At 49.3% G+C, this 135,664-nt stretch overlaps 2 protein-coding genes across 11 annotated transcripts; one reads left to right on the top strand and one right to left on the bottom strand.

Moving 5' to 3' along the window:
* Positions 1-28,902: 28,902 nt before the first annotated feature.
* Positions 28,903-34,502, bottom strand: HSP90AA1 (heat shock protein 90 alpha family class A member 1). Its single transcript, XM_066273035.1, has 11 exons — positions 34,345-34,502; positions 33,765-33,926; positions 33,303-33,669; positions 32,860-32,993; positions 32,278-32,598; positions 31,975-32,140; positions 31,487-31,677; positions 31,221-31,368; positions 30,758-31,026; positions 30,170-30,503; positions 28,903-29,897 (listed from the first exon to the last, which is right to left on the bottom strand). The coding sequence occupies exons 2-11, from the start codon at positions 33,924-33,926 to the stop codon at positions 29,788-29,790; spliced, it is 2,202 nt and encodes a 733-aa protein (XP_066129132.1). The 5' UTR covers positions 34,345-34,502; the 3' UTR covers positions 28,903-29,787.
* Positions 34,503-80,583: 46,081 nt separating this feature from the next.
* WDR20 (WD repeat domain 20) lies at positions 80,584-133,932 on the top strand. Of its 10 annotated transcripts, XM_066274903.1 has the most exons (5): positions 81,394-81,472; positions 96,990-97,151; positions 117,847-117,907; positions 118,304-118,486; positions 132,026-133,932. In XM_066274903.1, the coding sequence occupies exon 5, from the start codon at positions 132,113-132,115 to the stop codon at positions 133,301-133,303; it is 1,191 nt and encodes a 396-aa protein (XP_066131000.1). In that variant the 5' UTR covers positions 81,394-81,472; positions 96,990-97,151; positions 117,847-117,907; positions 118,304-118,486; positions 132,026-132,112; the 3' UTR covers positions 133,304-133,932. The 10 variants fall into 10 exon arrangements, 9 of the variants coding, with proteins under 9 accessions (XP_066131004.1, XP_066131005.1, XP_066131001.1 ...); XM_066274908.1 differs by lacking the exons at positions 96,990-97,151; positions 117,847-117,907 and adding an exon at positions 121,208-121,296 and having other exon boundaries at positions 80,587-81,657; positions 132,022-133,932; XM_066274901.1 differs by lacking the exon at positions 117,847-117,907.
* The last annotated feature ends 1,732 nt before the right edge of the window (positions 133,933-135,664 follow it).

Here is a 135,664-nt window from a genome sequence, read left to right as displayed (position 1 = left end):
CTGTGCAGTGGGAGCCTGGACGGGCGGCAGGCTCACAGCCGAGGAGAGCCACCGAGTGGCCACCACGGGCGAGAGTCCCTGCCCACCCAGTGACAGGCGAGGGTCCTGAGCCCAGAGGCTGGTGGGAGCACAAGGGGAGGAACGCACCCCGGGAAGCGAGAGGCCCAGCTGGGGGGGAACGCAGGGCAGCTCCCCCCAGGGAGAAGGCAGCTGCAGCAGCTCGGCTACCAGCCCTGGACGCGGTCAACCCAGGTGGGATCGGACAGAGCTCTCCCATCAAGGGCTGCCGTGTGCGCCACGTGGAGGCCAAGGCACCTACTTGCTGCCCAGCGTCACACCTGAGGTGACAACACCCAGGTCAGAGCCTCCTGCGGCCTCAGCCCATCCGCCTCTCGCTGACGCCTTCCATGGGCCCAAGGGAGGACCCCCAAACTCTGCGAACCCCACTCATCCTGCAGCTGGAGAGTTAGGCTGGACAGTGGCCACAGCCCTACTTGTCCTCACCAGCAGAGCTGGCAGAAAGGGGACTCGGGGCCAAGTGGGGGCACATGACCAGAGCACCCACCCAAGGGACCAGCTCCCCCCCACGTGCCACCTGCGTCACCATGGAGGAGAGACGCAGACTAGGCCCATGTGCCACCAGCCACCAGGAGGGACAGGTGTCTCCTGTCCTCGGGAAGACTCTCTTTTATTGGCACTGGGCACAGTGTGGTCCCTAGACAGCGGCCATGGCTGCAGGCTCGGCCGCACGGTGCTGACACCAACTCTAGAATGGTTACTGGTCTGAGCCTGCGAGGAGGTGAAACAGTGAAACTGGGGGCAGCGTGAGGGGCACCGCCCCAAGACCACGCCCATCCACGGCGCCAAAGCCGGCTACTTAGGACGCCCCTGCTGCAGCAGCAGCGGCAGAGGACAGGCACAGGAAGGAGAACAGGAGCTCTGCCCCAGAGCCCCCGCCACACCGCGCCCACACCACGCTGGGCCCCCGCCACGGCACACCGCCCCGGAGCCCACACTGCGCTCTCCCCGCTCCCCGCCACACCGCGCCCACACCACGCTGGGCCCCACCACGGCACACCGCCCCGGAGCCCACACTGCGCTCCCCCCCTCCCCGCCCCCACCGCGCCCACACCACGCTGGGCCCCCGCCACGGCACACCGCCCCGGAGCCCACACTGCGCTCCCCCCCCCGCCACACCGCGCCCACGCCACGCTGGGCCCCGCCACGGCACACCGCCCCTGAGCCCACACTGCGCTCCCCCCTCCCCGTCCCCACTGCACCCCGAGCCACCCGCTCACCTGGGTCTGGGCCACATACTGCGTCCTTCTCTTCTCAGGCTCTGACAGGAAAAGCTCCAGCTTCCGCTTGGGCAGTGGCCGCGTGGGCCCCTTGTCCCTCACTCCCAAGCCTGGGTGGCAGCTGTGGCACTCGGGCTCTGCCCTGAGGGTGCCAGCCCATCTCAGGGGGATCCACCACAGGGAGGAGGGGTACCCAATTTTCTGGCGTCATCCTGGAGCCCCCCCGGAGACACAGAAATCCAAGCTGCCGACACGTGTGCCCCAGGGCTGCCGGCCTCTGCGGGCTGCATGTCCACGTCATTGGTCCCGGGGGTGCAGGAGCCCCACTGGAAGCTTTGACAGCGAGGTCTGGAGTTGCTGACAAGAGAGGGTCTTCTAAAAAAAAAAAAAGAGAGGGTCTTCTGAGTGAGCTGCAGAACTGCTGGACGTCGGCGTGTGTGAAGGCCAGTGACGTCCAAGGTCACGTCACCAGGAGGATGGACCTTGCAGTGGCAGGCCTTATCCTCCAGAACACCTTAAGGATCTAAAATCTGACAATCAAAGCACCTCTGAGCCAGGAGGCTGCCCAGCGGGGGCTCGAGGGGAACTCCTCATCTATACGAGTTATTCGTCACTGAAGTTGGCAAAGTTTGCATGATCTACCTTGCAAGTAAATCTTTTGGGGTTTTTTGTTTTTTTCTGAAGTGATAAGCAGGAGGCAGAGAGACAGACTCCCGCATGCGCTCAACCAGGATCCACCCAGCGTGCCCACCAGGGGGCGATGCTCTGCCCAGCTGAGGTGTTACTTGGTTGTTCAGCAACTGAGCTCTTCTTAGCACCTGAGGTGGAGGCCATAGAGCCATCCTCAGCGCCAGGGATGGCCATTGGAGCCTTGGCAGCAGGAGAGGAAGAGAGACAGAGAGGAAGGAGAGGGGGAGGGGTGGAGAAGCAGATGGGCGCTTCTCCTGTGTGCCCTGGCCGGGAATTGAACCCAGGACTTCCACACGATGGGCTGATACTCTACCACTGAGCCAGCCAGCCAGGCCCACAAGTAAATCTTTTTTTTTTTTTTTTTAATTTTTTGTATTTTTCTGAAGTTGGAAACGGGGAGGCAGTCAGACAGACTCCCACATGCACCAGACCGGGATCCACCCGGCATGCCCACCAGGGGGCGATGCTCTGCCCATCTGGGCCGACGCTCTACCACTGAGCCAAAAAGCTCTACACAGCATCCAAAAAGCCCAAGGGTCCACCACTGCTGGGACCCAGCCTGAGCCTGTCATTTAAAGCCCTCGCCTCAGCACGGGGTGCAGGCCTGGCATTCCCTCCTAACATCCCTCCCAGGCCCCGTGTCCCTGGCGAAGGACACACTCGGCCCTGTCCTGCTCCGGGGGACGCCTGCACAGACGAGCCCCTAGCTGCCCACTGCCTCTCCTACAGCGCGGCTGGAAGAAGCTGAAGTGAGCACTTCAGTCCAGTCGCTCCCTGTTTCCAACGGTGCCGTGGCCTGTTCCCGGCGGCCGTACGGGCAGCACGTGTGAGCAGCAGGGAAGGAGGGACCGCCATCTCCTGCTCCCCAGCGCAGTGACCACCGGCCGGAGAAAGCTTCGGAGCTTCCTGGTTACCCGGCAACAGCCCTCCGCACCCTGGACCTCGGTGTCGGAGTTTCCCTACTCTGCCTTTACTTTACCTTCCCGCACCAGTGCTCTTGAGGGAGGGGCCCTGCAGTGAGGGTCCCCAGGGGAGTCCGAGCTCGCTGGGCTCACCACCATCCCCCCCTGCACTAGCGCCGCGAGCTGCTCTTCCGATCACTAGCTCCAGTGCTGTGTGGAGACCTCCTCCCCAAACCAAAACACTAAGAGCACCCACGGAGACTGGAAGGCAGTCAGGCCGACCGATACAATGAGTCCCCACATTATAAACATCTGATTTGCATACAGCTCACACGAACAGAGGGCCATGAGGGCTACTGGTCATCAACTGCCGTTGGACGTCAGGGAAAACGATATCAGAGAGTTACACGACTCCCGCGGCAAAGAACTAACCAAGGACGAGCTTATGACACTAGAGCAGCAGATGGTAGCATTTAGGGAGGAAAACAAGGACCTAGAAACTCCAGACCCCAAAAAGTTTTCTACAAAGGAGTCAGCTGATGTGTTTCATCTCACTGAAGCAGGAATGGCAAAGTTAGAGGAGCAAGATCCCGACACAGAGAGGTCACCTGAGTTTACCGCGCGGTTACCGAAGGCCTGACATGCTGCCTTTATGATGAGAAAAAGGGCCGTTTACGATGAGAAAAAGGAAAGCTCTGTGCAAACCGCCCTGGATGCTACACTTCAAGAAACGGACTCCAGCAGCAGAATCAACCCCTGACTCCCCAGCACCAGACCCGTCCTCGCCAACAGCTCCATCACCTTCTGCATCACCCAAGCTTATTTAAGGTTGTATTTGAAAATGTTTAAGTATTTACATGCACAGAAAGGTGAAAGTAAATATTAGGTTAAGATAAACATTTAAGTTGCATTTAAGAGGTAAACATACCTGTTCCAACTTACACGCAAATTCAACTTAAGAACCAACCTCGGGAACCTATCTCGTTCGTAGCCCGGGGACAGCCTGAATTAACCAGAGGCTCACACGCCCCCAGTGTCTCCCCGCTCGCAGACAGCGTGCGTGGTCACGGCACTCAGACAGGAGCCAGGGCAGAGTCGGCGCAGGACCCTGTGGGCTGAGAAGACCCCGAGAGAGCTCATTTCCTTTTTGGACAGTTGACACTTATTTATCCCCCAAAAAAGGTAAATATGGAAATAAACACCATAATCTGTAGGCAGTTGTCATTGGTTCAGGTTCAGAAAATGGTCAGGACCATTTGAATCACAAAGCCGGCACCCATTCCGTAACCCCCTCCTAATCCCCGGCCACAGAGCAGTTGTGGGGGTGCAGGGGAGGGTGACGGTCACACTGTGAACAACCCAGCATCAGCTCTTACACACCGAGACACGTCAGGCTGGACGCTCACTCTGGGTTTGGGTGAGAATGACTTCCCAGCACTCAGCTGCTCTTCAAAGTGACCTGGTGTCTGGGACCCCGTGAGTCAGGCACTGACTACACCCATCTCTGTTATTAGGGTTGATTTTTTAAATTTTATTTATTGATTTTTACTTTTTTTAATTAATTTTTAGAGAGAAGAGTGAGAGAGAGAGAGAGAGAGAGAGAGAAGGGGGAGGGAGGAGCAGGAAGCATCAACTCCCATATGTGCCTTGACCAGGCAAGCCCAGGCTTTTGAACCGGTGATCTCAGCATTCCAGGTCGACGCTTTATCCACTGCGCCACCACAGGTCAGGCTATTTATTGATTTTTAGATAGAGGAGAGAGAGACAGAGAGAGAGAGAAAGAGGGGGCAGAGTGGGAAGTATCGACTCGTAGTAGCTGCTTCCTATATGTACCTTAACTGGGCAAGCCCGGGGTTTCGAACTGGCGACCTCAGGATTGATTTTCATTTTGGTTGAGAATTTTGAAACTGACCGATTATAAATGGGTGGTCTTGTCAACCCTCCTGGTAAACTACTTTGAGTCTTGTTTTCTTATTTTAAAAATGTTTGAGCCTGACTAGGCAGTGGCGCAGTGGATAGAGCGTCGGACTGGGATGCAGAGGACCCAGGTTCAAGACCCCGAGGTCACCAGCTTGAGCACGGGCTCATCTGGTTTGAGCAAAAGCCCACCAGCTTGAACCCAAGGTCGCTGGCTCCAGCAAGGGGTTACTCGGTTTGCTGAAGGCCCACAGTCAAGGCACATAGGAGAAAGCAATCAATGAACAACTAAGGTGTTGCAACGCACAATGAAAAACTAATGATTGATGCTTCTCATCTCTCTCCGTTCCTGTCTGTCTGTCCCTGTCTATCCCTCTCTCTGACTCACTGTCTCTGTAAAAAAAAAAAAAAGCCCTGGCCGGTTGGCTCAGCGGTAGAGCGTCAGCCTAGCGTGCGGAGGACGCGGGTTCGATTCCCGGCCAGGGCACACAGGAGAAGCGCCCATTTGCTTCTCCACCCCTCCGCTGTGCTTTCCTCTCTGTCTCTCTCTTCCCCTCCCGCAGCCAAGGCTCCATTGGAGCAAAGATGGCCCGGGCGCTGGGGATGGCTCTGTGGCCTCTTCCTCAGGCGCTAGAGTGGCTCTGGTCGCGACATGGCGACGCCCCGGAGGGGCAGAGCATCGCCCCCTGGTGGGCAGAGCGTCGCCCCTGGTGGGCGTGCCAGATGGATCCCGGTCGGGCGCATGCAGGAGTCTGTCTGACTGTCTCTCCCTGTTTCCAGCTTCAGAAAGATGGAAAAAAAAAATGTTTGAAAGAGCAAAGACAATTTCAATATCAAAATGAAGTTTTTTCCCCAAAAAATATGGTGATACCACCAGACAGGGAGGGAACAGCCTGCCCTGAGGCTCGAAACCACTCCCCTCAGAAAGGTCTGGTGACAAGGCTAGCCCTGGGCAGGGCCCCAGGGACTTGGATTTTGGGATGGCCCTGTCATCCCCCACACAAGAGTAGCCACCTGCTTGTTCTCTAACTCACCTCTCTCCAGACACCTTTCACAAAGTCCACCTTTCACAAAGTCCAAGTGGTTCTTTCTGTGATAAGCCTGGGGGAAAGGCTTGAATAACTCTCTCAAGGGAGTCAGGAGGCAAGGGTGCCCCGCCCAGGCTGGTGCTCTCAGCCACACTGGACACTCGGAGGACGGTGGCCCTGGAGGGTGGGGGGTGACAAGGAGAAGCTTCTCAGAGCCTGGGCCTTGGGGAATGGGAAAGCAGAATCAGGCATGCGCCCAGGAGACAGACTCGGCCACTAGCGTGACCACCAGCGCATTGGGAAGGGATGAAAACGGCCCATCGGCCCTCCACGGCAGCCCGGCTCTCTCTCTGCACCCATCGGCCCTCCACGGCAGCCCGGCTCTCTCTCTGCACCCATCGGCCCTCCACGGCAGCCCGGCTCTCTCTCTGCACCCATCGGCCCTCCACGGCAGCCCGGCTCTCTCTCTGCACCCATCGGCCCTCCACGGCAGCCCGGCTCTCTCTCTGCACCCATCGGCCCTCCACGGCAGCCTGGCTCTCTCTCTGCGCCCATCGGCCCTCCACGGCAGCCTGGCTCTCTCTCCGCACCCAAAGCCGGAGGCCGAGGAGGAACCGGACTACCCGTCCCAGCCCTGAGGTCCAGGGTGTAGCCAGGCCTTGCTCAGTAAGGCATCAATACAGTGGCACCACACATGAGCACTTTAAATCATGAGCAATTTGAGAGATAAGCAGTCACTCACGGGATTTTCTGCTTTAAGTCACAAGCAGATATTTGAATTACGGGTGTTGGGCAAATGAGTTTGTAAAATTTGTATTTTCTGAGTTTTGCTCACTTTTATTATTAAAAATGGCGCTGGGCAGCTGTTTGTGAAATTGCTAATTACCTTCCTGTTTGGGAGAGCCATTGTTATGCTAATGTCCTCTCCCCCTCCACCAGCATCTTCCCCTGATCTTGAAGGTAAATAAATACACTTCATAAACTAGTTCATTTCTTTACATTCTCTCTTATTATGTGTGTGTGTGTGTATTTGTTATTTATTTTTATTTTTTTGTATTTTTCTGAAGTTGGAAACGGGGAGGCAGTCAGACAGACTCCCGCATGTGCCTGACCGGGATCCACCCAGCATGCCCACCAGGGGGCGATGCTCTGCCCATCTGGGGCATTGCTCTGTTGCAACCAGGGCCATTCTAGTGCCTGAGGCAGAGGCCACAGAGCCATCCTCAGCGCCCGGGCCAACTTTGCTCCAATGGAGCCTCGGCTGCGGGAGGGGAAGAGAGAGACAGAGAGGAAGGAGAGGGGGAGGGGTGGAGAAGCAGATGGGCGCTTCTCCTGTGTGCCCTGGCAGGGAATTGAACCCGGGACTCCTGCACGCCAGGCCGATGCTCTACCACTGAGCCAACCGGCCAGGGTATATATTTGTTATTTATAAAGTACATTTTCTTATTTTCATATAAAACAAAAAATTTGTGTGATTTTGGGGGTCCGGAACGGATTAATTGCATTCCCATTCATTTAAATGGGGAAATTCTATTTGACACACGAGTAAATTGAGTCATGAGCTCAGCCATGAAACAAATTAAACTCATGTGTCGAGGTATTCTAAAACCCTCCCCACCAAACCCAGGCTGCAGGGAAAAGCAACTCTTCTGTCTTCATCAAAAGACAGACTCAGCCCTGGCCAGTTTGCTCAGTGGTAGAGTGTCTGCCAGGTGTGTGGAGTCCCTGGTGTGATTTCTGGCCAGGGCACACAGGAGAAGCACTCATCTGCTTCTCCACCCCTCCCCCTCTCCTTCCTCTCTGTCTCTCTCTTCCCCTCCCGCAGCCGAGGCTCCATTGGAGCAAAGTTGGCCCAGGCACTGAGGATGGCTCTGTGGCCTCTGCCTCAGGTGGTAGAATGGCTGCAGTTGCAGCGGAGAAACACCCCAGATGGGCAGAGCATCACCCCCTGGTAGGCATGCCAGGTGGATCCCGGTTGGGCACATGTGGGAGACTGTCTGCCTCCCCCACTCACTTTTCACTTCAAAAAAATACAAAAAAAAAAAAAGACTCCCAGAGGACAGGAATTTGTTTTTTTGTTTGTTTGTTTTTTGTTTTTTTTTGTATTTTTCCAAAGTTGGAAATGGGGAGGCAGTTAGAGTCCTGCATGCGCCCGACCAGGATCCACCCGGCACGCCCACCAGGGGGCAATGCTCTGCCCATCTGGGGCGTCACTCTGTTGCAGCCAGAGCCATTCTAGTGCCTGAGGCAGAGGCCACAGAGCCATCCTCAGCGCCCGTGCCAACTTTGCTCCAATGGAGCCTTGGCTGCGGGAGGGGAAGAAAGAGACAGAGAGGAAGGAGAGGGGGAGGGGTGGAAAAGCAGATGGGCGCTTCTGTGTGCCCTGGCCGGGAATTAAACCCGGGACTCCTGCATGCCAGGCCGACGCTCTACCACTGAGCCAACCAGCCAGGGCCGAGGACAGGAATTTGAATGCCTCTAATTTTTTTTTTTTTTTTTTTTTTTACAGAGACAGAAGGAGAGTCAGAGAGAGGGATAGACAGGGACAGACAGACAGGAACGGAGAGAGATGACAAGCATCAATCATTAGTTTTTCATTGCGCATTGCAACACCTTAGTTGTTCATTGATTGCCTTCTCATATGTGCCTTGACCATGAGGCTACAGCAGACTAAGTAACCCCTTGCTTGAGCCAGCGACCTTGGGTCCAAGCTGGTGAGCTTTTGCTCAAACCAGATGAGCCCATGCTCAAGCTGGCGACCTCGGGGTCTCGAACCTGGGTCCTCCTCATCCCAGTGTGACGCTCTATCCACTGCGCCACCGCCTGGTCAGGCTGAACACCTCTAATTTGAGGAAGAAAAAAAAAATATTGATAATGCCAGGAACCACTTGAGAACTATTTCCAAGGACGGTCTGAGCCTGGGAGGTGGGGGGGGGGGGTCCTGTCTCGAGCACACAGGGTCCCCTGCCCCCAGCCCCCGCGGGAGGCACCTTGAGGCAGCGCAGCGTGTTCCTCCGCCGGGTGCAGGGGCCGCGCGGGTGCGCTGAGCGCTGCGCAGATGCGGCCGGCCCTGCCGCTCCCCCTCGTTGGCCATGGTGCCGCCGGCCCGCACTCCACATCACACTAGGAACGTCTGGCTGGTGGGGACAAAGCACAGGTCAGTGGTTACAAGGACTGGGGTGAGGAGGTGACCACACAAGAACAGGGGGGAACTTTCTGGAAGAATGAAATCGTCCTGTCTTGACTGTGGTGATTGATGGTCGTGCCACAGGGTCCAGTTGTCAAAGGTCTGGGCTCTGTGCCAAAAGAGCAAAGTTTGCCGTATTGTACATCAGTAAGACAAATCTAGGGGTTTTCAGATTTTTTTTTACTTCTGCCCTGGCTGTGTTGCTCAGTGAATAAAACATCGGCCCAGCATGCCAGAGGTCATGGGTCCGGTCAGGGCACAGAGGAGCAACCAATGAGTGCACAACGAAGTGGGACAAGGCGATCCTTCCCTGTCTCTCTCGCAATCAGTGGGAAAAAACTTAATTTTTTTCGTTAAAAGAAAACCCACAGGAGACAGAGGCAACAAGAGGCAGAACCTTGAATCTTTTGCTGACCTGCCCCAGGCCCAGGGCCAGTAAAAACCAGCCCAGGCACACAGCTTGGTCCTTCCAGGTGCACCTCAGCCCAGCAGGGGCAGCCACACACTCTGGCCTGCTTGTGGCCCTGGCCGGTTGGCTCAGTGGTAGAGCGTCGGCCTGGTGTGTGGAAGTCCCAGGTTTGATTCCCGGCCAGGGCACACAGGAGAAGCGCCCATCTGCTTCTCCAGCCTTCCCCCTCTCCTTCCTCTCTGTCTCTCTCTTCCCCTCCCACAGCGAGGCTCCATTGGAGCAAAGATGGCCCGGGTGCTGAGGATGGCTCCATGGCCTCTGCCTCAGGCACTAGAATGGCCCTGGTTACAACAGAGCAACGCCCCAGATGGGCAGAGCATCGCCCCCTGGTGGGCATGCCAGGTGAATCCTGGTCGGGTACATGCGGGAGTCTGACTGCCTCCCTGCTTCTAACTTCGGAAAAATACAAAAAATAAAAATAATAATAATCTGGACTGCTTGTAGCTCCAGAAAGGTGGCCGAGGGCCAGTCACGGGCAGTGTCTCCCACTGGCCTGCACCAGGTTCCCTCCAAGGAGCCCAGAACCAACACCTCCAGTGGCAGCTACAGACGACAGCAGAGCAGGATCCAACAAGCCTTACTAGCACCCTATCCAAGGGGAGAGCTCGTCAGCACCAAACCCAGCTGAGGCGAATTCTCTCTCTGTGGTCAGCACCTGCACAGCAGCTGTCCTGCAATGAACCAGGTAAAGCCTCACAGTCAGCCAGCCTGCGTCCCAGATCCCCTGCCCTGCTGGGCTCAGTGCCACTGCGGGAAAGGAGAGAGGCTTAGAGCTCAGACATTCATAGCGTGAGTTCCTCAGAGCCTAATGTTGGGACTGGTCGAGGGGCTTACCCACCTCCTGGTGGAAGGGCCATCATCAACCCCAGTGGAAGACCCTCTCAGTCTTCCTCCCTGAGACCAGGGTCTCACCAGCGGGAAGACTTCTACAGAAGGGACTGTCAGCCCCGCCCAACCTGAGCCTGCTGCTCACCCCGCTGGGGAGAAATACAGTTGGAGTACCCAGCAGTGGCTGAAGGATTGGGCTCTCGGGTAAGGGCCACTTCCTTGTTTGTTGCTGAGTGCCTGACCAAGAGACCCCTGAAGTAGGGGGTCCACTTATGCCCTCCTGAACTCAGTTGCCCAAGCCTACCAAGCTTGCAACCGTGGAGGGGCTGGTGGCGTGAGGCCAGTGTGAGCACATTCTACAGACTTTCTGCAGAAGATTCCTGGGAAGACCAGGCAGTCTTTAAAAAAATATATATATATATATATATATATATACACACATATACACCTATATATATATTTTTTTTTTTTTAAATACACACACACACACATATATATATATATTTTTTTTTTTTTGTATTTTTCTGAAGCTGGAAACGGGGAGAGATAGACAGACTCCCGCATGCGCCCGACCGGGATCCACCTGGCATGCCCACCAGGGGTGAAGCTCTGCCCACCAGGGGGCGATGCTCTGCCCCTCCGGGGCGTCGCTCTGCCGCGACCAGAGCCACTCTAGCACCTGGGGCAGAGGCCAAGGAGCCATCCCCAGCACCCGGGCCATCTTTGCTCCAATGGAGCCTTGGCTGCGGGAGGGGAAGAGAGAGACAGAGAGGAAGGAGGGGGGGGTGGAGAAGCAAATGGGGGCTTCTCCTATGTGCCCTGGCCGGGAATCAAACCTGGGTCCCCCACATGCCAGGCCGATGCTCTACCGCTGAGCCAACCAGCCAGGGCCAAAAAATGTATTTTTTTAAAAATCGGGGGAAAAATTAGAAACCAACACAATAGCCATCTGATGTGAATGAATCAAAATACCTATCTTTTCTTTTCTTTTTCTTTTTTAGGAAGGTAGGCTCAGTGGGACAAGCCTCCAGGTCACCCGAGCTCCTCACTCTAGGAATGTTTCTTGAGGGTTATATTTACCCCGGTGTTGTGCATGAGGAGGCGGAGCAGCTGAAAAGGAGGCCAGTCTTAAGGAGCTTGGGCCCTTTTAGGGAGCTGCTGTGGGCTCTAAGCTGGAGAAAGTTGACCTTTCTGCACAGGTTGGCCCCTCCCACCACACCCAGGCATGGAAAACGGCAGACACAGGGAAGGGAATGGTAGCTCCAAACAGGCTGCGACAGCCAGTTACAATGTCTGACATCAACTTGGACCCGAATCCCACCCAAGAGAATCCAGAACCAACACAACCAGTCATGAGTTGCAGACCGCACCAGTGCTAGACTCAACTAGCCACACAAGCTGCACCCCCAAAGGGGAACACCAGCCGGCAGCAGACCCTGCTGAGAATGACCACGCCCTAGGGGACAGACAGGCACTGTCTGATACACGTGATCGAGGCTGACCCCTAGAGCCCTCCAGCCTGAAGGGTTAGCTTCACCCATGAGAAGACCAGCAGCGCTCCAGACTCACAACACCGGGGTAAATGTAACCCTCAAGAAACATTCCTGGAGCGAGGAGCTCAGGTGACCTGGAGGCTTGTCCCACTGAGCCTACCTTCCTTAAAAAAAAGAAAAAGAAAAAAAGGCATTTTGATTCATTCACATCAGGTAGCTATTGTGTTGGTTTCTAATATTCCCCCCCATTTTTTAAAAAATATTTTTAATTTTTTTTTTCATTGATTTCAGCGAGAGAGGAAGGGGGGAGGGGGGAGGGGGGAGGGGGGAGAGAGAAACAGGAACACCAAGCCGTTCCCATATGTGCCCTGACTGGGGATCAAACCAGCAGCCTCTGTGCTTGGGGACGATGCTCTAACCCAGTGGTCCCCAACCCCCGGGCCGCGGACCGGTATCAGGTCGAGGGCCATTTGGTACCGGTCCGCAGAGAAAGAATAAATAACTTACATTATTTCTGTTTTATTTATATTTAAGTCTGAATGATGTTTTATTTTTAAAAAATGACCAGATTCCCTCTGTTACATCCGTCTAAGACTCACTCTTGACGCTTGTCTCGGTCATGTGATACATTTATCCGTCCCCCCCTAAAGGCCAGTCCATGAAAATATTTTCTGACATTAAACCGGTCCATGGCCCAAAAATGGTTGGGGACCACTGCTCTAACCAACCAAGCCATCCAGCCAGGGCTTAACGATTTTATTGCTTTTACAGAAAGAAGAGAGAGAGGAAGGGAGCAAGAAGTATCAACTCATAGTTGCTTCACTTTAGTTGTTCATTGATTGCTTGTTGTATGTGCCTTGACTGGGGAAGCCCAGGGTTTTGAACCAGCGACCTCAGCGATCCAGGCTCCCACTGACATTTGAGAGAGAAGAGTGGGGGGAAGGAGAGCAAGAAGCATTAACTCATTGTTCCACTTAGTTGTGCCTCCATTGATTGCTCCTCATACGTGCCCTGACTAAGGCTCAAATCCGGCAACCCCAGAATCGAACTGGCGACCTTGGTACTCTGAGATGACCTTATCTACTGTGCCACTGGCCAGGACTGTTGTCATTTTTTAAATTTGACAATCTAAGGGACAAGAGGTCAGTGCCCCTGACTAAATAGTCAGTTATTACATGTTTTAAAAATTCTAGCAGCCCACCTGTTGAAATCTGCCCTAAGTCACCCTCGTTGTTCATGATAGACATCAGCATTTAAAGACAGAAAGGTTCCAGCAAAACAGCCTGTTTTTCTTCTTTCAGTATTAACTAAAATCTATGATTTATTCACATTTCAATCGTTTCCCCTGACGTCCCTCCTCTGTCCCAGGACGCCATTCCGTCATCCCATCTCCTGAGGCGCCTCCTGGCTGTGACAGTTTCTAAGACTCTCTTTGTATGGGATGACCTTTACAGGTTTTTTTGTTTGTTTGTTTGTTTGTGTTTTTTTGCATTTTTCCGAAGCTGGAAATGGGGAGACAGTCAGACAGACTCCCGCATGCACCCGACCAAGATCCACCCAGCATGCCCACCAGGGGGCGATGCTCTGCTCATCTGGGGCATTGCTCCATTACAACCAGAGCCATTCTAGCACCTGAGGCAGAGGCCATAGAGCCACCCCCAGCGCCCGGGCCACTTCGCTCCAATGGAGCCTTGGCTGCAGGAGGGGAAGAGAGAGACAGAGAGGAAGGAGGGGGCGAGGGGTGGAGAAGCAGATGGGCACTTCTCCTGTGTGCCCTGGCCGGGAATCGAACCTGGGACTCCTGCACGCCAGGCCGACGCTCTACCACTGAGCCAACCGGCCAGGGCACCTTGACTGTTTTGAGGACTTTCCTCCATCTGATTTATCTGATTCTTAAGAGCAGACTGGGAGACGGCCACAAGGCAAGGTGCCCTTCTCGTCACAAGGGGTAGCAAAGGCACTGCTGACACCAATGGCGCACCCCAGGTGTGGTGCCCATCACCTTCCCGTCCCTTCCACACTGCCCGGCACCGAGGAGCGGGTCCCTGTTCCCTTGCACTCGGGGCTACAACCCAGCACACGGCTGCTCATTTCCTTCTGCTTTGGCCGGAACCAGTTCTGTTGGCTCCCAAGTCCCTTTTTTTTTTTTTTTTTTTTTTTGGTGACAGAGACAGAGAGAGGGACAGACAGGCAGGAAAGGAGAGAGATGAGAAGCATCAATTCTTTGTTGCGACACCTTAGTTGTTCATTGATTGCTTTCTCATATGTGCCTTGACTGTGGGCCTTCAGCAGACCGAGTAACCCCTTACTCGAGCCAGCGACCTTGGTCCAAGCTGGTGAGCCTTGCTCAAACCAGATGAGCCTGCGCTCAAGCTGGCAAGCTCGGGGTCTCGAGCCTGGGTCCTCCACATCCCAGTCCGATGCTCTATCAGCGGCTCCCATGTCCCTTTGATGAGGCCAAAACAACTTCATTTTGATCTCCAAAGGGACTCACACTGTGAGTACCTGTCCTCTCCCTAGGCTGAGTTTAGACAGAAGAACCAAAACAGTGAGATTACAGCCCACAGCGGAACCTTTCTCCCCTCCCCCGCCGGGTTTGGGCCAGGTCACGCCAACCTCACGTTTTCTAGACCAGCAGGTTGGCACCAGGTAAAGACTTCTTATAACATTTTCATCAAAAGGCATCCCACACCCCTGGTAACAACAAACTTCAACCGTATGCTGTAAGGCAACGAAGCCCCCAGCCCCACTGTGCGCTCCTGTGCGTCCCGGTGTTTGCTGTGTGGACCCACATGGAATCCCTCAGAGCCACCCACAAAGCATTTACACCTGGAGGCAGAAACCCAGGACCGAGCGGCATGACCTGTCACAAGCGCACAGCGTGCTCGCCTTGGACTTGCCTCCGGCCTCACCCTGAACCTCGTGTCAAACCAGCAACCTCACCAGCCGTGTGGTTCGGGGAGTTACATGGCCTGAGACCTGTGGAAGGTCTAGCACAGAGACAGAGAGATAGATAGGGACAGACAGACAGGAACAGAGAGAGATGAGAAGGGTCAATCATCAGTTTTTTGTTGTGGCACCTTAGTTGTTCATTGATTGCTTTCTCATATGTGCCTTGACCGCGGGCCTTCAGCAAACCGAGTAACCCCTTGCTCGAACCAGCGACCTTGGGTCCAAGCTGGTGAGCTTTGCTCAAACCAGATGAGCCTGCGCTCAAGCTGGAGACCTCGGGATCTCGAACCTGGGTCCTCCACATCCCAGTCCAAAGCTCTATTCACTGTGCCACCACCTGGTCAGGCTAGCACAACTTTTGTGACAGTAGTATGAGGGTGTCACCCGGTTTACAACTGGGGAAGCTGAGGCTAATGACACCGGATTTGCCCAGGGCCACACATGCACCACCCCAGGGACAGCCTGGCCCCCAGGCCTGGGGGCTCAGCCTTCTCACCACCGCAGCTCCTCAAGCAGAGCAAAAACACTAACTCAAAACTCCTGAGAACTCTCCGCCGCCCTGCCTTCCTCAAAAACTGCAGAAAAATGCTCCTGTTACGGAGAATTCTTTGAAACCAGGACTACAGTTGAAGTCACCCCATTACGCAAACCTGTGCAATTCCTCGGGCCCCTCCTCTGCACCTCGGCTCCTGTGCACCGTCAGGGTGGGCTGGAAGGCGGCCCCTGTTTCCGGAATATCGTCTGCCTTGCAAGGTATATATCTCGTTTGGGCCTCTTTCTAGCCCCCTCCCCCTCCCTGCTCCAGCTGAAAGTCCTTGACTCCAGGGTGCTGCAGTGACCCCCCACCCCACCCCGCCGCCCTCCCAGCAGCTCCTGGGGCAGCTCAGCCAAGGAGCTGAGCCTCCAGGTGAGCACTCCGGGCTGACGAGGAGATGGGTGAGGGGGCATGGAGCTGGGAGCATGTCCCACAACTCTCTTGGGCTGTACGACACAAGTGTCCCTCATGGAGAGTTCAGAAGTCGCTACCTCTGCCCGAGAAACACCAGATCTCTACCTTCAAGTAAGCCCTGTCCATGAAGCTCTCACCCAAATGCCCACATCTGGTGGCGTCTGTCCGGGCGCATGCATGTGTGCACGCCCATGTGAACACAGACTCCGCGCCCACAGGTCATCTGGCCCTCGGGCTCCACCCAACACCTCCGGTGACCCCGGCGGTCATCACCCAGCACCTCCGGTGACCCCGGTGGTCATCTCCCAGCACCTCCGGTGACCCTGGTGGTCATCTCCCAGCTCCATGCCCACAGACCTCACAGCCCAGCCTCCTCAGGGTCTTTCAGGAGACTGGTCTGGAACAGACTCGCCCTCAAAGCCTCCAGAGGGAAAGCCACCCAACCCCTGGACTGCAGACCTCTGGCCTCCAGGACTGAGAGAATGCACCTCTGTTGTTTGGGGGGAGGGGAGTCAAGAGGGACAAGCATATGGTGATGAAAAATGATCTCACTCTGGGTGCTGGACACACAGCACAGTCAACAGTTCAATTGCTCTCACTTATATGAGGAATCTAATGAACAAAGTGAACTGAGGAACAGAATAGAGGCAGAGGCGGGGCTACAGGGAGCAGAGGGACAGCAGTCAGAGGGAAGGGAGATGAAAGGACGGGATCAGAGAGGATGAAGGGATTAGTGAAAGTATATATATGTAACAGAGATATAGATAACAGGACAGCCAATCCTAGAGGGAAGGGGGAGGGGCTTAGGGGAAAGGGGAAAGGGGGTATAAAAAGGGACACAGGGCCTGACCAGGCAGTGGCACAGTAGATAGAGCATTGGACTGGGATGAAGGATCCAGGTTCGAGACCCTGAGGTCACCAGCTTGAGCCTGGGCTCATCTGGTTTGAGCAAAAGCTCACCAGCTTGGACCCAAGGTCGCTGGCTCGAGCAAAGGGTTACTCGATCTGCTGAAGGCCCACGGTCAAGGCACATATGAGAAAGCAATCAATGAACAACTAAGGTGTCGCAATGCGCAACAAAAAACTAATGATTGATGCTTCTCATCTCTCCGTTCCTGTCTGTCTGTCCCTGTCTATCCCTCTCTCTGACTCTCTCTCTGTCTCTGTAAAAACAAAAAAGGGACACAGGGGTGGGGGGTGAGGAAGTTATATTCAGTGGGACACTTGAATTCATGTAAACACAAATAAATAAAAATTAATAAAAATTTTTAAAAAGTTCAAATGCTATGGAGATGTTTACCTGAAACTTATGTGTTCTTATGGACCAATGTTAAATTTAATTTCTAAATATAAATAAATAAGCCTCGTTTGTCTGAAGCCAGCCAGCTTGTGGTCATGCGTTAGGGCCACCACAGGAGAGGAATGTGCCCTGTTAAGTGCAAGGGTTGGTACTCTGAGAAAAATGACATGATCTTAAAGGGTTCTGTTCTTTTCATTTGAACTTCAGGAGAACAAGAGCAGAATATGGCGCGGTTTCCTCTGTGAGAAATGGGAGACGCACCGGTCTGGCAGGGGTCAGGGGTGGGGGAGGCTGGAGCCCGAATCCAGCATTTCGGCACCAAGGATGGGCAAAAGACCAGGCTAGACACGAAATCACCCTGAATCCCACTTTGGTTCCCAGAACTTCAATCATTTAAAGTGACACTCTTTCCAAAATGTGGGGAGAAATATCTCTCCTGGGACCACAGAGAGAAAAAAATGGGGTAGGGGGAGTGAGGTAAAGGTCTACTGTTTACAGGTTTCATCGCCCAGTGTTATGGCTGAGCTTTAACACTGCAGGATAGAAGAGTGTATAAACCAATACCGAACACATCAAAGAATTTATCTGGAGTGTATTGTTATAGTGAAAAAACCAAACAATCCCAGGCCCGCTCTCCCCCAAACTAGGAAAAAGTCATTTTCTTTCCTTTTTTAAAAAAACTTTATTTATTCAATTTTCAGAGAGAGAGAGAGGAAAAAGAGGGAGAGGGAGAGAGAGAAAAAGAAGGGAGGAGCAGGAAGCATCAACTCCCATATGTGCCTTGACCCGGTAAGCCCAGGGTTTCAAACCGGTGACCTCAGTGTTCCAGGTCAACTCTTTACCCACTACACCACCACAGGGCAGATTTGTTTGTTTTTTTGTTTTGTTTTTTAAATTCATTTTAGAGAGGAGGGAGGGAGGGAGGGAGGGAGAAAGAGAGAAATGGGGGAAGAGCAGGAAGCATCAACTCCCATATATGCCTTGACCGACAAGTGCAGGGTTTTGAACCAGCAACCTCAGTGTTCCCAGGTCGAGGCTTTATCCACTGCGCCACCAGAGGTCAGGCGGTTTGTTTTTTAAAGACTATTTATTCAATTTTCAGAGAGAGAGAGAGAGAAGGAAAAAGTCATTTTCATAGACCTCACAGGTGTCAAGAAGTCATAACCTGATAACCTGAAACTTTAAAATGGAAAAGTTAGGGGAGCAACCGTGAATCCTTGGCCCCGCCCCTTGTCCATCTTGGCCCCGCCCCCTTGCTCATCCGGACACCCAATCATGCTGCTGTGATTCTACAGCAGGAGGTTGAAAAACCCAAAAGCAAAACAGAAATGGAAGACAGGAGGGTGCATTTGTCACCCATCATCTGGCATCTTTTGATGGCTGATTAAGTGTACCAGATATCAAAGGGTCGACGTGTTAATTTGACATTTCGTTAAAAGGTGAACATTTGACAAATTTCCCTAATGAGTCTTTTCAAACTTAACTTTGTACATAGAATGTCTAAGGCATTAGAAAAAAACACAGACTAGCAGAAACAATTTCTAAAAATAATACAAACGAAACGCCTGCCAACAAAGCAAGAACAGGAAAAAGATGATGGGTTGGGACCTTCCCAAACAGTCCCACACCCTGGGTCAGGGAGAGAGCAGCCCAGGCCTGAGAGCCCACCTCCACTCCTGAGCCAGGCCCAGGAGGAGTGGCCGAGCGGGACAGGCCAGCTTCCTACCTGAGGTCTGCGAGCATCCGGGAGCAAGGACTGACTGCAAACAGAGCGTGGAGGTGACATTCGGAGAGCCAGCCGCTGAGAGCAGAGCAGGGTGGGGGAGCCCGCGGGCCTGGAGGGCAGAGGGAGGAGGAATCGGAGCAGACATAGCCAGCCCTTTGAGAAAGACGGTTTAGCTGACCTGCTCTCCTACCTGGACTACCGGAAGAAACATCACGTGCCCCTTCTCTCTGTCAAAGAGAAAGCCGTTCAGCCCCCAGCCCCACCCCCACCGCCACCGCGGGAAGAGGCGTGGTGGGGGTGCCCAGCTCGCAACACGTTGGCCTCAACTTAGCATTTCTACTTTAAAGAAAAAACATGTTTCAAACGTTCTCTTAACATTCAACAATTAACCAACAGTTCCAGTTCAAAAACAGTCGTCCTTTCCTGGCAGTAAATTTCTTCTGAAAGATTTCTCAAACTCCTCTTCCCAAAAGTGGTTTCTAAGACTAGCTTTATTCCAGCATAGGTACATACATACATACACACACCCGCTATGTCATTCACACACACTTCTAACAAGAGCCCATCCTGGTGGGACACCTTCACCGTCTCCACAGCCAAGCCTGGGGCCAGGGTCTTTGCTCAAGAAGTATTCATTTACGTGTAATTGTCTAAAAGGGGAGAAGTCAGGACTGAATGGGATCCCTGCTCCTAACTGCAAGTGGGTGCTCCAATGCGCATGCGTCTCCTTCTTTGGTAAACTCGGTCTTCAGGGGGGACATTAAGGTCTCTATTTTGGTGCACAAATCATAAGTTCCCTCCCTACTTCCCTTTTCCTTCCTTCCTTCCTTCCTTCCTTCCTTCCTTCCTTCCTTCCTTCCTTCCGTCTTCTTTTTCCCCCTTCATAATGCCTTCATAACAGACTTGGTATTATTTTGACCAGACACGTTTTTTGTACAATTGTTCTGAGATAGAACAAATTAAAAAGTGGATTCCCGCCCCCAACCATTCTGCAATCTTCTGTCCCTATGCCACCTGGAAAAAAGGGGGGCGGTCAAAGCTTGTAACTCATGTTCAGACAATGTTGCCCAAGCCTTAAAGAGAGGAACGAGTTCCGATGCGTCCCCTTCTCGTTTTCCCTGGTACCTTTGAGCGGACCTCTCCAAAGTGCCTGGGCTCCTAGCAGAGTCCATCGGATCACAAAGTTCTACACCAAAAAAAGAAGAACCCCAGTTCAGGCTGGAGGAGTCCACAGAAAAGCATGTGCACAGCACCGTGGGGATCATATTTCTTGTTCTAAATCACTTTGCTGTAGAGGAAACCACAGGTTAAAATAATATTTTGGAGAACTACTGAGCAGCTTTGCCTGCAGATGCTAATTAAGTGCAGGTTAATCCCAGGTGTTCTAGAATTCTGTGGGTTTGGGTGGTCCGGCGGGCCCACACTGCCCAAAAATAGGCTGGTTACTGAGGGCAAAGAAGGGGCAGTCCCCAGGACACCCTGCCACCGCCACCTGGGCAGAGCTGGCCCGGGGCCACTCCACTTTGGAAGTCAGCTGGAGCTGGCTGCCCTCCTCAGTCCCTCACTCCTCATACCTGGGGGAAATGGAGGGACCCCACATCAGCACCCCCTCACACCAGGGGCTGCAAAGCAGGGACCCCAGCGCTAGAGGGTGGGGTGTCATCCTCAGTCTTCACTCCTCACAGTAGGGACCCCCTCACGGAGTGGGAGTGAGGTGTAGTGGTGCTGTCCTCGCTCCTGAAGGTCAGGGACACCCCCACCCTCCTGGGGTACAACGTCCTCACTCCCACCAGGCAGGGACACCAGGCAGGAGCACGGCTGGGCTGCCGGCGGCGGTGGGAGGGGACCTCAAACCCTTCTTTTTTTTTTTAATTTTTTTATTTATTGTTTTTTTTTTTTTAATTCATTTTAGGAAGGAGAGAGAGAGAGAGAGAGAGAAGAGGGGAGGAGCAGGAAGCATCAACTCCCATATGTACCTTGACCAGGCAAGCCCAGGGTTTCGAACCGGCGACCTCAGCATTTCCAGGTCGACGCTTTATCCACTGCGCCACCACAGGTCAGGCTCAACCCCTTCTTTCTGGAGGAGGCACCCCTCTCCTATCCTGCTGGCACTTTTATTTTTTATTTTTTTATTTTTTATTTTTAGCAAGAGAGAGAGAGACAATCACACAGGAAGGGAGAGAGATGAGAAGCATCAGCTCGTATCTGCGCGCTTTAGTTTTCTTGATCGCTTCTCATACGTGCCTGGACCAAGGGGAGCGGGAGGGGCTCAAGCCAAGAAAATGACTTCTAGCTCAAGCCGGCGACCTCAGGGTTTTGACCCTGGGTCCTCAGCAGATCCATGCTCTATCTACAGCGCCACCACCAGTCAGGCTGGCCTGCATGTTTTTAACGAGCGCCCTCAGGGGATAGCAGCTGCGGAGAAAGACGCTGCAGCTGGCAGCACTACTTGGTCCGAGGAGGGCGCACCTGGCCAGCGCACCTGGGCTCTCAGGGCCATGCCCTGCTGCCCCAGACTAGCGCGGGGCCGGCCGCAACTTCCCCGGCCCCCATTCAACCACCCAGGGTGGCAAGAAACTGGGGCGTGAGGGTGACCCCTAGTAGGGGTGCTGTCACTCAAGTTGGGCCACTGGCATCTGCTGGCCCCAGGTGATGCTTATTCAGAGCAGCTGGGGTTGGACTGCGAGGGTCCGTACGCAGGGCACAGACTGACTGTCACTGCACCTACCTTCTGAATAGCAAGTCCATTCTGTGCCCAGAGTGGTTATCCCTGAGCCAAGAAGGAATGTCTTGCAGGCGAGACCTGTTCTGTGACGTCACAGGCATCTCCATGGCACCGACGCACGCGGCCCGGGAGCCGGGCTCCGGGTCAGCACCCCCGGGAAGGACAAAGTGTCACCGGCAGCCCCGCCGCTCCCCTGGCCTCTCCCGCCGTCCATGCTCACGCACGCTCACGGAGACATTTTCAAGGACATATTTTTGCCACTAAACCTTGAGTGACTCCCATTCCCTGCGACGTCCACGCCCTTTCACGTGGCCCCACTCTCCCCTCCTGAGAGCTGCGCCAGAGGGGCAGCCTTGCCCACCTCTAGTTTCGGGAGGCACCGAGCTCCCTCCCCTCCCACCACCCACAGCTCTGACTTTGGCGGGAAAGGCATCCCCCACCCCTCCTCCACCCCCGCTAGCTTAACCTCTACGCGGCTTAGTTTGGCACCTCCTTCAGGAAGCCTTCCTTGACCTCCGTGAGCCCTCAGCAGGCCAGACCAGCCTCTCTAGGAAGTGTTGATTGCAACGTGGCTCCTTAGACTGTCCTCCTCTGAGCCCAGGGACTTTCAATCCCAGTCTTCCCCACGGTCCGCACAGTAACTGCTTAACAATATGTATTGTTTTCAACAATATATATTTTTTTAATTTTTGTTATTTTATTTATTAATTTTAGAAAGGAGAGAGAGAGAGATAGAGAGAGAGATATAGAGAGGAGAGAGAGACAGAGAGAGAGAAGGGGGGGAGGAGCAGGAAGCATCAACTCCATATGTGCCTTGACCAGGCAAGCCCAAGGTTTCGAACCGGCAACCTCAGCATTTCCAGGTCGACGCTTTATCCACTGTGCCACCACAGGTCAGGCCTTCAACAATATATTTTTAATGAATGATGAATGAGTGAATTAAAGATGCCACAAATAATGTTAGCTGCTCTCACCTTTTATAAAGCAATTTTTGAAGTCAAGCAGTATGGATCTCCAATTTTGTCCTTTTTCAAGATTGTTTCACTCTTCTGGGTCCCTTGCATTTCCATGCGAATTTTGGAATTGCCTTGTCAATTTCTGGGGGGGAAAAATGCCAGCTGGAATTTTGATAGGAATTACGTTGTGCCTGACCAGGCAATGGCACAGTGGATAGAGCGTCGGACTGGGATGCGGAGGACCCAGGTTCGAGACCTCGAGGTCGCCAGCTTGAGCGCGGGCTCATCTGGTTTGAGCAAAGCTCACCAGCTTTGACCCAACGTCACTGGCTCGAGCAAGGGGTTACTCGGTCTGCTGAAGGCCCACAGTCAAGACACATATGAGAAAGCAGTCAATGAACAACTAAGGTGTCGCAACGAAAAACTGATGATTAAGCCTGACCAGGCGGTGGCGCAGTGGATAGAGCATCAGACTGGGATGCAGAGGACCCAGGTACGAGACCCCAAGGTTGCCAGCTTGAGCGCGGACTCATTTGATTTGAGCAGAAGCCCACCAGCTTGGACCCAAGGTCGCTGGCTCCAGCAAGGGGTTACTCGGTCTGCTGAAGGCCCGTAGTTAAGGCCCATATGAGAAAGCAATCAATGAATCAATGAACAACTAAGGTGTTGCAATGCGCAATGAAAAACTAATGATTAATGTTTCTCATCTCTCTCTGTCCCTGTCTATCCCTCTCTCTGACTCACTCTCTGTCTTTGTAAAAAATAAATTAAAAAAAAACAAAACTGGTGATTGATGCTTCTCATCTCTCTTCGTTCCTGTCTGTCTGTCCCTATCTATTCCTCTCTCTGACTCTCTCTCTCTGTCTCTGTTAAAAAAAAAAAAAAAAAAAAAAAAAAGCCCTGGCCGGTTGGCTCAGTGATAGAGCGTCGGCCTGGCGTGCGGAAGTCCCGGGTTCAATTCCCGGCCAGGGCACACAGGAGAAGCGCCCATCTGCTTCTCCACCCCTTCCCCTCTCCTTCCTCTCTGTCTCTCTTTTCCCCTCCTGCAGCCAAGGCTCCACTGGAGCAAAGATGGCCCAGGTGCTGGGGATGGTTCCTTGGCCTCTGCCCCAGGCGCTAGAGTGGCTCTGGTCGCAACAGAGCGACACCCCGGAGGGGCAGAGCATCGCCCCCTGGTAGGCATGCCGGGTGGATCCCGGTCGGGTGCATGCAGGAGTCTGTCTGACTGCCTCCCCATTTCCAGCTTCAGAAAAATACAAAAAAATACCAAAAAAACAAAAAAATTGTGTTGAGCCCTGACTGGGTAACTCAGATGGAGGGAGGGAGTAATGTCCAGATACACCAAGGTTGCAGGTTCGATCCCCAGTCAGGGCACATACAAGAAGCAACCAGTGAATGCACAACTAAGTGGGACAACAAATGGATGTTTCTGTCTTTCTCTCCCCTCCCCCCCCTCTCTAAAATCAATAAATTTTAAAAATTAAACAGTAACAAAAAAAGGAATTGAGTTGAATCTGTGAATCAACCTGGAGTGTATTCTTGACAATGTTATTTATACCTTCCAATCCATGAGCAGGGGATATCTTTTATTAAGTCTTCTTTGTTTTAACAAAGTTTTGTTGTTTTCCAAGTGTGATTCATACATTTGTTAAATTTATGTCTAAGTATTTTCAATGCTATTGTAAAAAATGAACTACTTTCTTAATTTTATTTTTGGGTTGGTCATTGCTAGTGTATAGAAATACAATTAATTTTTAAATATTGATCTTGTATGCTGCAACCTCGCCAAACTTGGAGGCCCTCTGTGTAGCTGCCATCGCTGGTTTGCTCTGTCTGCCTTCCGCAATGATGCTGTTTTCTGTGTGACCAGCAAACTGTGTGGGGCTGGTTCTTAGTGGGTGTCCAATAGAAACTTGATAACTATGTGCATGGCAGTGATAACTAGAGGTTCAGATGAGAGACAGTGAGGGTGTGTGTGTGTGTGGATTCCTTATGATTTTCTATATACACAATCATGTCATCCACAAACAGAGATAATTTTTACTCCTTCCTGTCCTCCTTTTCCTTCTCTTGACTAATGGCCCAGGCTCCAACCTCCAGTGCAGTGTTGAATAGAACTGGCTAGAACGAGTATCCTGCCTTATTCCGACTTGTGCATTTAATGATGGTACAAAGTACCTGAATTATGTCTGAGTTATAAAGACACTGTAAGGAACAGAAGCACTTACAGATGAAACGATGTGGTGAAATCCAGAAGGTGGTTCCGAAAGTGGGGGGGGGGGCATTTCAGGGCTGGTGGTTCCATCCGCTCAACCATGTAACAATCAGGTAGCTGATCTATCAATTCTTTGTCATTCTGATCTGTTAGGGTTTTTTTGTTTTTGTTTTTAAATCTGGAATGTAAAAAAATACAACAGTGCTTTTTTTAGAGCCCATTTCCATGTCTAGAATATTCATTGTTGACGTCAAGTGTTGAGGCCGTAAAGTACTTTCATAAGAAGATGATGTATGTTCTAAGCGGACAGATAGCCTTGGCAGATGCTCTCTCTGCTCCCTGGCTCTGCATATGATCACAGAATCTTTGTTCAGATTTTAATGGGGTTATTATTAGGCTGTGACTCACTGAAAGCCCTGCTTCCTGCAATGTTTGTTCCCAGGGAGGTGAAGTGATGTTCCTTCCTACAGAAGAGTAATCTGTAATCACACTTTCAAAGGTCAGAGCAGATCTTGAAGGCTTTAAAAAGGGAACAAAAGCTTTCCTAAATCACAGGTAGTCCTGGGTTACAAATGAGATAGGTTCTGTAGGTTTGTTCTTAAGTTGAATGTGTAAGTTGGAACAGGTACATTAACCTATTACTGTTTATTACTGTTAGTCTTTTTTTTAAATTTTATTTATTCATTTTTAGAGAGGAGAGAGAGAGGGAGAGAGAGAGACAGAGAAGAAGAGAGAGGAGACAGAGACAGAGAGAAGGGGGGAGGAGCTGGAAGCATCAACTCCCATATGTGCCTTGACCAAGCAAGCCCAGGGTTTCGAACCGGCGACCTCAGCATTTCCAGGTCGATGCTTTATCCACTGCGCCACCACAGGTCAGGCTTACATTAACCTATTAAAGCAACTCAGACAGATGTTTGTCTTAATGTAGTATTTATTTTTACCTTTCTGACATTTTCAAACCTATAGAATCTATCTTGCTAGTAACCCGAGGACTGCCTCTATACAAAATTATTTAAACAAATTGCCACCCTACTCCCCTTTGTTGCAATGAGGTCAGCTTCATGTCAGCAGTCACCCCCTTCCAGAGGTCTCCCCAAACCTTGTCCTGCCAGCAGTGAGTCCCGCTGTCCTTATACTTCTGCTGGGGTCTTCACGGCCCTCTGTGTAGCTGCCATCGCTATTTTGCTCTGCCTGCCTTCCGCAATGATGCTGTTTTCTGTGTGACCAGCAAACTGCGTGGGGATGGTTCTTAGTGGGTGTCCAATAGAAACTTGATAACTATGTGCATGGCAGCGATAACTAGAGGTTCAGATGAGAGACAGTGAGGGTGGAAGTAGCCTGGAAAACTTCCTGGAGGAGGTGAGGCTTAGACTGCAGCTTGCTGGATGACAATGCACTTGAGGACAATATCTGTGGTAGAAGTGAGCCTGAGTATGGTGACCTCATAGGACAGGGAGGAAAGGTCCCACCTGAGTAGGTGAGTCTTTGGAAGTAATGGCTGTCCGTTTTGTGTCAGGCACCTGCTAAGTTCACTTACCTAGAAAATGGCAGAACAGGCCCTGGCTGGTTGGCTCAGCGGTAGAGCGTCGGCCTAGCGTGCGGAGGACCCGGGTTCGATTCCCGGCCAGGGCACATAGGAGAAGCGCCCATTTGCTTCTCCACCCCTCCGCCGTGCTTTCCTCTCTGTCTCTCTCTTCCCCTCCCGCAGCCAAGGCTCCATTGGAGCAAAGATGGCCCGGGCGCTGGGGATGGCTCTGTGGCCTCTGCCTCAGGCGCTAGAGTGGCTCTGGTTGCAGCATGGCGACGCCCAGGATGGGCAGAGCATCGCCCCCTGGTGGGCAATGCATCGCCCCTGGTGGGCGTGCCGGGTGGATCCCGGTCGGGCGCATGCGGGAGTCTGTCTGACTGTCTCTCCCTGTTTCCAGCTTCAGAAAAATGCAAAAAAAAAAAAAAAAAAAAAAAAAAAGAAAATGGCAGAACAGCCTTGAAGGTATTCTCTCTCTCCTTTAATATATACTTTATTGATTTTAGAGAGAGAGAAAGGGGTAGGGAGAGAGAGAGAGAGAGAGAAAGGAGCATCCATCTGTTCCTGTATGTGCCTGGACTGGGGATTGAACCAGCAACCTCTGCACTTTGGGATGATTCTGTAACCAACTGAACGAAGGTACAATCTCTAATTTACAAATGAGATAAGAATGCAAGGATCCAGCAACTTGCTCAAGGTTCTTTTTCTTTTTTTTTAATTTAATTTTATTTTTTACATTTTTATTTATTCATTTTTTTAGAGAGAGGAGACACAGAGAGAGAAAGAGACAGAGAGAGGAAAGAGATAGAAAGAACAGAGAGAGGGGCAGGAAGCATCAACTCCCATATGTGCCTTGACCAGGCAAGCCTGGGGTTTTGAACCGGCGACCTCAGCGTTCCAGGTCGACGCTTTTACCCACTGTGCCATCACAAGGTCAGGCTACTTTTCTTTTTTTTAATGATTGATTTTAGATAAAGAGGAAGGGGGAGAGAGAAAGAGGCAGGCAGGCAGACACACAAAAATATTGATCTGTTCTTGCATGTGCCCTGACCAGGTATCGAACCCACAACATTTGTGTATCAGGGCAACGCTCCAACCAAGCAAGCTCTCCAGCCAGGGCTCAAGGACACTGTGAACACTAGTAGACTGTCTTTTACATCCTTTTTTTTTTTTTTTAATTTTGCTATTTAGGTATAGCGCATCATTAAATTCAGCCATTTTAAGTATTAATACATTTAAAGCTCTATAGATTTTAATAAATATGTACACCCACATAGTCATCACCTTAAGTTATTGGACACTTCCAAATGTTCCCCCTTGGCCCTTGACAATCAATCTCACTAGGACTGCTGGCCCCAGGCCACCCACTTACCCACTTTCTGATGTAGTTTGACTTTTCTAGAATTTTATGAAAATGAAATCACATAGCACGTAGCTTTTTGTGACTGGATCCTTCCACTCAGCGTAATGCTTTTCAGGACAATTCACATCTCAACACTACTGGGTCTTCCAACGGTGAACCTGGTTGCCTCGGCCTCTGATGATTTTAGTTCCTTGTCCAGGTGTTGCAAAGCCTTTGTGACATGTACTTCTGTTCAGTAGGCTACTGTGAATAAACAAGGATTTAATGATTGTTGCTAACATAAATTCAATTGGTTTTTGTATCTTGATCTTCTATCCTGGGACTTTGCTAAATTCACGTATTAGTTCTCAGACTGTTTCTGTAGGTTCCTCAGTGCTTGTCTACAACCAAGCCACCTGTGAATAAATTTCATCTTTTCCAGTCCACTCCCATCTTTGCTTTTTAAGCACCGACTCCTCTCCTCAGCAGGACGGGACTAGACACATTGGGCTGAACCAGGTGAGGGACCCCTGGGGGTGTTTTTGTGGGATGCCAGCTTGGTGTGTCTGCCCCCTCACTGGGCTGGGCACCCTCCTTCTGGGCGGTCCCATTCTCAGTACAGAGGTTACCAGGGACAGTTCCAGATACACAGTACTTGTCTGTTTGCCAGAAATGCTTTTATAAAGGCCCCCAGTTTGCAGACTCCCTCAAACGCCTGCTGCTTTGATTTGAAGGCAGTCTTGCGTGTTCTTAGGACACAGAACCTCCCCTGCCCTGCCCTCCTTGGCCCAGTCCGCCCCAGTCCACCCCCTTCCTCCAGCTGCTGACCTCTCAGGCACAACAGCAAAGAGCCTATGGGCTTTGGAGTTAACTGTGGCCTCAAATACTGGTAACTCAAAGTAATTCCTAAGAACTTCAGCCTCTGAGGATGTTAAGGCATAAATGTGGTTAATGTTGACAGGGACTCAGGCCACTGAGCGCTAGGGCACTGACCTTTCTCAGTGTAGGACCCCATGCTCTGCCTTGCCCGTTTGTCCCCACCACCTTTTAATAGGTGATCTCAGACTCCCAACCCAAATTCTATACAGACCTGCTACCAGTTTTTCTAAAAATCAACTTCATAATTGTTAAGACTTGAATTCAGCCATCACCACCCCAAGCCCCTAGAAAACAGGTGCTCCCTTTCAAAGGTCACTCTTCCCACCTGCAGCTTAGCCACCAGCAGCCCACTCGCCTGAAGCTCAATTAAGCAGAAAGAACAAGGCAAGGCATCAGGGAGAACAGCGGTAAGCAGGTTTGATAAATTACTGAGACATTCTTTAGGCCAAGGTTTTAAGGGGCTATATTTAGAATTGTAAGGTGTTCCACAAAGGCCATCAAAAAGCAGCTTGGACATGAAAACCGTGAGGCAAAATGTTTATTAGAAAATGTATTACATGGAGACAGGGAGTGTCTGATAGACATTCTCCCACATCTGCCACCTGTGTACCCTGGAAGGTCCCAGGAAGACTCCAGTCAGTGTAAATGGTCTTGTGTTCCTTGAATCTTCTCCGAAGCAAGATGTGTACATCTAATACTCTTGTATACTGTCATCTAACCTCCCAGCCCCCCAAATAAAACATTTCCAAAAAAACCTTTTTTAATGTCTTGTATTTGCCAGTCTTTTAAAAGCACAATGTCACTTGAGTACATTTCCATTCACAAATCTTGCTCTGAGTTAGTTTTGAAAGGCTTTACAACATGCCAAGTCAGCTTATGTTTTTGCTACTCTAAACACCACTTTTCTTTGGAAACAAGCCCTACAGATAGATACTGCCATCCAGTAGGCTGGGCTCAGCACACTAATTTCTAGAGGCCATACATGCAGTCGGTAGCTATAGGGATGGAAGGTTCAGAAAGCAGGTCCTAGGGGATGCAAGTTGTTTTAACCTCGTATGTGTATCTCAGGACACTTCAGTGACAAAAGCTTTGTCTACCTAGGAATCCACTTGAGAGCTCAACACTTTAGACCACAAAACTAACATTAGGTCACACACACAACAAAAAACCTCACTCTGCTAAAATAAGCCAACATGAAACTAAAGAAACTAGCTCTTCTTTAGCGCCGAAGTATCACAGTATCATACACTTGGAAGTGGAAAGAGACCTTATTCTTTCCTTAAGTAGTTGTCATGCCATACAGATTTTTTAAATGTTAACAAAAATAAAGAAAAAAGTCCTTGAAAATATATTATCCAAGGGAATGAAGGTGAAGAATTGAGCATGTGCGTCATTCCTCGGCGAGCTTAGTCCACTTCCTCCATGCGTGACGTGTCATCGTCCCCCTCCAGGGGCGGCATCTCTTCCGTCACAGCAGTGCTGCTCTCCTCCGCCGCGGGGTCGTCCTCATCGATACCTTTTCAGAAATAAAAGCCATGTTTAGTTTCCTTATAGACCAACTACTACCACCAGCACTCTCGCCAGCTCCAAGGCCGGGCACTGCAGTCCAGGGCACAGGCCCCTTAGTCCCCTTCTCCAGCCCTTGTGGGTCAGGAGGCTTATTTATCTGTCTCTTCAACGTGGGACTTCAGTGTTCGCCAAGCTGGATGAGATAATCCAATTGTGCTTAGCTAAAATTTACCCCCTTTCAACAGTCAAGTTTAAGTGTTTCTGACAACACTGGCTTACCAAGCCCGAGTTTGATCATCCTGTAGATCCGGTTGGCGTGTGTCTGGGGGTCCTCCAGGCTGAAGCCCGACGACAGCAGGGCAGTCTCGTAGAGGAGAATGACCAGGTCCTTCACAGACTTGTCGTTCTTGTCTGCCTCCGCCTTCTGCCTCAAGGTCTCGATGATGGAATGGTCGGGGTTTATCTCCAGGTGTTTCTTTGCTGCCATGTAGCCCATTGTGGAGTTGTCTCTCAGGGCTTGAGCCTTCATGATTCTTTCCATGTTCGCTGTCCAGCCGTATGTGCTTGTGACAATGCAGCATGGGGATGTCACCAATCGGTTTGACACGACCACCTGTAGTCAAAGTATTAAAATGATGACTAAGCTCAGGCTGAAGTTTTCTACCCACTAAGAGAACTTAGAAGTAAGGGACCATGTGTGGCTTAACTTTGAAAAACGCCAAACATTACCCAAAACCTATGTATTCTTACTCATCAATGTCACCGTTAATTTTCTAAATAAATCTATATTCTAGATTAAAAAAAAAAATCCCCAAACCAAAATCCACCTAACATTTTTCTAAAGCAGGATACATTAAATTCACATACCTTTTCTACTTTTTTCTCCAAGATGTCCTTCATGATTTTGCAGAGGTTTTCAAACTTAGTTTTTTTCTCTTCTTGTTTCTTTTTCTCTTCTTCATCTTCTGGAAGTTCCAAGCCCTCTTTGGTGACTGACACTAAAGTCTTCCCCTCAAACTCCTTCAGCTGCTGCACACAGTACTCGTCGATAGGCTCGATCATGTAGATCACTTCCAGGCCGTGCTTCCGAAGCCGCTCCACAAAGGCCGAGTTAGCAACCTGGTCCTTGGTCTCCCCTAGCAATGAAAGAGTCTTCTCAGACTTTTCACAGGAAGCGGTTTCATTCCCTTTGACTTTTGCTATCTAGTCAGATCAAACCACCAGATGCGGCCGGCTCGTATTAACTGTATATGCAGGGCCACAGTTGTAGAAACACTTCCAGTTCCTAGGAGGTTACAAGAACACGACTTACACACTTACTGCCCATTACCTGTGATGTAGTAGATGTGTTTCTGGTTCTCCTTCATTCTGGTGCAATAGTCCTTGAGGGAAACCATCTCATCACCAGAAGCAGACGTGTAGTATCTCAACAGCTCTGAGAGCTTCTTCCGATTTTGAGAGTCCTCATGTATTCCAAGCTGAAAGATAACATTAGCTTTAGAAAAAATTGTTCTGCATTAAAAAAAAAAAAAAGTATATTTAAAAACTAAGCCAGTTTCATTATTGCTATTAGTGCTCAAGCGTGTTTATACCAACCTTAATGTTTTTAGAGAACTGCTCATAAAACTTTTTGTAGTTCTCCTTATCTTCTGCCAGTTCAGTGAACAGTTCCAAGCATTTTTTTACCAAATTTTTCCTGATAACTTTCAAAATTTTGCTTTGTTGCAACATCTCCCGGGAAATATTTAGAGGGAGATCCTCAGAGTCCACCACACCTCTAATGAAGTCTGAAAGAATGAATATAAAGACAAAAGTCACTCCAGTGACAAAAAATCAAATAGGTAAACTCCACCAACCAAAGATGAGTGAATCCCCCTGCCCAGGGCCCAATCTGAAGTCGAGGTCCCGCCTGTGAAGAGCCGTGTCCTGCAGTACTAAGGCTGCGGGTTCGATCTCCAAAGCACAGATGAAAAGAGATCAATAAATGCACATCTAAGTGAAACAACCCCCACCCCAAAACAGACAGCATGAATTTTTAATTTAACCAGTGACAGTGACCACTCTTTAAACCCAACTCTACTTACTCAGATACTCAGGGATCAGCTCCTCACAGTTATCCATGATGAAAACTCGGCGAACGTACAACTTAATGTTGTTCTTTTTCTTTCTGTTTTCAAAGAGGTCAAACGGAGCACGTCTTGGGACAAAAAGAAGAGCTCTGAATTCCAACTGTCCTTCAACTGAAAAATGCTGTAATAAAACACACGTTAAGTCATGATCAGGTCAAACACGGGCAGGTCGTAACTTAGAGGACTGTGGGCGAGGGCCTGACGTTTCCGGTAGAGCCTGCAGGGGCAGACTGGTTTGGACACTCAGCAGTCCCTCACCTTTACTGCCAGATGATCCTCCCAGTCGTTAGTCAAGCTCTTGTAGAACTCCCCGTATTCTTCATTAGTGATGTCGTCCGGATTTCTGGTCCATATTGGCTTTGTTTTGTTTAGTTCTTCTTGATCGATGTACTTCTCCTTGATCTTCTTCTTCTTCTTCTTGTCACCATCCTTCTTTTCTTCTTCCTCTTCGTCAGAACCAACATCTTGGATTTCAGGTTTGTCATCAGATTCCTTTTCTTCTTTTTCTTTCTCTTCCTCTTTCTCCTCCTTTTCTTCAGCCTCATCATCACTGACTTCCTTATCTCGTTCCTTCTCCACCTGCAAAAAAAGGACAAAATCTCAATCTGAATGAAAAAATTAAATGGAGTAGGCAGACTACAGCAAAGCCCAAATTAGCTAAGCTAAGAAACATTAACCAAGAAACCTCTCATCAATACTTGATGTATTTAACTAAATATAGCCCTGGGTACCTGCACAGTAAAATAGAACTTCAGACTAGTCCAATCCAGTCAATTATTGCAAGTTTGGGTCTCTGCCTTATCAACAGATCTTTTGAACTAAGGACATTCAGAAACTTACAAAAAGAGTGATGGGGTAGCCAATGAATTGAGAGTGTTTCTTCACGATCTCCTTGATCCTTCTCTCCTCCAAGTATTCAGTCTGATCCTCCTTCAGGTGCAGGATAACCTTAGTTCCACGACCCATGGGTTCCCCTAGAAGGGAAACAGGGAAACCAATTCAACTTCAATTTTGTGGCAAATCAAGGTAAAAAATTCACAATCTATTCAGCTCTGAATACTTCTTGAACAAGCCTACAAAGCAGGGTTCACAGTTACTGGATGGAGTAGCAGCAGTTAGCCACCTCGCCCATAACTGCGATCTCAGGCTTTGCTCTACCACCTGCACACCAGCTTGTTCCCCAACTCAGGCCAATCTCACAGCCTCTTCCGGAGGTCCAGTGCTTCCCCACCCTACTTCCAGACCACTGACTTCATCAGCACAGCATGCCACCAGGAGCCTACCTGTGTCAGTCCTAACTGTGAACGATCCTCCTGCAGAAGACTCCCAGGCATACTGCTCATCGTCATTATGTTTGGTGATGACGGTCACCTTTTCAGCAACCAAATAGGCCGAGTAAAACCCGACACCAAACTGACCAATCATAGAGATATCAGCACCAGCCTGCAAAGCTTCCATGAACGCTTTGGTTCCAGACTTGGCGATGGTACCCAGGTTATTGATCAAATCGGCCTTGGTCATTCCAATTCCAGTATCCACAATAGTGAGGGTTCGATCTTGTTTGTTTGGAATGAGATTAATGTGTAGCTCTTTCCCAGAGTCTAGTTTACTGGGATCCGTCAAGCTTTCATATCTGATCTTATCCAGAGCCTATCAAAAAATACAAATGGGTAAGCACAACCGCCCCTAGGTGGTGAAAATTACGCGGAACCCAAAAAGCCCAGCTCTGCGGGAAATCGACTTACGTCTGACGAATTTGAGATCAGCTCCCTCAGAAAGATCTCCTTATTCGAATAGAAAGTGTTGATGATCAGTGACATCAACTGGGCGATCTCCGCCTGGAAGGCGAACGTCTCCACCTCCTCCTCCTCCATCGGCTGGTCGTGGGTCTGGGTGTCCTCGGGCATCTGCGGGCGACAGGCGCCGGCCGGTTGGAGCCCCGCAGCGCGTCCCCCACGGCGCCGCCGGGGATCCCGGAGACGCCGAGTCGCAGGAACCCGAGAACGGGAGGCGGCCGACAAAGGGATGACCTCATTCCTCCCACGGCGCCGCTGCGGCAGCGCGCGCCCGCCCGCGGGGCCCTCGCTCGCGGGCCTCGGACCCCGGGCGGCCGCCGCGCTGTGGCTCGGCCGGAACGCCCCACCAGCCCCGGGACAGCCCTCCCGCCGAGCCCCGCGCCGCCGGGCCGGCCATCATCGCATCGGGCCCGAGGCCTCCGGGGCGGAGCGAGGCTGCCCGCCCCCCAAGCGCGGCCGAGGGTCCCCCGGCCGCTGCGCCGCACTGCCCGCCCCCCCGAGCCCCCAGTCCCCCCGACCGCCCCCTCACCTTGGCTAAGCGATGGCAATGGATCCGCAGGGACGCAACACCAGATCGCAGAAGCAACTGGCGCGCAGTCCCCGCGCCCTCCTTATATAGACTTGGGCCCGCCCTACGTGCGCGGCGCCTTTTCCAGAAGCCTCCCGAACCTTCCGGAAGAACCCTCCCCAACCGCCGCCGCGGCCGCGCGCCTGCGCCTGCGCCATGGCCGCCGCCCGCGCCTCCCCGCCGCCGCTGCAGCGCGGCTGCGCAGCCGGGAATTCTCGGGAAGGTCCCGCGCCTGCGGGGCCGCCGCCCCAGTCCGGCCCCCCGTGCGTTGTCCGTCCTGCGTCCCGACAGCTCGCGCGGGCGGGAGGGGACCCCGTAGGCGCGGGGTTGGACCGGGGCCGGCGCTAGCGCTGCGGTGAAGCCCGTAAAAGTGAACTTGTCATTCTTGCGAGTCCCCATGGCGGGTCAGCCGCGGGGATTAAATGGAAGGCGGATCCCCCGATTCCCGCTGGCGGCCCTCGCGGCCTCGGAACCGGGTCGCCCAGCGTCAGAGGGGCCGGTGCCAAGTTCAGGGCCTGGAGGCCGTGGGCAGGGGCGAGGGTTAGTGAGTCGAGGCCCCGGGTCACGTTTAGAGCCTTGAGGTCAGAGCAGCCGTGGTGGATCCGGGGCCAGCGTTGGGGGTCGGGACCGCATCTCTTCGGGCAGCAGGCTCAGGTCCCTGAAATTCGGGGGACACGTGCTTGCCGGCGCCTCGGGCGGGGCCAGCCCGACGTGTGAGGGCCGACCCGGGAGGCCACCCGGATTCGGGTTTCTGCCTTCGCTGGAAGGGCGCTCCACTGCCCCCACCTGGAGGGGCGCGCTGTCCGGACCCGGGGAGGCGCTGAGCGCCCGCCCCCGGCTTTCGGCGCTGATCCCGTCCCCACGTCCCCCTGCACGCGGGCCGCGCTGAAACAGAGTACATGGAGCCCCGAGTTCTTCAAACCCACGCGCAACCTCTTGGTGTCCCAAAAGCCACGCCCTTCCCATTTTGAGGGTCCCTTAGTCTGAAATCCTGGCATTGGGTGAATAAATGCGCGCACCCCCAGCTACACCCATCATAATAAACTCCATCTTCTTTACTTATTTTACGTAATTTTAGGTATCCATATCAAGTATCTAATTCATGGCTAGAGTGATTACCTAACACCAAAAGCCAATTTCTAAGTGGGAATTGGCAATGTGCTCCGGACCCCCTGCCAGGTGAGAGGTGTGACACTCGCTGGTGCAGAGGGGTCCTTAGACCTGGCCAGCTCCGCAACTCAGTGACTGAAGAGTAAGGAACCCAAGCGCTCCGGCCTAGCCGAGCTTCTCCAGCACCATCCCCCACACTGTGGCTGCCTTTGTCTGTAGCTCCTCCCACTGCTGGCCCTCCTCCCTCCAACCCGGGCCTTCGGGAACAATCTGGAAGCTCTTGACGATGTAAACAAACCAGACAGAGCACCCACCACTGGCTTGTCTCCAGGGTAACCCAGCTTTTCCAGGAATGGGATTTTCAAACTAGGGTTGGAGACCCCTCTGGAGGGTGCGAAATGAACGCGGGGCGTCCTGACTCGCGTTAAAAACAGAAAAACTAGGATGATGGAAGCTACCAGCCACGTGGTGGGGTTTGGGGGCATTTGCTGGGGCATGCTGCAGATTGTATGTCTGACCCCAGCTGAGTCAGAAGTTCGCAGCCCGGGTTTCCCCTGCGGCCCGGGCTGGGGGCGGGGGGCGGACGAGGGGGGCAGCGGAGGAGGAGGAAGAGGAAAGGGGCCCAGCTGAAGCGGCAGGTTTCCTGTCGCCACCGTGGGCAGTGAAAGGTCACCACGCAGCGGTGGTGGCGGGCGCCTCCTCCACTCCTGACATGGAGGCCTGATTCCCTTCTTCCTTTCGACCCTGCTTCTGCGGTGGTTCTGAGGTTTAAGATTACTGGTAGATGCTTTCAGACCCCAGTGGTGAGATTCTCCGTCCCTGGAGCGCTCACCGTCCCTCGCCTCCAGGACTGTTTCCCAGCACGCTCCAGTTTTGTCCCTCCCACATTCCCGATCCCCTATCCTCCAGCTCTTCCCGGCCAGCCTCAGGTCCCTGTCCTCTGACCCACGGAAGCATCATCGCCCTCCTGTAGGCCTCTGCCTCTATTCCACCGTCAGCGTGCTGCGCTCTCCCTTCGGCCGCTGGAGGCTCCTGCCTCCTGCGCAGACTCTCCTTCCCGCTCTCCCCGCCTGACCTGTTGCTGGAGCTTCTGGAACAGGACTTGTGTGCAGAGGACTCAGAAGTCCAGGCCGGCACCCTTCCAGCTCCCGATCTGGACGCTGATGCCTCTTCCCTCACCTACCTGGCTACCGTGCAGGGCTCACTAGCCAGGTGCTGGTCCAATGGTTTTCTAGAACCCCAAGCATCTCCACAGGGGTGCTGGGTGAGCCCTACCATGTATGCTTCTTAAATATCTCTTGAATCTGTCCACTTCTCTCCACTGTCACCCCCCCCACCTCCCTAGGCCTTCTCACCGTTGCCCACCCACCCATCAGCTCATCTGGAAGACCTCCACAGCCACCTGACTGCTCCTTGCCTCTGATCCGATCTGCCTCCATGGGCCAGCCAGACTGAGTTTTGAGAACAGAGATCAGCCTCCTCCTCCACACACTCCCCACACCTTCCATGACGTCCCCATCACGCCTAGGGGAAAGACTGCGCCTTAGCCAGGACAGCCCCTGCAGGGGCACCCACCTACCCATTTGTCCTTAGTTTCCAGGGTGCTCTGTCAATCTCCTTTTTGAACCACATTCTATGATCCACCCCACAGGAAGGCCACTCCCCCTATTTCTTCTAATTAAAATCCTAGTGGAACTTCAGCTCTGTTTCCTTAGGGACCCCTTCCCACCCTCACCTTGCCTTCTTTTTTTATTATTATTTTATTATTTTTTAAATTATTTTTTTATTTTTTTATTTTTTACAGAGACAGAATGAGTCAGAGAGAGGGATAGACAGGGACAGACAGACAGGAACGGAGAGAGATGAGAAGCATCAATCATCAGTCTTTATTGCGCCTTGCAACACCTTAGTTGTTCATTGATTGCTCTCTCATATGTGCCTTGACCGTGGGCCTTCAGCAGACTGAGGAACCCCTTGCTAGAGCCAGTGACCTTGGGTTCAACCTGGTGGGCTCTTGCTCAAACCAGATGATCCCACGCTCAAGCTGGCGACCTCAGGGTCTCGAACCTGGGTCCTCTGCATCCCAGTCCGACGCTCTATCCACTGTGCCACCACCTGGTCAGGCCTCACCTTGCCTTCTTGCCAGGCCCTACTGACCCTCGGATAGGGAAAGCTTCTCAGAACTTGGGCATCTCCTTCCCCGCTAGAGCCACACAGCGCACACTTCACTGAGCCCTTGGAGCTCCGCTTGCCCCCACCTTGCTCCATTGTCTACCCTGCCTCCCCGGCTCAACTCTATATTTCTTCTTTTCTTTTTCTTATAACATTATTTTCCTCTTCTGTTGAATTTATTGGGGTGACACTGGTTTCAACACTGTATTTTTGTTTTGTTTTGTTTTTTAATGGGGGGGGACAGACAGAGACAGGAGCGGAGAGAGATGAGAATCCATCACTCTTCGTTGCAGCACCTTAGTTGTTTATTGACTGCTTTCTCATATGTGCCCTGGCCCGGGGGGGGGGGCCCTCCAGCTGAGCCAGTGACCCCTTGCTCAAGCCAGCGGCCTTGGGCTTCAAGCCAGTGACCTTTGGGCTCAAACCAGCAACCCACAGCTCAAGCTGGTTGCCTCAGGGTCTCGAACCTGGGTCATCTGCATCCCAGGCTGATGCTCTATCCACTGCACCACTGCCTGGTCAGGCTGCTGCTGTTTTTTGTTTGTTTGTTTGTTTGTTTTTTTAATTGACTTTAGAGAAAGAGGAAGGGAGAGAAAGAGAAACATCGATCTGTTCGTGTATGTGCCTTGACCATGATCAAACCTGCAACCTTTGCTTACTGAGACAGTGCTCTCAAACCAACTTAGCTATCCGGCCTGGGCTCAACTCTGTATTTCTAACACATCTTCAGGTCCTGAAGATTTAGCTCCTAATTATTTGTTGAACTATCGAAATGGCAAACTTTGCGTTTCAGAATGATGCTTTGACTAACCAAGCTACCCGCCGAGGGCCAAAGTGATATTGCTGTCAGGGGAAGCTCTTTCCTCCATCCGAAACCTTCAGTGTCCCTCCACTAAGGTGGGACAAGAGGCACAGACTCTGAATCCAGGTGCCCTGGATTCAAATCCCAGCTCTGCTACTGCCTACCTGTGTGACCCAGGCAAGTCAGTTACCCTCTCTGTGCCTCCAACTCAGCACCTGTGAAAGGGGCTTGAAAGTATCTCCCTCACAGGGTTGTTATAAGGCTACATGAGCTACTTCTAGTGTTGGAAATGGCCAAGACAGGGTCCGGCACACAGTAACTACTATTTACATGTCCATTAACATAAATAACTTTCTAATTTCCCTTTGGACTTCTTTGGTCCATGGGTAATCTATAAGTGTGTTAGTTTCCAAATATTTGAAGGTTTTCCAGGTACCTTTTCATTATTGGTTTCTAATATTTCATTCCATTGGGATCAGAGATCACTTTGCATAATTTAAATTCTTTGATTTTTTTTTTTGATATTTTTCCGAAGCTGGAAATGGGGAGGCAGTCAGACTCCCGCGTGTGCCCGACCAGGATCCACCCAGCACGCCCACCAGGGGGCAATGCCTCCATCTTGGGGCGTCGCTCTGCCGCAATCAGAGCCATTCTAGCGCCTGAGGCAGAGGCCACAGAGCCATCCTCAGCGCCCGGGCAAACCTTGCTCCAGTGGAGCCTTGGCTGCGGGAGAGGAAGAGAGAGACAGAGAGGAAGGAGAGGGGGAGGGGTGGAGAAGCAGATGGGCGCTTCTCCTGTTTTGATTGCCCTGGCCGGGAATCAAACCCCAGACTCCTGCACGCCAGGCCGATGCTGTACCACTGAGCCAACTGGCCAGGGCCAATCCTTTGAAATTTATTGAGTTATCTTGGTCAATGTTCTGTACACAAAATAATTATGCTGAGGGAAAGATACCGGTCATTTGTATAAAACTTTAGAAAACGCACACTAGGCCCTGGCCAGGTGGGCTCAGTGGTTTGGTGTGTCACCCTGTTACGCCAAGATTGCAGGTCTGACCCCAGTCAGGGAGCATGCAACAACCAACCAGTGAGTGCGTGGTTAGGTAGAACAACAAATCAATGTTTCTTTTTTATTTTATTTATTTATTTTTGAGAGACACAGAGAGAGGCAGACAGACAGGAAGGGAAAGAGATGAGAAGCATCAACTCGTAGTTACAGCTCTTTAGTTGTTCATTGATTGCTTTCTCATATGTGCCTTGATGAAGGGGGGGGGCTCAAACTGAGCTAGTGACCCCTTGCTCAAGCAAGTGACCATTAGGCTCAAGCCAACCACCATAGGATCATTTCAGTGATCCCACACTCAAGCTGGAGACCCTCAGCTTAACCTGGCGACCTTAGATTTCCACCCGGGTCCTCAGAGTCCCAGGTCGATACTCTGTCTACTGTGTCACCACCGGTCAAGCATGAAGTAATGTTTTCTTCATCTCCTTTTCCCCTTTTCCCTTCTCTCTCTAAAAATATATTTTTTTAAAGCAAACTAATTTATAGCATCAGAAGGCAGACCAGTGGATGTGTTGGGGGGGGGGCAGGGGGCAGGCCTGAGGACACCAGGAGGGAGGGATATGAGGGCAGGAAGACACTTTGGCTTATGGATCTGTTCACTAGCTGCTTGGCAGTGATAGTTTCACAGGTGCATGCCCATGCTGAAATGTATCAGCCTGCACCGTAAACCTGTCCACTTCATAGTACATGTCAATTATACCCCATAAAGCTACTTTTAAAAAAACATGCTTAGCTCTAGCTAGGTAGCTCAGTTGGTTAGAGTGTGGTCCCCATATGCCAAGGCTGTAGGCTTGATCCCAATGTGTATACAAGAATCAACCGCCTGACCAGGCAGTGGCGCAGTGGATAGAGCGTCGGACTGGGATGCGGAAGGACCCAGGTTCAAGACCCCGAGGTCGCCAGCTTGAGCGCGGGCTCAACTGGTTTGAGCAAAAGCTCACCAGCTTGGACCCAAGGTTGCTGGCTCGAGCAAGGGGTTACTTGGTCTGCTGAAGGCCCGCAGTCAAGGCACATATGAGAAAGCAATCAATGAACAACTAAGGTGTCACAACAAAAAACTGATGATTGATGCTTCTCATCTCTCTCTGTTCCTGTCTGTCTGTCCCTCTCTCTGACTCTCTCTCTGTCTCTGAAAGAAAAAAAAAAAAAAAAAGAACCAACCAATGAATGCATGAATGGGTGGAACAACAAATCGATGTTTCTCCTGCTCTCTCTCTCTCTCTCTCTCTCTCCCACTCCTTTCTCTAAAATCAATAAAAAATTTAAAAATTTTTAATTGATGTTTATTAGTTTGGTTGAGAGCATGGGCCCCAGATGAGCAGAGCATCAGCCCCAGATATGGGTTGCCAGATGGATCCCAGTCTGGGCACATGCAGGAGTCTATCTCCTCTCTTCTCAAATAAAAAAAAGAAAAGAACTAGTGTTTAGCTAAGACCTAGGAGATGTGTTTAGAATCAAGTCATATGGGAAATTCAGCGGTTCATACTTTGGGAAGAGGCACAGTTGACTCGGAGGACGATGGCGGCAGTTAAAGCACAGGGTGCCGGGCCAGGGGCTTTATATGTGGCCCGAGGAGCACATTGGAGGCCTTCCCAGGAGCCCCATTCAGACCTGCAGCCACTCAGACCGTGGTGTGGATGCAGTTGGGACTAGTGAGACCCAAGGCAGGCCTGTTCCTGCAGAGCTGGTGGGTGGAGGGGGGCGGGCTCGGGGGAGACCAAGGAGGTGATGGGCTGGGTGAGGCCATGGAGCCTGCTGGAGCCTATGTGGGTGGGGCTGTGGTCACCATGGGGTAGGTGACGGGGTCAGTGTCATCTGTGTTGGGCCTAAATGTCTGTGGGGCATCCAAGTGGAGGGGTGTCCAGTGACCAGGGCACTGGAGCTGTGAGCAGACACTGGTGGAAGGGACGGATGGGAAGGAAGAAGGAAGCGACCTGCATGTGCCTGGACAGGTACAGGACGCCTGAAGACAGCAGTGAAGCCCAGGAGCTGGGAATGGGGGGCAGGGCGGGGACTGGGAACAGGATAGCCTTCGGGGGAATGCTGGGGGGGGGCACCTGGGTGGTGGGCTTCTCTCTCCCACCTCCACAGCCTCATCTGTGTCTCCTGGCCTGCTCTGAGTGTGGCAGGGGACCGGTGTGCACTGAGCCCTCCCCCATGCAGGAATCTCCGGCAGCATCCTCAGAGTTTACATCCTAGTGCAGGGGTCCCCAAACTTTTTACACAGGGGGCCAGTTCACTGTCCCTCAGGCTGCTGGAGGGCCGGACTATAAAAAAAACTATGAACAAATCCCTATGCACACTGCACATATCTTATTTTAAAGTAAAAAAAAAAAACAAAAAAAAAACGGGAACAAATACAGTATTTAAAATAAAGAACAAGTAAATTTAAATCAACAAATTGACCAGTATTTCAATGGGAACTATGGGCCTGCTTTTGGCTAATGAGATGGTCAATGTCCGGTTCCATATTTGTCACTGCTAGCCGTAACAAGTGATATGACGTGCTGCAGGAGCCGTGAAGCGTGCGTCCCGCGTCACCGGAAGTAGTCCTGTACGTGAGCAACGCCACACTTTGCGGTGCCACCACATACAGTACTCCAGGAGCACAGGGTGCAGATGCACCTGTGCTCCTCTCACTGACCACCAATGAAAGAGATGGCCCTTCTGGAAGTGCAGCGGGGGCCGGATAAATGGCCTCAGGGGGCCGCATGTGGCCCGCGGGCCGTAGTTTGGAGACCCCTGTCCTAGTGTGTGTGGGTTTGGGGGTGCAATCCATAAACAGGAAAACCAGGAATGGGGCCAATTCAGGTAGTTCTTTAGGCCTAATGGAACTAGCAGTCCTGGCCATGAATCTGACCTTCTTCCCAGAAGCACCTTCATTTCCCCTTGAACTCACCTTCAATTCTAAGTCATCTGACTCATCCTTCAACCTCCGCATTCTGACAGCTGCCAAGTCTGGCGGATGTTTCCTTTACAGTGTCCTGTATTCTTCATGCTCAGGGTCACACCCTGCTTCAGGCCTTTGGCCACCACACTGTGACCACCTTCAGCTGGCCCTTGGTGGCTTCATCCATCTGGTCTCCCTTCCTGGTTTCATCTGTGCCCTTCTCAGTGCAGAAATGCCAGGGCTCCCAGGACACCGAGCCAGCACTCCCTCTCCAGGTGGCAAAGCCCAGGGCCCAGCTGCCCAGCACATCCTTCCTGGGGCCCCTCGCTCCTCCAGCCTCACCCTCCCCACTGCACCCGGATGTCGGACACCGGGGCTCTCAGGTCCCCTGATCCCGCGGGAGAGACCCCCACAGGTTGTTCAGGCCCCACAGGCCCCGCCCACAACCCCACTCACTGTCCTGAGAAGGGGGGCTAGAGTTGAAGAATAATCGGTAGGGAGACTGGAAGAACAGAACAGGAAGGTGTGTGGCGGGCTGGAGGGGAGGGGGTGCACCAAGAATATGCGTGCATGGTTTCTGGTCTCCCTCCTCTCCCCCCTCAGCCACTCCCCCAAACCCCAGGCAGCGAGAATGACTGGCTACCAGAGAGGCGGGCCTGTCGCCCTCATTCGGCCACTGCAGGGATTAATGCAGCAAGGCAGGGACCTGACGGTCTGGCCCTGATCTTCACTCCGGACCCATCTCTGTCCACTCTCCCCGAACGTGCCCGGAACCTTAGGGCAGTTCCTCCGCCTCCAACACCTGTCACCTCTTCTGCAGGTCGACGCAGGTCCACCTCTGGTGGCCCAAGTCACGCCAGGTGCCTTTCCACAGCTCTCAGCCAATGGGGCCAAGCTGAAATCAGACTTTGTCTTTCTGACCTCTTCGGCCCCCGAGCCCGGCTCAGACCTGGCACAGGAATGGGGGGAATAGACAACTGAGTATGGTAAACCCTCACCTTACCTCAGAGACAGGTTCTGAGAAACAGCACCGTGTTGTACCCTAGGCCCCTGGTAGGCAAACTGCGGCTCGTGAGCCATCTGGCCCCTTGAGTGTGGCTCTTCCACAAAATACCACGTGCGGGCGCTACCTCAATAAGGAATGTAACTACCTATATAGTTTAAGTTTAAAAAACTTGGCTCTCAAAAGAAATTTCAGTCGTTGTACTGTTGATATTTGGCTCTGCTGACTAATGAGTTTGCCGACCACTGCTAGGCTAATTGATACAAACAAGAGTTAAGTTCCTCCAGCCTATTTCTGGTCACAGAAACATCAACAAGTTTCCAAATGAAGACCCAAGACATTTCTAATATTAAACACTGACGTAAATGTGAGCTTTACAGACCGCTAAGAACGATGAATACACACAAGCCAGATAATGATTTTCCAACCTGCTCGTTCCAGTTCAGGGTCACAGGAGGCTAGAGCCTCTTCTGACTGCTCAGAGAGAAAGGCAGGACCACCCTGGACAGGATGTTCTCCCATCGCAGGTGAGCTCACACCCACTCAACACTTACACTCACACTGAGACAGTGTAGACACGCCATTCACCTCCCATGCATGGCTCTGTGATGGGGGAGGAAACCGGAGTCCCCGGAGAAAACCCACGCACACATGAGGACAGAGGGCACATTCCATGGACAGTAGCCCTGGACAGAAAACAGTTGTTTTTTTTTACCTTCCCTCATCAACGTTAAAACGAAACCACCTTGAAGGAAAAGACCAAATCAAGGACCTGCTGTTTCCAAAGGAACAGGTTGGAATGCTTTAGCCCAAAGGCAGTGGTTAGCCTCTGCCACCATCTAGTGGCCACTTGCTTCCTTGCATTTGGGGCCTCCAACTGGAAATGGCTTTAATGCTAGAGATTTCATGTTTTCTTGACTTGTGTGCAGGAGAATTGGGAAAGAGATAATTATGTGAGCTCCAGTCTAGATCACCATCACTAGCATCTCACCCTGAAACAATCATGGCAAACCATCTGGCATTTCACTGATTAGGAACAAAACTGTCTTTGTGAGAGAACAGGAGGCAATTGATTGATTGATTGATTGATTTTTAGAGGGAGGAGAGATAGAAAGATGGGAGAGAACCGGAACCATCAACTCAGTAGTTGCTTCCTGTATGTGCCTCGATCATGCAAGCCCAGGGTTTCAAACTGGCGACCTCAGTGTTCCAGGTCGATGCTTTATCCACTGTGCCACCGCAGGTCAGGAAGGAGGCAACTTTTTATATTAAAGAAAGTGTGTGTGTGTGTGCGCGCACACACACACATTTGTGTGCATAGGGGTCCAAGGAGGGAGTCCTGGGCAAGGGCTGGCTCTTGGCACAACCAATGGCCGTGGGACACGTCCTTGGAAAAGGTTGGCATGTGCATGGGCCAACAGAGCGTTCATCGGGGCGGGAAGACTGGGTGGGGTGTGGGTGGCCCAGGCTGCGTGTGGCCCCCCTGTGGAGCATGGTCCCACTGGCATGATGCCTGTAAAGCCAGTCGGCCACCATCACAGCCGCCTGGCCCATGCAGAATCGCATTAGATTCGGACAGACGGTAATGAAACAATGGAGCCGAGAACTGGTGGGCTATTAGCTTTAATCCTAGCTTGCACCCAGCAGGCAAGAAATACACACAGTGGGAAAACACTTCCCTTTCCATTCAGGGCTCCCAAAGCCACTGACTTATCCAAGTTTCCAAGAATCAAAGGTTTCTAGCTCACCAGCCTTATTCACCTCTGTTCCCCATCTCCTTCTCTCTGCACAAACACTGCACAAACTGGCTTCTCCTTTAGCACTCCACCATTTTGGCTGCTTCTCCTCTCCTCCATGTGGCCTTTCTCTGCTCTCCTCTCTAATGCTAATCTCAGGAACTGAGCAAGAAAGAGCAAGCTCCGGGTCTGCCCCATTTTATAGTGTAGAAATAAAAACCTTTAATCCAATATACAAACAAGGAAGTCTCTAATACAAAGTCACTTATCTGAGGCATAATGGGATTCCTCATGAGAGTGCACCACCCCACATCATGCAACAGTCAAGGGTGTGGGGAAAAGCTTAGTCTTAAAACTAAGCCTCAGGCTATAACGACCCAGCCTGCTTACAGCCTGTCCCCCACACCCAATGCAAACTATAAGCAAGCAAACATATATATCATATTTACAAACTTATTTGACCAACAATGCCTCAGCCACATCCTGACGACTCAGCACTCAGAGCGCTGTGAGAACAGAGCCCCGCCCCGCCTGGAGTCTGCCGCACCCCGTGTCCACTTCTGCGAGAGCTGGGCACTCGGGCCCTCTGACCTGCCAGTCCCACGGGCTGTCAGGATTTCGGTGGCAGGGGAAGGAGACCTGCAGGCCGGCAGCCTGGAGGATGGTCGCCTGCCCGGGTAGGGGAGGCTGCTGCTGCCCAGCACTGGTTCCTCCTCCTCTTCTTACAGTGTCAGTACCCTGGTTTCTTCGTGAGGTGACCAACTAGTACCCCCACATACACAGGTTGGGCACTTGCCCCATCGGGTCAATTGCAGTACTGCATCGGATGCCCTGGTGACTGACTGGTCTAGAACAGAGGACCAATCAGAGTCCTTCCTTGTGAGTTTTCTAACTCCAATCGGCAGAGAAGAGCTTACTTTCCTTTCAGACTCAAGGGTATAAGGATGTGAGCCCGGCGCTGTTGAGGCCAGCAGGGAGAGTCAGAGGTTAGAGATAGACAGTGAGCAGCTTTCCAGAGCCAGCGTGGAAGCCACGCCCCTCCCCCTGCACCTCCGCGTGGGTGGCTCGGGAGCAGAGAAGCCCTTTCTCATTAGGCTACTGCGATTGGGTTCCTGTTTCCTGCAACCAGAGGGGACCTGAATGACGCACCATGAAGCGTCCTCCAGTGTCACCAGGAACTTGTTTTGGGGAAGGGGGTGGGAGGACCTAAGAGAGGACAGAGCTCAGTGTCTTCCCAATAAAGAGATGGAACCTTCTCTGTTACTGAGACAGGCCCCCTGGGTCACAGAAGGAAAGGACTAATGACTGTTATGTGCTACTTTCGTTCCATGGCGGACCCTCTCCGTGGTCTCTTCAGCCATGCGCACAGCGTCTCCCCGGACAGCCCACAGTGGGGGCTGTAAAGCGGAACACGCTGTCCCGGCTCTTCCAGCCGCCCTGTCCTGGCTCAGGGCCACAGCAACACAGTCTGTTACCATGGGGCTGGGGTTGGGGGTTGGGCTGGGGGTGGAGAGGTGAGGTTTAACGGTTTGATACTTTTCCTTGTCTTTTAAGTTGCCTCGGATAATATTGAGAAGCTGGTCGAGGTATAAAAATAATGCAAAAGTTAAATAATGGATCTTATAAAAAATTTCTCATTTCATTCTGGATAAAAATAAGAAAGTATTTCAAACATTCAAAAGTAATTTATAAGGTAGATGAAAATAAAAACAAGAAAAGAGAACAGGCATCGCTCACGTTCCCTCTAGGAGGCAAGAGATTTCTCATTCGACCTTCATTCAGCACACGCTGATCTGGGTCTGGGGGCTCCCAGACGCACCAGACGCAGGGGCTGCTCCCGGGGCTCACTGCTGGGGAGACAGACGCAGGCACAGGCGACGCTACACCCCACACAAGTGTGATGATGGAAACAGGCTCAGGGGTTGGGAGCCCAGTGAGGGCCGGAGCAGGCTTCTGGGTGGCCGATGCCCCCTGAGCTGAGTTGTAAGGAAGCGCCAGCCGGCCAGGGCAGAGCAGGGGCGTGCCAGCCGGCGGGGACGTGTCAGAGGTACCTATGTGAGAGGCAGCGTGACCAGAGCGTGGCTGGGTGCCTGCGCCTGCACGTGGGAGCGTGGTCTCCGTCCTGCAGAAGACAGCGGACAGTAGGGACGCAGATCTGTGCTCTAGGTGGAGGCTGGTGGCTTGGTGGAATTGGGATTGGAGGGTGACAGCCTCGCCCAGGGGACAGTCAGGAAGGCGTGGGTCCAGGCGGGGAAGGGGAGAGTTCCGGGACGGGGAGCCGGGCAGGTGCCTCCTGCGCCTCCTGTCCTGGCACAGGCGTGAGTGCCGTCTGGCGTCTCCAGTTCCCTGGTCAGAAACAGACCTCCGGATCGATGGGGCGTGACCTCTAAAAGCATCTGCCCTCACAGCTACTCAATTGCTCCGGAAAGTGACTTGGCTATTTTCACAGGAAAGGATATCAACCTTCATTTCACTCAATGTATGTCAAGAGCTTTTGATTTTTCGGGAGCAGAACCGAGCCACCATCTGGTCAAGAACCTTTGGTCTGCAGCTGGCCCCAGGCAGGGAGCTCCTAGACAAAGAAATCCTGATGACACCATCGTGACTAGTCACGACAAAGATGGAGCGAGCCAAGCAGCGGCGGAGGCCAGCTGGCTGACCCGCACGAGTTCCCTGGGCAGCTCATGTTTTGAGAGGGTGGACAAAGTACAGGTGAAGGCAAGTGAAAACCAGAGACATACCCCTGGAAAAGGACACGTCCCTGACAAGTACTGTCAGGAAGACGCGGTGGTTTGCCAGAAAGCCTGCAGAAAACAAAAAGGTCCTTAAAGTCGTTCTTAGAGACAGCAGAACAGAGGAGGGAGAGATGCTCTGCTTAGGGGACTGGGAAGTGGAGGGGTGCTAGGAGCAGGTGGAAACCCACACCCCCACACGCATACCAGGGCTGCGGCCCTGGCCAGCGATGTCAGCAAAGCGCAGGCTGTGTCTCCTGATAGGCTCAGCCCTCTAAGAGGGGCCTGGGGATGGCGATGCGGCAAACTACAGCTGGGCAGGTGGGTGCAGGGGAACAATCAGTCAGGGCACACTCTCCTCTTACCATGTGGAAGGACTCCAGCTGCAGGAACAGGCATTCTCAACCTTTTGGAGGTATTAGCTTCCGGGGGTGCTGAAACAAATGGTCACAAGCTGGGTGGCTTAAAGCAACAGAGGTCTCGGCCCTGGCCAGTTGGCTCAGTGGTAGAGTGTTGGCCTGGTGTGCGGAAGTCCCAAGTTCGATTCCCGGCCAGGGCACACAGGAGAGGCGCCCATCTGCTTCTCCATCCCTCCCCCTCTCCTTCCTCTCTGTCTCTCTCTTCCCCTCCCACAGCCAAGGCTCCATTGGAGCAAAAGATGGCCCGGGCGCTGGGGATGGCTCCTTGGCCTCTGCCCCAGGTGCTAGAGTGGCTCTGGTCGCAACAGAGCGACGCCCCGGAGGGGCAGAGCATCGCCCCCTGGTGGGCAGAGCGTCGCCCCCTGGTGGGCGTGCCAGGTGGATCCTGGTCGGGCGCATGCGGGAGTCTGTCTGACTGCCTCCCTGTTTCCAGCTTCAGAAAAATACAAAAAAAAAAAAGCAACAGAGGTCTCTTCCCTCACAGCCTGGAGAGACCAGGAGTCCAACATCAAGGTGTCGGTAGGACCCACCTTCCTCCAAAGACTCTAGGGGAGGGTCCTTCCTGGTCTCTTCCAGTGTCTGGTGGCCCCAGGCATCCTGGGCTGTGGCTGCCTCACGCGACTCTCTGCCTCCACGTTCACGTGGCCTCTTCCTGTGTCTGTGTCTCTCCTTTGTGTTTCTCTTTTTAAGGACACTGGTCATTGGATCTAGGGTCCACTTGGATAATCCAGGACGATTTCATCTCAAGGTCCTTAATTTAATTATAACCACAAAACCTCTCCTGCCCCAACTAAGGTGCCATTTACAGGTTTCAAAGATCAGGATATGAATGTATCTTTAAAATTATTTTTAAACTTTATTTATTTATTTATTTTTGACAGAGACAGAGAGAGGGATAGATAAGAACAGACAGACAGGAAGAGAGAGATGAGAAGCATCAATTCTTCGTTACAGCGCTTTAGTTGTTCATTGATTGCTTTCTCATATGTGCCTTGACAGGGATGGGGGTGGGGGGACTACAGCAGACTAAGTGACCCCTTGCTCGAGCCAGAGACCTTGGGCTCAAGCTGGTGAGCCTTGCTCAAATCAGATGAGCCCGCGCTCAAGCTGGCGACCTTGGGGTTTCGAACCTGGGTCCTCCGCATCCCAGTCCAACGCTCTATCCACTGCGCCACTGCCTGGTCAGGCTAACTTTATTTATTGACTTGACAGAGAGAGGAAGAGAGAAAGAAAGAGAAACATCAATCTGTTTCTGTATATGCCCTGACTGGGGATGGAACTGTCAATCTCTGCACATCAGTACAACGCTCCAAGCTACTCGACGAATATATCTTTCTTGAGGTCACCATTCAACACAGTACTGGATCAGAAACCACCTCCAGAATCTGCTGAGTGCTAATGAACCCTGAACTGGGTCAAGTTCCTGGAGGCAGAGCCTGAGACCGGGGCTCTTGCACAGGTGACGTGTGGAGGGAGTGCTCCCAGGAGGAAGGACACACGAGGAGCAGGCTAGGGCAGGGCAGAAAGGCTACGCAGGAACGTCCTCACTCAGCCTGATCTCATTGTGAGACGCCCTGGAGCACGGATGGCACCACAGAGTTGTTCCCACCTGGAGACAAGGGGGTGGCCTTTTTACCTCCAAGCTGGTCAATTTCCCCTTGTTGGGGACAGGTATAGCCTTTCTGGGTAGGGGCGCCCTTTGGCCAAGGAAAAATCATCAAAGGGGGCAGCCGTACACTCAGAGCAGCCCTGGGGGTGGGTTAAAGGGATCTGGCTGAGGTGCCCACGACATTTTCTACAGGCTCTCCAGAAAAACCACACACACACACACACACACACACACACACACACACACACTTTAGTGTCAGGGACCCGCAGACCCTCAGAAGACAAGGACCGAAGTTAAGGACCTGCGACTGCGGACCTCACACTGTGGTCTCATCCCACCTGGCACCTTTTCCTCCTCTCCTGGAGCTGATGATTGATGTTTGGGTGGTGCTCCCAGAACAACACTCTTCCACTTACTGACCCACACAGAGCACTCATCCTGGCCTCTCTCCGCCCAAAGCAGGCACCTGCCATTGTCCCTCAGGCTGTGACCAGATGGGTGAAATGAATTCTAAGGGAATTTGAGTTCAAAGGGCAATCCCTTTGGCTACAGATGGATACCCCTTCTTTGTAATCAGCTTCTCAGTAATAAATCTAATAGCTTAATCTCTACCTGCTCAACTCTTGGGATTCTCAAGTAATTCTGGGCTCAGGCAGGGAAGCAGGAGGCTGTTTACAAACCTCCCAAGATCCCAAATAATCTCACAAAAGACAGAGCTGTGCAATGTATGATCTGTGGAGTGGCCACCAATGCACAAACTGTCTTCTGTGCAGGGTGTAACCAGCACTCTGCTTCCCTCACCGATAAAGCTTGCTGCGAAAGGGTCGGCAGCACGGAGATGGCCTGCCTTGTGGCCCTGTGGGCAGCACCACAATCAAGTATCGACAAGTCTGGGGAGGCTGAACCCCAAGACTAATGAGAGACGTGGAACCTACGTGAAGGGCTCTCATCTGAAACAGGGAGGACAGACACTGAGCATGGTTTAAAAAGCTGCAACATTTGACACAATGTAATGGTAGCAAATGTTTTTGGGGTTTTTGGGTTTTTTTGGTTTTTTTTTGTATTTTTCTGAAGTTGGAAACAGGGAGGCAGTCAGACAGACTCCCGCATGTGCCTGACTGGGATCCACCTGGCATGCCCACCAGGGGGCGATGCTCTGCCCATCTGGGGCATTGCTCTGTTGCAACCACAGCCATTCTAGCGCCTGAGGCAGAGGCCACAGAGCCATCCTCAGTGCCTGGGGCTAACTCGCGTCAATCAAACCATGGCAGCAGGAGGGTAGGAGAAAAGAGGCGAGAGGAGGAGGGCTGAAGAAGCAGATAGGCACTTGTCCTGTGTGCCCTGAATGGGAATAGAACCTGGGACATCCACATGCCAGGCCGATGGCTCTGCCACTGAGCCAACCAGCCAGTGCTGCAAACTTGATTCTAAACACAACACACTGTTTTATTTTTCTTCTTTTAAGAGGAACCACCATGAAATCGACTAACCTGAATTCCTGTGTTCTATGAGAGAACCAGTAGCAATACCACAGACAGCCAAGGATGCCCATGCCGGAAGTCATGGATTTCCTGCATCCCTGTCCGCTGGAGACAAATTTACGTTTACTCATGCAGCTTATCCTGATGAAGTCTGCCATCAAAACTCCCAAAGGCAGCAAAACAGCCTCAGAAACATCTGACAAAGTTCCACACATTTTTTTAAATTAAAAATTATTAGCACTTATTTTTTTACTGATTTTAGGGAAAGAGTGAAAGAGAGAAAAACATCGGTTTGTTGTTCCATGCATTCAAAGGTTAATCCTTGCATGTGCCCTGACCCACAACCTTAGTGTATAGGATGATGCTCTAACCAACTGAGCTACCCAGCCAGGGCCATTCCACACATGAAGTATAAAAGCAATTTTTTTTTTTTTTTTAGTGACAGAGAGAGAGAGAGGGAGAATAAAAGAGAGAGAGAGAGAGAGATACATACACAGACAGGAAGGAGAGAGATGAGAAGCATCAATTCTTCATTGCAGAAACTTAGTTATTCATTGATTGCTTTCTCATGTGTCTTGATCAGGGGACTCCAGCCAAGCCAGCGACCTTGGGCTTCAAGCCAGCAACCTTGGGCATCAAGCCAACAACCTTTGGGCTCAAGCTAGTGACCATGGGTCATGCCTATGATCCCATGCTCAAGCTGGGGACCCAGTGCTCAAGCAGGTGAACCCACACTCAAGCTGGTGACCTTGGGGTTTCGAACCTGGGTCATCAGTATCCTAGGCTGATGCTCTATCCACTGCACCATCACCTGGTCAGACAAAAGCAATTTGATTACAATAATGTGGGGCAATATATCATAGTGACTGAAAACCATTTGGATTGCTGTTTGTGTATGTTAGGTTCCGCTCCTGGGCCCCTTACAAATAGCCTCAACTAGCTTGGTGGAACTTTAGGTGACCTGGGGCCAGGGTAGTTCCCATGACTCCCCACCTGAACAATCCTGGCATCCTGACAGTTAGTCATCCCCCACCCCTTATCTGAACCATCCTGACTTAATCAGCACCACCCTCCCTCCCCCATTGTTTAAACCGCCACAGGTAACAGTCGTTTCCCTGTTACGAGAAATACACCCAAACTCAGTCCGAAGCAGGAGGAGGCTTTTCATCCTCTGAGGCTGAAGCCGCTGGGGTCTCCGCCCATTTGCTCACAGATGCATAAACAAACTTCTATAAAATCCACCGGGCCTTCTGTGTCCCTCCTTTGGTGGCCTAACAGTGACTGTCTTAATTTCTGACTAATTTTGTATATTCTTTCCACATTACTGATCACGCCAAACTCCATTATGATAAGAAGGAGGTAACCTAGTGGAGGTGAAATGCATCAAGGGAAAGAAGGTGGGCAGAAGGTTTAAAACATTAGAAATGATCATTACATCCCAGTGGACACTGACAATGCTCATGGTCAGAATTATTGTTGCAGTAATATAAGGTTATAGTAATTAAATATATAGAAATATAGAAAAATATGGAAGATACATAAAAATAATTAGGATATAATATTAAAAGCAATTAAGGAAATTAAATAAAGTTATGCTATCTGGATAGGAATTAATATAGTGGGTGCAGCCTGACCAGGCGGTGGCGCAGTAGATAGAGCATCGGACTGGGATGTGGAGGACCCAGGTTCAAGACCCTGAGGTCGCCAACTTGAGTGCGGGTTCATCTGGTTTGAGCAAAAGCTCACTAGCTTGGACCCAAGGTCACTGGCTCGAGCAAGGGGTTACTCGGTCTGCTGAAGGCCAGTGGTCAGGGCACATATGAGGAAGCAATCAATGAACAACTAAGGTGTCGCTATGCACAACGAAAAACTAGTGATTGATGCTTCTCATCTCTCTCCCTTTCTGTCTGTCTGTCCCTGTCTATCCCTCTCTCTGACTCTCTCTCTGTCTCTGTAAAAAAAAAAAAAAAGATAATATAGTGGTGCAGATGTGATAGACTGCCTTTTGCGCAGGGCTCACTTTGTGTGTGAAGGTTACATATAGATAAGAAGTGGCTTGATGTCATAACTCTGTGGGTTGACTAGACAGGAGGTTCCCCTAGGAACATCTAAAAGTGGCTTGATGTAACATTTCAGTAGATTAACATAAAAAGGGCTCCCTGCGAGGAACTCCCAAAAAGGTGGTTTGAGATGATAATCCTGTAGATTGACACCTGTTTGAAGGCGTTGGCCAGAAAAGGCACTAAAGCTGGGGGACCCCTGCTGCGTAGTCACCCAGACTCCAGCGTGAATGTGGACTGTCTCCATGCTGCTCTGAACTCTGACCAAAGACAGTGGAGAGGAGCTCACCAACGGGCCCCCTTGAGCTGTACCCAGGCACGCCAAAAGGATTTGTGAGTCATAAACTGCCTGTGTGATTCTTGCAACTAACTTGTGTGTCGGTTGTGTCTTTCCTCCGGTGGCAGTTACTGTCAGCACTGATAAGTAGCATCCTCATAGCCACCTCAAGAGTAGTCTCGTAGAGGCTGCCAGCCCTGCTGATAAGCAGCAGGAGTGTCCCATTGCATGGGGAAGTCGAATCAGGGAGGCCTGATCAACGTAGAGCTCTCAGGCTCTACTGGGACATATATGAAGACAGGGAAAAGAATCATGACAGCCAAGAAAAACAGATGATAAAATTGAAAACAGTAGAGATAAGATTATGAGAATCAGGGCACTCCCAGAGAGGAACCAAGAAAGCAGAACAAAGGTGAAATAATAAAGAAAAGTTCTGTACATTCAATAGAACATTATGGAGGTCAGAGGCAGCCTGCTTTCGATGAATTCATTGACTTCAGTAAATAACAGTCCTTCATTCTGGCCTATTATAATGAGCAATCGTATGTTTAAATTTGGCAATTATATTTTATTAAATTTTTAAAAATTAAGTGAGAGGCAGAGAGGCAGAGAGACAGACTCCCACATGTACCCCAACCAAGTGGCAAGCCCCCTATAGGGTGTTTCTTTACCCATCTGGAGCCATTGCTCTGTTGCTCAGCAACTGAGCTATTTTAGAGCCTGAGGCAGAGGCCATGGAGCCATCCTCAGCGCCCGGGGCCAACTTGCTCGAATGAGCAATGGCTGCAGGAAGGGGAGAGGGCAAGGGAAAGAGAAAGAGGAGGGGAAGGATAGAGATGGTTGCTTCTCCTGTGTGCCTTGACCTGATCAAGAATTGAACCCAGGACTTCCACAGGCTGGGCCAATGCTCTACCACTGAACCAACTGGCCAAGATATATTTATTAATTTCTATAAGCTCCTTTACACTTAAGTTTTTGACTTGAGCAGTGATGTGGGTGGTGGCACTGTCATTTATGGAGACGCAAAGGATGCGTGGGGGGAGATTAGTTCAGGAGCAAAGATCAGGACTGCTGTACAGTTTCACAGCTAGGGAAGGAACTGTCGGGAACCTATGGCTCGCGAGCCAGATGTGGCCCTTTTGATGGCTGCATCTGGCTCGCAGACAAATATTTAATAAAAAATAATAATAACTTAAAAAATATAAAGCATTCTCATGTATTACAATCCATTCATTTCCTAACGCTCATCTTCATGGTTGCGGGTGGCTGGAGCCAATCACAGCTGTCCTCTGGGACAACACCAAATTTTTATTGGATAATGCATAATGTACATGGGTTGTTGTATGGCTCTCATGGAATTACATTTTCAAATATGTGGCGTTCATGGCTCTCTCAGCCGAAAAGGTTCCCGACCCCTGCATTAGGCCATTTGTACAAGTCTAGGTTGTGAAACAGCACCGTAGCTCTCTATGCTCTTATCTTCCATACTTCTACTATCTTAAAGTCATCTCTGCACGGCATGGGACTGCTGCTTAGATCCCCCTTCCAGAGAGGACTGGTGCCCAGACGCAAGGAGTGTGGTGAGCTGACGTGCTCTAGCTGTTATCTCCTTCGGGGCCTTTCCTAGCCAATGACTTATATAGCGTGGTAGCCAAGGGCACTCTCTTTTCTGGGAAGTCCCTAGGCCAAAGGTTGGGAGCCTATGGCTCCCGAGCCAGAAGTGCCTCTTTTGATGGCTGCATCTGGCTCACAGACAAATCTTTAATAAAAATAATAATAATGTTAAAAATATAAAACATTCTCATGTATTACAATCTATTCATTTCCTACCACTCATGTTCATGGTTGCGGGTGGCTGGAGCCAATCACAGCTGTCCTCCGGGACAACAACAAATTTTTATTGGATAATGCGTAATGTACATGGGTCGTTGTATAGCTCTCACGGAATTACATTTTAAAATATGTGAAGTTCATGGCTCTCTCAGTCAAAGAGGTTCCCGATGGCTGCCCTAGGCAGACAAGGGTCCAGCCAGTGTCCCCTGACACAGGACTGCTCTACCCAGCAACCTTTGCTCCAGAGCTCCCTGTTGAACTAACTGGTGGAGACTTGGCAGGTCCGCCTTAAGGTGCCCTTTTTCCTTTGCTGGTATTATTCTTTTTCATGTGTTATTCTTTTTTTTTTTTTTTTAATTTTTTTTACAGAGACAGAGAGGAGCAGATAGAGACAGACAGACAGGAAGAGAGAAAGATGAGAAGCAACAATTCTTCGTTGCAGCACCTTAGTTGTTCATTGATTGCTTTCTCATGTGTGCCTTGACTGGGGGGCTATAGCAAAGTGAGTGACCCCTTGCTCAAACCAGCGACCTTGGGCTCAAGCCAGTGACCTTGGGCTTCAAGCCAGCAACCATGTCTATGATCCCACGTTCAAGCCAGCGACCCCACACTCAAGCTAGTGAGCCTGTACTCAAGAAGGCAACCTAGGGGTTTTGAATCTGGGTCCACTGTATCCCAGTCCAATGCTCTGTCCATTTCACCACCATCTGGTCAGGTCACACAGGGGTTATTCTTTAGTAACCCTTTTGTACTCAACCACATCTCTGCATCTCCTTCTTGGAGAATCCAACCTGTGACACTCTCTACTAGAGACCAAAATACAGCCGCAGTTTTTACCTCTGTGCCATGTATTAGTAAGATGCTAAGAAAGGTGCACTGGGAGTATATATTAGATATTGACATAGTCATGCTGGGTAACAAACAACCACAAAAACTCAGAAGTATAACAGTCAACATTTGTCTCTCGCCCACACATGGGAAAGTCAGCTGGGGCAGCTCTGCTCAGCCTGCAGAATGATGTACGGGGCAGCTCCGTTCCACAAGCCTCATCCTGGGACCTGGGCTGAGTAGTTGCAGGGAAGCTGTTTTCATGGCAGATTACCAGAGTGTAAGAGAGCAAGCCCAAACGCTTATACAGAGCGCAGTTCGTCATGTTCACTAGCATTGACCATAGGCAGGCACATGGCCAAATCTGAACTAAAGGGGGAAAGAAAAACTTGGCCACCTCGAGGCCACAGCAGAGGGTTTGGATGTCTACTGCTATTCCAGGGATCCGTAACTCACCTACTGCTGATAGCGGTTCTATCAAGCTCGGGTAAGACTTGATCTAATTATAAAATTGTCAAGCGTCGACCTGGAAATGCTGAGGTTGCCAGTTCGAAACCCTGGGCTTGCCTGGTCAAGGCATATATGGGAGTTGATGCTTCCAGCTCCTCCCCTACTTCTCTCTCTCTGTCTCTCTTTCCTCTGTCTCTCTCTCTCCTCTCTAAAAATGAATAAATAAAAAAAAAAGAAAAGAAAATTGTCAGCTCATACTTCCAAGTTGTACTTCCATCCTGTAAGACTGTCCTTGCCCCCTTGCAGGGTTTGCTCTGGGCGTAAGGCAACTAGACTTGGATAACCGAAGATTTCTGGGGCAGTCGTGAAGGTTATTCAGGCTAAAATACTTTCTGGATGTGCAAAGGCAAAATCTCATGCTCCTCCATTGCCAATGTCACGTAAAGGTCAAGAATGCTTCTTGGGGCCTGACCTGTGGTGGGGCAGTGGATAATGCATTGACCTGGAACGCTGAGGTCACCAGTTTGAAATCCTGGGCTTGCCTGGTCAAGACACATATGGGAGCTGATGCTTCCTGCTCCTTTCCTCTTCTCTCCTTCTCTCTCGACTCTAAAATGAATAAATAAAATCTTTTAAAAAAAAGGATGCTTCTTGGTTCACTGAAATCGGGTGAACATTTCTGGTGGAGTTTATCCTGTGAATCTGTACTATGGTTAAATACACTGCTCACAAAAATTAGGGGACCAGGGAACATGCAGATACTCCAGAACTTTCAGCCTTTTTGTACAGTGCATTTTCACCAATAAAATAAAAGTTGGTTTTGCATCTCATTTGCATAACTGAACAACTTTCTTTAACTTATTTGTTTTTCTGATGTTCCTGTTTAATAAAAAAAAAATCAAATGCTTATCGCTTCATATTCACTTTGAAATACCCCCTAATCTTTGTGAGCAGTCTAGTTGTTTCAGAACAGTCAAACCACTTTACTGAGGTACGTTTGACCATAGAAGATAGAATGTGACACATTACTGCATGCGCCCTGACGCACTTGTTCATACCGATGAACTCTTTCCGCATGGCGGGCTGCATTGGTTGCCAGTGTGACAGACGCAGCCCTCAAAAGCCCCGTCTCATTTCCCCGAATCCAGTTTGCTACACGGATCACAAACACCTATTCTGAAGCCTCGTCTTCCAAATTTATAGGATTATTAGAATAGAGCAGAATTTTCAGAACTTGTTACTGCTTTCACCATTCTTATCACAACCTACCTAAAATTATTTTTGAAGCAAATTTATTCCAAATACATAGTCTAAAAATAAAATTGTTCTGAAAGACTTATAATGCAACCCGGCAGCCGGCTGCCCATCCACCCCCACTGCCTGTGACAAACAGGCAGCCACTCTCGACTCCGTTAGCAGTTTCCAAATAGGTCTATCCAGCTATTTATAAAACGTTCAATATGCCCTGGCTGTTTGGCACAGCGGGAGAGTAACAGCCCAGCGTGTGGAAGTCCCAGGTTCGCTTTCCAGGCAGGGCACACAGGAGAAGCGCCCATCTACTCGCACCCCCCCCCATCTCTCTCTCTCTTCCCCTCCCGCAGCCATGGCTTGAATGGTTCGAGCAAAGTTGGCCCCAGGTGCTAAGGATGGCTCCATGGTCCCACCTCAGGCGCTAATATGGCTCAGTTGCCAAGCAACAGAGCAGTGGCCCCAAATGCACAGAGCATTGCCCAGTAGGGGGCTTGCCATGTGGATCGCCGTGTGGGGGGGCATGCAGGAGTCTGTCTCTGCCTTCTTGTCTCTCACTTAATTAAAAAAAAACCCAGGCCCTGGCCAGTTGGCCCAGTGGTAGAGCGTCGGCCTGGCGTGCGGGAGTCCTGGGTTCGATTCCCGGTCAGGGCACAGGAGAAGCGCCCATCTGCTTCTCCACCCCTCCCCCTCTCCTTCCTCTCTGTCTCTCTCTTCTCCTCCCGCAGCCAAGGCTCCATTGGAGCAAAGTTGGCCCGGGTGCTGAGGATGGCTCCATGGCCTCTGCCTCAGGCGCTAGAGTGGCTCTGGTTGCAACAGAGCGACGCCCCGGATGGGCAGAGCATCGCCCCCTGGTGGGCGTGCTGGGTGGATCCCGGTCAGGCGCATGCGGGAGTCTGTCTGAATGCCTCCCCGTTTCTGGCTTTGGAAAAATACAAAAAAACAACAACATACAACTCCCCCCGCCAAAAAAAACCCCCAGTTCAATAGATACTACTGACTTCCCGGTCTGGCAGAAGAGGAAGACTGAGCTGTTTCCCACCACCCACCCCTGCTTCGGGTCCCCGTCCTCCCTGTACGGTTAACGGGAAGGTACTGGTTAAATCCATAGTCAGCGCTTGCCTTGTTAAGGATATGGAAGACTTTCTCAACAATGAGCCAAGAACTGCGCTGTTACTTAGCCCCCTTTGATGACCCTTCATTATTTGGTTAATAATTGCCTTCTTTGCATTGTTTTTGTTTTATAAATTTCTTTTTCCTACAACCTCCATCAGACCCTTCAAATAGCAACAGTGTCATATTTTCAAAAGCACGTAAATGCAGCAGTCACCTACCTATTCACCTCCTGGGAGAAACCTCCTTCCCAAAGTCCTGCCTCCCTCCCTCCGAGCAGCAGGACACCCCAGAGCTTGCTCTCACCGTTGTCCTCTCTCACAAACCTTGTCTGCTCGGTCCAGTGTCTTCCTCTTTCTTTTTTTTTTATTTTTAATTTTTATTTATTTATTTATTTTTGTATTTTTCTGAAGCTAGAAACGGGGAGAGACAGTCAGACAGACTCCCGCATGCGCCGGACCGGGATCCACCCGGCACGCCCACCAAGGGGTGATGCTCTGCCCCTCCGGGGCGTCGCTCTGCCGCGACCAGAGCCACTCTAGCGCTTGGGGTAGAGGCTAAGGAACCATCCCCAGCGCCCGGGCCATCTTTGCTCCAATGGAGCCTCGCTGCGGGAGGGGAAGAGAGAGACAGAGAGGAAGGAGAGGGGGAGGGGTGGAGAGGCAGATGGGTGCCTCTCCTGTGTGCCCTGGCTGGGAATCGAACCCGGGACCTCTGCACGCCAGGCCGACGCTCTAGCACTGAGCCAACCGGCCAGGGCATCTTCCTCTTTCTTGGTTCAGCCTCTAATTTTGCAGAAGCACACTCTCTTGGGGACACGGCACATGCCAACCAGGATGCCCATGGGTGGGTGTGCCGGCTGGTGCAGCTGTTCTGCACAACCATCTGGCAGTTTCGATCGAATGCAGGACTCATGAGCCCTCAGACCCAGCAATCTGTCCCTGAGCACATATCCAAGGGAAACGCTCCCATGGACCCCTAGGGGACACGAATAAGGATGTCCCACTGACTGTGCTGCTGCCTGTGCCTTTGTGCACATAAAGGCTTCTGATGGATTTTCTCGGGTTTTCCTCGGATTCGATCCTATCATCTACGAATAGTAAAAGTTTTACTTCCTCTATTCTAATATCGATGCATCTAGTTTCTTCCTCTTGTCTGACTGCTTCAACACCTTCAGTACAATGTTAGACAGCAGTAGAAACAATGGACAGCCTTGTCTTGTCCTGACTTTAGTTGGGCTAACGCACTACATTTCACTTATTTTCATTTATATTAGAGAATTAAATTTCTTTTACGTTTTATTGAGGTATAACTTGAATATGAAAATCCTGAATGCAGCGCTTGATAAAGTTATACATATGTACACCTCCAGATCAAAATACAGAATTTCCAGCACCCCAGAAGGCTCCTCGATCCCCCCCTCAATCTTTCTCTCCCTTGAAAGTAACCATGAGCGGGGCACTATTGATGAGTTTTGTCTGCTTTGAAACATCATATAAATGGAATTATACAATATGGCCTCTTGTGTCTGGCCCCTTCCACTCATCGTGTCTGTGAGATTCACCTGTGTTGGTACGTCCGTAGTAGTAGTTACTCTTCATCACTATGTAGTATTCCACAGAAGTATATGACTCCACCACAACATGTCTAACCATGCTACAGCCACTGAGAGATGTTTGAGTTGTTTCGTTTTTGGCGATTATAAATAAGGCTTTCATAAAGAACACTTTTGGCCTGACCAGACAGTGGCGCAGTGGATAGAGCGTTGGACTGGGATGTGGAAGGACCCAGGTTCGAGACCCCGAGGTTGCCAGCTTGAGCGCGGGCTCATCTGGCTTGAGCAAAAAGCTCACCAGCTTGGACCCAGGGTCACTGGCTCCAGCAAGGGGTTACTCAGTCTGCTGAAGGCCCGCGGTCAAGGCACATATGAGAAAGCAATCAATGAACAACTAAGAAGTCACAACGCGCAACGAAAAACTAATAATTGATGCTTCTCATTTCTCCGTTCCTGTCTGTCTGTCCCTCTCTCTGACTTTCTCTGTCTCTAAAAAACAAACAAAAAGAACACTTTTGTATACATTTTTTCAGTAAACATAGTAGGCAATTCACTTATACACCCAAGAGTGAAGCAGCCAGGCCCTAGGGTAGATGTGTTTAGCTCCTATGTTTGCTGAGTTCGAGAGACCGCAGAACCATTTTCCAAAGTGTCTGTACCAATTCCCACCTTCAGTTGCTCCCTTTCTTCACCAACCGCTGGTTTTCCAGCCCTTTTCATGTTAGCCATTCTAAAATTAAGGGAGTGGAAGGGCATTATTCTGGGTGAGGTGCTCTTATTTTGTATGTCTGTGAGGACTAACAACGTGGAACAGCTTTTCATAGGATTATTGGCCAGTTCAATGTTATCTTTCGTGGGGTATTTGGTAAGTCTTTTGCCCATTTAAAAACCTGCGTTGTCTTTTTCTTGCTGACTTGCTCTGCGCCTTTTCCATCGGTAATGTAAAATTGCACTCCAAGTTTATGAACTGTGTACTCCATTTATGAAGATGTGAGTTTTGCCAGCCACACACTCTTCAGTGTTGGATATTACCAAACTTTAAAAAAAATATTGATTGATTTTAGAGAGAAAGGAAGGAAGAGAGACAGAGAGAGAGACACTGATCTGTTTCTGTATGTGCCTGACTGGGCAGCGAACTGACCACCTCTGCGTATGAGGGTGATGCTCTAACCAGGAGTAGTCAACCTTTTTATAAAAACCGCCCACTTTTGCAGTGCTGGTCAACCTGGTCCCTCCCGCCCACTAGTGAGTGTTCCAGCTTTCATGGTGGGCGGTAGCGGAACAACCAAACGCGCCACCGAGATTGAGTCTAACCCATGGAGCTATCTGAGCAGGGCAGTATTTCCAAACATTTCAATGTTTGCCAATACGGCAGGGGTGAAAGGATTTCATTAGTACCGTATTTTTTATTCTCTTTTTTTAAAATTGTGGAAAAATCAGGGCCCTGGTTGGTAGTTCTGTTGGTTAGAGCATTGTCCTAACATACCAGTTTGTCGGGCTAGAGCCCCGGTCAGGGCACATACAAGAATCAACCAATGGCCTGACCAGGCGGTGGCACAGTGGATAGAGTGTCGGACTGGAATGCGGAGGACCCAGGTTTGAGACCCTGAGGTCGCCAGCTTAAGCATGGGCTCATCTGGTTTGAGCAAAGCTCACCAGCTTGGACCCAAAGTCGCTGGCTTGAGCAAGGGGTTACTCGGTCTGCTGAAGGCCCGCGGTCAAGGCGCATATGAGAAAGCAATCAATGAACAACTAAGGGGGGGGTGTCACAACAAAAAACTAATGATTGATGCTTCTCATCTCTCTCTGTTCCTGTCTGTCTGTCCCTATCTATCCCTCTCTCTGGCTTTCTCTGTATAAAAAAAAAAAAAGAATCAACCAACGAATGCATGAATAAGTGGAACAGCAAATAGATGTCTCTCAAATCAATATAAAATCTTTAAATTCTGGAAGGATTCACTCAGACACACACACACACACACACATATACATATACACTTACAGAAAATAGTGTGTGTAAAAGAATATATATGTGTATAATTAAACAAACAGAAATAAAGCCAGCGCCAGTGTTCGCATCCCTCAGGTGAAGAAACAGAACATGGGCTCCGGTGGGCCCCTCCCCAGGGGGCTCCCGTCCTCTTGGGTGTTATCGTTTTGTATCAGTTGGGGCGGGTGGCACAAAGGGCTGTGACAGACACTCAGCACGGACCGGAGGCACGCAGTTTCCTCTCGCGTGCCAGCCTGCTGCGAACCGTGCAGACCGGTGGGGCAGCTGCTGTTCTCCAGGGTCACTCTGTGGACCTGACACCTCGCGGCTCTGTTTTCCACTGTCACTGGGGCGCTTCACCACCTGTGTGGTGGAAGCTGTGTCACTGGCACCTCCGGGTGCCAGCCAGCGGGCCCGGGAGAGGCGCCCGACAGCCTTAGACCCAGACCCAACAGCTGCCATCACTTCCGCTGAGGCTCCGTAAGCAAGACCTCCGTTGCCTCAGGAATGCAGACCCTTGCACAGCTGTGCACCGATGACAGCTGTCACCACGGGAAAGGAGCATGGGATTTGGTACAAGACCCACCACATGTCCCCGTCCCCTTGCTTTCCTTGGTGGCTTCACCGCCTCAGTGTGGACCTCTCAACCTCCTGTCTCGGGAAACAACACCACGAAACGGCAAGCACATCCTGGCTGTGTGAGGACAGGGCAGGAGGACTGGCGTTCCCGGGAAAAGGTACACGGATGGAGGTTCTCCGTCCCCGCCTGGCTCCAGGCGCCCTAACCGTCCACAGGAGCCCCTCCTGGGTAAGCTCAGCGGCGGCCCGGCCCCTGCGAGAGGCCTGCTGGCTGGGCTGGCCCTTGGCGGGCATCCTGAGGACTTGGATTTCGGGGGCGCTCCCTGCCATCCCCTGACCGATCAGTGGCTCTTTGTGTATACACTGCGTGAACAGCGTGGTTTATGTGGAACACCTGCTTGCTTTCTGGGATTCTGCAAGTGTGGTTATGTGCCAGGCAGAGGGAGCCTGTGTGACCAGCCCCAGATAAAAACCCTGGGGCTCCTGCCTCCCTGGTGACACACTTCACGTGTGTCCTGTGTGACTCTCTGAGAGAGGGCCCCCGGCTCGGGCCTGGGTTCCCCTAGACTTTGCTGGTCCCCTTTCTCCTTGGTCAATTTTCTGTGCACCCTTTCGTCCGAAGAAAGCAAAGCCTGGAGTACAACTGCACCCCGAGTTCTGAGTCTTCCCCGCCGATCATCAAACCTGGGTGGTCCTGGGAAGCTTGCCCAGCCCGGCTCTTGAAAGTCTGCCAGGAAACACAGGGTGACCACGGCCGGCGCACGTGGCTGGACCGCAGCGTGGGTCAGGTTCAGCCTGTCTGTCTGCAATGGGGTCGGGATGCCCGGATCTGCTGTGTCTCTTCCTAGCTCACCTTGCCCCTCCCCTGCTCTCAGGAGGGGGTCAGAGCTGAGTGTTTTCGGGAGTGACATGAATGTGCCGCTAATTCAGGTGGCAGGGGACAGAACAGAGGGCAGGAAATCCATTAGCACACGGTCCAACAACCTAACAGGTGAGAACTGGGTCGGGATAGCCAGGGCCACCTGTTCTCAGGCTGAATGGTGCGGCCTGGCGGTGGGCACTGGTGACTTGACATCTTCCGAGGGGTTCCCTCCCCATGTCCCCCAGCATTCCCTCCCCCATGTCCCCCAGCATTAGGTTCCCTCCCCATGTCCCCCAGCATTAGGTTCCCTCCCCATGTCCCCCAGCATGAGGTCTCTGACTCCTTGCACCGCTGGCTTTGAGCGCTCTCTCGTTTTGATGGGACATACCCTCTCATAGCTTCCTGAGAAGAGTACATGGGGGGGTAGACTGTTCCCCACTTTTAAAAGTATTGGTCTTTTTCCTTCAACAGACTTTTATTTTATTTATTTATTTATTTTACAGAGACAGAGAGGGAGTCAGAGAGAGGGATAGACAGGGACAGACAGACAGGAACGGAGAGATGAGAAGCATCAATCATTAGTTTTTCTTTTCTTTTCTTTTTTTTTTTGTATTTTTCTGAAGCTGGAAATGGGGAGAGACAGTCAGACAGACTCCCGCATACGCCCGACCGGGATCCACCCGGTACGCCCACCAGGGGCGATGCTCTGCCCCTCCGGGGTGTTGCTCTGCCACGACCAGAGCCACTCTAGCGCCTGGGGCAGAGGCCAAGGAGCCATCCCCAGCGCCCGGGCCATCTTTGCTCCAATGGAGCCTAGCTGCGGGAGGGGAAGAGAGAGACAGAGAGAAAGGAGGGAGGGGTGTGGAGAAGCAAATGGGCGCTTCTCTTATGTGCCCTGGCCGGGAATCGAACCCGGGACTTCTGCACGCCAGTCCGACGCTCTACCGCTGAGCCAACCGGCCAGGGCAATCATTAGTTTTTCATTGTGCGTTGCAACACCTTAGTTGTTCACTGATTGCTTTCTCATATGTGCCTTGACCGTGGGGCTACAGCAGACCGATTAACCCCTTGCTGGAGACAGCGACCTTGGGCTTAAGCTGGTAGAATTTTGCTCTAACTAGATGAGCCCAGATGAGCCCGCGCTCAAGCTGGCAACCTCAGGGGTCGAACCTGGGTCCTCTGCATCCCAGTCCGACACTCTATCCACTGCGCCACCGCCTGGTCAGGCTCAACAGACTTTTGTTGAGAACCTAGCACGTGCCTGGCACTGCCTCTAAGCACCGGAGCTATGACAGTGAGCGACAGAAGCTAAGATTCAGAGGCAAGCAGTTCTGGTTCCTGACCCTCCACCTGACCTTTTCTCTCTGCAGGGTGGTCAGATCCTGTCTTTTCCCCAAGTGTTCTAACATTTCACAATGCTATACCTAGTATGGCTGGACTTTTACGCGTTTGGCAGGTGCACGGTGGGCTCACTGACTCTGTAAACGTGTGTCCTTCAGATTCTGGGCGTTTCCCCTGAACGTCTTTGGATGAATGTCCCCTCCTGTGCGGACGTCAGACCTTTCAGGGCGGTCTTCTTTCTTATCTTATTCTTGTTGTTCCTCCTGCGGTATTTTCTCAAGTTTCTTTTCCAACCTCTCTCGTCTTTTTACTCCCGCTATCATGTGTTAATATCCAAGAATTCTTTTTTTTTAATTTTCCAAAGTTTTTTACAGAAGTATCACTCTGTTTTTGTTTCATGGATGCAGAATCTCCTTATTTGAGAATATCAGCAGTTGTTTCAAAATTTTCATCTCCTCATCTTGTCTGTTTTACCCAGTGTTGCTTTTTTCCTGTTCATTTGTTTCAGTCTCTACAACTCACATTGAGAGGGCTTCTCTCAAATGTACAGATAATCCTTGGTTGTCCGCTTATGACTAAGAGTCGGGGGGACTATAACGCATTTTGGGAGATCTAAGCGCATGATTTTTAGGACTTTGAGACTTTGGGGCTCACTGTAGGGTGATCTGCATAGGCCCTCTGTCGAGGAAACTTTTATACTTATGTGTTAAGAATTGTCAGTTTCTCCAGAAATGAATCTTCTAAAATTTCTCCATGGACAGCAAGGGTTTGGTGACCAGTGTTCTGGGAGCCCAGTGGAGAGGAAAGATGGGGACCCAGCATTCAGCAAGCACAGGCTCACTTAATCCCACTTGTGATCTGAATTGGGTTTAGTACCCCATGTCTACAGAAACTGTGTTTGCCCTTCCCAGAGAATAAACTTTCAGTCTTGTGCCAGGATGGGGAATCTAGATTTGCAAGAATATATGTAAGGTACGCTACAAGAAGTGGGATTGCTGGATCCACACCTACATTTTATATTTGTATTAATTATTGCCAAATTGTTCTCTGTTGAGCTTGTATCAATTTACACCATCACCAGCAATATCTGTTTCCTCATACATTGTAAACAGTTATCAAAGTTTGACTTTGTAAGAGGTGTAAATATTTTATCTATGCTATTATTATATTATTGTTATTTATTATTATTTTTATTTTTACTAGTGAGACAGACAGGAAGGGAGAGAGATGAGAAGCATCAACTTGTAGTTGTGGCACGTTAGTTGTTTACTGACTGCTTCTCATGTGCCTTGACCATAGGGCTCCAGCTGAGCTAGCAACCCCTTGCTCAAACCAGCGACCTTGGACTTCAAGCCAGCGACCTTTGAGCTCAAGCCAGTGACCCCCGTGGCTCAAGGCAGTGACCTTGGGGTTTCGAACCTGGGTTCTCAGCATCCCAGCTGGATGCTCTATCCGCTGCGCCATCACCAGTCAGGTGTATCTATGCTATTTTAACTTATACTTTTCGTAAGTTTGAGACTGAGCATCTTTTCATGGTTGAGAGATGTTTCCTTTCATTTCCTAAGTGTTTGCTGGCATCCTTTGCTCATTGGAGTATTTGTCTTTCTTTGATGTCTAGAAGGTCTTTATTTTTTCTTATTTGTTACTTTTATCTATAGTGGCTTCTTATAACACATATGGCCAGTTATCAGAAGAGATATATTTTTAAATTTTTATTTATTTATTTATTTACTTTACGTGAGAGGAGGAGAGATAGTGAGATAGACTCCCACATGCGCCCTGGAGGATCCACCCAGCAACCCGTCTGGGGCCAACACTGGAATCAACCGAGCTATCCTCAGCTCCGGGGGCTGACACTTGAACCAATAGAGCCACTGGCTGTGGGAGGAGAGGGGGAAAGGGAGAGCAGCAGCTGGTCACTTCTCTTGTGTGCCCTGACCAGGAATTGAACCTGGGACATCCATATGCTGGGCTGACGCTTTATCCACTGAGCCCACCGGCCGGGGCCAAAATAACCTTTTTTTTAAAAAAAACAAAGCAAAAACACTTCTATTTTCTATGGAAAGGTGATTCAGAGAATTTCTTTTTATTTTTAAAAAATTTTTTTTATTTATAGAGAGAGGGATAGATAGCGACAGACAGATGGGAACGAAGAGAGATGAGAAGCATTAATCATCAGTTTTTTGTTGCGACACTTTAGCTGTTCATTGATTGCTTTCTCATATGTGCCTTGACCGTGGGCCTTCAGCAGACCGAGTAACCCTTGCTTGAGCCAGCAACCTTGGGTCCAAGCTGGTGAGCTCTTGCTCAAACCAGATGAGCCCGCGCTCAAGCTGGCGACCTCGGGGTCTTGAACCTGGGTCCTCCGCATCCCAGTCTGATGCTCTATCCACTGCGCCACCGCCTGGTCAGGCTCAGAGAATTTCTATAAAGGCGGGAGGAGGCAGTGGAGCAGGGAGCTTCCCGTGTAAACTGCTTGTTTATGTCCTTTGCCTGCTTTCTTTTCCTACTTTTTTTCTTTTTTCAATTTTTAAATATTTTTTTAAAGATTTTATTTATTCGGCCCTGGCTGGTTGGCTCAGCGGTAGAGCGTTGGCCTGGCGTGCGGGGACCCAGGTTCAATTCCTGGCCAGGACACATAGGAGAAGCGCCCATTTGCTTCTCCACCCCCCCCTCCTTTCTCTCTGTCTTTCTCTTCCCCTCCCGCAGCCAAGGCTCCATTGGAGCAAAGATGGCCCGGGCGCTGGGGATGGCTCCTTGGCCTCTGCCCCAGGCGCTAGAGTGGCTTTGGTCGCGGCAGAGCGACACCCCTGGAGGGGCAGAGCATCGCCCCCTGGTGGGTAGAGCGTCGCCCCTGGTGGGCGTGCCGGGTGGATCCTGGTGGGGCGCATGCGGGAGTCTGTCTGTCTCTCCCCATTTCCAGCTTCAGAAAAATACAAAAAAAAATTATTTATTCATTTTAAAGAGAGGGCGAGAGAGAGAGAGAGAGAGAGAGAGAGAGAGAGAGAGAGAGAGAAGGGGGGAGGAGCAGGAAGCATCAACTCCATATGTGCCTTGACCAGGCAAGTCCAGAATTTTAAACCAGTGACCTCAGCATTCCAGGTCTACACTTTATCCTCTACACCACTGCAGGTCAGGCTCTTTTTATATTTTTATTTATTGATTTTAAGAAGGGGCAGAAAGGGAGACAGGAACATCAGTCTGTTCCTGTATGTGCCCTGACCAGGGATCAAACTGGCAACCTCTGTGCTTCGGGACGATGCTCTAACCAACCAACCTATCTGGCCAGGGCTGTTTTTCCTTTAACTGATTTAAAGAAGCATTTTCATTTTTTAAGGATGCTTTCCCCTTGCCATATGTGTTATAAATTATTTTTTCCAGTGTGTTTTGTGTCATACAAGATACAGAGTAAAACTATCCTGTGGCTTCTGAGTTTGGGGCTATATTTAGGAAAGTCTTCCCCATTTCAAGATTACAAATATATTTATTCAAGTAGGTTATTTTGGACTCATGGTTAATTTTTATATTTAAGTCTTGGCTCCATCTGGAGTTTATTTTGGAATGAGAAGGGAAGTAGAAATTTATATATTTTTTATTATTAAGTTAACCCTGCCATCTTTATCATCTGTCCATTTTTACTGGGGTTTAATCCTGTACTCTTGTATTCCATTGATATTTTCATTAAAGAGGAGAAAAATCCTCCCCCAACATTACTCTTTTTCAAAATTTTCCAGTGATACTTAGCTATTTATTCTGTGTGTGTGTGTGTGTGTGTGTGTGTGTGTGTGTGAGAGAGAGAGAGAGAGAGAGAGAGAGAGAGAGAGAAACAGAGGTACAGACAGGCAGGAAGGGAGAGAGATGAGAAGTATCAACTCATAGTTGCGGCATTTTAGTTGTTCAATTGCTTTCTCATATGTGCCTTGACCTGGGGGCTCTAGCGACCTTGGGCTTCAAGCCAGTGACCATAGGTTGTGTCTATGATACCATGCTCAAGCCAGTGACCCTGCGCTCAAGCCGGTGAGCCCACACTCAAGCCGGCGACCTGAGGGTTTTGAACCTGGTCAAAAAGGTTGTGTACCAGTCCGACACTCTATCCACTGTGCCACCACTTGGTCAGGCTAGATATTTATTCTTCCAAACGAAATTTAGAATAATTTCAACAGGCTTTTCTTGAGACATTTATATTGCAATATGACTGCCATAGTAGCAGGATCTAACATCTGTTTCATCACAGAATTACCAATTATCTCTTCTAGTGTAAAGAACACTTAAGATCTATTCTCTTAGCAAATTTAATGTTTATAATTGTATTATAATTGTCTATAATCACTGTACTTTGCATTAGATCTCCAGGATTTATTTATTGAGTTGCAAGTATGTGCCCTTAAATAACATTTCTCCCCGCCCCCAGCCCCCGGTGACCACCATTCCTCTCTGGTGTGTTTTATTTAGTTCAGTTCTTTTTCTGTTCCACATGTAAGAGGTATCAAACAGTATCTGTCTTCCTCTGAGTGCCTTATCTCACTAATTTCAACAAGTCCTAAGAAAATTCTGTTGACTTAGATTTAGATTGTATTCAGTTGATACATAAAGAACTGGCATTTTTACAATGTTGAGTCTTCTTGCTCGAGAAAGGTCTTTCTATTTAACTTACTAGTTTCTTCATAGAATTTGATAGTATTCTTCCCGTAGTTTCTGAAAACATTCCCAGTATTTTCTGTGCCACCGTGCAGCTCAGTCCCAGAGGGTGCCATTCACACCATCGTCAGTGAGATTAATACCCCCACACTTCCCGGTGCAATGGGTACTAGCACCCTTTAGGTTTATCCCTATATCTTATTTTGTTATTGACAATATGATATTTTCTTAAATTTTTTATTGAATATAATGGAGTGACACCAGTTCATAAAATTATATAGGTTTCATGTGTTCAATTCTATTCAATATAACACATCATCTGTATGCTGTACTGTGTGTTCCCCACCCCAAGCCAAGTCTCCCTCCATCACCATCTACCCCTCTGCCCTCCTCTACCTCCCCACCCCTCCTTCCTCTCTGGACATCACCATACTCTTGTCTGTTTACGAGGGTTCTTTTGTTTTTTGCTTAATCTCATCCCCCTTTTCACCCAGCCCCCTAGCCCCTTCCCTCTGACAGCTGTCCGTCTGTTCTCTGTATCTATGAGTCTGTTTCTATTTTGTTTGTTTATTTTATTAGATTCCACATATAATCATACGGTGTTTGTCTTTCTCTGACCGCCTTATCGCATGTTTAGCATAATAATCTCCAGGTCCATCCTTGGTGATATTTTCTTATATTTAAATTAGTTACTAGGTTGACATGAAAAAGTTGATGTTTGAATATTAATTGTATAATCTGCTACCCTATTACACTGTCCTATTGTGTAAGAGTTTTTTTAGTTGAGTCTCCTGATTTTCCAACATATAGTCATGAATAACAATAGTTTCACTGTGAACTTATATGTAACTGCACGGGCCGGCACTTCCAACACAACATGGGCTCATGGGACCATGTATAGAACTTATGTCACCTCACATCCAATTCTCTTTCTGGGCACACGTTCAATGCACTAAATGGTTACTGAGCATCAATTACTTACAAGGCACTGTTTTATACAAAAAAGACATGGTAAAAATATATATATTGTTCAATGTCCAAATTTATCTTCTCTTTCCCAGTGAACAGATCTAAAACCACAACAAATATCCTGTTAACTCTCATGCTGTTAAAACCTCTCCAGCCAATTCAATATTCGACCCTATTAAATAGAAATTTGGCCCTAAAGAATCAGGACAGTGTTTTGTTTGGGGGTGGAGTGGGATTAGTTAGGAGTAAGGAAGTGACTGCACAATGGGCATGCTAAGTATTGACTGGAAAGCCAAGTGCATAAAACAAACAAGGGGCTGAGCCCCCTTCCCCCGAGGCTAGAAGTGGAGCTCTCTGACGACCCAGCGCTGTGCCCTCCTCCCCTCCGGGGCAGAGCGGAAGCTCAGGGTTCAGGGGTCCAGGCATGAGGAAGGAAAGCGGGAGCGGCATGAGTTGGGTTTGTGAGCTGCGATCATGTGGAGCTAACGACCTAGGGAGAGGAGACGCAAAGCACAGTTAAGCATTAACACAAAGTGCTAAAAACTGGAGAATGTTTCTCAGAGGAGGTGAGTCATTCGTTTGGCAGATATATATACTGAGGACTGTACGTACTGAAGGTCAGGCCCCATCTAGATACAAAGTGCTGGACAAAAACAGACGGAGTTCCTGAGCCCGGGTGGGGTAGGTCAGTGGGTTGGAGTGTCCTCACGTACACCAAGGTCGTGGGTTGGACCTTCCGTCAGGGCACATACAGGAATTGACCAAAGACTGTGTACATAAGTGGAAAAACAAATTGATGTTTCTCTCTTTCTCTCTCTCCCTCCCTCTCTCTCTCTCTCTCTCTCTAAAGTCATAAAAAAACAACAAACAAACAAAAAACCCAAACAGGGTCCGTGTTCTCACAGAGTTTACAGCCCACTGGGGGAAGGGGGTGTAACTTAGATGAACAAAGTAGAACTGTGTGGATACATAACGAATACATTAGAAATGGTGATAGGTGCTGTAAAGGAAATAAGAGAGCTGAGAAAATAATCAACTGCCCTCATTTCAAGTGGGGGTGTCAGAGAGAGGCTCTCTGAGGGGCAGCTTGCAGCCAGACACCTGAGGGCGGAGTAAGGAGCACCCCAGGCGCAGGGCAGCTCTGCTTACGGGTCAGAGGGTGAGGCCGCCTCTGTCCCCCCCTCCCCCCGCCGGTGACCAGGTGGTAAGGGAACCTAGCTCATGCCCAGGCACGAAGGCACAGGTATGACAGGTATGAGGAACCAACCTCAAGCCCCATGGCTCAGTAAGGGAGCAGGCACAAAAGGAAACACCAGGAAAACAAACAAGCAAACAAAAGATAAAAGTATGAGGAAGACAGAAATGGAGAAAGCTAGAAATAAATTGAGTATGGACTGAGCGGTTAGTACATGCTTCGTGATGTACTCAGGGTCTCCTAATAGTAAAGAGTAAGAAAAAATGCTCCCTCCCTCCGTGAACTCAGAGCCTAACCGGGTAAATACCAGAAACAGTCTCCTTTTAAGGCAATCTTCCAGAGAACACTCCCTACCCTGTCCCAGACGAGGTCTTTTTAAATATTATACACTGTATTTTTACTTTTCCAAGTAGGAACTCCTAAAGTGGACTCAGAAGTTAACAGATGCACCTGACTTGCCACCACAGGCCCCCAAACACAACCCCCAGAAGCCTGTGGCCAGAAACCACTGAGAGCTACTACCAGCTGCTCCCTGCAGCCTGGTCCCTGTGGATGCGGCTCGGTAGTGACCAAGAGGGCCCAGACCTCTGGTCAGGAAGAGCAGCATGCTACCCCCCCCCCCCATGTGTGGAACACCAGCTCCTCTCTCTGATCCCCTTCTCTCTCCTTCTCGTTTCAAGTTCTCGGAGAGAAGTTAGAAGTTGTTAGGGAGGCTATTCAACATGAACAGCCTTGCTCTCATTTCCGAAGATATTCATGGTGTTTATTGGGCTGCTTGGACAGGCTGTCATCAAACTGGTAACCGGGGGAGCTTAACAATGAAAAATAAAGCTGGCCCAAGTTCTGCCCATGGAAAGTGATGTCCCACTTAGGATGCAGTTCTAAAGCACTCTGATAACTCAACCAGTTCTGCATCTGTGAGTGACAGGATGTCCCGGCCTTGTGACAACTCACTTTCATTCTTTCCTAGGTCTTTTCCTTCATTACTGTGGTATAACCCACATTTCCGTCTTCTTGCTGGAGTCTAAGGAAATTAAAACAGCACACATGGAGTTGTATTTACGTGAGGGGGTGGGAGTCGGCTGTGAGTGCTTGAAGGCTGGGACCCGAGAGACAGGGCAGGAGGCAGAGGTTTTGTTTGCACTTGCAGAAAGAGAGGAATTCTGTTGACAACCACCAGTGCCCTGGCCAAACTCTCGGGCACAACTGCCCACTGTTTCCTCTTTGCTGCTACTATTCCTTGTCTGGCACGTTTCTAGGGCAGGGGAGGGGCAGAGGCAGGGCAGGGTGGGAATTTGCCCAGAAGAGATGGCAGGTAAGTCACTGCAGGAGACTGGTGTCCTAGAGGAGACAAGGGGGACATATTACAAGAACATGGTAGGGAAATTCGTTTTCAAAACAAGGGACAGCTCTTCCTTTGCTCCTCAAAGAAAAGTGTAAGAATGGGTTTAGATAGAGGTAAAAACGCAGGTACAACTTGGAAACGAAGGGAGGTTTGTGTCTCATCACAGGGATTCCCAGACTGCCTGGTTCTCAGAGCACTTAGTGTCCAGGTAGCTTCTTCATGTCGCCACATAGACCGGAAGAATACCAGCAGGTCCATTCACTAGGTAAGGCCAAACAATCTAATAGGTATCTATTCATAATAATTTAGTAGCTGTTTGAGACATACATTGGGCACTATAACAGGGTGTGCTCTAGCTTTGATTTAGCAGCACGTACCATTCACCCACTTAAAGTGTATAATTTAGCCCTGGCTGGGTAGCTCGGTTGCTTAGTTGTCCCGATACACCAAGATTATGGGTTCGATCCCCAGTCAGAGCACATACAAGAATCGACCAATGAGCCTGACTGGGCGGTGGTGCAGTGGATAGAGCGTCGGACTGGGATGCCGAGGACCCAGGTTCGAGACCCCGAGGTCGCCAGCTTGAGTGTGGGCTCATCTGGTTTGAGCAAAGCTCACCAGCTTGGACCCAAGGTCACTGGCTCGAGCAAGGGGTTGCTCGGTCTGCTGAAGGCCCGCGGTCAAGGCACATATGAGAAAGCAATGAATGAACAACTAAGTTGTCACAACAAAAAACTGATGATTGATGCTTCTCATCTCTCTCTGTTCCTATCTGTCTGTCCCTATCCATCCCTTTCTCTCTCTCTCTCTGTCACTATTAAAAAAAAAAAAGACCAAGTGAATGTGTAAATAAGTGGAACAACAAAGCGATCTTTCTCTCTTTCCCTTCTCTAAAATCAATAAATAAAAACTAAAAAACAAAAGTATGTACAGTAATTCAGTGATTTTTAGTATATTCAGAACTGTGCCACTATCCACAATATCAAAACATTTCGTCACTCCAAGAGAAAGCCTGTACCCACCCAGTCACAACCTCCTCCCCCTCCCCTCCTACGTCTGGGCTACCACTCACCTACCCTGTCTCTGCCGATTTGCCTGCTCTGGACATTTCCTATAAATGGAATCACATCATACGTGGCCTTTTGTGTCTGCTTTTCATCTGACATAACGTTTTCAAGGTCTACCTGTGTTGCGTGTAGCGTGCATGGGTACTTCATTCCTTCTCACGGCTGAGCACTACTCGATTGTATGGAGAGACTACATTTTATGTGTTCATCAGTTTTTGGACATTCGGTATGTTTCTACTTTTCGGCTATTATAACTAATGCTGCTATGAAAGTTCATGTACAAGTTTTTGTGTGGACATGTTTTCACTTCTCTTGGGTATATATACCTAAGAGGGGCCTTGCTGGGTCATATGGTAACTGTTTAAACATTTGAGGAATGCCAGACTATTAGCCAAAGTGGCTGCACTGTTTTACGTTCCCAACAGCGGTGTTATGAGGGTCTGAATTTTCCCACATACTCAACCCTTGTCATTGTTGTTGTTGTTGTTGTTTTTGATGAGAGACATCCTGGTGGGTGGCACCTCATTGTGGTTTTGACTTGCCTTTCCCCGACGACAGCGATGCTGAGCATCTTTTCATGGGTTTGTTGGCCATCTGTGTATCTTCTTTGGAGACGTGTCTATTTAGATCCTTTGCCCATTCTAAAATTAGGTTACTTGTTTTGTGAGCTGTACTTCTTTACATAGTCTACATACAAGTACATTATCTGATACATAGTTCACAAATATTTTATCCCATTCCATAGGTTGCCTCTTCTAATTTTGAGTTAAAAAAATAAAACCTTTGTATTTTAAAAAATACATTTGCTTCACTGAAATTATTCTTCCCCTTTTAGTAATGTATAGTATAAATACAAATATTTAAAAACTTTTACTCCAAGATGTTTCTCTCTCGAGAACCAAATTCAACTTTTGTTTCTATTAATACCTAGCGCTGGACAGTAACGTAGACGAGTCATTTCATTACTCTGACAGTTTTTCATTTCTAAAAAGGGGAGAATGGCTCCTACTTTATAAGATTGTTCATGAAATAAGAGCCTGTATAAGCACTTAGCATAATGCCCACATAGTAGGTTCTCACAAAATGTGCTGTATATGAGCACCTTAAAGGGTCTTTAAGAAGAGTTTATATTTCAAGATATGTGTGAAATATTACCAAGTATTTCCCTTGGCATCCACTTAATAATGATTATTTAAGAAGAAATAACATGCTCTCTACATGATCAATTTGTATCTAAAAACACACCATTACTTAGCAATCCCAATGGCGTGTCAGTCTGCAGATCTGAGGCAGAAAGTAGGAGTGGTGTGCTAAGGACACTATGTTATGGGATGTTTTCCAAATTTGTTTTCAAGTTCCATAATGGTCTTATAAGGAAGAACTGAGTCACAATGCAATAATAGAATAAGCTCATCCAATAAGATGAATCTGAGAGGCTGGTTACTTTCCATGGGAGGGGGCAGTAAAAATGTCAAATGCAATTCCTAAAGACACCCATCAAGGCCTATTTTTCTTCAGAAGGCCACTGTGGCAAGCACAGGTTCTCCTCAAAGTTAAAAAACAAATATGCTTTTCAGCATCTTAATAAATGAATCTCTGAATCTGAAAAACAGTATGTTTGATAAAGGGAATACACTATTAAGTTGCAAAAAAAAAGGTCTGTTCTCCCCAACCTCCTGGATTGTCACCTCGCTCATACTCACTCTCTTGGTGATGGTACCCAGGCCCCAAATGCCACCTATGAGCTCATGACTGCAAATACATGTCGGCAGCTCAGACTTCTCTCACAGTGTGATTATTCTAAGGCCTACAGGACGTTTCTTCTAAATGCCTAACAGACATCTCAAACTTTACAGGTCCAAAAATAACCCCCTGAGCCTCCTTTCAGAACCTGCCCCTCCCCGCCTTCTCATCTCCATGAATGACAGTTCCACCCTCCAGCCACTTGTGCCTACTCTGGAGTCGCTCTGGGTTTCCCCGTTTCTCCCACAAGACACATCGAACCTGCCGGGAAGTTCTGTGGGCTCTGCCCTCAGAATCCCTTTAGGACGCTCCTCTCCCTCTGCGCTGCTCCCACACCTAGTCCATGCCTCCGGTGCCCGTGGCCTGGACGCCTACAGTTTGCCTCCACAGCGGCCCTTCCACTCTTGCTTCACGCAGCCTCCTTTCAAATCAGCCAAAACTTGTATTTTTAACTCCGCAGTGGCTTCCCTGCTCACTCTGCTCCAGCCACACTGGCCAACATGCTGGCTGCTCCTGGTGCACGCTGGGCACTTGTGCCTGGGGGGCTCTGCCATGGTTATTCCCTCTGCCTGCTCAGCTCTCTCCCCACATCAGCCACGGCCACCCACTCCCTCACCTCTTTGCTGATGTGTCACCTTCCAAGGAGGCTTATCTTCATCACCGTATTTTAAACTGCAAACTATCCAATCCACTGCACGTCCCCTTTATCTTGCTCTACTTTTTTTCCTAGCCCAATCACTATCTGGTTTACTTAACTGCGTTTATTATTTATCCTCTGCCTTCTCCTTGCAAGAATATAAACTCCATGAGCAAGGGATTTCTGTTCACTGATGCCTCCCAAGGGCTAGAACCAAGTGGCACACGTGGGCACTCAAATATTTGAGGACACGAAGAATCTGAATAGGCCCTGGCAGGTTGGCTCAGTGGTAGAGCGTCGGCCTGGCGTGCAGAAGTCCCGGGTTCGATTCCCGGCCAGGGCACACAGGAGAAGCGCCCATCTGCTTCTCCCCCCCTCCCCCCCTTCCTCTCTGTCTCTCTCTTCCCCTCCCGCAGCTAGGCTCCATTGGAGCAAAGATGGCCCGGGCGCTGGGGATGGCTCCTTGGCCTCTGCCCCAGGCGCTAGAGTGGCTCTGGTTGCAACAGAGCGACGCCCTGGAGGGGCAGAGCATCGCCCCCTGGTGGGCAGAGTGTCACCCCCTGGTGGGCGTGCCGGGTGGATCCCGGTTGGGCGCACGCGGGAGTCTGTCTGACTGTCTCTCCCCGTTTCCAGCTTCAGAAAAATACAAAAAAAAAAAAAAAGAATTTGAATAAGGTCCTTCATATCCTTGAGTGTGCATATAGTCTGGTTGAAAGACAACATATACATATTAAAAGATAAATATCAAAACAAGACAATTAGCACATGCTGATAAATACCAAAAGAAGACAGCTATTTAGGCTATTACACATGACAAATGAAAAGGTCAAAGAAGTGGCCCTGGCTGCTTTGTTCAGTGGATAGAGTATCAGCCAAGCATGTAGACATCCCAGGTTTGATCCCCGGTCAGATGAGAAGCAACTATCTGCTTCTCCTTCCCTCCCTCTCACCTTTTCCTCTGACTTCTCCCCCCTGGCAGCCAGTGGCTGGACTGGTTTAAGCACTGGCCCCAGGCACTGAGAATAGCTTGCTTGATTCCAGCATCAGCCCCAGATGGGGGTTGCTGGGTGGTTCCTGGCAAGAGTTGGTCTCACTATCTCTCCTTCTCTAAAAAGTTCAGAGAAGTGCCACAGAAGTTTAGAGAGTAATTTTAAAATTTAGGTGTAAGGTGGTCACACCTCTTTGAAAATCTGATGAAAGCTAGACTCCAATAATATAATGAATGTGTACACAAAATTTTGAATACAATTACAAAGAGTTCAAACATATCCTAAAGTCAGCCATGTATCCTGAATTGAGAATGGCTGGTTTCAAATATGGTCTTATCACCCAGGACTTGGGAAAGGCTTGGTGAAGATGGGACTTAAACTAGTCCTAAAGAACAGATTATTAAGGGGAAAGCAGAGGAAAAAGGTTCTTTTTCTTTTTCAACGAGAGACAGACAGGAGGAGATGAGAAGCATCAATTCGATAGTTGCGGCACTTTAGTTGTTCACTGATTCCTTCCTCATACGTGCCCTGGGGTGGGGATTCTTGGGCTCAAGCAAGAGATCATGGGGTCATGTCTACCACCCCACGCTCAAGGCGGTGACCTCAGGAACTTGAACCTGGGTCCTCAGTGTCCCAGGTTAATGCTCTGCCCACTGTGCCAACCCCTGGTCAGGCAGAAGGTTCTTTTCAAACAAAAGAGCTAAGGGTGATGGTAGAACAGTGTTGAGTAGATTTCTGCAATACATGAGAACAGGCTGCAAATTGCTGGGTGCAGGACTTAAATAATATGGCTCCTGCAAGTCACTGAAAGTATCAGGGCAAGAGAATGCAATGTTCAAAGTAGTCTTTTAAGGAAGTTAATTTGGAAGCTGTTGATAGGAGCAAAGTTGAGAGAAAAAGTGAATTTAAGGGCATCATTCATAAAGCCAATATATAAAGATTCAAGTTTGAAGAAAAGGAAAGGGAACTGATAAGGTTGAGACTGATGAATTTGATGCACAAATCCAATTAGAAACTTCTAGTATGAAACTAACAATCAGAAACGAACTTCAGGTCAGACCCAGTTATACAAATTCAGGTGTTATTTACTGAATCCTTGAGTGCAGGGGGAAAAAAAAAACTACAAGGGAAAAAGTACTAAGAATAGAGATGATTCAAAAGCTTTGGAGGGGATAAAATGAACAGTCTGTTAAAATGTGATCACAATAAAATGTTAAATTTATAGAGAATAAAACCCTACTAGAGTGCCTGAAACATTTAGGTATTACAGATAATTGAAAGTTGTAGTTGAAGGCTAATAAAATTTGTTTTAATTTTTGCTTGATGAATTATTTTTTCTCCAAAAAATATTATGCTTTTGTTCTCCTGGATAATGAGGGAATACATCTGAATTATTTTTAGATGCTTCAGGATGTCACTATCCCTCAAGGGGATCATTATTAATACATATTTTCAATGTAAAAGAACATAGTTATAGAAAATTAGGATAAATCCATGGTGACTACAGAAGATACCCTGGTATTTCAAAAGACTTCGGCTATCTATTTGACTTCTAGGTAAATACAGATAACATAAAAAAAGTAATAAAGCCTGACCAGGTGGTGGCGCAGTGGATAGAGCGTCGGACAGGGATACGGAGGACCCAGATTTGAGACCCCGTGGTCACCAGGTTGAGCGTGGGCTCATCTGGCTTGAGCAAAAAGCTCACCAGCTTGAGCCCAAGGTCGCTGGCTCCAGCAAGGTGTTACTTGGTCTGCTGTAGCCCCACGGTCAAGGCACATATGAGAAAGCAATCAATGAACAACTAAGGTGTCACAACAAAAAACAGATGATTGATGCTTCTCATCTCTTTCCGTTCCTGTCTGTCCCTATCTATCCCTCTGACTCTCTCTCTGTCCCTGTTAAAAAAAAAAAAGTAATAAAAAATTGTAAAGTGTTTTTAGGCATCTATTATTTAACTTGAATTTTAGTGTTTTGTTTTGTTTGCCAACAGGTACAAAGGATACAGGATGTTCGTGTCAAATGCTTTATTACATTATTAGCATAGCACTAGCATAGACTTGTTCTGTGATACATAGGATGTTTATGATTTAGACACTCCCCACCTTAGAACTCACCTTCCCTCTTCTTTAGTAAACCTCCAACTATGATGTGCACTTAAAAGAATAGGTCATTCTTGCTGTAACAAATGTTGCCAGGCCCCCCTCCCGAAATTCTATCAGAATGTTTCCGTCACTTCAGAAAACTTCCGTTTTCTAGTGCAACATGCCAAGGAGCCCAGGTACAAAATGCTGAAAGTTGCACCTTAAATCCGTGAGCCTGTCCTGACATAGCTAGACACAGTACAGTATATGCCCAGAACCATGCCTGGGAAACAAACTGGCAGCTTTCACTTGATCCTTAAAAAAAAACACACACACAAAAAACAAAGAACGCAAAGGTCTCTAATTTTATTAAGGGCTCTTAATAAACGATGGAACAAGAGAAGTGAATCCTGCTTAGGTGGTCTCTGCTTCCCCCGCCTCTTCTCTAAACACCTGGTGATGACAAACTTAAGGAACACAAGTGCCGACACAACCTACTTTTCTTACAATCGGCCAGCGAGCGCTCACGACAGAAGGTCCTCGGGTATCCGGCTGGCAAGCACGTGCGGGGGGTACAGACACACGACTCCCCCTCCACCCCGCTCCAAAAGACGGGGAAGCGCAAAACGCAGGTCTTCCTGTACCTTCTCGGAAACGGACGCCGGGAGGTGCGGAGGGCACCCCGGCGGTCGGGCTGGGTGGCCGCGGGGGTGGCCCGACCCCGCCCCTCCCGGAGGCAGAGCAGGAGGGCGCGGCGGCCGACGCGGCTGTCTTCTTCCCCGGCTCCTTCGGGTCCCGGCGCCCCTCAGGGCACAGCCGCTCCGCGCCCTCCTCCGCGCCCCCGACCGCAGCCCCGCGGCAGCTTCGTCCTGGCAGAGGCGAAGGCAAGCGCGGAAGAGCAACCCGCCCCCGGGCGGAGCCGGCCTCACCTGCGCCGCAGCGGGCCCGGCCCAAACCGCGCCCAGGGGAGGAGCCTGCGGACGCCCTGCCGCGTGCGGCGCGCCAGGTGAGTACGCGTGCGCAGTCGGGCCGTAAACAAGCCCGCCCCTTCCCTTCGGCCTGCCTCTGCCCGGCAGGCTCGCGGATGGGCGGGGCCAGGGAAAGGAAGAGGCGGTGGGGGCGGGGGAGAGAGCGCGAGCCTCGGACGGCGCCTGCGCGGTGGGCGTGATCCGGGCACTTTGGGCAGGATGAGCGCTGCTTTCCAAGATGGCGACGGAGGGAGGAGGGAAGGAGATGAACGAGATTAAGACCCAATTCACCACCCGGGAAGGTCTGTACAAGCTGCTGCCGCACTCGGAGTACAGCCGGCCCAACCGGGTGCCCTTCAATTCGCAGGGATCCAACCCTGTTCGTGTCTCCTTCGTAAACCTCAACGACCAGTCTGGCAACGGCGACCGCCTCTGCTTCAATGTGGGCCGGGAGCTCTACTTCTATATCTACAAGGGGGTCCGCAAGGTACCGACCCGGGCGTCACCGGGGCCGCCCGCGGCGTGGGCAGGGGCCAGGAGCAGGGCGGTGACAGCGGGGGCCGGGTGACCGGTCGCGGTGGCCGTCGCGCTTACTTTTGAGTGGGCCGGTAACTCTACTGGGGTGCTCCTGGGGACTGGGGGGTTCTGGAGAGCATGGTGGGGATGGTGGAAGGGGCCGTCGGGGGCCGGTTCCGTCCGGGAGGCCCCAGGGCCGGCTGTCTGCCCTCCGGCGGGGTCCGGCAGGCTGTGACACGGCCCGGGAGCGGGCTTGCTAGTCCCCGGAAGAGGTGGGGTGGCCGTCTGGTCGCTTGGACCGGCCTCGCTTCCCGGGAGTCTCGCTCTCTGGGGTGGAGGACAGTTCGGCCGGGGAAGGGAGCGGAGGACTGGAGACCGGGTCAGAAGGACCTGCCCAGCACGAAGGGCTACTTCACCTGCTGCCGCACTGACACTTCCGAGGAGCCTCCCCTTCTGGTGTTGACACTTGGCTCCTTACAAAAACACCCGAAGGTGGGACTGCTGTCACTGTCTCCGCCGGGGGAGCCTTCCTCTGAGAGGTTGTTCAAGAGGGTCATCTCGTCCCTTCTAGTATGGGACGGCTAGTTCCTGTCGTATGAGGGCGAAACGACGTTTCCAGGGAACTGAGCTGGTTCCTAAGGGTTCTGTGTGAGCCTGCCCAGATCGGCCTCGTCCAACAAGTCAGACTGTGTCCCAAACACGGAGGGCTGTGCCTTAAAAGCTGCTTTACAAGAACCATTCTTGGCGAGCGACCTAACAGTAGTTCTGTGAAGCATATAATCATCCTTTGAAAATATCTCTTTAAAGAAGCAACTTATTAGAGCTTTTCTTTCATTAGCAGCAGAACTTTGTTCGCATTGAGAACTGCTTTCCAGATATGTGGGCTTTGACTTGATTTTTTGGGCGAGGGAGGAAATAACACCGCCCCCCACAGCACCTAGGCATGGGAAAAGGTGGTAACGGATTAATTTATAAATGCTCCTTTAGTGTGAAAATACATTGGATACATTGAAAAGGAAACATTTTCTAAAACTTAATTCATCCAGAGCAGTAGGGAATAGCAGTGGTATCTAAATGTAGCAAGTTGTTTCATTTCTTCAAGGTGAAACTTTTGGTTTGTTTTCATAAGTGTACCACTGTGTCTGAGGTATGTTGGTACAAGTTACAGTAAATCTCTTGACTTTATTTTTCTCTTTTGCAATTGGGAAAATGTGAAGACATTAGTAGTCTAGGAACAGAAATTTTAGTTCTAGTCCCAACTTTTTCACTGACTTGTTGGGTGACCTTGGGTGAGTTATTTAACTTCTAGCTGTACCTCATTAAAAAGAGATGTTGTGGGCCCTGGCCAGTTAGCTCAGTTGGTTAGGAGCATTGTCCTAAATAAGGTTGTGGGTTCCATCCTACACAGGGAGAGCAACCAAAAAATGCACGACTGAATGGAACAACAAATCCCCCTCCCCTCTCTCTTCCTTCCTCTGTCCTAAAAATCAATAAAAATTAAACCCTGGCCCAACAGTTCGCTTGGTTGGAGCATCATCGTGAAGTGTTGAGGTTGCAGGTTTGATTCCCTGGTCAGGGCACATACAGGAACAACTCGAAGTTCCTGTCTCTTCTTCAAAAAAAAAAAGACATTGCAGTACACACATTTAATTTATAATATAATGACCTGACCAGGAGGTGGCGCAGTGGATAGAGCGTCGGACTGGGATGCGGAAGGACCCAGGTTCGAGACCCTGAGGTCGCCAGCTTGAGTGCAGACTCATCTGGTTTGAGCAAAGCTCACCAGCTTGGACCCAAGGTTGCTGGCTCAAGCAAGGGGTTACTCGGTCTGCTGTAGCCCCCTGAGTCAAGGCACATATGAGAAAGCAATCAATGAACAACTAAGGTGTTGCAACGCGCAATGAAAAACTAATGATTGATGCTTCTCATCTCTCTCCATTTCTGTCTGTCTGTCCCTGTTCTATCCCTCTCTCTGACTCACTCTCTGTCTCTGTAAAAATAAATAAATAAATAAATAAATAATTTATAATATAATGACTATAACGAACTTTAAAGCTCTGAAGCACTCAGTAGATGTAAAATACAACAACTAAAATCGATATTAAGAGTGTCAAACAGGAAGTGTCTATCTTATTGCGATTAGGACTGAATGGATCAGCTATTTCTCTGGAAGTAAGTTTAGATATTTAAGTTATTGAAATTTACATTAACAAGTGCTTACAAACTGAATTTACTATCAATTACTTGTGTAGGTGTTACCTTTTTAAAAAAGTTTTCTTTGAAAGCATATTATTTCTGAAGCATTCCAGTGGAAAACCTTATCTGGTTGTCCTGGCTTGCATCATAAAAACAGGTCTCTTGCGAAAGTATCAAAAAAATCGTGTTCTCTTTTAGTGAGCTACTATTTGATGAAGAGTAAAACTAAGAGAACTTTTCAAAACTACACTAAAAAATTATTTTAAACAAGACAAAACCTTTAACATGTAAATTTGCCTTTAGCTACATAATTTATTTGAGCACTTTTAATTTTTTTTTGTAAAATTTCATTTTCACATGGCAATATCTCGTAGTACATTTGCATTATATGGTAGACATTTCCATTCTCATCTAGCCATTGTGATTAAAATTTTTTCCGTGAATGAGATTGTATTTATTACTTCTGAGTATAAGTTATTGTTTTTGTGACTGATTATTTTCTGTTTCTAAAATAGAGTAGATAGTGTTTCTTCATTAGAAACCAAAATTTACTTTTTGGTATTAGGAGTTTTAAATCTGTTTTTGACAGGTGATCATTTTGACTTTTTTTTTTTTTTTTCATTTTGAGGGGGCATGTGAAGTTTTACAACAATTTTTCAGATCATTCAGATTTTCTAATTTGGATGAATGCATTCAGCTTAAATATGCATGTAATGTAAGTGAAAATAGGTCTCTTTAAAAAACCTTTCTGAAAGGAAGTACGGAATCGAGGTGAATGGAGGGGATGAGGAGGTGAGAAGTGTAATGTTGGCCCTTTGACAGCACATACAGGTCAGGTTCTAGAGCTAGAAAGGACCTGGGTTTATGCAGCCTCATCCCCTCAGAGAAAAACAGGGATAAACAGGACCAGCGAACTTGTGTTACAGGGTTTTCTCTAAAGAAAGTGAAGCACAGCTGAATCTGGAGAACTGTCTGAGTGAGAAGAAGACTGACCGAGCTTTTGTTCACACAGATGCCATATGCTCCAAATGTTTCAGAATTGACTCCAGTGCTGTTCCATGTATACCTCATTGAATCTTGATAGCAATCCTGTGAGGTAGATGCAAGCCTTTTCTCCCATTTGAAGTTTGGAATGGGGTTTCTTGTGTGAGGAGATGTAGTTTTGTGAATTTATGTTGCTTAAATTAAGATAATATGAATATTGATTTAATTTTGACACTGATCATTTCACCAAAGATTTGAATGACTATTGTGATAATAATTATACAGCTAAGGTGATGTGGGATATCCAGGGATTAGAAGACCTGGCCCCTACCCCAAAGAACTTTAAACTACTACCTTTCAAGCCTGACCTGTGGTGGCACAGTGGATGAAGCGTCGACCTGGCATGCTGAGGTTGCTGGTTCAAAACCCTGGGCCTGCCTGGTCAAGGCACATATGGGAGTTGATGCTTCCTACTCCTCCCCCCTTCTCTCTCTCTCTCTCTCCTCTAAAATGAATAAATAAAAAAAAATTAAAAATTAAAACTACCTTTCAAGCCCTCTTTATAGCATACTTTGCTTTCCTCTTTAAGAAAGAGGTTAGTTTTTTTTTTCTGGACTGGTGGTGGCGCAGTGGATAGAGCACCAACCTGGTATACTGACGTCCCAGTTTCAAAACCCCGAGGTTGCCTGACCAGGCGGTGGTGCAGTGGATAGAGCGTTGGACTGGGATGCCGAGGACCCAGGTTCCAGACCCCGAGGTCGCCAGCTTGAGTGCAGACTCATCTGGTTTGAGCAAAAGCTCACCAGCTTGGACCCAAGGTCTCTGGCTCGAGCAAGGGGTTACTCAGTCTGCTGAAGGCCCGCGGTCAAGGCACATATGAGAAAACAATCAATGAACAACTAAGGTGTCGCAGTGCGCAACGAAAAACTAATGATTAATGTTTCTCATCTCTCCGATCCTGTCTGTCTGTCCCTGTCTGACTCTCTCTCTGTCTCTGTTAAAAAAACAAACAAACAAAAAAAACAAAGCCCTGAGGTTGCCGGCTTGAGCAAGCACAGACTCACCAATTTAACTGTGGGGTCGCCAGCTTGAGTGTGGGATCATTGACATGACCCCATGGGCTTGGGCTTGAGCCCAGAGATAGCTGGCTTGAGTCCCCCTGTCAAGGTACATATGAAAAGCAATCAAGGAACAACTAAAATGATACAGCTACGAGTTGATGCTTCTCATCTTTCTCCCTTCCTTCTTTCTCTCTCTCTCTCTCTCTCTCTCTCTCTGCCACTCTCAAAAATAAAATAAATAAAAATAAAAAACTTTTAGGATAAAGATGCCAAAGGTAGTTGGGCTTACTGGACCAACCTTTTCATTTTGTGGAACTCTGATTTTACATAAATTGCCCAAATGTGAAGGCCACCATTTAGATCTCAGCTGAACTATCGCTTCCTCAAAGAAGAGTAGAGGCCGTGCCTTTTCTGCTGCTTCTGTCTTCCCAGTGCCCAGCAGAGTACCCAGCATAGCGTAGGCCCTTACTGTTTCTTTGTTAAGTAAATGACTGAAGGAAATGTGTATGTCCATTTGATATTAGATATTTAGAAGCTGAAAAACCTATTCAATTTTGGGCCCAAAAGAAACAGGTCTTTTTAAGGACATTGAAAATTATTGTTAATAGGTTACAAATTTAGCTTTCTCTTACAACTGAGAAATTGTGTAACAAGTGATCCTAAATTAATAGAGAGAAACCTAATGGTGCAAAATACTTTTGATCTACTTCTGTCAAACCATGTTACCTATCAGATCTGTGTACTAATAGATACATTTTTAAAGCTATACATACTCAGAATTACTTGACATTCAAGTCAAAGAGCCTTATTCTCCACCCCTCATCTTGAGATTTCATGCCACAAATGTACTGCCTAGAGATGTTATCAAAGCAATTCCTGTAATAGGTGGGATACAGAAGTAGATGGCTTGGAAGGCCTTCTCAGTTCTTAAAGTTGTATTGTTTTGTGCTCAGTAAATTTTTTTTTTATTAAGGGAGGCAGAGAGACAGACTCCTGCATGTGCCCCAACTGATATTTACCCGGCAAGCCCCATCTGGGACTGATGTTCTGCCCATCTGGGGCCACTGCTCTGTTGCTCAGCAACTGAGCTATTTTAGCGCCTGAGGAGAGGCCATGGAGCCATCCTCGGCGCCCAGGGCCAACTTGCTCAAACCATTCAAGCTACGTGAGCTATGGCTGCAGGAGGAGAAGAGAGAGAAGGGATGGAAAAGCAGATGGTTGCTTCCCCTGTGTGCCTGACCGGGAATTGAATCCAGGACTTCTGCATGCTGGGCCAATGCTCTACCGCTGAGCCAACCGGCCAGACCTTGTGCTCCATAATTTTTAAATGAAAATAAATTTGTCTTCCTATTGGGAAGATATTTTCATGTCTTTGATTCATTGCCTACTTCTTGAATGGGAATTGGGAAATGTGGAATGTGGTGAATGTAAGTTGAACACATTGTGATTCTAGGTCTTTATGCTAGAAAAAGCTTTGTACTCACTGTGCCGAGATGAGGCTGAGGCCAGAGAGTCCATTAATAACAGCTAAAATATTTTTAAGGTTGGAGTTCTCCAAGAAGGTAATGGGTTGCCTTGAGAGAGAATGATCATTCTACATGGAAAATATTCTCTTTGGCAAAGAAGACTGCAGGGTCACCTGCTGGTGACTGAGGAATCTGTGCTTTGTGTGGGAGGGTGAACTGGATGGCTTTTAAAGATTGTCCCCCTCCAACACACACACTAGTTTTAGATTCTGGACTGCTTTGGAGAGGTCCTGTTCTTCACACCTGTCTCCTCATTTGTAATTTTCAGACCTCTCTACTCCCCATTTATAGTTTTGTTTTATTTTTTTTTTTATTGATTGATTTTAGCCAGAGAGGAAGGAACATCAATCCATTCCTGTATGTGCCCTGACCAGGGATCGAACTGGCAACCTCTGCACTTCATGCCAGTGCTCCAACCAATGGAGCTATCTGGTCAGGGCCCCATTTATAGTTTTGAAATTGGCTTAGTAGTATAGAACTTTTAATATCAAATTGGTGAAATTTTGTATTTAGTAGGGCACATGTGGAATTGAGTGGAAACTTAGATTATTTTTCCATTAAGGGCTACTTAATGACTTTTTTTTAAAATTAATTTTTAATTTTAATTTTTTTATTTTTTATTTATTCATTTTTTTTTAGAGAGGACAGAGAGAGGGAGAGAGAGAGACAGAGAGGGAGAGAGAGGAGAGAGAGAAGGGAGGAGGAGCTGGAAGCATCAACTCCCATCTGTGCCTTGACCAGGCAAGCCCAGGGTTTTGAACCGGCGACCTCTGCATTTCCAGGTCGACGCTTTATCCACTGTGCCACCACAGGTCAGGCTACTTAATGACTTTTTAAATGTAAATAAATATTTAGTTATTTGATGATAGACTCTAATATACTGAGGAGAAAGCATCTTGATTTATCACTTACAGCAGGCTTGAGAAACTCATGATACCTTGGTTTTCTTGACTTTGAAGCAGAGGATGGTGATGAGATTTTGCAAGGCTATGGGTGGATATCAGCAATAGCAGGACCCTCCTAGGATGTATGTGTCAGTGAAATCCGGGAGACAGTCATGAATGTCATTCTTTAAGCGGATATTTATGGGGCATGCCTACCATACATGAGTTACTGTTCTAGATGCTGGGTGTAGATGAAGTCTCCACCCTCAAAAAACTTGTCACCTATGTTTATTATTGTTGAGTTCATCTAGTGACAATTTATGTAAGTGTTTATTGTGCTCTGGTAGAAAAGTTGAGCAAGAATCAAAACATAGTTAGTGGATTTTGTCACTGGCTAGTTTGGCCAAAGGCCTAAAGAATCTTATTTTAAAAATAAATGTGAGGATTTTTGTAGTCTGGTATTTGATGTCTTGGAGAACAATTTTGTTTATATTTAATGAGGTTAGTTTGTGCAGAAATATGAAATGTGGCCCTATTTGGTTAAGTGTAGACATCAACAATAGAAATAACTTTAATTGGTAAACATTCTCAGTTTTGATTTTCAGGACATTAAAAAATTTTTTTAAAATTTATTTATTGATTTCAGAAAGAGAGGAAAGGAGAGAGAGAAACATTAATCTGTTCCTGTATGTGCCATGACCGGGGATCGAACTCATAGTCTTTATGTATCAGGATGATGCTCTAACCAACTGAGCTATCTCGCCAGGGCAATTTTCAGGACATTTTAAATTGAGACTGTCTGTAACAAGTTACCTTATCCTCTAAACATTTGGCATCTGTTTTTTGTTTGTTTGTTTGTTTGTTTTTATTTAGAGAAAGAGGGAGAGAGAGAGAGAGAAGGGAGAGAGATGAGAAGCATCAACTTGCAGTTGTAGTTGTGGCACTCTTTAGTTGTTCATTGATTGCTTGTCATATGTGCCTTGGCTAGGGGGGCTCTAGCTGTGCTAGTGACCCCTTGCTCAAGCCAGCGACCATGGGATTATGTCTATGATCCCACACTCAAGCCAGTGACCTCATACTCAAGCTACAGACCTCAGGGTTTTAAACCTGGGATCTCAGTGTCCCAGGTTGATTTTCTATCCATGCACCACTACCGGTCAGGTGGCTATTGGCATTTTTAAATTTGATGATCTAAGGGAAAATAGGCCAGTGCCCCTGACTAAATAGTTAGGTATTGCATATTTGAAAAATACACATTTGAAAAAAATTTTTTCTTCCTTCTTCTTTTTCAAGTGAGAGGAGGGACAATAGAGAGACAGATTCCCTCAAGCGCCCTGACTGGAATCCACCCAGCAACCCCTGTCTGGGGCTGATGCTGTTCCCATCTGTGGCCATGCTTGCAACTGAGCTATTTTTAGTACCTGAGGCGAAGGCGCCACAGAGCCATCTTCAGTGCTTGGGGCCAACTCTCTTGAATCAGTTGAGCTATGGCAGTAGGAGGGGAAGAGAGAGAGAGAGATGGGAGGAAGGATGGGAGGGGTGGAGAAGCGGAAAGTTGTGTCTCCTGTGTGTCCTGACCAGTAATTGAACCCGGAACGTCCACATGCTAGGCCTGTGCTCTACCACTGAGCAAACCGGCCAGGGCATATTTGAAAAGTTCTTGCAGCACGCTGATTGAAAATTGCTGGGGTAGAGGGTTCTAAACCAGGAGAACTAGAAGCCCAAGGCCTAAGGATATGGCATTTGATGGCCTCTTCTGAGAGTTGTGAGCTGCACTGTGAGGGTTAAAGCTTGTGCAAGGCTTGGGAGGATAGGATTATCTTCCTTAGCTGTAATCGTTTAAATGTTGGCTATATCCTACCTTCCAGGACTCTTAGTATGATTACAAATTTTTAAATGTACTTAAATGTTGGCTATATCCTAGCTTCCAGAACTTTTAGTATGATTAAAATTTTTAAAATGTATTTTCTTTCTTTTGGGACAACTTCTGAGATAATGTACTACATTAGTGTATTATCCTCCTTTAGGAGTCCTCATGTGCTGTCCTCTTTCAGGACTCAAGCCATGAGACTGGATCAGCACCGCCCTCATCAGACCCTCCCCACTTCATTCCTCGGTGATCTTAGCTCTACCGAACTCTTCCTCTCTCAAGCACAGTCCTGTCCTGAGCGCTGCGGCTTGTCATTGTGATCCCCTCCGCCTTTGCACTCCTCTGTCCTGACCTGGCTAAATCTAATCCTGTGGCAACCTGTTGTTATTTCCTTCACCCCAAAAAAGGGAGGAACCTTTCTGGCCACCACCCACTCCTTGTGGGTCCTTAGCCCCAGGCTGCTGCCCCTTCTTAGAGCAAAGCTCCTCAAGTTGTCCAAGTTATATGAACCCTCCAAGTGTGGTCCACAGACCAGAATATTCAGCATTGTCACCTGGGAGCTTGTTGGGAGTACAGAGTTTGGCCCCACTCCAAACTTCCCGAATCAAATCTGAATTCTCATAGGTCCCTAGGTGATTGCTGCGCTCACTGGAGTTGGAGGGGCATTGCTCTTTTTTAGCTTTCTTTAATTTTTTTCACTGCCTCTTCAGACGTACTCCAGTTAAATTATGTACCTTCCTGCCACCTATTTAAGTGTACCAATCTGTGATTTTTAGTGAATTTACCAAATTACACAACTGTTACCATAATCAAGTTTTAGAACATAAAGGATTGCTTTTCGATTTAATTTTGTGTGTCCGTTTCAGTTATGCTGGATGAATAAATTCTAGAGATGTGCTGTACACAGTGCCTGTAGCTAACAATGTGGTATTGTACACTTCAAAATTTGATGTGTCCTTATACCACAAAAAGCAAAAACAAAGGAACACAAGGAAACTTGGAGAGGTGGTGTGTCCATTCCCTTGATTGTGGTGATAGTATCATGGGTTTTACATCTGTCTAAGCTCATCCAGTGTACATGTTTAACTGCTTTTCATAGCAGTTATATTATACCTCAGTAAATACTGTGTTTAATGACACGAAACATTTATGTGCTTCCAACCTCAAACTGGAAAACTACCAGAGAAATCAAGCTTTCGTTTCTGAATAAGATGACATTTGAGCAGGAATTTAAAGGAATTGAGGGAGCATACTATGTAAAATATTTTCCGTCATGGTTTTTTTCTGCTTAATGATATATATTGGAGATCTTCCTGTATTAGTAAATGGAGGACTTTTTCTTGCTTTCTTATATTTACTTTATATTCCATAATGTGGCTGTATCATAATTTATTAAACCAGATGACTCTTAAAATTTTTTAATTGAATTGATAGGGGTGACATTGACTGATAAGATTATATAGGTTTCAGCCCTGGTCAGTTTGCTCAGCGGTAGAGCGTTGGCCTGGCGTGCAGGGGACCCGGGTTCGATTCCCGGCCAGGGCACATAGGAGAAGCGCCCATTTGCTTCTCCACCCCCCACCCCCTCCTTCCTCTCTCTCTCTTCCCCTCCCACAGCCAAGGCTCCATTGGAGCAAAGATGGCCCTGGCACTGGGGATGGCTCCTTGGCCTCTGCCCCAGGCGCTAGAGTGGCTCTGGTCGCTGCAGAGCGACGCCCCGGAGGGGCAGAGCATCGCCCCCTGGTGGGCAGAGCGTCGCCCCTGGTGGGCATGCCGGGTGGATCTCGGTCGGGCACATGCGGGAGTCTGTCTGACTGTCTCTCCCCGTTTCCAGCTTCGGAAAAATACAAAAAAAAAAAAAAAAAGATTATATAGGTTTCAGGTGTACAATTCTGTAACACTTCACCTGTACATTGCACTGTGTGTTCCCCACCCCAAGTCAAGTCTCCCTCCATCACCACCTACCCCCTTTACCCTCTTCTTTCTCTCCCCCCACCCCAGAAGACACTTGATTACTAATTTTTTTGAATTAAATTAAATTTTGTTTTGGGGGGATTACTAATTTTTAATACAAAGTGATGCTTTAGTAAGTAACTTTGCATGTGTGATATTTTGCACAGAGGTAGGTGTATCTCCAGGATGCATTTCCAGAGGAGGTGCTACTGGGTCAGAGGCTGCTGCTGGTCATATATATTTCTGATGGACCTTGTCAAATTGCCCTCCGCAGGGAGGGGTTGTACTGATTGGTGCTCTGACAGCACCTGTCACCACAGCCTCACCAACAGTGTATTGTCAAACGTTTGTGGTATTTGATCTGATAGGTAAGAAATTAGTGTAGTTTTTGTTTGTTTTTTCCCTTGTAACAAAAAAGGTTGAACATCTTTCTACATATTAAGAGGGAGATGTTTTTTGCCCTGGCCTCATAGCTCCGCTGGTTGGAGTGTCATTCCGGAGTGCAAACGTTGCTAGTTCGATTCTCTTTTCAGGGCACGTACAAGAATCAACCAATGAATATATAAATAAGTGGAATAATGAATTGATGTTTCTCAGTTCCTTCCTCCCTCTCTCTCTAAAATCAATCAGTCAATAAAGTTATAAAAATAAAAGAATATGCTATCAAAAGAGCTGGTGGACAGCGATTCACTAGTACTTTACGGTTTAGCATACCTGGAATATATTATGTTAAAGATGTTTTGCAAATAGCAGGAAACCCAACTCAGATTAGTTTAAACTTTAAAGGGGATGCATTGGCTTATGTCATTGGAAGTTTCAGAGGTAATGTGGGCTTCGGGCGTGGTTTGGTTGGGGTGCCAGTTCTGTTTTGCTAGATTTGCTTGGTTTATTTTCCACTGTGAGTCACTCTGACGTAGGCGGCAAAATGGTGGTAGACACGAATCCGAGTGAGAGCCGAATCAGGGTGAGAATGAGCAGCTCCTCTTGTCACTTTCTCAGGAGAATAAGGAATATTGTTACACAGAAGCTCTCAAGAAACCTCCTTTTTTGATTTGTTGTTGCGATGGGATTACCCACTCATTCCTGTGGCCACGGAAGTACTATGCACTGGCTGACCGAGTCCTGGCTAACCCACGCTGTTAGCAAGGGGATTGGACGATCCAGTACTCTGATTGCTCAGAGCCCACTCTGGAGTGGATACTTGGCAAGTGAATAGGTGTGTAGATAGATGCTGGGTAGGCAACCAAGAGATGCAAGCTACGCTGAGGATCGAACACTGGGTTAGGTATTGGGGGCTCAGACATAACAGATAGTTCTTTTCTAAAGGAGAGCTCATGGTGAGATGGACCAGTACCTTGAGCACGGCGTGGGCTGCATTGTAGTTCTGCATGGTTTAGAAACCTCGCCTTTGCTCTTGCTGTTTGACTGCTATGAATGTCCTCCCAGCTTTTCACAGTTTTGGAACTTTTTGTTTGAATCTCAGTCTCCCCCATTACCCTGTGAATCTTGAGGGCGGAAACCATCTTATTTATCCATGTCCATTGTGGTGCCTGTGCATAGTAGACACATTGTGATTGATTTTACACGAATGAATTGGTTCTTGTCTCTGAGGCAGTGCTGGTCCATGTAGAAGATAAGCATCCTGATGTATGAAGATTACAGACCCAATGCTCTTAGTCAAATACCCTTATGCTCTGGGTAATTTCTGCCTTAGTGGTCCCTGAAATAATTCTCCTATTTTTACCAGTCCCCAGTGTAAGAAGCTTCAAAACCACTGCCGTAAGGACTTCCTTGAGTAAATTAATCTTTAAATTCTCTGTCACAGGCCGCATATATGGTCAGCGTTAGTTACCAAAGCTCAGAGAGAGTCTAACCAGCACCTTTTGCATTCGCCAAGAGGCTCTTAGAAGTTCGCTGCAGCCTCAGATCTAGTGCTGTTTAGAGTTCTGGGCTATCCCAGGAGGAGGCAGTGTCTAGATTGTCTGGGGCAGGCCTTGTTTGGATGCTACTTCGTCCTTACTCTGCTGTCCTGGAAAAAAGTGTACCCTCCAGTCCCTTCTCTCCATTTAATTATAGGAATTGCACAACTCCATACGTTGCTCTTTCCCCCTCTGGATTTTGGAATAGGTGTACGTGTAGCTAGCAAACCTCAGGACAGTATTAGCTGAGCTAATGAAAAGATGGTGAGTATTAGGCTCAGAGCCTTCCCTGATGTGGCAGTTTGTGTTTCTCAGAGAGCTCGGGGAGTGGGGCGCAGGCTGAGCTGGAAAAGCTTTGCAGGGTCCCACCCACCACTGGGTTGCAATGTGCCACCTTAGAGCAGAGCCAGGTCCTGGTGCCACTCCCCTGGCACCCTTTGGAGCCTCTGCCCTTAGACTCCTGTTGCCTTTCTCTTTCTTCCTCATGACTAGACTGACTTCCTGGCCTCCGCTCATTGAAGGCTTTGGTACCTGCCTCATAGCCTTCCTTTCCACTGGAGTTCTGCTCTCACCCTGCTGGTTTCCTGTCCAGTTCACAGCCCGTCAGGCACCTTGGCTTCCATTTGTGACCTCCTCTAGTCCTCCTTGGCTTTCTCTACCGTAGTGACACTGGGTCTTATCCCTGTCTGCTCCAAAACTGCTAATCCAGATAGAAACAGGTGTCCTTCTGCTCCAGTGTCCTTGGCTCCCACTGCTCTCATTTCTCCAAGATACTGGGTACTCGGCTTCAGGCTGCCTAACCCACTGGCCACCTGCGGCCCATGTTTCCTTGACCTGTCAGCAGCATCTGACACGGCTGATCATCTCTGTACTGAAACTCTCCTTGTCATGACTCTGTAGTCTGGACTTCCTGCATTTCTGGCCCACATATCTCTGGCCATTCACTACTTCCGCCTTTGCTACACCTAGTCTTTACTGGATTTCCCTATGATAGTCCTGCCCTTCTCTACCATTACATGTCTCTACTGTATCTGTATCTTTTGTTCCTAAAATTGTTTATGCTCTGTCTCCCCCAAAGGAAAAAGTGTTAAGGCAATAAGTTAATCTAGTGGGTAGTCCCTTGAAATCAGGAATCCATTATTAGGGCAATCAAAACTGATACTGCAGCCTGACCAGTTGGTGGCGCAGTGGGTAGAGTGACTACCTGGGACACTGCAGACCCAGGTTCAAAAGCCGGAGGTCGCTGGCTTGAGTGTGGAATCGTTGACATGACCCCGCGGTCACTGACTTGAGCCCAGTGGGTTCCATATGTCGGCTGACTTCTGGTTTTGTTGTTGTTGGTTTTTTCTAGGTAGAAATCTTACTTTATTTTTTTATAGAAAAATATACTAGTTTTTTCCTCATGGCTGTGGGTTTTGAGTCATCTTAATCCTCTTAACATTATTTTTAAACATCCTCATGGTTTCTTCTTATACTTCTGAGGCTTCACTTTTTATATTTGCTGTCTTTTTGCTGATACTGCTGAGGTTATTCTCGTATAAGATGGGAGATGGAGTTTCAAGCCCCCTCCCCCTTTTGGATGACCAAACAGTCAGAGTTTCTTGCTTTCTTATGTCTTATATGGGGAGTAATCTGTCAGCAGTTTTCTGCTGTGGGTTTCTGAGTGGTGGAGACCAGTGGGCTGTGTCCAGTATATATATATTTCTGTTTGTTTGTTTGTTTTAGGAGAGAGAAGGGGAGCTAGTGAGGCAGAGCCCCGCATGCTCCCAGACCAGGATCCACTTGGCAACGCCATCTGGGACCAATGCTTGAGTACCGAACTATTTATTTTTTTTAGCTCCAGAGGCTGATCCACTCCAACAAAGCTACCCTCAGTGCCCAGGGCCACGCTTGAACCGATTGTGCCACTGGCTGCAGGAAGGGAAGAGCAAGCGAAGGGGGAGAGGGAGGGAGAGAAGCAGATGGTCGCTTCTCCTGTGTGCCCTGACCAGGAATCGAAGCCGGGACATCCATTCACCGGGCCGACATGCTATCCACTGAACCACCAACCAGAGGCCAGTTTATGTTTTAGTATAAGTTATGATTATCTTTATCTTACCAATGTTGACCTAAAAAGAGTGGATGAAATATACATTCTATTGGTGGACATTGTTTTGAAACAGATTTTGTGAAATTTTTATTTGGTAAATAAAGGTTGATATGATTAGTAATAAGAGATGCAATGATAGCTAGTTAATGTTATACACTATACCTAAGGAAGATGTCCAGTACTTTATGTAAAACTAAAGAAATAGACTGTTGTCTCTCATTTGAGTGACTCGTGTTTGTGGCCTCTTAGCCCCCTGGACTAATGGCTGGTAATGCCAAGTAACGAAGAAGGGGTTTAATAGGGCCTGAGTCTCAGGTGGCTGTGTTTCTTCTGTCTAGTAGACTCCCTGTGTGGTCACTATCTTGCAGAATGAAAGCTCTTGGCTATCGTGATAAAAGGTGTTTTGCGATCGTCTGCATCTAAATCAAGATGGTCTTTCATTGCTTTTGTCCCCCCCCCCCCCCCCCCCGTTTCCATGCCACTTATCCTGACCTGACCTATGGCCCCACATCTGCTGCAGGGCCATTTTAACCACGGGGCTAACTTTCCCAAGATTGGTAACGGCTTACTCTGCTAAAAGCGTCAAACCCGAAGAAGCAGGTTAGCCTACAGTGGCCTCTTCCAAAGCTCTGCGCCCCCATTTCTATGATGAGCAGGATGGCCAAGCTGGCACTATGTTGCCCTGCACACTTGTTCTTTGTGTCTGCTCGATGTGGTTTCTCAAGTGTCATCCCACGTCCTTGACTGTACCATTGCCTGAATGTCCCTCTTCCTGCGTCACAGCAACTGTCCAGCTCCTCTTCTCTCTTCCCTTCCCGCAGTGGCTGTCTTACGTGTGACCCCGACCCGCACCAGCAGCAGCGGCAGCGGCGGCAGCATCTACTCGGCACTTGTGGAAATGCAGATTCTGGGGCCCACCCTTGACCAGCTGAATCAGAAACCCTGGGGTGGGGCCCGCAGTCTGTGTTCACCTTGCCAGCCAGGTGATTTTTGATGAACTAACGTTTGAGAACCACTGCCTCATCCCATCTAATACCAGGGCTTTTCTCACAGGAAACTTTCAGTAAAAGCTCATTGGCTATTTAGCTTGTAGATTATATTAATATTAATTCATACACCATTGATGCAACTCCTGCTTTGTGCTGGGCACTAAGCTAGGTGCTTTCACATGTGGTGTCATCCTCACAGACTCTGCAGAATACGTGGTGCTGTTTCCCACTTGTGTACAGATGAGCCAAAGGGTGCTTGGGGGATGAAGAAGCTAGCCCGGGCTCCAGAGCTGGGAAGGGGCAGGGTCCTCATTTCTGGACTTCTCCTGTCACATGTATATAGCTTTTAACTTTTCCATTGATTTGAGGGAGGGAGGCATCGACTCATTGTTTCACTCAGTTGTTCCATTTAGTTGTGCACTCATTGATTGCCTCTCGTACATTCCCTGACTGGAGGTCGAACCCGCGACCTCAGTGTACCTGGTCGACGCTTCATTCACTTAACCCAGTGGTTCTCAAACTTTCTGAAGTCGGGGCACATTTAAAATCCTACAAATAATTGTAGGCGCACTACATACAAATTTCTGAGAAATATGTTTTAATAATTAAGTCAAATATTAAAAAAATATATAAAGTCCAAGCATGCTTTTATGGTAATTAAATGAAATAAATATGACAAGATTAAATTTATTGACATTAAAAAACATTTTTATGTTATATTTTTTGAGTTATGCTTTTTAGAATTTGTAAAAAAGAGGGATTAAAAAATATAAAAGGACAAAAAAAGTTACCTTTTTATATATATATATACATTCTTAGTAAGATTTAGTAAATTCAGCAGGTCCTGGCAAGAATGTGTTAAGTTTTTTCATTCTTGTGTTTATGAGAAACATGAGCCTGATGTGTCCTAATGATTTCTTCAATGTTTGGACATATATTTGAAAGGCAAACTCTCATTTTCTCATCAATACATTGAAGAATTCCTCTCTTTTTCCTTAGTTGTGTTGAGGGTAGAAAATCCTAATTCACATAAATAGGATGTTGAAAATTGTAGTAAAATGTTCAAAGCTTTTGTAGATATTGCCACATTCTTTTATAGAAATCCAAAAGGCTTCAAGAGACAATTCCTTATGTTTACTCATCAATCCAGGATCAGTGGTATAGCTGCCAGTTCTTCTGTTAATGTTAAACCAAAATCACTTGAAGCTTCCATGAATAGGTTTCTAATCCAATCATATTGCTCAGTGTTAAGTGATGAAAAATGCTATAAATTAAATTCTGCCCGTCAGCCTTCAAGTCCTATTTTATTTACACATAACTTCTGCTCACTTCCAGAATCGGATTCTTCAATATCACACTTCTTTTTGAGAAATATATCCATTTTATTTGTGTGTATTTATCTAAAAATAATATAATGATGTGTTAATAATAAATATAATAATGATGTTAACAAAAAGCGGTATTTCCGTAATGAAATGGTATAATACAGTAACTAGATTTATTTTTATATCTGAGCACATGCCGTGAACCAGCACAGCTAGTAATTCCAGGTCCCAAGTGGGAACGGTGTGGAATTAAGAAAATACAGGGTTGGGAGGGGCCTGTAATTGCTGCTGGCAAGAACAAAGCGTGCCCCCAAACTGAATCTTGCTTTATTTATAGGGCAAAGTGGGCCATTAGCAAATCAATGAGAGCTTTGATCATGTTTCCAAGGCAACCCAAGAATTTTACCAAGTGCATAAAACCCCCACCAAACATGTCTTCTTAACTTGACACCAAAGGATAGAAGAAACTTGCCTCCAGTCTTTCCGGGGAACCTGGTGGTAGTGTAAACAATCCAGCACCACAGCTTAACAACCTTTTGCAACCTAATCAGGCAAGTGAGGTGGGGGGTTGGGCAGACTGTCAGTTTACGGCCAATTCCCAACACCTCTGTTCTCCAAAAATCTAAACTCCAAAAACCCTGCTAGTTTTTTGGTCCCCAACAGGCACATATTTCTCTGGAATACCATAGGGCGCACCTGGAAATCTAGGGCACACCAGTGTGCCCGGGCACACACTTTTAGAACCATAGACTTAACCACCTGACCAGGGCCTCCCACTGTATTCTTTTTTTTTTTTTCAATTTTTTTTTTTCTGAAGCTGGAAATGGGGAGAGACAGTTAGACAGACTCCCGCATGCGCCCAACCGGGATCCACCCGGCACGCCCACCAGGGGGCGATGCTATGCCCCTCCAGGCCTCGCTCTGTTGCGACCAGAGCCCACTCTAGCTCCTGGGGCAGAGGCCAAGGAGCCATCCCCAGCGCCCGGGCCATCTTTGCTCCAATGGAGCCTCGCTGTAGGAGGGGAAGAGAGAGACAGAGAGGAAGGAGAGGGGGAGGGGTGGAGAAGCGGGTGGAGAAGCAGATGGGTGCTTCTCCTGTGTGCCCTGGCCGGGAATTGAACCCGGGACTTCTGCACGCCAGGCCGACGCTCTACCACTGAGCCAACCAGCCAGGGCTCCCACTGTATTCTTAACCCCATCCACTAAGCAGCAACCTTTCAACTTTTTTAGAAATAGAAACACACTATTTCTTTTTCTTAATATTTTATTTACAGTATGTCAGTGAAGTGCGGAGCAATGGAAAAGTTGAGGTCATGGTCCAGCCTTCCATTTTCCCATATCTAGCCATCACATTATGTGTGCTACTCAGTGTATTTGTCTCAGAAATTAACTTGTACTTCCGCTGAGGTGTAAATTGGTGTACTAGATGGCACTGGCCTCTGAACTTAGTTTTATAGCTTGAGAAATTATGCTCCATTGAGTTTAGTAAAAGTCTCAAGAGCTTGGAGAAAGTGGTTTTACCGGCTTTGCTGTAGCCCAGTGGTGGTGTGAGTGCCGTGCACGAGCAGCAGCCAGCTGAGTGCTGCTCTGACCCGGGGACGGCTGTCATTGCTAGTGACGAGAGGGCTTGTCAGTTAGGCTGCATGTGCTCACCCCTCTTGGACCTTACATCCTTTACACTTTAAAATGCCCCCCAACACATACATTTAAACACATTTTTAAACAGGCAGCTAAATAGAAAAATATGTTTTTTAAATGCCTGTGAGGAATCAAATGCTTGTTTTTATGCTAATGCACTGTTTTTTGGTGTGAGTGCATTTAACAAATGTGAATTGATGTTATAGACTTAACAATCACAATAGCTAATACATATAGCACTTTGTATTTTTCTGAAGCTGGAAACGGGGAGAGACAGTCAGGCAGACTCCCGCATGCGCCCGACCGGGATCCACCCGGCACGCCCACCAGGGGGCGATGCTCTGCCCCTCCGGGGCGTCGCTCTGCGGTGACCAGAGCCACTCTAGCGCCTAGGGCAGAGGCCAAAGAGCCATCCCCAGCGCCCGGGCCATCTTTGCTCCAATGGAGCCTTGGCTGCGGGAGGGGAAGAGAGAGACAGAGAGGAAGGAGGGGGGAGGTGGAGAAGCAAATGGGCACTTCTCCTATGTGCCCTGGCCAGGAATCGAACCCCGGTCCCCCGCACGCCAGGCCGACGTTCTACCGCTGAGCCAACCGGCCAGGGCCATATAGCACTTTGTATTCTAATCACTGTACACATTTTAACTCCTTAATCTTTAAACAGTTTGGTAGAACTTTTTTTTTTTTTTTAAGCTAGAGAGAGAGAGAAGAGGGGAGAGAGATGAGAAGCATCAACCCGTAGTTGCATCCCTTTAGTTGTTCATTGATTTCTACTCATATGTGTCTTGACCTGGGGGCTCCAATCAAGCCACCCCTTGCTCAAGCTGGTGAGCCTGCCCTCAAGCCAGCAACCTCAGGGTTTCAAACCTGGATCCTTAGCTTCCCAGCAGCACTCTGTCCATTGCACCACCACCAGTCAGGCTGGTAGAACTATTTTATTACTGTTAATCCCCCTTATCTGCAGGGGGTACATTCCTAGACCCCCATTGGATACTTGAAACCATGGATAATAGCAAACCCTACATATACTGTGTTTATTCCTGTACACACGTACTTATGATAAAGTGTCGTTTATAAATCAGCACAGTAAGAGATGAATAATAATAGCTAATAATAAAAGAGAACAGTTATAACAATATGCTGCAATAAAAGTTACGTGAATGTGGTGTGGAGATGCTGGACAAAGGGTGAATTACGTCCTAGGTTGGACAGCGCACAACAGCCTGACATTTCATTGCACTACTCAACAGCACAGAGCTTAAAACTTATGTGGTTTTTTTTTTTTTCCTGGAAGTTTCCATTTAATATGTTTGGACCATGGTTGACTGTGGGTAACTGAAACTGCGGATAAGGGGCGAGGACTCTGTCCTCATTTTCCCATTTCGTAGAGACGATTGTATGGAAAGGCAAGGGACTCGTTTGTCCACGCTCACAGGGCAAGGAATGGCAGACGGGAACGATCTGTGCTGCTGACCAGCCCTCCAAGTGTGATGTAGGTTTCCAACTGGAGCTTTCTCTAAAACGTGCCACTTGACACTTCTGAAATGGTACGGTATTCAGTGTTGTGTTTTCCTGGGTTTGGACTTGTGTGGAAGACGGGATTCACACGTAAGATCACATAGAGAAATAATTCAGGTTCTTTAAAAATATTAAAAAATTGAGTTGTGCCCTGGCCAGATAGCTAGCTCAGTTGGTTAGAGCAGTGGTCCCCAACCTTTTTTGGGCCACGGACCAGTTTAATGTCAAAATATTTTCACAGACGGGCCTTTAGGGTGGGACAGATAAATGTATCATGTGACTGAGACAAGCGTCAAGAGTGAGTCTTAGATGGATGGAACAGAGGGAATTTGGTCATTTTTAAAAAATAAAACATCGTTCAGACTTAAATATAAATAAAACGGAAATAATGTAAGTTATTTATTCTTTCTCTGCGGACCAGTACCAAATGGCCCACGGACTGGTTTTGGTCCTGGTCTGCGGCCCCGGGGTTGGGGGCCACTGGGCTAGAGCATTGTTCTGAAGCATAGAGGTGTTGTCAGTTAGATACCTGGTCAGGGCATCTATAGGAACAGATTGATATTCCTGTCTTCTTTCTCTCCCTTTCTCACTAAATCAACAAATAAAATTTATTTTTATATACTTATTTATTTATTTATTTTTGTAGGTGAGAGGAGAGGAGATGTTGAGGCAGACTCCCACATGCTCCTGCACCAGGATCCACTTGGCAAAAAAAACCCCCCCCATCTAGGGCTGATGCTTGAGTGTCGAGCTATTTTTAGCGCCTGAGGCTAACACACTGGGGACCAACTGAGATATCCTCAGTGCCTGGGGCCAATGCTGGAATCAGTTGAGCTATTGGCTGTGGGAGGGGAAGAGAGAGAGAAGGGGAAGAGGGAGGGGGAGAAGCAGATGATCGCTTCTACTGTGTGCCCTAGTCGGAAATTGAACCCAGAACGTATACACGCCAAGCCGACACTATCCACTGAGCCGGGGCCAGTAAAATATTTTCTTTAAAAATTGAGCTGTGTGCCAGGGACTCAGGCAGAATTGTATCCTGCGATGAAGGCTGGTGGCCTCTGGAACAGGGCATGCTGGACTTGAATATTGGCCCCACAGTGCCTTGCTCAGCCTTACATGGTGATAGGCCCTGGCTGGCTCTCTGTGCTTAGCCCTGCTCTTCCTGCTACGGGTCTTTGAGTGGGCCATGGTTTGTCATGCCTGACACTCATGTATGTGGTTTGAAGTCCCAAGAACTGGGTGAGAACAGCAGAGGTACTTGGATTTGTTATGGACAACAAGAAAATGTGGCGATGTGTTATTGTGTGTGTTTTTGAACTTAAAGACCAATCTATTATAGTTTCAGTATCCTATGTAGTGGAGAGGTCAGATCTTTCCATCTTGCCCTCAAGACTGCCTTTCACCTGCAGCCACAGGCGTTGCTTATGGAGCCTTCCGGTGTGCGGGCCTCCACCTTCATAAGAACCAGGCTGAGCTGCTGGCCTGCAGTTCTTAGCCTTCCACGTCTGTGCAGCCCCACTTGTAACTGCTGCCTCTTTCTGCGGGCCTTCTTACGTTTGCACACAGAATTGACAGGCATCCTTGCTAGCCAGAATTGTATTATTAGGCATTTGGCCCTGCTGTCCTGGGAAGATTTTCTATAAGGCAGTTGGGAGCTTTGGAAGGAACTACTGAGGGGGTGGTGGGGGGCTTAGCTGGTCACAAAAACAGCCAGCTTGAGAACTCAGAATTATCCAGAGGCAAGCCCCTCCTTCTCCCTGCTGCTCCTGCCTCAGTCCAGAGAAGCTGCCAGCAGCTGGAGCACACCTGTGAACTTGCGCCAACTAAATGAGCGTCCTTTGGTTTATGCTAAGCTTAATGAGTTTTGCAAGATGTTCTGTACTTTAGGTTATAAAGAATATAATTTCAGGTTCTGAGAACTAGTTGCTGTTGTCTGATGTAGGAACTAGAAGACTACAGGAGAAAGGAAAGGAGACTGAGAAATGAGGCCTTTGGGCTCAGTTACCCTGGTGCTTTTCCTGAGTCAGCTGGGTCTAGTGTACTTAATAGGGAGTAAGACCAGAACTGCAAGTTCAGTTGCAGTGTGACTTGTCTGACTTTAGGCAATTTTCTTTCTTTTTTAAGAGAGGAAGGAAGAGAGAGAGAGAGGGAGGGAGGGAGGGAGAGAGAGAGAGAGAGAGAGAGAGAGAAGCATCAACTCGTTGCTCCAGTTTAGTTGTGCACCCATTGATTGCTTCTCATATGTGCCTTGACCGGGGCTTGAGCTGACAACCCGTGTCAAGGCGGTGAACTCAGGGCTCCAGGTCGACACTTTGTCCACTGTGCCATCACCAGCCAGGCAGCAATTGACTTCTTTGGTCTTACATTGCAGCATCTTGAGAACAAATGTCTTTTTTTTTTTTTAAAGCTCCTCTCCAGCTCTGTTTGTCTTCTGATTCCATGAATGCAAACCGTTGTGTATAGAGAAGTGTTACAGTTATTCACACTGGGAAGTGAGGTGCTTCTTCTGTCCCCTTCTTTGTGAACTGCTTTATAGCTAATACTTAAGTTAATTGTTGCAGAGTTTAAGGTCGCTGGCTTGAGCAGGGGTTTAAGGTCCAGCTCAGCTGGAGCCCCCTGGTCCAGGCACACACGAGAAACAGTCAATGAACAACTAAGGTGCCACAACTGTGAGTTGATGGTTCTCATCCCTCTCCTTTGCTGTCTGCCTATTCCTGTCTCTCTCCCCTCTCCCCCCTCTCTCGCTAAAAGAAAATATTTTCAGGTTTTTGATTCTTTATGTTTTGTTATGTGAGATAATGGATAAGTGATCAGAGTGAAGCACTTGTTGCGGGTGTTAACTTTTGGATCATGGTGGATTTCATCCTTCACTGTGGAGCTTCTCATTCAGTGCAAGCTAGTGGCCTGCTAACCTACATTTAAAATGCAGTCTGTCCCAGCTGAGACTATAAATACAATACTATCCCTCTTGAGCCAATATTTTTATTTCAGGTCTCAAGATTGTAGTGTTTAAATGCTAAAATATTACTGAACACAAAAAAATAAATTCTACTATGTAACCCATTTAGCTGTTTCTTCTGGATTGAGGGTAATTTAGGGTTGCGTTTCTTAGAGTCTCTAGCGAAGCATGGGATTGATGATGAATTCTCAGTACAAGTCTTGTGAGAAAGGTGTGGATTCAATTTTAAATCTACATCAGGGAAAGACTGGGAGGCACACTTGGAACTGATTGGATTTGTCAAAGAAAGCTCTGGGAGAAGTTATCTTTACTTGCCACTGTAGCAAATTAGGAACATACAGCAAACCCTTCTAACACTGGAGTGCTATTTGAAGAGTGAAACAATAGAACTAGCCATGGCCTTATCTGTCCCCTGAATGGTTGGCTCCTTTAAAGAACTTCCCTGTCCTTTCTCATCTCACTGAGTGACATCACTGGTGCCACAGAAACATTAATAACCGATTCATATGAAACTTAGGATGAAATGTTTCATCACCTGTTGGTGATAGATTATCCCACTCACACATTTACTTGATGTAATATAATATTAAGCTTTTGTGGTGACTTTTACTGTTCACAAGCTACATATTTTCCTGTGACCCTGTGCAAAGCCATGAAGTGCTTTAAAACTACTAGAATAATTTTGAAAGAGTTTCAGTAGTGTTTTTGGCTTGTGTTTTTGTTTTTCCTTTTTCTATTTAAAAAATGACACAAGTAGTATATAATTATTGACAAAAAGTTAGAAATTAAGAGAGGCACAAAATTGTCACCTAAGTACTACCTCCCCTCTTTAATAACCACTTTTAATATTTTGGTGAATAGCTTTTCAAATTGTTTTCTTTGCACATATATACATACAAATAGACATAGGGCTCAAACAGAATTATACATTTTTCATTTCGGAACACTTCCAGTTTACACAAGGTAGAGAGAAGGATATAGCAGACTCCCACGCACCTGTGGACGGCCTTTCCCATTGTCCCGTTTCTTGTCATCTCACCCTCACTGCATGACTAAAGCAAACCCCAAAACATCATGTCTTTTCTTCTCTATTTTTTCTGTATGTGAACTGTTTTTGGAAAGTAAAACTACCTTTTTATGTAAAAACTACATACACAGCCTGTGTTTTGACAGATTAATAAATATTTTTTACAATTGGTCCTTTGATGCATAAGGATCTTTTATTACCTTGTTTTGTTTTATTCTACAAGACATTCAAAATAATGATATACTGTTATTACTAACAATATGATTACAGTGTGAATAGTGTTAAGATTTCTTTGTGATTCTTTTGGTCTTTAGGATCCCATTTTTATTGTTGAATTTTTTATTTAGTGATATAGTAAATGATATAGTAAAATAAGTAAATACCTTCATTTTAAATGGCTACATGATATATTTCCCTATTTCCTTCTTGGAACACATAGGATGTCAATTATATTTTGTTATAAATATCTGAATTGACTATCTTTTTTTTTACTCATTTTTTTAGAGAGGAGAGGGAGAGACAGAGAGAGAGAGAAGAGAGACAGAGAGAAGGGGGGGAGGAGCTGGAAGCATCAACTCCCATATGTGCCTTGACCAGGCAAGCCCGGGGTTTCGAATGCGACCTCAGCATTTCCAGGTCAACGCTTTATCCACTGCACCACCACAGGTCAGGCCTGAGTTGACTGTCTTTGTACATGTGTTTGCTTATTAAATTTTTTTTAACATATAGATAGCATAAAAACAGGGATATATATAAGTTTAAAGCACTGTTAACTTTTCACAAAGTAGAATCAACTCCAGATTAAGAAACAGCATTTCTGGCCACACAGGACCTCCCTGTGGCCCCTTCCCCACACTCAGAGGTGACCACTGTCCTCATGTCCAGCATTGCAGGTTAGTTTTCCTTATTTTGAGCTCTGTGTAAATGAGATTATCTGGTCTCTGCTTCTCAGGGTTATATTTGAGACTGTCCGTGTTGTGCTTGGTTCTGTACGCATGAGTCGTATTCCATGTCTGGCCTGATGAGATGGCCGGGCCAGTTTTTAGCTATTACAAATAGTTCTCACACTTGAAAAATGTGTTCTGAAGATAAATTCCTAGGAGTTAAATTTGTGTCTGAAGGAAAGGAGGCTCTTACTGCATGTTGCTGAATTGCTCTGCATACAGGCTGTGGCCGGTTTGGGAGTGAGGTGAGGCCTGCCCTCCGCATCCCTGCGTGTGCCTGTCTTACTCGTCCACGTTTCAGAACCGGTGCTGTTGCCTTACCGGGGCTACGCCAGTGCCCGACACATTTCAGGTGCCTGAAAGGGCTTTTTAAATTGCATAGGAGAAAAACACCAGAAATGTTTGCGTGGCTGCGGTGGCCTGTAAAACAGTTGCGCCCTAAGAAATGGCTGGGCCAGTTGGGGAGCTAAGACGTATATGACAAATGGCTCACAGTGCAAGTGCCATGTGAGTGGTACCGTGGTGCTGTGAGACTTTAGATGTAGGACAGATCAGCGCTTTCTTCGTAATAGCATTCAGGGTGAGTCAGCTCCCCGTTACTCTCATTGACTTGAGGCTCCTACTTCAGCTGAGGCCTGGCCGAATCGGGCCTTTTTGCATTATGGGAGCCAGAGCAGTGTTTAGGCCACTGATTTGGTGGCTGAGCTCCATTCATTGTGTTAGACAAGTTTAATGCTCTCTTTACCTCTCTTTCTTCCTGTTTGAATATAGAGCAATGTCCAGGATCCAGAATGCTGTCATTTGGTATCAAATTACTTATACACATCGGTATCATTTTTTAGGAATTTTGTACATTACAGATTCAGTAGTTTATTGTCCTGTCTGAAGTTGGGTGATTGAAGAAAGGTAGTAACAGCTTGCCGTGGTTAAAAGCACAGCTCTAGAAACCGAAACCTCGGGCAGACCACCAGCCCTCTCTGGGTCTCAGTTTTTCTGTAGGACGAGGAAGCGAAGGCGGGAAAACGACAGGCCCCTATGCACCTGGGAATTTAGGGCAGCGAATGGGAGCTTCTCTGCCAACCGTTCCTTATGCTGCTCAGCAACTGGAATCAGAAAACTTGACAGCCAGCTGTATGCTGTGCCCAGTAAGCATGTGAATTGTCTGAATGTGGGAACACAATAGTGTGGCCATTAAGTGGCCACCAGATGCGGTCCCCAGGCATGGCCTTCTGCCTGGGACAGGCTTTTAGTTTACCGGTGTTGTTGCAACACTGTTACAGAATCATGGAATTCCACACTGCCGCCCCTTCCAGGGGGAGCTTGAGATTATTTTCTAAGAAGGTCAAATGAGTATCTTTTGCAGAAATGAAAGCATCTTGCCTTTTCTTCCACTTGAGATGTTGGTGTTCTCAGGAATAGAAATGCATAGAAATATGCATTTTTAACAAAATTTTAATAAATAGGTCATTTGAACATGTCAGCATTTTAACGGATGAGATCTGGTGGTAGGATGTTTGCAAATTGAATTTATCTGACGTTTGTTCATAGTTTTTTCTTTAATGAAGAAGTCCGTATGCCGTTAGCCGGAGTGAAGCCGCGTGAGAGCCTGCAGCTTGCGCAGGCAATAGACCCGTCCTGAGCATGGAGGGTGGCGTGGGAAATGAAGACACAGCGACAGCGTCACTGCTCTGCAGCTGTCCACGTACATTTCTTAAAAGCGGCTTTGAGGGAAAAGGAGTAGATTTTGCACAGCTAACAGGTTTTTTTTAAACTTTATTTATTCATTTTAGAGAGGAGAGAGAGAGAGAGACAGAAAGAGAGAGAGAGAGAGAGAGATAGAGAGAGAGAGAGAAGGGAGGAGCAGAAAGCATCAACTCCCATATGTGCCTTGACCAGGCAGTGACCTCAGCGTTCCAGGTCGAAGCTTTATCCACTGCGCCTCCACAGGTCAGGCACAGCTAACAGTTTTAAGTGACAAGCTCTCTTGGAAAAAAGTTGCTCATGATTAACAGCAGAAGCCTGTTGTGCAGCAGACATTTGACTGACATTGCTGGACCAAGGGGCGGGTTCCTCCTCCGGTACCACCCTGCCCACAGCAGGTCTCCAGAGTTTTCTGTGCAAGCAGTGCAGTCCCACGAGGGGAGCTCTGAAGATGTCACTGAATGCCTTTTGCACATTTTGTAACCGCTCTTCCCACTGTGGGGACACCATGAAGATGGCCTCCTGCACGCCCGGCCTGGCTGCCGAGATGGTCTGGCTTTGTCCTCCTCTCTCCGTTACGAGTCCTCTGCCTGCCTTCATGGCGTGGAGTCTGTGTGAGTGGTGGGTGCTCCTTCCAGACTCAGAGCCCGTCAGAAGCATGCTAGCGATAGATACGATGTGAGATGTGATGGTTGTTCTCAGTGAGGGGTAGGCTTGTATTATTGAGGAGGAGGAAAGGGAAGCTGCTGTCTTGTTGGGGAAAATTATAATGGAAGAAAAGTGTGCCCTACATTGGGGTTCTGCTGTTGTTTGCAGGGAATTCAGGGCAAAAGAAATATCCTTGTCTCCTTATTTCTGTGTTTTGTAGGTAGTAATAAATGATGAGCCCTGGCTGGTAGCTCAGTTGGTTGAGGGTTTGACTGTAGTCTCCTTATGCCAAAGTTGCAGGTTCGATTCCCAGTCAGTCAGGACACATACAAGAATCAACCAATGAATGCATTAATGTGTGAAGCAACAATCAGTTGTTCTCTCTCTCCCTCTCCCTCCTCCCTTCCTCTCCCTCCCTTTTCCTCCTTTTCCCTCCCTCTCTCTCCTTCTCCCTCCCTCTTCCTCCCTCTCTCTCCCTCTCTCTCCTTCCCTCCTCCTCCTCCTCCCTCCCTTTCCCTCCCCTTCCCTGTCCCTTTTTCCCCCTCCTCTCCCTCCTTCTCCCTCCCTTCCTCCCCCTCCCTCTTTCTTCCTCCCCCTCCTTCTCCCTCTCCCTCCCTCTCTCCTTCTCTCTAAAATCAATTTTTAAAAAAATGATGAGAATTTTCAAAGCCTATATAATCAGTAAACTCTTATGATTTCAAAAGGGGACATACAAGTTTACAAAATGGGAACTTTTCTCAAGTGTCAGGCATCATGCTTGAAACTTTCCTCTTATACTTTATTTTGATAAAAACAGCCCTGTAAGGTAAATACATTGTGACTGTAGGTCTGGAATCTGGGCCAGAGGGAGCTAAGCTGGAATATTTGGTTCCCACTTGAGCAGGCGAAGGAACGTGGAGTAACACTGATAGAGTTGTAGAAGGAGGTGTCAGCTTCCTGTCAGAGCAGCATGGTGCAGGAGTGTGGGCCACCTGTGCTGTGCAGACTGCGCAGGGCCCAGTTTATGGCAGCTTTGGAGGGGCTGATGCACAGAGGGGCTTTGTAAACTGGGAAGGGACTTCCCTGTTTGCTCAGGGAATTGGTTTCCTTCCACAAATGGGCACCTGCGAAAGCATTGGCTGTTAGGGTTTTGGTCAGCAGAAGACTTACATGTTTGTTTTTATATATGTTTGCCTGTTTGTCTCTTCTGGTTCCTAACACTTTACTACCCCCTCCCTTCCCGAATTGTTTCTTTGCTACAGTAGATATTTAGTGAGACTTCCTATGTGCCAGGCCTAAGACAGATTAACTTCTGCCCTTTCCAATACTGAAACTACAATTGATTGACCTTTTTTTTCCTACTGGGATTAGTGATCCTAAGCCTTACTGACCTTTTTAGACTCTTCAGATATCGTTTGTGCCAATTGCGCAGGTTGTGGGGATGTAACAGCTGAAGTGAAGAAACTGAGAAGGATGGGTTATGTGTGTAGAGGTTTCACAGATTAGATTGGTTTGGTCTCTAGTTCGTGGATAGGTGGGTTGGACAGTAGGACCTGTGCAGTGCCGTACAGCTGATGTTACCCGAGTGTTGAATGGCTGACCTGTGCATGAAGTTTGGGCAGTGAGATGTCTAAAAATCACTGTTTGATGTTTTTGTTGTGAGAGCCATGTTCTTTTCCACTATGGTGAAGCTGATTTTGGTTAAGTAGTGCATTGAACTAGTTCACAGAGAGAACATGGCTCAGCTCGGAGCCTCATTTCATTCAGCCTGTGATTTGGAAGGCTCTGGCACCCAGCAAGGTATGTGTGGGCCAGCCAGACTGTGGACTCGTCCCTTGTCAGCCCCAGAACCCTCAGCCTGACTTGGGTAAAAGTCACCCCAACAAAGACTGTGGAACAGCCTCATGATGTGGTTTAGTTTGGATCCTGAGTCTTAGGTAGGACTCCAGCGGGCCCCTTCTTTCTGAGGAGGTGAGCCCTGTTCCCACCTGCCCGGTGCTTGCTGGCTGGCTGAGGGCAGAGGGAGGGCAGCGGGACGACCCGACCAGTCTCCTGGGGTTCAGCAGCACGCTGGAGCCTCTGTGCACTGCCCCTGCCCCACTGTTTGTAACTGATCCCCTCAGGCCACCAGTGACGCAGCAGCCTCCCGACTTTGATTTTTCGTTGTTTTAAGAAGAGCTGGACTTCCACAGTATGTGTCCAGTATGGACTTTCACAGTGGTGAAACAGCACGTGGTGATTAGCACGCGGCCGGCGGGGTGAAGGGACACCCAGGAGGGACAGCAAAGGGAGTGACGTTGGTGCTGCCGTGAGCACGAGAGTGTGGGGGCCAGCGCTTTGCGTGGGGGGGGGGGGTGCGGGGCGAAGCCGGGGCAGGCCAGGGCTGCAGGGAGGGGAGGGGCCAGGTAGGGGCGGGGCCTCGGGAGGGGAGGGGAGACTCCAGAGCGGGGTGTGTGGAGGGCCCATGTCAGGGAGGCATGTGTATGCCACCGGAGGAGGCTTAGCCCCGTGTTAGGTCTTGCCTGGCACAGCCATTGGGGTGTGAGTGGGCTGGACCTGAGGCCTCATGAGGATTAACCTGGCACAGTGTGTGGGGTGAATGGATGCGGGCAGAAATGGACACGGGGAATCTGGTGCCAGCCATGGAGGCCGACCTCCGGGCTCTGAAGCTGTCCTTTTTTTTTTTTTAATTTAAGGTTTTATTTATTGATTTTTAGAAAGAAGAGGGGGGGGTGGGGAGGAGTGGGAAGCATCAACTCATAGTAGTTGCTTCTTGTATGAGCCTTGACTGGGCAAGCCTGGGCTTGGAACGGGCGACCTCACATTTTAGGTTGAACACTTACCACTGTGCCACCATGAGGCAGGCTGAATCTGTCATGGTGGAAATGCCATACAGGGGCCTGATTGAGACAACCGGCTTTTTAGCTTGGGAGAAGGGCTTAGGGGGGAAGAGAGTGGTGCCTGGTGTAGACGGGGTAAGCTTTTGGTCTGGACCGGGCACTTAGCTGCTCTTAGCTATGCCAGCACAAGAACTCGTTTATGGCAAGTTCTGTGTGGGACTGGTTCTCTCTGAGGTGCTCATGGATGAGGAACGAGAATGTGAAATTTTGGGAAAATAAAGCCCGTGACCATATATCATAATCTGACATGCACTTTTCAAATGAGGGCTTTCTGAGGTATTTTCCGTATCACATCCAGTGCTTCTGGGTCCTCTGGAGTCTCGGGTTGCAGGCTCCGGTGAACAGGGCTCAGCACAGGCCCCCTGAGCCAGTGGCAGCCACTTCCTTTGGTGGGCCAGCCCCTCACAAGTTCAGGGCCCTCTCTGCATCACCGTTGGCTCTGTGGCTGGACCGCTAGCCAGGCGGTGGCTGAGGTGAGGTGTGAGCTAGAACAGGAGGGTTTCTCTTGCAGACGGACCTTTGTGGTGCCTGGGAGCTAGTGCTTGCGAGTGCCACATAAGCCGACCAGGGTGCCTTCGTGTTTCACCAGCATTTGCCATGAAGAGCATTTCAGCCTGACCTGGTGGTGGCGCAGTGGATAGAGCGTCGGACTGGGATGCGGAAGGACCCAGGTTCGAGACCCCGAGGTCGCCAGCTTGAGTGCGGGCTCATCTGGTTTGAGCGAGGCTCACCAGTTTGGACCCAAGGTCGCTGGCTCCAGCAAGGGGCTACTCGGTCTGCTGAAGGCCCGCGGTCAAGGCACATGTGAGAAAGCAATCAATGAACAACTAAGGTGTTGCAATGTGCAATGAAAAAAAAAAAAAAGAGCATTTCAGGGACTTTGAGGATTAAAAGTCTAAGGAAAAGAGAAACATGACATTTTAAAGTTTGTGCTTACTGATCGAGGATTTTGATAACCAGCCCTGTTTCTGCGTAGGAATTTTAAATCATCATTTAACATTTTTTGTGAAGTTGAGAATAAGACACTGACAAATTATTTATAGTTATTAACTCATTATTCAGAAACTAATGAGCATAATGTCAAAATTTAATCTTACAGTTTCAAAACAATTGCACTTTCACTCATTCAAGAGCTAATTGAGCATTTATAACATACTGGATACCCAATAGGGACTGAATAAGCAAATATCCAGTTCTTAAAATTGGTAAGATGTGCCTGACCAGGCAGTGGCACAGTGGATAGAGCATCAGACTGGGATGCGGAGGACCCAGGTTCAAGACCCCGAGGTCACCAGCTTGAGCGTGGGCTCATCTGGTTTGAGCAAAAGCTCACCAGCTTGGACCCAAGGTCGCTGGCTCAAGCAAGGGGTTACTCAGTCTGCTGTAGCCCCATGGTCAAGGCACATATGAGAAAGCAGTCAATGAACAACTAAAGTGTCGCAACAAAAAACTAATGATTGATGCTTCTCATCTCTCTCCGTTCCTGTCTGTCTGTTGCTATCTATCCCTCTCTCTGACTCTCTCTCTGTCTCTGTAAAAAAAAAAAAAAAAAAAAAAAAAGGTAAGATGTTTTAATAAATTGGTTTTGGTATAAATTCATACTTAATAATTCAGATAATTATGCAATAATTAAGATGCAAGCATTAAAAAAATCATAAAGTGTCTGAAACCCATCTATGCAGAATTCACCAGAAAGCCGAAAAACGGAAGCTAATTTTGTGGAACAAGACAATGGTAACTGATAAAGGAGTTCTCCTTGAAGGGGTTTCTATTGTAATCTTTTATCGTAATTGTAATTTTATTGTAATTGATGATAACAGATATAAAACCATACTGTGACCACGTAAGTGATTAAGTACTAAATTTTGTGGAACGAATCAGGGACTTGAGAGTTGAGATAAAGGAGCTGGCACAGAGTGGGTTGGGAAGGCTTGCTGGGAGCGGTGGACTTGAACTGATAGGAGAGGTTCCTGGAGAAGGGCAGAGGCGGGCATCCCAACCAAGAGGGCGACTGGGCAGCCAGCGGAGAGGGCTGCCTGCGTCTGCGCCAGACTCGTGCCCTGCGGCATGGGGGGTAGGATGTGCACCGGGCTGGAGCCTGGGCCCGAATCCGTCCTGGCTTCCTCACTGTAAAATACGGGCAGTATTACTGCTGACAGCACCGCCGACTTGGACTGGCGGGCACTGTGGGGCTCAGCGGGACGCTGAGTGAAGCCGGGGTGCGGGGAAAGCATCCCCTAGACAGGAGTTGGAGTTGCTGTCAGGGAGGGAGGAGGGGCCAAACCACAGAGGGCTGGACGTCTAGGTCTGGCCTGATACTCTGATGTGATGGAAATTAGAAAGCCATTTGACCCAAAGTAGGATGCGACAGGGAAGCATCAATAATGGCTGCCACCACCATCGGAGTGCTTCTGTGTGCTTGCTGCTCTCTATTGCCTGCCAGCCTCAACACCACCCAGCCGGGGGCGGGGGCGTGGAGGACTGTTCTCTGGGGCTCCGGGAGGAAAGGGCACCGGTCTCAGCACCGCCCTGCAGGGGTGGAGCGGGGGTGGGGGTGGAGAGGGCTGTTCTCCAGGGCTCCGGGAGGAAACAGCACCTTGCACAAGGTCACCTTGCTACCAAGAGGGAAGGCCAGGCTTGAAGCTAGGCTTGCCTGGTTCCAGAGGCTGGGCTTTCTCCTACCAGCCTGCCTCTACCTGGGGGGCTGCTGACCCCATGGGGAAGAGGAGTGGCTGGCTCAGGTGGTTATTACCAGTACTGAACAGGTGTGTAAGTTCAGAGTACATGTGGCCACATGCTGCCCCTAAAGAGGAGGAGCAAGAGGAGAGAGAGGGCAGCAGCACATCAGTGGAAAAAGAGAGAGCCTAGTGACCAGCTGCAGGGGAGAGGACCAGATGAGTCTGAGGTGTCTGTGCTGACCTTGGGCTGGAGGAGCCCAGGCACCAGGGCCGGCATCCGTGGGTTTCTCAGAAGTGTCATTTCTTGTTGGCACACACCTAGCAACACTCCGGCTTCACAGTAAGCCTTGCTTGGTGTAGGTGGCATGTTTTCCGGCAGACTAATGCTGGTCCGGTAGGATTTGGGAGAACGTGGGGCGGGGAGGGAGGCGTGGCCTTCCGGTGCTCCTGGGGCCTCCCTCTGCTTAGCTGACTTCTGGGACACTACTGCTCCCACCAGTGTTGCAGGACCAATTTTAAAAAGTTCCAGTCTATCTGGACTGATAAAAAAAAATTGTAAAATATGAGGAAAAGAAACTGATAAGGATACACAGATTGCAAGCTCTAATTTTTTTTATTAGTTTCAACAGATAAAAACCATCAAACTGCCATAACAATTTCTAAAGCTTACTCGCAGTTTCTGAGTTTAATTTTGACTGCAGACTGTTTAACTATTTACAGATTGGTTTACTTTGAGAGCAGTGATCTAGGAAGAAAGTCTGTTAAGCAAATTAGATAACAGGATGTTTTTGGAATATTTACTGATTTAAGAGGAGAAATGGCCATTCAGTTGACATTAAAAATACCTGAGGTATTTGTTCACATATCTAATTACAGGAGACATCTATTAAGTAAGATTCCATGTCAGGCAGGGACATAGAATAAATGTGGGAAGGGGGCAAAAGCAGGCTTACAGTTGTTTGTATGGAAAATGCAACAGTCAATAAATAATACTAGAGGAAACTGTGTTTCGCGTTCTAACAGCTGTAAACATATCTTTGCTCTACCCGGTATACCAGGAACTGAAGCTAATTTGGCTGTTGTAAGGGTCCATAGGTTTAAATTAGTAGCAATACTTAGGGAAATAGGTGCTTTACTTCCTCTGTTGTTTTTGAGAAGCATTGTATATTATTTCGCTCATTTCCCTTTTTTTTTAAATAAATCATGTTTTATTGTTTTTGTTTTTTTAACAGAGGCAGAGATAGACAGGGACAGACAGACAGGAACGGAGAGAGATGAGAAGCATCAATCATTAGTTTCTCGTTGCACATTGTGACTTCTTAGTTGTTCATTGATTGCTTTCTCACATGTGCCTTGACCGTGGGCCTTCAGCAGACTGAGTAACCCCTTGCTGGAGCCCAGTGACCTTGGGTCCAAGCTGGTGAGCTTTTTGCTCAAACCAGATGAGCCCGCGCTCAAACTGGCGACCGTGGGGTCTCGAACCTGGATCATTCCGCATCCCAGTTTGATGCTCTATCTACTGTGCCACCGCCTGGTCAGGCTCGCTCATTTCATTTTTGTTAGTGTTTTCTCTGTTAAATTTTGGCTTGCCTTTGACATTTTGTATTTCAGTGTGTAATTTAATGTGGCCATGTTTTGAATTTGAGTTTTTGGGGGTTTTTTTTTCTTTTTTTTTTCTTTTCTGAAGCTGGAAACGGGGAGAGACAGTCAGACAGACTCCCGCATGCACCCGACTGGGATCCACCTGGCACACCCACCAGGGGCGAGGCTCTGCCCACCAGGGGGCAATGCTCTGCCCCTCCGGGGCGTCGCTCTGCCACGACCAGAGCCACTCTAGCGCCTGGGGCAGAGGCCAAGGAGCCATCCCCAGCGCCTGGGCCATCTTTGCTCCAATGGAGCCTTGGCTGCAGGAGGGGAAGAGAGAGACAGAGAGGAAGGAGGGGGGCGGAGTGGAGAAGCAAATGGGTGCTTCTCCTATGTGCCCTGGCCAGGAATTGAACCCGGGTCCCCCGCACGCCAGGCCGACGTTCTACCGCTGAGCCAACCGTCCAGGGCCGAATTTGAGTTTTGTTTCTAGCTGTCAGTGTATTTTGTTCTATATTTTGGGCGATTTTTACCTTTGCTGATATCTTCCTTGCTCTGCAGTGACTTGATGTCCGCCTTGGGGCCAGGGGCTCTGTCCAGCGTGACTCCTTTCTGGTTCTTCGCCTTCTCCTATATCTCGCCCCGGCTGCCTGCCAGCTGTCCTCCCTCCTGGCCCTTCCCCTGGCCCCAAAGTCAGGGTTCCCTTCCGTTCTGTGTCTTGCTTACAGGGCACCTTTCCAGGCTCTTCCTTGTGTGCGTTCTCTTAGTTCACCGTCCCAACAACCCCAGTAGGTTGTAGAACAGAGATGCTCATCTCCACTTGACCCGAGGGGAGGCTGCGGAAGTGCCCACATGGGACTTGTACCACTCAGGGCCAGGCTTCCAAATGCTCAGGGTTTGAGTTTGCTTAAAGATGTCTGTAATTTTGAACTCTTCTTCTCAGTATTTATATTTGTTATCTGAAAAGTCAGATACTAGAATACTTGGTACAGTGCATAGATCTATTTGGAAGAAATCCTCAGAACCGTGTGGGGTGAGGGAGGTCAGCAGACAACAGAGCTGTGTGCCAAGAGTGGCCCACAGGGCCCAAGTGATGTTTAAAGGATGTGGTCAGTGGCATTAGCTGTCCCCACCTGTGATTTTCCAACAAGAGTGGGAAGGGCGGTTTTCTCTTAATTCAGCAATAACCACCCAGCACGTTGGGTTGCACAGGACATTTCTCATGAAGCAAAGAATCCTGCTTTATAAGGACAGAGGCACATTGAAAAGTCAAGTATAGCCCAAGTCAAAGTCATTGACTTTTTTACCTTTGGGGTGTGTGGCTGTGTGTTTTCTTCCTGTCCCCTTTATGGTCAATAGACCTGGGTTCCAGATGTAGCCCTGCCACATACTAGGTAGGTATGGTGAACTTGGCTGAGTTATTTAATGTCCTGAAACTTGTTTTCTTATCTGTAAAATGGGGAATGATTATCTACTTGGAAAGGATCCTTGTAGGGCTGACAGATGATGCATGCACCACTCCTGAGTGAGGGTGGGCTCAGCAGGTGGAAGTTACCCAAGTGCGAGTGCAGGGGAGGGCGGGACCCCACGGGGAGCCTGCTTACAGCAGTGGGTTCTCAAACGGAGTGGAGTGGAGTGGATGGAGTGGAGTGCAGTGCAGTGCAGTGGAGTGCAGTGGAGTGCGGTCGGAATCACCTGGAAAGCTTTGCGCACAGTTCTGGGCCCACCCCCATGGTTCTGATTTGTTTGGTCTGGGGTGGGGCTTGAGAATTTGCATTTCTGAGTTTCCAGGTGATGCTGCTGCCGCCACTGCTGGTCTGGGGACCACACTTTGAGAACCACTGGGCCACAGGTAACTCACCCACGAGCATTTCAGTGCTGTACATGTATTTGAAAGCTGAGCTTTTGTCGGTGATAGGTACTCTGTTAGAAAATGCTTAGAATCCGCTTTGCAAATATTGGGTTTAATATCTGAAGGTTTTTCCTCCTGTAGTCCAGGAGACTTAAATATATTTGAAAAAGAATAACTTGTGAAAGTAACAGTTATAAACATTTTATGGATAGTCTAACAATGTCAAATTGGCTAAGGTATGTGAAAGTACTTTGATAAAATGCTAAAATCTGAAAAAGTATTTTTAATACCTTTGTTTTTAAGAGTGAACATCATAGTGGAGTATCTAATAGTGTAACTTAGATTTCTCATCTCAATGTGCTGTTTACCGTATGTATTTTTCTCTTTCTCCTCCAGGCTGCTGACTTGAGTAAACCAATAGATAAAAGGATATACAAAGGAACACAGCCTACTTGTCATGACTTCAACCACCTAACAGCCACAGCAGAAAGTGTCTCTCTCCTAGTGGGCTTTTCCGCAGGCCAAGTCCAGCTTATAGACCCAATCAAAAAAGAAACTAGCAAACTATTTAATGAGGAAGTAAGTAGTCACCTGTCTTAGCTGTTAAGCATCCCTGTAAGAATCTCTGTGTCCTTAACCCCAGGGGAGTGGGCCTGTTCTGCACTGGGAGTTGAGCCCTTTCTCACTCTCTCCGCTGTCCTCCCTAGTGTTACCCAAGTTGAAATGTGGCGAACGAACTTGTTGACTTGCACCTCTTCCTGGGCACGCTCAGGTGTCTATGGCAGGTGCTTTAAAACTCTGTTACAGTGGAGATAGGGGTAAGACTATGATTCAGTATTTCTAGCGTAAAAGAAAATATAGAATTCCAGGCTTTGTTCACATCACCAAAAATTTTCGCTCAGACCAAAGAACTTAATGATATATATTTCCTTAGGTGGCTCACATTGTGCTTAAAAGCTTTTGTATCTATGTTCGACAGGCCTTTGGTTAAGGAGTAATTCCCTTGCTCTTGAAAATATTTGCTGTAAAATCACCTTTGCTGTAGTTAGAAATCCTGGCACTTAAAACAGGATCACACTACATAGCTTTTGCTAGTGTTATAGTGTGTACTGGGGTTTCTGGCACCTTCAGTTTCGTGCCAGATGGAGCCTGAGGCACTGCACTCTGTTTAGGCACACATCGTGGCTGACAGAGTTGCCAAATAGGTTGTGTTTGTGAAAGCTGTGGGAGTGGCTTTCCGAACCCAAGAATTGCCATTATGGGTTTGATGTTCTCTGTGCGTTTCAGTGTGACTCTCCTGGCCCAGGGAGAGGAAGGTGTAGGCTTGCTGAGCTCAGAGTCCTGGGGTCCACTCTCTGTTTGTGACCTCAGCCCTGAGCTGACGATGGTCAGGTCCTGTGGGTCCCCTCTTCTCAGGAAGGACAAGGTGCTACACTGTTGGTTGATTTTAATGCCATTAACTTGGAACAGAGGCACATTATAGATTCTGGTTTTTAAGGAATAATTTGGGGAAGAATATTCAGCTTGACAAATGCAGTTAAAATTCTGATTCTTTTGCACTCATTATGCTGCATAGTGTCCGTGCGCGCCCCATATTCATCCCGGGTCCTCCTGGTGACTTCACAGTCGTCGTGGTGCCTGGTGTCCGTGCGTGCCCTGTGTCCATGCTGGGTGTTCCAGGTGACTTTACAGTCATTATGGTACATGGTGTCCGTGTGTGCCCTGTGTCCAACCTGGGTGCTCCTTGGTAAAGTCCTTTGAACCGTGCCATCGCTTCTTCTGGTTTCCTGTGGATTGACTGGAAATAAAACTTGCCACTTGGGTTGCCAGAGTACAGAATAAAAGTGTTCAATTCCTATTTCCATTGGAAAAATTAAGCAGAAAATAATTCTACTTTCTTAGATATTTTATTTATATCATCTGAGTAAGTGATTTCTAAGTTAGCTAGACTTTATATATATGTATACATATATATATGATATGTTATATGTGTAATGTAAAGTATATATAAAATACATGTGTGTATGTGTGTGTGTTTGGTAGGGGAGAGTAGAGTCCCAAAGCCAGTTTTCTCTGCACTGTTAGTAAAAATTGTGAATTTGGACTGATGGTGGGTTTATCTGTGCTGAGATCGGGTTCTGCTATTGCGGGGAAAGGGATTGGAACCATGTGAAGGGCTGTTGGTAAACAAGATTAGGAGGCTGCTCTGGCTGAGGATGGCACAGAATGCCACTTAGAGAACAAGAGGGTTTGTGTGTCACTGCTGGGGGAGGGCGGGAGCTGGGAGCACGCAGATGTGTGAGCCAGCCCCGTCCCTTATGCTGGACACCTGGAAGTTGCAGGATAGAAAGCACCTTCTTGCTCTTAGTGATGTAAACATGAGTTACCTCACACAGTGTTTGCATTTTATTTGAAAAATGACTCTTTAAAAGCTAGGACTGTGTTATGGTGTAATGCCAACTTTACAGTTACAGCTCGAGGTTGACATCCTTCCCAGTAAGGAATTCTTTGTCTGTGTGGATGGCTTTTTCATCAGATTTTGGCCAGGATGTCTGAGAGCAAGGGTCAGCAGGGGTGTGTTCTCAGAGTGCCAGGACTGGAGGCTGGCACAGTCATCGGGCCTGCGTGAGTGTGAGTGTCAGGAGGGATCAGTGGCGTATGTGTTCCCTTAGCCCCGGGGGCATGGCAGCTGTTCCCATTTTACAGATGAGGGGCTTGTCAAACAGAAGGTAAGTGAATTGAACACGTGTACCTTAGTGATAGAGTTGGATCTAGAAATCAATTTCACAAGCTCTTATTGGTCATGACGGTGAGCCCCACCACATATGGTCGCAGGCTCGCAGGCCCCATTCTCCCAGGAGTTTAGTAAGATGTACAGACAGTGCTGGGCCATGTGTTAGCACAGAGTTGTGAACAAAGTACCAAGGGATGTGTTAACTCTGTTCTTCAGTGCATATCAAATGTCATAAAATAAAAACAATAGTTAAGCTCTGTGAAAGAAGTGTGAGAAGGTTTCCAGAAGGTGACAGTTGATATCTGGGTCTTGAAATGTGCAGAGGGGTTGGAGGAAGGTGTGAAAGGCCTCCAGAGCTAGAGACAGTTGGGCCGGTGCCGGACAGTGTGGAAGCAGGTGCGGCTGCATCACAGCATGTAGGCCTCGGAGCAGCTGGAGTCAGAGCTGGACAGGTGACTGGAGGCAGATGGTGAGAGCCGCTTGTGACAGGTTCGCAGATCTGGGTCTGACGCTGGGGGAGTCTGGGCTTTTACTCTCGGAGTGACAGGATCAAATGTGTTTTTTAGAGCTCTTGTCAGCACTTGTGGAAGGTGGATTGGAATGAAGAAAGAGAGAATGAAAGTAGCAAGACGAGTGAGGAGACTCTAGTAACGATAAGGGGAGAGATGAGGGCTTGAACTAGAGTTGTGGCCATTTTCCCTTGCGTTTGACAGACCGTGATTTCCTGCTGTGTGCCTAGCGCTGGGTTGACAGTGGCAGATAAGCCCTTCCCGGCACAGCACGCGCACACACAGCAAATGGTGACATGTGGCATGAGAGGAGATGGTAGGCCTGAGGGAGAGAGGATGTGGAACCTGCTGTAAACAGGGAGGCACTTACACACCATCTCTTGGAGGAGGTGGTGTCTTTATGCTGAGCCTTGCATGGCAGGGAGGCCACGCAGGTGAGGACCTGGAGGGAGCACTCCTGCAGAAAGGGGGCAGGGAAAGCCTGGGGTGTGGGAGAGCATGGACAGGAGAGCTGAGAGGGGCCAGTGTCCCCGGCCGGTGCTGTGAACTGAGGGTCATGCTACTCGAGGACTGGCCCAGGTCTGCGGTTTTGCCTGAGTTGTGGGGTCCCATAGAAGGGGATAGGGTCACAAGGCAGGTAGCATTTTTTAAAGTTATCCTGGTGGCTTCTTGGGGACCGAATCAGGGAGAGATATGAACAAATGATGGGCTCCTGGTGAGAGACCCTGGGTAAAGGTGAGAAGGAGCAGGCATTGGGAGTGGAGGAAGAGATCACAGTTTTTTCTGCATCTTTTTAACTGAAGAGGCTGGTAGGTAGTTGCATACATAGATCTGAAGCTCAAAACCGGAGATGAGAACATGGGAGTGGTCAGTGTGTAACTAGGAACCACGTCCCCGAGCAGAAAGGTCTGGGGAAAGCTGAGAGAGAGCCAGCACAGTGCCTGGACGTAGCCCAGGTTGTGCGCCACATCTGGCCATTGCACCGTTCTTCTCGAGGGAGCCCTGGAAACAGGCAGCTTATTACCACGGACCTGCAGACTCAGCCTGGTGGCTCAGTCAGGGAGGGAGCCTGAGGCCAACACCTCGGGCTCAGACACCAGCCCTGCCCCCGACCGCCCGCTGACGTGGGTCTGTCCTCAGCCCCCCTCAGCTGTGAAGGGTCGGAGCAGGGCCCCCTGAGTGTGTGTGGTGGAGGGAGATTTCAGCAGAGGCCTGGAGAGTGAGCCTGGGACATGCTCAGTCAGCTTCCAGCTAGAGGGGAGCCCACAGCATTCCTTTCACCGGGGGTGGGAAGGAACAGCTCTTCGGAAAGTGAGACACCAGCATTTTTTAAGGAGAAACAAATACTTTTCCAGGATGAGAAGGTAAGAGCAGGGTAACCAAGCAGAGAACCCACATGTGTGGGATTAAGGATGGGGCTGCTCGTCACTCATGACTGCACTGGCTGTCTGTCTGTCTGACTCCCCAGAGCACTTCTCTTAGCTGCGTTACACGTGTGCGGTGCGCACACACACCAGCAGTGACTGTTGATTATTCTGACTGTACCTCCTTCCTGGAGGAGCCTGGTGTGTGAACATGCAGCACATGTTGGGGTGAGTGGATGGCATGCACTGCCAGCTCCAGAAATCTACTTTGCGTTAAAGGTAGATGAGCCGACCAGGTGGTGGTGCAGTGGATGGAGCGTTGGACTGAGACGTGGAGGACCCAGGCTTGAAACCCTGAGGCTGCTGGCTTGAGCGTCGGCTCATCTGGTCTGAGCAAGGCTCACCAGTTTGAGCACGGGGTCACTGGCTTGAGCATGGGATCCTAGACATGACCCCATGGTCACTGGCTTGAGCCCAAAGGTCGCTGGCTTGAAGCCCAAGGTTGCCGGCTTGAGCAAGGAGTCACTTGCTCTGCTGTAGCACCCCCCCCCCCTTCAAGGTACATATGAGAAAGCAATCAATGAACAACTAAGGAGCTGCAACAAAAAATTGATGCTTCTCATCCCTCTCCCTTCCTGTCTGTCCCTGTCTTGTCCCTCTCTCTGTCTTTCTCTGTCAAAAAAAAAGAAGGTAGATGAAAATTTCTGTGAGGGAATCAAGTAGAGCTTAAAAGGTAATTTCTTTCCTACAAATTAAAGTAAAAATACCTGTTTGTAGAAACATTGGGACATAAGAGAAGCACCAGAAAGAGGGAGACTATCACCTATAGCAGGGGTCTCCAAACTACGGCCCACGGGCCACATGCGGCCCCCTGAGGCCATTTATCCGGCCCCCGCTGCACTTCCGGAAGGGCCACCTCTTTCATTGGTGGTCAGTGAGAGGAGCACAGGATGCATCCGCACCCTGTGCTCCTGGAGTACTGTATGTGGTGGCACCGCAAAGTGCGACGTTGCTCACGTACAGTACTACTTCCGGTGACGCGGGATGCATGCGTCACGGCTCCTGAAGCACGTCATATCACTTGTTACGGCTAGCAGTGACAAATATGGAACCAGACATTGACCATCTCATTAGCCAAAAGCAGGCCCATAGTTCCCATTGAAATACTGGTCAGTTTGTTGATTTAAATTTACTTGTTCTTTATTTTAAATACTGTATTTGTTCCTGGTTTTTTTTGTGTTTTTTTTTTTTACTTTAAAATAAGATATGTGCAGTGTGCATAGGGATTTGTTCATAGTTTTTTTATAGTCCGGCCCTCCAGCAGTCTGAGGGACAGTGAACTGGCCCCTGTGTAAAAAGTTTGGGGACCCCTGACCTATAGCTTCCAGTGTCGCTGTTCACTTTGTTTCTTTGTGAGACTAAGACACACCTTTCATCAGACATTCCGGCCTTCACCTCCCAGTGTGGCCCCCGATCTGTCAGGTCAGTTCGCAGAGGTGAGTGCTAGCTGCTCCCAGGCCGTGCGGTCACACTGTAGACCCTGGCCAGGCCCATGCGGTCACACTGCAGACCCTGGCCAGGGCCCTGTGGTCACATGGAGACCCTGGCTGCGGGGCAGTGTGGTCACATTGCAGACCCTGGCTGCGGGGCAGTGTGGTCACATGGAGACCCTGGCTGCAGGGCAGTGTGGTCACATGGAGACCCTGGCTGCAGGGCCGTGTGGTCACATGGAGACCCTGGCTGCAGGGCCCTGTGGTCACATGGAGACCCTGGCTGCGGGGCAGTGTGGTCACATTGCAGACCCTGGCTGCGGGGCAGTGTGGTCACATGGAGACCCTGGCTGCGGGGCAGTGTGGTCACATTGCAGACCCTGGCTGCGGGGCAGTGTGGTCACATGGAGACCCTGGCTGCGGGGCAGTGTGGTCACATTGCAGACCCTGGCTGCGGGGCAGTGTGGTCACATGGAGACCCTGGCTGCGGGGCAGTGTGGTCACATGGAGACCCTGGCTGCGGGGCAGTGTGGTCACATTGCAGACCCTGGCTGCGGGGCAGTGTGGTCACATGGAGACCCTGGCTGCGGGGCAGTGTGGTCACATGGAGACCCTGGCTGCGGGGCAGTGTGGTCACATGGAGACCCTGGCTGCGGGGCAGTGTGGTCACATGGAGACCCTGGCTGCGGGGCAGTGTGGTCACATGGAGACCCTGGCTGCGGGGCAGTGTGGTCACATGGAGACCCTGGCTGCGGGGCAGTGTGGTCACATGGAGACCCTGGCTGCGGGGCCGTGTGGTCACATGGAGACCCTGGCTGCGGGGCCGTGTGGTCACATGGAAACTCTGGCTGCGGGGCCGTGTGGTCACATTGCAGACCCTGGCCGGGGGCCGTGCCCACCAGCAGGAAGGAAGCGCCAGGCGCTCTCTGGCTGCCCTCTGGAGTGCTAGCCGCAGGCCCTTGCATCTCTGAGACTGGATGGTAGGTTTCTGTTTGTAGCACTTGTATATATCGTGCCCTTGAGAGTGTCTAGTGGCCTCTGTTGAGAGTATTTTGGCAGTGGGATGAGTTCCCAGACCATGGAGCCTACCCTCATGAGAGCCGCCAGGGGAAGGAGACTTGCTCCTCCACATCGCCTGTGTGGGCACTCCAGGGGGCAAGGGCTTCTCTTCTGATGACTAGTTCTTATGGAGAATGGGGAGGAGGAAGTCTAGAGATGCTTCTGTATGATGATAAACTTAGCCTTGTTCGTCTTTGTAAAAACTCTGATTGTTTCAGGGTTGTAGCCATAGAATAGTAACTTCAGAGGATTTTCGAGTGTGTTTTGAGTATTGGGTAAGATGTAAAACCTTAAAAGAACTTGACATCTTGGCTTCTTTCATGACTGACATGTAGCCAGGTCTTCTTTCCTGACATTCTCCTTGGCACAGTTGCGAGTCCATGGCCAACACGTTGAGTAGGTTCTTTGGATCAAGATCAACTGAAGGGCATAGAGGAGGCCCTGGCTCCTGGGCCCTGTTGCCAGCCCAGGCTACGAATTCTCTTTCGCCCTGCCAGCTGTGGCCCCTCCTGCGCCAGTGCCCGGGATGCGGGGGCGAGGGAGGTGGGGGCTGACCCGCCCGGGTCATGCAGTGATCTATCTGGGCAATTCTGGTGCAGAAGAGCGGTCTGCGCATTCCGTTACTTTTGTTTGTGTTGTTGCTTTTTATAATCAAGGAAGGAAATGAGCGCATAATGATCCACTCCTTAAAGTTTTCACATTGATAAATGACACCTGACCCTCTTCTTGCGGCTTTGAAGTGGCCTCTCCCGCCTTCCCGCGGAGCTCTCCTCCATGCGCCCTCCTCGCCACTTCTGCTTGTGGCTACATTATGGCTTTTCCAGCCGCTGCTGTGGTTTTTCAATTGTTTGTGTTAGTACTTTTGTTACAAATTAGTACCTGCATTTTAAAATGCATACCCACTCCCCCTAAATGACTTTCCTGCTCGTCATGTTGGTAGTGGAAGGAAAGATGGTTACGTGCTTTAACACCAGCCGGCGAAAGAGCTGACCACTCTGATGTGTGAAGACCTTAGACCCAGTGATCTTACTTGAATTTGCTTGTGCTCGGGGTAGTTTCTCCCTTCGCAGTCCCCGGCGCACACCACTGTTTTAGAAAGGTCGTTTGGTAGTGGTGCTTTAACGTGGTAATGGGTTGACTGTTATTCTTGCTTCCTTTTCACTAGTTTAGTACAGTGGTCCCCAACCTTTTTTGGGCCACGGACCAGTTTAATGTCAGAAAATATTTTCACAGACTGACCTTTAGGGTGGGACAGATAAATGTATCACGTGACTGAGACAAGTGTCAAGAGTGAGTCTTAGACAGATGTAACAGAGGGAATCTGGTCATTTTTTAAAAATAAAACATTGTTCAGACTTATATGTAAATAAAATGGAAATAATGTAAGTTATTTACTTTCTCTGTGGACCGGTACCAAATGGCCCAGGGACCAGTACTGGTCCACGGCCCGGGGGTTGGGGACCACTAGTTTAGTAGAGTCAGGAAATCTTGTCTGTTAATGCCATTAATGTTGGTAGTTTGAGGGGGTATGGTTTTCACTGGATCCGTACTGGAAGTGGGACCATTTCTTTGGCATTCAGAATAGGGAACATGGGGCCCCCGAGGGGGGGGGACCGGGGAGAGGCAGGTGCAGCAGCCCACTGAAGGGTGGGTCTTGATACAGATTTTGTTCAGTTTTTGTGAAAGAGATGATAAAAATTGGCCTTGCAGCATTTTGGAATTTGACTCTCTTTATTGGAAAGCCCAGTGGCCATGCCAGTGACCTCACAGTGACCCGAGCTGCTCTGTCTCCCCTGCTGCCGCCACACAGGCCTCCCCCTGCGTCACTCCTCCCTGCGTGGCTCCTTCCCACCAGTGTCCCCCCTCTGTCGCTCCTCTGTCCCCCTTGACCCTTTCGGGCTCTCTTCCTGATCCCCAGACTTGCTTCCCTGTGCCTGCCGGTCCTGCTCGCCTGAGGTACCTCCTCTCTGCTCCTCGTGTGCTGCCCTGACCTGTCCCCTGACCGAGGGCAGCCTCTCAGCCCCACTGTCTCCTCCGCGTTTCCAGATTTCCACACTCCTGTTCCTCCTTGTTAGCCCTTCTTCCTGGGAGCTCTTGGGGTGTCCGTTCTGGCTTTCACTCCTCGTCTCCACTGGCTGCCTGCTAGATGAGGATGCTTGGGTTTCTCCCCAGCTCAGGGACCCTCCTCCCCATTCTTTTCTCTCATAGCCTTCCTGTCACTCAGGCTCAGTCCTGTCACCAAGGACTGCTCACCTGTCCCCTTCACCCCCTTACCTCCTACTCCATGCAGCCTCAGCGTGCCACCCAGCCACTGGTCAGGTTTGATGTCCACGGCTCGTTGTCATACCTCCTGAGGGTTTCTCCCCACCCCACCCGTCCTTCCCTTCTGTGCGGCTGCGGGAGATGTCACCCGAAGCTGGCATTTCCCTTTCCGGAAGCCTTGGCGCCCGCTGTTTGCAGCAACTCTGCCCATAGACTAGTGTCAGCCACCCAGACGGTTTAGCTTTTCTAATGGCCACAGTAAAAGTAGCTGAAGTGGATTTATTTTATCCAGTATAGCCAAACTGTTACTTAGTACCCAGTGGGATCATATGAACACACAGGCACACTGGCTTCTGTGACCTTCAGTCTTCGATTCCATGTGTATTTGCACGTACAGCAGTCCACTTCAGACCTGTCACGTTCTGAGTGCTGGGGCCTGGGGTGGGCGGCACGGTGCTCCAGGGTCACAGCCCATGCCCCTTAGCCTGGGACTTGCGGCCCCGAGTCCCAGCTCACGATTCCAGACCCACTTCCCTGCCGCTGCTTGAGGGCTCCCGCCAGAAAACTGGTGCCCTCCTGCCATCCAGTCATTGCCCCCGCACGGGTCCGCCCGCCTCTCCGGGAAGTCCAGTGCCTAGTCTGCTCCCGCCACAGCATGCTGTGGTGCTGCTCCCTGCGCAGGGACCCGCTTCCCACGGCCTCTGCGCCCGCTGTCGCCGTCGGTCCTGTCTGTGCACCCGCTTACCACCACCGAAGGCCTTGGCTGGACCTTCCATTTGAGACTGGAGTCCCTCCAGCCCCTCCCACCCGCACTTCATCTTACCTGGGGGTTGTTCCACCGTACTCACTGCGTCAGATCTTGTCAGTGTCACTGTCCTCTCGTCCCACTAGAAAGTGAATTCCGTGCAGGAACGGGTGTCTGTCTACCTAACCTAATGAGTAAGTACTGCATTCGTGCTGGCGTGTGGTGTGCATTCAGTAATGAAGGAGTCCATGGATATAGTTGTCCCTTAGTACCCCTGAGGGACTGGTTCCAGGACCCCCTTTGGATACCAAAATCCTTGGATGCTCAAGACGCCCCACATAAAATGGTGTAGTGTCCACGGGAGCTCAGGCCCTATGTAAAGTGGCGCAGTATCCGTGGGTGCTTGGGCCCTGAGTAAAGTGATGTAGTGATGACGTGTAACCCACACACATCCTCCTGTAGAGCTTAAATCATCTCCAGGTCACTCACAACACCTACTACAGTGTAAATGCTGTGTACATAACTGTTATACTCAGTCGATGACAAGAAAAGAGTCTGCACATGTTCAGTACCGCGACAGTCATGTTGTCAAGCACCCGCAGAACACTTTTTGGTTTGTTTTTTTTCCCCAAAGTGAGAAGCAGGTTGGGGGAGGCAGACAGACTCCCGCATGCGCCCAACCAGGATCCACCTGGCATGCCCACTAGGGGCAATGCTCTGCCCATCTGGGGCATTGCTTTGTTGCAACTGGAGCCATTCTAACACTTGAGGCGGAGGCCATGGAGCCATCCTCAGCACCCAGGCCAACTTTGCTCCAGTGGAGCCTTGGCTGCAGGAGGGGAAGAAGAAGAAAGGAGAAGGGGAAGGGTGGAGAAGCAGATGGGAACTTCTCCTGTGTGCCCTGGCATGGAATCAAACCCAGGACTTCCACAGACCAGGCCAACACTCTGCCACTGAGCCAACCAGCCAGGGCAGAATGGTTTTTTTTTTTTTAAAGTTGTTTTGGATCTGCAGTTGGTTGAACTCTCGGATATGGGAGGCCAAACTGTACATGACTGGGTGAGTGAATGGGACTTTGGGAAAGTTTGCTGACCTCTCTGAGCCTGTTTTCTGGTGGGTAGTACCTGCATGGATACCAACCTTCCTATATGGAAACAGACACTTTCACTTACAGTGCTGATGGGAATAGGATTGTCTTATCCTCCATAGGAGTTAGTTTGGCAATCTCTGTAACAATTATAAATGCATGTATCTCTTGACCCAGCTTCCCATGGGGACTCTGCCCTGCAGGTGTGTTCACACAGGTGAAAGCTACCTGTGTACAGGGTGTTGCCACATAAGCGTCCATCAGCAGGGACTGTTAGCAGCGTGTTTGTATAGCTGTGTTCTCTGCCACTTGTGCCAGTGCAGAAAGGCACACAGAGCCCCGGTGAGAAAGCAGGGCGCAGACTTGCACCGTGTGCTCTTTGGTATAAAGACACAGACCAGAGCATTCATGTCCTAGTCTGCGTACGGAGACGTGGACAGATAAGCAAGGAAGTGCTGGTGGTGGCTGAGAGGGAAGCAGCTGTGTACCTCATGTATATTGTATTATCTGTCCAAAAACTGGAAGCTTGCCTCGCAGGGTTATGTCGGGATTGAAGAGCGTGTGCAGAGCTCATGTCCCGGCCGGCACAGAGTCAGCCCTCAGGGTGGAAGTTAGTGCTGCCACCCAGGTATGGCTGCCACGCGCCGATGTGCAGGAGCCCTGGCTGACCCCAGGTGACACGTACTTGGCCCTCTTCTAAAACACACGACCTGGCAGGGGGAAACGGAAGGTGTGGGCCAAGGAGAGACCTTTTCCACGTAGAGTTAGTCCCGTGGCCCTTTTATGTTTTTGGTTTGCAGTTGCTTGAACTGGTGAGCCCAGTTCCCGAGTGCTGGGGTGTGTGTGCCTGGGCCTGGCAGGACACGGATGTGAGCTCAGGTTTCTGTTCTCAAGGTGCCGCCAGCGCCACCTACAGGAGTAGCTGTGCACCTTCCTCATAGGAAGTGAGGCCCTCAAACATGCTGTCATCCCCGTAGCACTGAGGTTAATAATGGCGCCATAATTATTCTTCCTACCTCAGAGTTGCAGAGCAGGTCTTTTCTTACTTGGCAGTATTATGATTTCAAGTTCTAATGGATTTGTGTTGTGTTTCTTTAAGCCCAAAATAGAATTTTCTAACCATACTGCTGGAAGTTTTACATCTCCTCTTAAAATGCTGCACGCATGATGGAGTGATGCAGGCAGGATCTGGGAGGCCAGGTGCGACTCGGCCCTGGTGATATGAAGGGGGTGCTGTCGCTGAGAGCCACAGTGCTGGGACAAGGCCAGAATGCCAGGGCAGCCTGGCCCTGGTGGGGACAGCAGAGTCTGGCCTGGCCTTGCAGGCTGTCTGACAGGCAGCAGGCGCCTCAGCCAAGCAGCACGGGCTCCCAGGCTGTCTGTGTCTGTGTCAGCGTCGGGCAGGGGCCTCGTGGAGGGCACTCACCAGGCGGCAGGGGATGGAGATGCGGACTGTGTCCCCAAGGCCACTTGCCTGTCTCTGTTCATTTAAGAGGGTCAGCTGTGCCATCCTATGGCTCTGACACTGCAGAGGGATAAGCAGTGACACCTGCTTTTTTTTTTTTTAATTCATTTTTAGAGAGGAGAGAGAGAGAGAGAGAGAGAAGGGGGGAGGAGCTGGAAGCATCAACTCCCATATGTGCCTTGACCAGGCAAGCCCAGGGTTTCAAATCGGCGACCTCAGCATTTCCAGGTCGACGCTTTATCCACTGCACCACCACAGGTCAGGCGACACCTGCTTTTAATGTTTGCCCAGCCCACTGTCCCCGAGCCCCTCGGGCATGCGTGTGTTCTGGGCCAGGCCTCCCACCCAGATCAGCTGGGGATTTGTTGGCCACTTACCTTCTGGGGTCTAATTTTTGACAGCAGTTTGCATGGCTCATTAATATTTTTGGAAAAACTCAGGTTTTTCATTTTCAGTAAAAGTGCAGTACACACATCAGTCAGGCGCAAAGCTGGGGAGAGGAGGGCGCCCACGGTGGCGAGGCTCGGGGTCCCAGTGTGGTGAGGGCGCCCGTGGCTGGGCCGCTGTCAGCAGAAGGTGTTTGGCAGTAGGAGTGCCTGAGGAAAACTTGGGGACCTCTGGATGGGATTGGGGGCCCGGCAGCCTCGTGAGGGCCACGCTGTGGAAGCCGCTGTGCCCAGACCCCGGCAGGCCTACAAGCAGGGCCAGAGCTTGTGCCTACAGGTGGAGTTTACTTTTGGCCTTCGTTCACAATCTGCACCTGCTACAGAGGTAGTTGTCAGCGAGGAAGGTGAGCGCGGACTAGAGTGGCGGGGCTTGGGCCCGTCACCTGCCCGTTTCTCTGAAACCCGCTTATCCCAGAGCTGTGGAAGGATTGCCTGTGACGGCCCACAGGATGGTGGGTTAAGGGGGGCATGTCTGTGCGCCAGGGCTGCAGCGGAGCTGGGGTGTGCCCAAGTCCCGTGTGCTGCGGACCAGCGCCGCCCCCCAGGAGCACCCAGGCAGGGGCAGGGGTGGTTCACACCTGGCAGATGGCGATGGTGACACACAGGAGCCCGGGAGGCACAGCGTCCTGGTGGTGAGCGCTGCGAGGTTCCCTGCGGGTGCTCGCTGAGGGGGCAGTGTAGGCGCAGTCTCACAGACCCAGACCCTCCGAGTAGAAGGAACGACAGTGCTCAGGGGCGTCCCTCCAGTGTGTCCCAACGCCTGGTGCAGTGCCTATTGAGCGACAGACCCCCTCCGTGAGTGCAGTTCTAGAGTCATGTACACCCGACAGATGCTCTCTGCTCACCTGCTCAGCCACAGATGATCGTCCCTTGTCACCCAGCAGCAGACAGCTTTCTTGCTGGAACAGAGACCGCTCAGCTTCCCATTGTGATAACTGTTCTCCTTTGTCTTCACAGAGACTAATAGACAAGTCACGAGTAACCTGTGTCAGATGGGTTCCCGGTTCGGAAAGCCTTTTCCTAGTGGCCCATGCGAGCGGGAGCATGTACCTATATAATGTGGAGCACGCCTGCGGCGCCACAGCCCCCCACTACCAGCTCCTGAAGCAGGGCGACAGCTTCGCCGTGCACACTTGCAAGAGCAAATCCACGAGGAACCCTCTCCTCAAGTGGACGGTGGGCGAGGGGACCCTCAACGAGTTTGCTTTCTCCCCAGATGGCAAGTTCTTGGCGTGCGTGAGCCAGGACGGGTTTCTGCGGGTGTTCGGCTTTGACTCCGTCGAGCTGCACGGCACCATGAAAAGCTACTTTGGAGGCTTGCTGTGTGTGTGCTGGAGCCCGGACGGCAAGTACATCGTCACGGGCGGAGAGGACGACCTGGTGACCGTCTGGTCTTTTGTGGACGGCCGAGTTATTGCTCGGGGCCACGGGCACAAGTCCTGGGTCAGTGTGGTGGCTTTCGACCCCTATACCACGAGTGTGGAGGAGGGCGACCCTGTGGAGCTCAGCGGCAGTGACGAGGACCTGCAGGAGCTGCTGCACTTCGGCAGGGACCGGGCAGACAGCACCCAGTCCCGGCTGTCCAAGCGCAACTCCACAGAGAGCCGCCCCGTCAGCGTCACGTACCGCTTCGGCTCCGTGGGCCAGGACACGCAGCTCTGTTTGTGGGACCTCACAGAAGACATCCTCTTCCCCCACCAGCCCCTCTCGAGGGCACGGACACACACAAACGTCATGAACGCCACGAGCCCTCCAGCCGGGAGCACGGGCAACAGTGTCACGACGCCCGGCAGCTCCGCGCCCCCCCCTCTGCCACGGTCCAACAGCCTCCCACATTCCACCGTCTCCAACGCCGGCAGCAAAAGCAACGTCGCCGATGGGGCCATCGCGTCTGGGGTCAGCAAATTCGCAACACTCTCCCTACACGACCGGAAAGACCGGCACCACGAGAAAGATCACAAGCGGAACCATAGCATGGGACACATTTCCAGCAAGAGCAGCGACAAACTGAACCTAGTTACCAAAACCAAAACGGACCCCGCTAAAACTCTGGGAACGCCCCTGTGTCCTCGAATGGAAGACGTTCCCTTGTTAGAGCCACTCATCTGTAAAAAGATAGCACATGAAAGACTGACTGTGTTGATTTTTCTTGAAGACTGTGTAGTTACTGCTTGTCAGGAGGGATTTGTTTGCACATGGGGAAGGCCTGGGAAAGTGGTAAGTTTGAACCCTTAATGCCGCACCGGACCGAAAACTTGAGTAGGTAGCAATTTTTTCTTGCGGGTGGGGTGGGTGTACAATGAATGAATGACACTTCTTAATGTAAATCTAAATGCATCAGAGCCATAATTTTGGATACTGCATGCTATGTAATTCTAAGTCATTTGATAATTCACCTTAGAACGTTTAAAAAAAATATAATCAAGCTAATTGCCAGCCGAGTCAGTCACCCTCCTGGGAGTATATAGAGTCCTGAGGTTAGTGTTCCTGTCTTAGACGATTTCGATTTTAGGAAAATCACGACAGTGTGGGGAAACAATGACTTAAAAAGCTAAAATTAAAATTTCTGCTTTAACTGGAATATTTTTGCTTAACTACTCAATTATAATATTGTACACCTGATCAGAGCGTGTTCCGTACGGGCGGCCATTGATTGTCATTTATAGTCCAATTTTTTATCTTAATCATAAAATGTTTAGGAACCTATGAAATTTAACTTTAGGAACAAAGCGTTCAGCAGGGTTGATTGATATTATTTTTACATTGTTCTGGCAATCCACAGAAAGAAGAGCCTTAATTTTTAAAACCCATTTTAGTCATTTTATGACAATTAAAATTGTTTAATAAACATCTTTTTCAAAGAAGCAGTTTGTACCACTTTGATTGAGATCCTGTGCACTAAATAAAATACCCATGTTCCTCGTGGAGCCCAGAGGGTTCACTGAACTGCGGGCCGAGGTCACCCACAGCCGGTGTCAGAAGTGCCTCTTGCCACAGAAGCCAAGACCTTTTATGTCCAGTGTGCTTTGCTTATGTTTTTTCCCAATAAGAATAAAGAGGTTTATTTTCTTTTGTTTGGGGTGGGTGTTTGTTTCTTGGTGGTATCTTCCCGTCAGCAAGGCACGTGGCCACAGGCCTGAGCAGCCCCTCTGCCTTGTTTCCTGAAGACACAGAGCCGGCAGTCCAGGTGTGGCCCTCACCGCAGAGGGAGGCCCAGGTGCAGGTCGCCCCTTTTCTTCTTGCCAGATGGCAGTAGTGTAGTGTGTGATCCTGGAAGGCTGGGCTCGTTCTTGGGGTGGCCTGGCCCTCGGGCTCTGTCCTCAGGGGCTTCCCCTCGGCAGCCCCCCTGGCCTGGGCGGCTTGCTCCTGAGCAGGGGCGCGGGGGCCTCTGGACGGGTCTGCAGTGTTCGGCCGAGTCTCTCCGGTCCCAGTTCTCCCAGGGACGATGGTGGTTCCTTGGGCTCTGTGTTTTATGTCAAGATGATGATTGTCTTATTTGTTAAGTTATTTTGATCATTTAGGTTTGTTCTGTTTTGCACACTTTTGTAATTAAATATAGAGATACTGATACTGTTTGCTGGTTTGAGTAGTGAATGTGGTTCAGCAGCGGGAAGACCTGGATATTCAGCTCTCCGCCGCGGCCCTCCCTGGACGGCCAGCCCGCTCTGGGCCGCTCCCACCGCGCCCATCACCGTTACACGCCTGTGGTGTGTAAACCTGCGGTCACGAGGGCCGCCTTCTACCACGTCGGGACCAGTGTGGCCTTCCAAGTGCTTCTCACCTTGTCTAATGCATTACAGCCCGTGGGAAGGTCAGCGTCATTCCACCTGTTACGATATGGGCCTTTGTTCCTACATGTTAACTGCTCTTCAGTATCGTAGCAAAGAGGCCTGTGGACTGTTTCAACTTCGGAGGCTGACTTGGACTGTCAGATGGAGAGAATAGGAACCAACACTGCATGTGCAATTTTGTGAACCTACCTAGTCTTAGAAATTCATTTTCAAATGCTTCTGAGGCATTGAGTGTGTAGGTTCAACACTGAGGACTTGGGCCTAAGTGGAGAGTGGCCGCTCCCAGGTAAGTGGCCTTTATGGGGACGGTTACGGGCCCTCGCGGCTCTAGCACGCCGCTCACTGTGGGACCCGCACTTGACCCTGGGTGCCTTGGCTCCTCCGTCCGCCCGTCAGCGCCTCCGCTGCACCGGCTGTGGTGAAGGAGGGTTGCTCCGTGCACTGGCAGGTAACACCTGAGAGGCAGTGGGGTGGGCCAGGGGAAGATGTTACTGTTTCCTTACACGACAAGTCCCAAAATATGTTCACAGCAGCCTGCCATGTCTGCCTCCCCCACCACCCTCACCCCAGCCCCCAGGGCCCTGTCAGTTTGGGGCGCGGGACCTGGTCACAATTGCATTCTTCCAGTTTCTGGTGTACACATCTTGTCTTTCTGTCTGTCTGGGCTGGGGCCTGGGGGCCTGGGGGCCCGGGGGCCCGGGGGCCCGGGGCCCAGGCAGGCTCCACCCTCGGTCCCCCTGATGCCTGCCCCTTTCTTTGACAGCCAACAGAGTGCTTCTCCTGCAGTCAGGAGGACCGAGCGCAG

This window comes from Saccopteryx bilineata, chromosome 4 (assembly GCF_036850765.1).
Source record: "Saccopteryx bilineata isolate mSacBil1 chromosome 4, mSacBil1_pri_phased_curated, whole genome shotgun sequence".
Lineage (NCBI taxonomy): Eukaryota > Metazoa > Chordata > Mammalia > Chiroptera > Emballonuridae > Saccopteryx > Saccopteryx bilineata.
Note: the sequence above shows the minus strand (reverse complement) of the source record. Positions and strands in the feature narration are given on the sequence as shown.

Coding starts and splice junctions, on each gene's coding strand:
- HSP90AA1 (XM_066273035.1), bottom strand. CDS start 33,926: ATGCCCGAGGACACCCAGACCCACGACCAGCCGATGGAGGAGGAGGAG. Junction 32,994..33,302: donor CACAGTTAGGACTGACACAG/GTAGGCTCCTGG, acceptor TTTCCCTTCTAG/GGGAACCCATGGGTCGTGGA. Junction 31,678..31,974: donor GCTGATCCCTGAGTATCTGA/GTAAGTAGAGTT, acceptor TCATTCTTTCAG/ACTTCATTAGAGGTGTGGTG.
- WDR20 (XM_066274908.1), top strand. CDS start 81,409: ATGGCGACGGAGGGAGGAGGGAAGGAGATGAACGAGATTAAGACCCAA. Junction 118,487..121,207: donor GCAAACTATTTAATGAGGAA/GTAAGTAGTCAC, acceptor TGTGTTTTTTAG/AGCTCTTGTCAGCACTTGTG. Junction 121,297..132,021: donor GAGGAGACTCTAGTAACGAT/AAGGGGAGAGAT, acceptor TCCTTTGTCTTC/ACAGAGACTAATAGACAAGT.